General features: G+C 39.0%; 6 protein-coding genes and 4 long non-coding RNA genes across 10 annotated transcripts; all 10 read right to left on the bottom strand.

Annotated features, from left to right (window-relative positions):
- Positions 1 to 4051: 4051 nt before the first annotated feature.
- On the bottom strand, positions 4052 to 6006 carry LOC137124678 (uncharacterized). Its single transcript, XR_010914015.1, has 3 exons — positions 5922 to 6006; positions 5766 to 5838; positions 4052 to 4358 (listed from the first exon to the last, which is right to left on the bottom strand). It is a non-coding gene; the product is annotated as an uncharacterized lncRNA (long non-coding RNA).
- An 18729-nt stretch (positions 6007 to 24735) lies between these two features.
- On the bottom strand, positions 24736 to 27494 carry LOC137124659 (uncharacterized). Its single transcript, XR_010913996.1, has 4 exons — positions 27240 to 27494; positions 26303 to 26384; positions 26136 to 26196; positions 24736 to 25851 (listed from the first exon to the last, which is right to left on the bottom strand). It is a non-coding gene; the product is annotated as an uncharacterized lncRNA (long non-coding RNA).
- A 262-nt stretch (positions 27495 to 27756) lies between these two features.
- LOC137124613 (B-cell receptor CD22-like) lies at positions 27757 to 37238 on the bottom strand. Its single transcript, XM_067499714.1, has 6 exons — positions 37230 to 37238; positions 36958 to 37047; positions 35731 to 35806; positions 28796 to 29149; positions 28307 to 28561; positions 27757 to 28058 (listed from the first exon to the last, which is right to left on the bottom strand). The coding sequence occupies exons 1-6, from the start codon at positions 37236 to 37238 to the stop codon at positions 27757 to 27759; spliced, it is 1086 nt and encodes a 361-aa protein (XP_067355815.1).
- On the bottom strand, positions 34773 to 40678 carry LOC137124612 (limbic system-associated membrane protein-like). Its single transcript, XM_067499713.1, has 7 exons — positions 40615 to 40678; positions 39494 to 39847; positions 38712 to 38939; positions 38171 to 38440; positions 37368 to 37933; positions 37230 to 37287; positions 34773 to 37047 (listed from the first exon to the last, which is right to left on the bottom strand). The coding sequence occupies exons 1-5, from the start codon at positions 40676 to 40678 to the stop codon at positions 37599 to 37601; spliced, it is 1251 nt and encodes a 416-aa protein (XP_067355814.1). The 3' UTR covers positions 34773 to 37047; positions 37230 to 37287; positions 37368 to 37598.
- On the bottom strand, positions 39540 to 48425 carry LOC137124649 (sialoadhesin-like). Its single transcript, XM_067499764.1, has 9 exons — positions 48288 to 48425; positions 45355 to 45705; positions 43990 to 45275; positions 43685 to 43766; positions 43560 to 43604; positions 43271 to 43377; positions 42929 to 42968; positions 41617 to 41816; positions 39540 to 39847 (listed from the first exon to the last, which is right to left on the bottom strand). Exons 1-3 carry the CDS (start codon positions 48397 to 48399, stop codon positions 45007 to 45009), a joined length of 732 nt encoding a protein of 243 aa, XP_067355865.1. The 5' UTR covers positions 48400 to 48425; the 3' UTR covers positions 39540 to 39847; positions 41617 to 41816; positions 42929 to 42968; positions 43271 to 43377; positions 43560 to 43604; positions 43685 to 43766; positions 43990 to 45006.
- Positions 48426 to 48516: 91 nt separating this feature from the next.
- On the bottom strand, positions 48517 to 83853 carry LOC137124608 (sialoadhesin-like). The gene is made up of 13 exons (XM_067499709.1): positions 83645 to 83853; positions 73656 to 74014; positions 73319 to 73543; positions 69547 to 69903; positions 69204 to 69431; positions 68612 to 68836; positions 57028 to 57063; positions 53660 to 53953; positions 53077 to 53343; positions 52420 to 52677; positions 51835 to 51919; positions 51689 to 51749; positions 48517 to 50664 (listed from the first exon to the last, which is right to left on the bottom strand). Exons 1-13 carry the CDS (start codon positions 83851 to 83853, stop codon positions 50500 to 50502), a joined length of 2769 nt encoding a protein of 922 aa, XP_067355810.1. The 3' UTR covers positions 48517 to 50499.
- Positions 60768 to 65433, bottom strand: LOC137124671 (uncharacterized). Its single transcript, XR_010914009.1, has 3 exons — positions 64434 to 65433; positions 64284 to 64356; positions 60768 to 61419 (listed from the first exon to the last, which is right to left on the bottom strand). It is a non-coding gene; the product is annotated as an uncharacterized lncRNA (long non-coding RNA).
- Positions 65551 to 67663, bottom strand: LOC137124666 (uncharacterized). The gene is made up of 4 exons (XR_010914003.1): positions 67590 to 67663; positions 67415 to 67496; positions 67199 to 67279; positions 65551 to 66032 (listed from the first exon to the last, which is right to left on the bottom strand). It is a non-coding gene; the product is annotated as an uncharacterized lncRNA (long non-coding RNA).
- Positions 83854 to 93066: 9213 nt separating the features above from the next.
- Positions 93067 to 106884, bottom strand: LOC137124607 (B-cell receptor CD22-like). Its single transcript, XM_067499708.1, has 8 exons — positions 106671 to 106884; positions 106130 to 106399; positions 105632 to 105892; positions 95756 to 96049; positions 95225 to 95491; positions 94568 to 94828; positions 93462 to 93522; positions 93067 to 93073 (listed from the first exon to the last, which is right to left on the bottom strand). The coding sequence occupies exons 1-8, from the start codon at positions 106762 to 106764 to the stop codon at positions 93067 to 93069; spliced, it is 1515 nt and encodes a 504-aa protein (XP_067355809.1). The 5' UTR covers positions 106765 to 106884.
- LOC137124654 (sialoadhesin-like) lies at positions 97167 to 98774 on the bottom strand. Its single transcript, XM_067499769.1, has 2 exons — positions 98237 to 98774; positions 97167 to 97668 (listed from the first exon to the last, which is right to left on the bottom strand). Exons 1-2 carry the CDS (start codon positions 98694 to 98696, stop codon positions 97445 to 97447), a joined length of 684 nt encoding a protein of 227 aa, XP_067355870.1. The 5' UTR covers positions 98697 to 98774; the 3' UTR covers positions 97167 to 97444.
- Positions 106885 to 107794: the final 910 nt, after the last annotated feature.

Below are 107794 nucleotides of genomic sequence, written 5' to 3'. Positions count from 1 at the left end.
AGTGCATGTGTTGTTTTCACAGTGATAACGCACACGACCTGTGTAATCTGAGTCTGTTAACAGATCCACAGGTGCATAATATTCCCCTTTAGTAAACCACAATCTCTCATTAACAGCAGTATTGATGTTATTCATTCTGGATGGGTATGTGTAGGTGCAGTGTATGTCCACTGTTGATCCTTTTATGCCACAGATCTGAGTAGAAGTGTAAGACACTCTCCAGTCATTCTGACTCTTTATCACTGTAACAGAGAAAAACAGAAACCACACTTAACATTGATCTTAGTAAACTTCTTCTTGAACATCTTTCCTTTCATTCTTGCTGATACTCTTTTATCACACAACACACCTGACACTTTTCTCCACCTGTTCCAACCTGCCTGCACTCACCTCTTCACCTCTTTTCCACATTCTCCATTGCTCTGAACCGTTGACCCCAAGTACTTAAAGTCCTGCACTTTCTTCACCTCTACTTTCTGTAACCTCACTGTTCCACCTGGGTCCCTCTCATTCACACACATGTATTCTGTCTTGCTGCGGCTAAGCTTCATTCCTGTGTTTTCCAGAGCAGACCTCCACCTCTCTAGATTTTCCTCCACCTGCTCCCTGCTCTCACTACAAATCACAATGTCATCTGCAAACATCATAGTCCAAGGAGATTTGTGTCTAACCTCATCTGTCAGCCTGTCCATCACCAGAGCAAACAAGAAGGGGCTCAGAGCTGATCCTTGATGCAGACCCACCTCCACCTTGAACTCCTCTGTCACACCTACAGCACCTCACCACGGTCTTACAGCTCTCATACATGTCCTGCACCACTCTAACATACTTCTCTGACACTCCAGACGTCCTCATACAAAACCACAGCTCCTCTCTCTGCACCCTGTCATACACTTTCTCTAAATCTATGAAGACACAATGCAACTCCCTCTGACCTTCTCTGTACTTCTCCATCAACATCCTCAAAGCAAATACTGCATCTGTTGGACTCTTTCTAGGCATGAAACCATATTGCTGCTCACAAATGTTCACCTCTGCCTTTAGCCGAGCTTCCACTACTCTTTCCCACAACTTCATTGTTTGGCTCATCAGCTTTATTCCTCTGTAGTTGCCACAGCTCTGCACATCTCCCTTGTTCTTAAAAATTGGCACCAGTACACTTTTCCTCCAGTCCTCTGCATCCTCTCACTCTCCAAGATCTTGTTAAACAAACTAGTCAGAAACTCTACTGCCACCTCTCCTAGACACTTCCATACCTCCACAGGTTTGTCATCAGGACCAACTGCCTTTCCACTCTTCATCCTCTTCAACGTCCTCCTCACTTCTTAATAATCTTTGCTACTTCCTGCTCCACACCAGTCACCTCTTCTACTCTTCGTTCCCTTTCATTTTCCTCGTTCATCAACTCTTCAAAGTACTCCTTCCATCTTCCCATCACACTCTTGGCACCTGTCAATACATTTCCATCCTTATCTTTAATCACACTAACCTGCTGCACATCCTTCCCATCTCTATCTCTTTGTCTGGCCAACCTGTACAAATCCACCTCTCCCTCTTTAGTGTCCAACCTAACATACAAGTCCTCATATGCTCTTTGTTGCCACCTCTACCTTCACCTTACGCTGTATCTCCCTGTACTCCTGTCTACTCTCTTCAGTCCTTCAGTGTCACACTTCTTCTTAGCTAACCTCTTTCCCTGTATACACTCCTGAACTTCCTTGTTCCACCACCAAGTCTCCTTGTCCACTTTCCTCTTTCCAGACGACACACCGAGTACCCTCCTACCTGTCTCCCTGATCAAATTAGCTGTAGTGGTCCAGTCATCTGCTCTGCCTTAGTCCTCTTCATCTTCCTCACCACCAGCATCATTTTACACACCACCATCCTGTGTTGTCTGGCTACACTCTCCCCTATCAATGCTTTACAGTCACTGATCTCTTTCAGATTACAACGTCTACACAAGATGTAGTCTACCTGAGTGCTTCTACCTCCGCTCTTGTACATTACCCTATGTTCCTGTCTCTTATGGAAGAAAGTGTTCACTACAGCCATTTCCATCCTCTTTGCAAAGTCTACCACCATCTGTCCTTCTGTGTCCCTGTCCTGAAGACCAAACCTGCCCATAACAGTCTCATCACCTCTGTTCCCTTCACCTACATGTCCATTGAAATCTGCACCAATCACCACTCTCTTATCTGTGGGGATGCTCTGCATCACTTCATCTAACTCACTCCAGAATTTCTCCTTCTCTTCTAACTCACATCCTACCTATGGGGCATAACCACTAACAACATTGAACATCATCAACCTGTCTGATACTCTTTTCACCTCTAGAACATTCCTCACCAAATCCTCTTTTAGTATTACTCCTACTCCATTTCTCTTCCTCTCTGACCCATGGTAGAACAACTTGAACCCTGCTCCTAAGCTTCTAGCCTTGCTACCTTTCCACCTGGTCTCCTGGACACACAGTATGTCCACCTTCCTTCTCTGCATCATGTCAACCAGGCTTCCCTGTCTCAGTCCCAACATTCAAAGTCTCTACTGTCAGTCCTACATTCTTGGCTTTCTTCATTTTTTTTCTTCCTACAAATGCACCTTCCTCCTTTTCTTCTTTGACCAACAGTAGCCCAATTTCCACCGGTACCCTGAAGGTCAACAGCCCTGGTGGCAGTAGTTGTTAACCCGAACGATCTGGGTCATGATTCACATGTTTAATTTGGCATGTGCTTTATGTTGGATGCCCTTCCTGACACCACCCTCTGCATTTATCCAGACTTGGGACTGGCCCAAGAAGACACTGGCTTAAGTCCCCTTGTGGTTGCATTAAACAAATTCTATCAACTGAAATACAGCTAAAAACAAAGTAATATCAGGTAAATCACATTTTACTTTAAAATAAATAGATAAACTAAATAATAGTTTGTCCATTTAGACCTTTCAGTCCCCCTCCTATTTGACAGGAGGTGGATGATGTCATCTGTAAGAGTTTGTAGCTTGAAGTATAGAGATATTAGAGAAAACAAAAGGAAGTTTAATGGCATCATTTACATGTGCTACCCAAACTAGAACCAAGAGAAGCAAGTTCAACACGAGTGCATGTAAAAGATGGAAGGTGATAGTTATGTACCTGCAGAAAATGCATTTCACTGGTAGAAAAGCAAGTTTTGCTCCTATCATAGTCATCAGACTAAACTAGTTTTTAGGATGTGTGTTTGTTTTTCTTGCATGTATTTGTTGCGGTTGTCATCTGTCCTGACTTTTCAGTCAGTGAGACAGAGAGTACAGCAGATACATAGTGTGCATTGTCATCTGTGTGCTTTGATTGTGCATTGACCCTCTAGTGATGCCAGTGATCAGCTTGGGACTCCAGCAGGGGGAGACAGTGCTGTGCTCCCTTATTTGAAATGGCAAAAAGTGTAAATCAAAGACTTTTTTTTAAATCCACATAATATTTAATGCACATTTAGTTAGTAAATGTTGTTTTCCTCGAAATCAATTAAAGTTTGTTTTTTTTTCAAAGAGGATTCAAACTTTTACACTTTTGTAATTTGCACCATCAGCCAGTAGAAACTGAACATTTGTAATAGCTGATGATTCATATGTATCATGTTAGCTTTAGGGTTAAGTTTGCATCCAGAATGTAAAAAAAGACAGTAAGTAAACTCACACACTGTAGGAGAAGGGAAGTTCTCATGTCCTTTCACAGAACAGGAATAGTCTCCAGTATTAACTTTGTCTTCATAAGACGGAGATGTTGTTTCTCTCCAAATCTTCTGTCCATTCTTGTACCAGATGAAGGTGGGATTATCAGGTAAACAACTGCTTTGACACTTCACTTCTGCCCAGGTTGAGTCCTGACGGCGTTCTGATCTGATCACCTGCATCTGGAGATCTGAATATGTGTAGAAAGAAAAGTGAAATGTTTCTACATAAATTTAAATTCACAGCAATATTTCCTATATAGTAAAGAACATAACTATTTAACATGACAGTGTTACCTGTGACAGACAAAGTGACTCCAGGTTCACCAGTATAACTTCCTTCTGGTTGGTTTGTTGTGAACCTCAACTTGTAAACAGCTGAGTCTCTCAGTCTCAGGTCTGTGATGGTCAGAGTGCATTTGTTGTTTTCACAGTGATAATGCACACGATCTGTATAATCTGAGTCTGTTAACAGATCCACAGGTGCATAATTTTCCCCCTTAGTAAACCACAATTTCTTATTAACAGTGGTATTTATGTTATTCATTCTGGATGGGTATGTGTAGGTGCTGGAAATTTCAACTTTGGATCCTTTTATGCCACAGATCCTAGTTGAGGTGTAAGTCACTCCCCAGTTATTCTGACCCTGTATCACTGTAACACAGAGAACAGCAGAAACCAAGGTGGATAATATATAATATAATATTATATTTAATATGATTAGAAAATAAGTAAATTATAACTTTTCTGATGTTATTTCTGATTAAAAGTGTTCAGATCAGACATCACACGGTCTGAAGGTGCACTCACATATGGAGACAGTTTGGTTTTGTTAAATTACAGGCTGAGTTTTCTGGCTGCCCACAAGAAAAAGAAAAATGATCACGAGGGTTTGCATATCTTGATTAGTTTCCTCTCTGTGGTCAGGTTGCTGCTGAGTTTACTGTGAAACTATGAACGTGTGGGAAGAGATGTGGTTTACAGAAGCTCTACTATATTTAACAGATAAGAAAACGTCCCCTTATCGAAAATATCAACTGTGGAAACATCACACTTAGCTCATACAGTATGAAAAACAACACCAACACTTTTATAACAGTCTTTCTTGTTTCCCTAAACACTACTGTCCACTGTAACATCACATTCTTAAGATAATTAACCCACAGACTAAAGCAGGAGATGGTCAAAATGACAAATTGTATTTGCAACATATTTTAACACTAATTACAGATTCAAAATGTGCAATAAATCAATATTTCCCTCAAACAGCACAACTCATGGTTAAATAAATATATTCTTTGAATCATTCATTACACACGATGTGTGTAATATAAAAATCTTCTTTCACCGGCCACTTTGTACCAACTGAGTTGTGTTTAAAGGCCACAGCCGCCCTGAGTTTTGAAGGCAAAAATAGGTCTAAGTTGGTACTAGAAAGGTGTTCCTAATAAACTGGTCGTTGAGCATAAATCAAAATATAAAACTGATCACTGAAGAATTAAATAAATAAATAAAATGTAATGTGTGAAGGGGCGTTTTCTTTTGGTTTGTCACAGTTATTCCAGTATCTTTTGCATCTTTGATGTGTTAACTGTGTTCATAGTTAATGAACCAAGACAACCTGACGTCCCTGTATTAAATCTGAACCTTCTGGATTGAAATAGATTTTTCTTATTGTCAGGTTTTTCACGTTCATTGTGGACATATGTTTCACCTCCTTTTTGCTAATTTTGTTTTATCTTTAATTTCTGAATCCTTCCTTGTTTCCTGATATGTGTCTTTTTCCTTCTGGACTAATCAGCTGTAAAGTTTTGGCCTTTTTATTATTATTTAAGAGACTTTACAGCATCTGTCTGCATTTGGGTTCCTGTTTCCCTGTTCATCTCATAAGACACTTACTGTTGCTATTGGTAAAAAGACATTAAGGTTACAATGTAAAGTTCACTCTTGTTCACTTATTTCCAAATACAGATCAGTGAAATGACTTTGATCATATGTTTCAAGATGGTTCATTTCCTTACATCCCTCAGTTTTACTGGAGTAAATGTAGAACTACAGTACCTGACACAGACAGAATGACGATAACAAATCCACTCGCTGCAGCATGAAAATGCATAACTGTCCTCTGATCTGTCTGTGATAATTCAGATAAAAGGAAACATATTAGCAGATAAACATGTACAGAAAGTGCATCAAACACTAAATACTTATACTTACTGTATATTGGACACAGATGTCTCTAAAGATGCTTTTCCTCTGTCACCAATAAGCAGAAGACAGAAATCAGGATGTTAAAATAGAGCAGACTTCCTTCTTCTTGACATCATTAATATGCACGATGTGCAAAATGACAGCAAACACTAAACTTTGGCATTAGTTACATAAAAAAAGTGTGAGAGAGGAGCTGAATGTTCTGTTAGTTTAAGCTCTAGAGTTTCATCAAGTTCTGCTTTTTTGCAGACTAATACAAACAGCCGCAACAAACTTGCTTTACTGAGGTTTGATGCACTTGCAGAGTGTTTATTTTCACTTCTTTAAATTGAAAAACATGAAAAGTAGCAATTTAGCATTAAATTTCACTCAGATGACTGAGTGAATCAAGTTGTTGTATTTGATGTCAACTGACCCTTTAGAGCACAGAATGATGAGGCCAAAACCTGCAACACTGAATTTTCACCACTAGAAGACAAGGAAATGATATTTTACCATCCTCCAACAGAACATGATCATTTAGTGTTTTTTTTCTTCATTTTTACTTATTGAGACTATTTATATTTTAAGGTCAATGCCTCGGACATTTAGATTGTAGGACACAATAGAGTCTGATCAGGAGCTGTGAATAATTTATGATCAACACTGATGATCATAGATGTGTGGAAGGGAATGAGAAACATCATTATTCAAAAAAGTAAAGCCAGGTCTTGGATGATAATGTTGAAAGAAACAACAGTTTCAACCTGTTTTTTAACAGGTTTGATGTGGGTTTAGAATCCATCCTTCCCCAGCACTAATTCTCCTGTAGTACCTGTTGCAACTGCTCATGCAGCTACTCTCCCACCCTTCATCCTTCCTCCCCCTCCTCTGTAACTATAACATCCACCACTCATAGTCAACCTGTACTGTGTTTTACAAAAAAAAAAAACCCTCTGTCATCTGTCTGTGATAATCCATATGAAAGAAAACATATTAACAGACATGTGGACAGAAAGTGCATCAGTAAAACACTACTCACATTGGATGAGGACGCTTCTCTGTCTGCTTTTACTCACCACTAAGAAGAAGACACGTGCAGTAAAGATCCTGAAATACACCAGATTTCCTTCCTGTTCACACCATCAATATGCATGAGACAATGCTACCAAACTTTAAACTATTAAACTGCTTAAACACATAAACTTTCACTTTCTCAAAACCTTAATGCCCACATGGCTCATTTGTTCAAAGCTTCTCATTTGACTCATTAAAAGTTTTTATTAAAATACTGCAGCAAGGTAGTGAGGCTGATGTCTGTTAAAATGGAAGGTTTTGTAGCACCAGGTAACAAAATGGCCGAGTCTGTCGCAACTAGTTTCACACTATTTTTTCACACTAAACACTTAAAGCCGCAGGGTTAAAATAGTGTTTGGTTGGGCACAAAGAATCTGGGGACGGTTAGGGACTAAATAAACATGATTAGTTGTTGTTAAAATGTGATTTGTCACATATCACACATGACATTATTCATGTTACTCGACTTGTTACAACAAAGCAGACAAAAGGTGTTTGACACTGGACTCAAACTCTGGTGTGATGTGGCAAATTCCTCTGCTCCATACACCCCGAGCACGTCCTTTGGGTATATGCCAAAGATTCCCATGTCTGTATAGTAATACCCTAAGGTCTGCCTTTTTATATTATGCAGGACAGTCTCAGTCTCTTTCCTCCTCTCTGTCCTCTGTGTTGGACCATCCCGGGGCTTTTCTCCTTCACCTGGCTGTCAGTGCCTCAGTCCTGATGGGTTGGATCTTCAGCCTACAGGACTCTGACATTCTTACTTCCTCTGTCTTTCTGTTTCTTGTCGTCATCTCATTGCTATTTGTTGCTCCTTCTCCCTGATGTGTGACTGGTGTCTGGGTTCTGCTGAGGGCACCATTTTTAATTTTAGTATTTTTTTTAGCAGTCAACTTGGCAGGTGTGACAGATAGCATTGTCGATTACGACCCACCAATTTAGTAATAATGGTGTAGCTTTACTGCAATTAAAAATATTTACTTGTAGGTAGCTGATAACAAGACGCAATATAAAGTGATAACTTGTTATACCGTCAGTATTTTGAAAGTGAGGGGGACCTAATCTAATATTATGTGGTTCTTGTATGATGCTTAATAGGAAACAAACAGGCAACAGAAAGAGAACTTAAACTATAGGTATATGGTAACTATAGGGGACCTATTCTGTAATTACAGGGTGCACTGCCAGTTTATCTGACACACATCATAACAGGATGTGTGCACTTCAGCTGCATTCACACAGAATGCTTCCTGCAGAGGTGTGAACTTCTTTATTTGTACTTAGTCTAATTCACTTTTGACCACCACTGCCCCCCCTCTATTTACGGGGGAGGAGATGTCAAATTTAGTGGTTGTTTGTTGACAGTAACCATATCAACGTTCCTCTTCTGACCTTAAGGAACATAATTCGGTTGGTTTTTATAGCCATCTTGTAGGCTCTGTTCACTTAGGAGGAGTAGAGTGGATTTAGAGCAGGCAGTGAATTTTAAAAATAAGAGAGATTCTTACTTTGGAATAGTTAGTCAATCCAATAGTCAATCCACAGACTGGATTGACTCATGGTTAACGTTAGCACACTGTCAGGAGCTGATGTAGGACACTATTCATACTTTGGCATTAGCGTTAGCATTTAGCCAGCAGCAGCACATCAGGAAGGTGGTAGCAGAATCTCTCAGGTGGCATTAAAAGATCCCCAACTTCAAAATGTAATTATTTATGAACAACTGAATTGTTGATGAATGTGTTTTGTTCATCCTAATAAAATACAGTTGCTTGTTACTATGACTTTGTGTGGGTCTGTGTAAGTAATTCGATACTGTATTTCTTGTATTAGCTAAAGTTATGACTACCATGTTTCCTTCCTGTACACATACAGTAAACACAAGGAGAATAAGTGAAGGAGGCCTGCTAATGATGATAGACATATTTTATTACTTAAAATAACAAGACTTCAAGTGATGGTCAAGAAAGATCATAGAAGTCAGTTCACCTTCAGTTTTGAAATAATTTTGAAAAAAAAATGACAGGATGTGTTCAAACGACTGTTATGAAATATGTATCTGTAATTACTTGTTAATTAACCAAAACTTTCTAAGATATGTGGTACTTTTTCTGTAAGTACGTGGCTCAACGACTGGATCCGTGAGCAACGCACCACACTCAGGAGCGCTGAGAGGAAGTGGCGCAAATCCAAGACTCCATCTGCTCTTGCAGAGTATCAGGATCTGCTTGAATCCTTTTCTCAAAGTGTCACCAGGGCAAAGACTGAATACTACGTTTACATTTAGCAGATGCTTTTATCCAGCGACTTACAAGTGAGGTACAAGGCAAACAAAAATCAGTCAAGGAGAAAAATACCTGGTAGAGAATACTACCAGGAGAAGCTCAGCAACACCACGGACACCTGAAAGCTGTTGTCCACTTACAAATCACTTTACCCACCATCTCCCTCTCTCACTGCCGACGGCAGCCATTAGCTCACAGTTCTCTCCTCCCGATGATGACATCCTGCTAATGTCTTCTAAGACTGCATCGCTCTCATTTCCAACTCTAAGGACGATGTATCCACCCTCCTCCTCTCTAACCATCCGACCACCTGCTCTCTGGATCCGATCCATTCCAATCTCCTTCAAGCAGTCGCACCCGCACTAATGCCAGCTCTTATACAAATCATCAACACATCTCTCACCACTCTTCAGACCTCATTCAAGCAGGCCCAGATTACCCCACTGTTCAAAAAGCCTTCTCTTGATCCCTCCGCTATGGAGAATTACCAACCCATCTCCCTTCTTCCATTTACGGCCAATAAGATGGAACAAGCAGCCTTCAATCAACTCTCAGACTTTCTTTCCAAGAACAATCAACACGTCTGGCTTCAAGAGGGGTCACTCCACAGATATTGCACTCTTGACTGTCGTGGAATATCTTCTAGCTGCAAAAGCCGCAGGTCAGTCTTCTGTCTTGACCCTACTCGACCTATCTGCAGCCTTTGACACTGTGAACCATCAGATCCTTTTGTCTGCACTGTGACTTGAGCATTTCTGGATCCGCTCTAGCCTGGCTTCAGTTTTACCTATCGGGACGAACACTCAAGCTATCCTGGCAGGGCCATGTTTCTAGCTCTCATAGCCTCTCTACCAATGTAATAAAACAAATGTCAACAACAGGAGGGATACATAGTTAACCAAAATTAACACAAGAAAAGGTTCAGGAGTAAAATAAGACTAGGTTATGAAAAATAAATCTAAATGAACACACAGGAAAAGACTAGCAAACTAACAAACAGAAATACAACAAATGAAATAGGACACAGATAAAAAACAAACTACTAAACAAATGAACAGAAGGAAAAAGGCAAAGGAAAGTAATAACAGAAATTCACCAAACCTCAGACCATAAGTTGCTGGAAAACAGAATCCAAACTAGAAAAGGCAATTTCCAAGGAAATTACGTGGGAGAGCTGTTAACTCGCCCGGTAGAGGCCGACCGCTCAGAAGCGGCTGAGAGCAGAGGCGTTTGTACGTTCAAAGCCGCAAACGCTGAAGAGAGATAAATACAAACAAAAAGAGAAAGAAGAAGATGACAAGAAAAGGAAAAAATCCAAAATCCCAGGAAAAGTTGAATTAAGAAAAGAAAAAAGTAGAAAGTAACAATGGAGGAAGTAAATAAGTAAAAAGTTGATATTTAAAGTGTAAAGAAGCAGAAAAAGAAGCAAAGTAAAAAGTTGCTATTGAAAGTGTAAAGAAAAAAGTAAGAAGTGAAAAAGCAACAACTTGATTAACAAAAGTGGAAAGAAGTAGTAAGAAACAAAGGAAAAGGTAAATATTCCCAAAGTTAAAAGAAACAAAGAAAGAAGCAAAGTAAAAAAGTTGCTATTAAAAGTGTAAAGGAAGAAGTGAAAAAGCAACAACTTGATTAACAAAAGTGGAAAGAAGTAGTAAGAAACAAAGGAAAAGGTAAATATTCCCAAAGTTGAAAGAAACAAAAAAAAGAAGCAAAGTAAAAAAGTTGCTATTAAAGTGTAAAGAAAAAAGCTAGAAGTAACTAATTAGAAATGAAGGAACCATTTTAATGCTGAAAAACTGTTGAAAAAAAAAAAAGTTGAAAAGAGCTTTTAATTTGAAAGTGTGTTTCCTGTCTGTGTCTGCGTGGTAGTTTGTGTGTCCACTGTAGGGAGACTTCAAAACAAACTCATTTTAGCATTTAAATGCTAAATAATTAAAATAAGAATGATAAAAGGCTTTTATTTTGAAAGTGTGTTTCCTGTCTGTGGGTGTGTGTGTAGGGAAACTTCACCACAAAGTCATTTTAGCATTTAAATGCTAAAAAGTGGATAAAATATTATGAAAGGCTTTTATTTTGAAAGTGTGTTTCCTATCTGTGAGGGTGTGTGTGTAGGGAAACTTCACCACAAAGTCATTTTAGCATTTAAATGCTAAAAAGTGGATAACATATTATGAAAGGCTATTATTTTGAAAGGGTATTTCCTGTCTGTGAGGGTGTGTGTCTGTGTGTGTCTCCACTGTGTATGTTGAGGGAGAAAAACTCAGGTAAAGTGTGTGGACACAGCTCTGAGGCTGATTACATGACGTCATGCAGCTGTGTCCGTTACCATGACAATGACTGCTGCCCGCTGCCCGCCTGCTGAGTCATGTGAGCCAAATGCAAAGGCAGGCTGGAAAAGTGCTGAGACTATGCCTCGCAAAATGCTCAAAATATGAAAAAGTATTAGTCCTATCGAAACAATTCAAAAACTGTGAGTGACAAAAGGCTTCAATGAACACACTGATGTACTTTATTTGAAGATACTCCATAAAATGAAGGCGTGGTGGCGATTTTAAAACAGCCCCCCGTTTGTGATTTGATTAGAATTTAAGAACCTCTGTTATAATGGGCTCCAATGGGAGTTTTGACGGCACTCTCTCTGCTTCTGGACACTTGGAGAAAGAACCGTCAGTCCTGTCACTATGAGAGTTACATTTACTGAAAGAAGACAAAAATACCTACATTCTGATGTATAGTTTGTTTATGTAAGATTAAAGTTGACTGAAGGAAAGAAGGAAAAGAAGGAAAAAAGTTGCTAAAAGTGGAAGCTGAAAAGTTAGAGTGCGTGTGATGTCACCCACTCTAGCTGCTCCAACATTCCGCAATACACACTAATGGAAAAGTTGAAAAAGCTCCAAAAGTTGCCTAAAACTAAAACTGCGATTATTCAAAAAGTATAAAAGATAGAAAGAAGCTGATCCACCCAGAAAAAGTTGAAAGGGACTAGACCCGTATAAACTTTAAATGAAGTTTCTACTCCAAAGTATGACGACACAAGAGGCAGATGAAAAGTGGCAAGTTGAAGGGAAATTTTAAGTGCCTTCCATTCATTTTCTATGGGAAAAAAAGTTCATAAAAAGTGAAATATAATAAAAAGTATAAAAGTTATTAATGAGAAAAGTAATACCACCCCTGTCCTAAAAGGGACCTACGTTTAGGAAGTGGAACGAAGTTTCTACGACAAACCGTCTAGGACTAGATAGCGACCGAAAAACGGGCTATAATAATAATAATAATAATAATAATAATAATAATAAAGAAAAGGATCTCAATAGTGTGAGAGCTGTGCTTACAGCTCTCCCACTAAATATAGGAGTCAGGATTGCTACGATCAGGTAAACCAAAGGCTCAGAGTGTTGGCTAAGAGTGAGATGACGAGGATCTGGCAAGGAACTGTGGGGAAGGCTGGACTTAAATACTGAGGGAAACAGGTGCAAACAATAAAGAGGGATAACGAAGGTTAAAGCTAAAGAACAGAACTAGGAACAGGAAGTGGGTAAAAGGGGCTACAAAATAAACTCCAAAGGAAGGAAGTGTAACAGGAATTTCGGATCATGACAGGAAACACAAACCCGGAGAGAATTGAGTACCAGACGGGGAAAAGATAAGTAGGGCAAGTAAGAGAAATGACATAACAGGAAGTGACTTCCTCTTGCGGTAAACTTATTGTGTCACTTCCTGTTTCTGCACACTCTTGGGTTTCTATCGAAGGACTGTTAACTGATTAATTGCAGCTCTCATTTTACTTAAATAAGTGATTTCTTAACACAACAATTAATACTTGAGTCGTGACATACCCTTGTTATTACACAAGCACTTGCTCTTATAAAACATAACCAGCTAACGTTTACTAATTCCACAATTTACCTATTTTAGCTTCCCTAGCTTAGCACTTATCCATTAGCAATGGCTTCTCTGTCTCCCTCTGTCTCCGTTTCTAATCGATTTTCCCCACTCAGCCACTCACCCGCTGAAACCAACTCTGGTCATTGGCAACTCTATAGTCCGCAACATGAAGTTAGAGACTCCAGCGGCCATAGTCAAATGTCTTCCTGGGGCCAGAGCGGGTGACGTTGAATCATATTTGAAACTTCTGTCTAAAGATAAATGTAAATACAGTAATATTATTATTCACACCGGAGTTAATGACGCCCAATTACGCTAAAATGAATGTTGAATCTGTGTCTAACTTTGCCAAAACAATGTTGGACTCGGTAGTTTCCAGTTCCAGTCCTACACGCCTCTCTGCAGTGTCCTTACAACCGTCATTCCCCCACAACTCCCACATACCTATAGAAACTGTGTCTGTTCCCCGACCAACTAAATTTCATAAACCAAAAATTACCACAAGAGGAGTTAATCATAATAACCTAATAAAAGTTAAGACTACTCCTCTTACAGAACAAAACCCCAAAACTATTAAATGTGGATTATTAAATATCAGATCTCTTTTTTCCAAATCACTATTAGTAAATGACTTATTAAGCGATCAATTCGATTTATTTTGTCTCACGGAAACTTGGATACAACAGGAAGAATATGTCAGTTTAAATGAGTCAACGCCCCCAAGTCATATTAATTATCATGTTCCTAGAAGCACAGGCCGAGGTGGAGGAGTAGCAGCAATTTTTCACTCTAGCTTATCAGACCTAGACCTATATTTAGGACCTAGACCTATGTTTAGGTCTAGGGCTCTGTGTTAGGACCAATACTTTTTACTTTATGTCTCCTTTAGGCAACATTATTAGAAAACACTCCATAAATTTCCATTGCTATGCTGATGATACCTAGCTATATCTATCTATGGAACCAGATGAAAAAAATCAGTCAAGCTTCAAGCCTACAAGACATAAAGGCCTGGATGTCCCACAGTTATGTACTTCTAAACTCAGACAAAACTGAAGTCATAGTATTTGGGCCCAAAAATCTCAGAGATATGATGTCCAACCATATTGTTACTCTAGATGGCATAAGTCTGGCCTCCAGTACTACTGCAAGGAACCTTGGAGTTATTTTTGACCAGGATTTGTCCTTTATCTCACATATAAAACAAATCTCTAGAACAGCATTTTTCCACCTACGGAACATTGCAAAAATTAGGAGCATCCTGTCTCAAAGTGATGCCGAAAAACTGGTCCAGGCATTTGTTACTTCTAGGTTGGACTACTGTAATTCCCTAATTTCAGGATGCCCCAGTAACTCCCTAAAGAGCCTGCAATTAATCCAAAATGCTGCAGCAAGAGTGCTGACTGGAACTAGCAAGAGAGATCATATTTCACCTTCACTAGCTTCTCTCCATTGGCTTCCCAATAAATCTAGAATAGAATTTAGTCTGACTCTGAAGAGTCTCTCCATCATATATAGAAGACCTTATAGCACCACATCATCCCAGTAGACCACTTCGATCTCACAATGCAGGCCTACTTGTGGTTCCCAGAATTTCCAAAGGTAGAATGGGAGGCAGAGCCTTTAGCTATAAGCTCCTCTCCTGTGGAACCAGCTCCCAGTTCAGATTCGGAAAGAAGACACCCTCTCTACTTTTAAGTCTAGGCTCAAAACCTTCCTCTTTCATAAAGGTTATAGTTAGTTATAGATATGGTATAGGCTTAGACTGCTGGGGGACCCCCCTCCTCCTGTCCTTCTATGCTCTCCTCCCGCCCACATTTGTCACCACTGTATGACATTAACTGTACGTTTTCTTCCGTAGTTGTCTTTGTCCTTCTCTGTCTCCCTCTCTCTGTGCCTTTCTGCAGGTGTCCCCGGCTTTGAAGCTGTGTGTTTTCCAATGTGCAGCTACTGGTCCTACCAACATGCCCGATTGTTGTTGATTTTTTCTTCTCTCTTCACTTTCCACTCACCCCAATCATTCAAGCCAGATGGCTGCCCACCCTGAGCCTGGTTCTGCTGAAGGTTTCTTACATTAAAGGGAGTTTTCCTCTCCACTGGTGCCTAGGACTTGCTCCAGGGGGAATTGTTGGGTTCTCTCTATACATCTTTATAGTCTTGACTTTATTCTGTAAAGTGCCTTGAGATTACTTTGTGAATTGTGAAGTGTGGCAATATAAATAAAATTGAAGTTGAAACTTCTCAGTGGATCTCAGTGACTCCTTCGTGAGTACCTCTAAACCCACAAGTTTTCCACCAGAGATTAACGACTCTAATGAATCTGTCTGCATTGATTTACAGCATGATGATAAGATTCTGTCTCTCTCATTAGACAGAAATCAATTCATTAGAGCGCAGCAATCAGATCCCACTTCATCTCAAAATCCCACATGTGAAAAGTTTGTGTCTTACCTGCTAGATGATGGTGTTCTATCAGCTGGTAGCTGGTCTCCGAGCTCTGGTTCCACATATGACTCTGTGTGCCAAATTGTTGTCCCTCAGCCTTTTTGTCTCCAAGTTCAGAGTCAAACACATGATCACAGCATGTTCTGGCACTTAGACAGAAGAAAAACTTACAATCGTGTCCTTTGTTATTTCTTCTGACCTGGACCTAAATCCGATGTTGGAAAGTTCTGCCGTTCTTGCCACACCTGCCAAACCTCTGGTAAGGCAAATCAGTAAATCCCTGCCACTCCACTATGATCGATCCCTGTTGTTGGAGAACTATCTGAACATGTAATCGTAGACTGTGTCGATCCATTACCAAAAACAAAATCTGTACATCCGTATAATAACGTGTGCGACAACGCGTTATCCTCAGGCTGTGCCACTACGCTCGTTAAAAGCCAGATCCATCGTGAAAGCTCTTGTCAAGTTTTTCTCAACATTTGGCCTCAAGAAGTGCATTCATAGTGACTAAGGAACAAACTTCATGTCCATGTTTGCACAAGTTATGACAGAGCTCATATCATCCTTTCACTAAACGTTAAGAAGCGTTATTCGGAAGTTCTGCACTGAGTCTAACCGTGAGTGGGATGAGGGGCTACCGCTGCTGTTATTTGCTGTGCGGGAAACTCACCAGGAGTCTTTGGGTTTAGTTTTTGACCACACTGTGCGCGGCCCATTGCGTTTGCTCCGTGAGAAATGGCTCTCAGAGAAGCCAAGTCCAAAAACTAACATTCTGGATTACGTTAGTTTATTTAGAGAGAGACTACAACAGGCCTTTGATGTAGCTCATGAATCGGTCCTGAACATGAAGGTGTATGTAGACATAGCTCTGCTGCCTGTGCACGCCTCCCAACACAGAAATCCTGGTTGACTTAAAAGCATATCTGGCAAACCTAGCCAAACCAGCGGTGTCTCGATGCCACAGTTTCTCGTTGGGACGTGTGGTGATGGTCTTGGAGATGTTGACATCCATGAACATGTCCCAGTCAGTATGCCCAAAATAGTCCTGAAGAGCAGAGATGGCTCCTAGAGGCCAGGTTTTCACTTGCCTCACTTGTCTGTGGTGTTTGGTGAGCGGTCTGCATGCTGGAATCTGCATGGTTGAAAATGCCAGCGACAACAAACAGTGAATTGGGATGTGTGTTCTGCAGTTCACTTATAGCTCTGTACAGTTCACCGAGTGCGTCCTTAGCGTTGGCGCTGGGTGGAATGTAAAGAGGCACAAAGAAGGAACCTTGACTTAATGTGACCCTCTGCCCTTTACACGTTTACTCCAGGTAAACCAAAATATGTCCCATGTTCTGGTTTGTTATAAACCTGAACTTGAACTCAGCTATGTCATTATTAACTTCTTTTACCTTATTTACATGCACGAAAAGCCAAATGGCTGCAGACCAGCGAAACTCAGGAAGTAAATATCTGCCTGCAAAAATATGAACTTCTTCTTTGTAGAGGTTGTGATAATGTGGTCATGTGGCCTGTTGGTGTCAAACCTTTTACATTACAACATCCCACAAACACAAGAGAAAATTCATAAGACATTTTCAGTTAAGTGTGGGTAGAATACAGTGATACAATAAGCAACTTAATCATAACACATGTAAACAATGATGCAACAAATGTGAAAATTAAATACACAAACAATATATCATACAACAATTAATACTGGGTGAAACTAAAATAGTAAAAATAGAAAGTAAAAGTATGTATTTAGACGCAAATTTTAAATTATTAGTTTTGCTTATCACAGTAAATATATAAGCATTGACACAGTAAGTTATTATCAGATGACTTATCAAAGAATAAAGAAAATATCTTTATAAATTTTCATGAACAAGTAAGGAAATAAAATTGACTCCCAGTTTAAACTGTGTACTGTTTTCTTTCTGATTATACAATATGTCTTCACTTCTTTATCTCTTAGTTTTTATCATTTTCATCACAGGTGTATCAACTGTCTCTTATCAGGAAAATGAGTCTCTACTGTCATCTAGTGGCAGTGATTGGAAACTACAGTAGAACACGAGTTTCCCTCATGGACCCAAACTTGTCCTCAGGTTTCTCTCTTTTTTGGTTCCATGGAGGTTGGGTTGTTTTCTGCCCTGTGCTGCAGAGTCCTGATGACTCCTAGTTTGTGTTTCCTAGATACTTCAATAGTGAGGATTCTATCTTTAAATACAGCAACGTTCACATTCTGGACAGAGAAGGCAGAGAATATGAATAAGAGGTTAAGGATCATACACCTCCCAACAGAGAACAATGGAACGAGACACTTAGAAAACAGTTCTTTTATCGATCCCAGGCTGTTCGGTTATGATGTGATTTGTCACCATAAATAATTATTTCTGCTCTTTCCGATCAGATACAGATTAAAACATTATGCAGTCCACATGGAAGTTTTCACTTTTGGAGCAGGATCTTCTCTAGTTTCCCGACTCCTGATTCTGAACAATCTTTAAAAATATCTTTACACAATCTTAAGTGATTGTGTAAATATGGTAAGAAATAATGCAATTAGCATCATCATATCCCAAATACAATTATAAGATCATGGTACATTAGAAACATTATGAGAGGGTTGATTATATAAAACCATATAATTAAAATTCATTTTAGGTGAGAGTAACATTTAAAATGAGGCATTTCTAAGCCAAACATGTCAGAATTAACCACAGAGCCTCTGATTTAGATCAGTACCTCACCTACTTTTTAACATCTTTCCTGATTAAGTTCCATAAAAGTGTCTGTGTTCTGCACAAGCCCAGCAAGAGGCTTCAGCACTTAGCATGTGTAATATATCCCATCTTGTCCACTGTAGTTGCCCCTTTGGTTCGCACCTCAGCAGTCCCAGGTTGAGGTCTACTGAGGGACCTGGGTTTAGCTGTACATCATTACTTAACAGGAGAAATAAACAAAACCACGTTTAAAACATGCCCTTTGCTTCTTCCTTTAACTTCCTCCCTTTATGCTCTTCTCTAATATATTTATCTGACATTACAGATTTCAATAAATTGGTTGATACAAAGTGACAGCAATAAATGAAATTTGCACGCACTGTGTCGCATGTTCAAGAAATATGGTGCAGTTTCCAGAACAAAATGTAATAATTTACCTGCAACAACAGTTAGATATAAGGTGGAGTTATGACGTCCTATTGTGTTCTGGGCTTCACAGGAATAATTCCCACTGTGTTCAGGTCTGATGTCAGTGATGGTAAAGATCTGTCCTGAAGCTTTTGCTGAGTCTTCATTCTCCTTGTACCAGGTATAATTAGCTGCTGGGTTAGCATCACTGCTACAGGTCAGATTCACTGAACTACCCTCCACTACCTCAGCAGAGGGACTCACTGACACTGAGGGAAGCTTTGGAGGATCTGAAAAACTATTTGCTGCTTTGTTACTGTGAATTACAACTAGACATTAGATTAGAAATACAGAGAAGTAAATTCACACACTGGAGGAGAAGGACAATCCTCATGTTCCTTTAAAGCACAGGAGATGTGGTCTACAGGATTAAACTGGCCTTTATAAGATGCAGTTTCCATCTTGTAGATTTTCTGTCCATTGATAAACCAAACAAATGTAGGACAACCAGTTGGACTATTACTGCTGAGACACTTCAGATCAACAGTCCACAAGTTTTACACCGAGGCTGAGCCTGCAGAGCTGGATGTACAGTAATGGAGGAGGAAGAACCCAAAGTTTAATCAGAAACATGTCAGAGCAGATGATCTTTACTATAAAGAGTTAACTAACATCACACTAAGGTCAGAAAAACAGACTACAACATGGCTGGTGTGATTTAATACTGTGTTAATGATGAAACAAATCAAATCAAAATCCTAACATTTGCATATTTACAGTGTCTGTATATACATTCAATCATTCATACCTTTTCAGGGAGTTTGACATTCACACACTTCTCCCTCACTAACTTTAAAATCCAGCTCAGCAAACTGATGTGTAAATGTAAATGTACAGCAGCTGACACGGAGAGAAAGAAGACGACAAGTCCATTTATTGCTGCGATTAAACTCATAGCTGCTCTGCTGATGTGTCTGTGTGACTAAAGACAACAGAACAAGTTATAGACAGGAAGTTCATCAGTCACATCAAGAGACAACTCTACTCACATTACATGAATAAACTGTAAATATGTCTTTCCTCTGTCACTAGTAAGTAGAAGATAGAAATCAGGGTGTCAGATTTCTTTTTTCTTCACATTATTCATTTGCTTAACTAGAAAAAATAAGGTAAATATTATGACACAAAAATAACATTTATAGCTCAAATTAAAAAACAACAACAACAACTAAAACATATCTTTATGCAAATACTGAGTGATAAAACATCTCTTCAAATATACTTTTTGGGTTTAGAAACAGTTCAGTGTCTGGATAAAAGTGAGTTGCCAGCTTTATCAGGGCAGATGTGACAGTTTGCATCATTTAACACTTGAAAGCCAAGTTAATACACTGAAACGTGAGAAGAAAAATGAATGCAGCATAGTTAGTTACTCATTTTAATTTTCCTTTTTACGCTGCCTTTGGAATCACATGCTGTAGGTGAGCTGCCCTCACTGGGGTGTTTTCACCTCTGTCATTTGCTCATGTTCCCAAGTCCAACTGGAAATGCAGAACTGAAAATCCTCTTAGTGTGAATCAACACGTACCAAACATGTTCAAATCAAAAGCCGAACCAAACACGAAAGTGTGGAACAAGCTTCACTTCTAGAGGACAGCAAAACTACATTTGACCATAAATCAGTTTATCTACTTTTGGTCCTTTTATTATTTTATAACTGAAACAAATTTCATTAACTGTTAGGAATTAACCCCAGATGTTTCATATTTTAGGTTTTAGAGGTAAAATTAGGTCCAGTAATTTATCCATGTAAAGATAAAATAAGTCAATAAATGACAGAATGAGTGTGTTGGGTTGTTACGGTTCATTTTAAGCTTTAGTCGAAGGTCAAATATGACAGACAACTGTAATAGATTACATTTCACAAAGTATCATCCATAGTTTGTGGTTAGCTCTGCTGCTAACAGTGTAGGAACAAACAGTAATGCTACTAACCGGAGATAATTTGAAGACCGGCTGCTACACAGGGATTTAAGCTACGTTTTTCCTTCTTCATAGCAGGTTGTATAAAACAGCCGCCATGAGCTTCTCTTCTACGTTCACTCAAAGTCAAAACGAAAAAGTAACAAACATGCTAATGTACTACAGGACTCGCCTTCCGGTCATCCTTCTTCCCGCACCCTGCCACGTGACTGGTCAAGGCCGCTTGAATGCTATGGTTTGGTGATTCTGAGCGCGAGCGCAAAGATCCAAGAGCAGAAATTCTCCGCGCGTGAAGGAAGGTTTGAGGTGGAGCACAGGAAATGTGCGAGCACACGGACAGTTAAGAGCGCGATGTAGACCGTTCTGAGAGAACGGGTAACAAAATCCTAAAACCATTTGGAAAAAAGCTCTTGATCTAAGATCAGAGAATCAACCCCAACACCGCACCTTCACCTGCTGTAGCAGACAACCGTCCAACCACAGGAGGTCACGAAGATTAAAACCATGTCCATTGGCTCTAGAAGCTGCTCTCTGCACCTCGTGCCAAAACCTGAAGCTGCCAATTAGAGCCTCGGGTTCACAGCGTCACTCCCAAACAGGAAGTAGACAGAACTGACAGAATGAACTAAATACATTATAACTATATTTTAAATAATTGCCACAATGACAATCACATGACTAGTAAGAGTAAACAATGTCTGCATGCATTTTCTTTACAGACATTTTTAAATTATGTTTTAAACATGTTTAAGTGTCCTTTCTGTTACTTATCTCTATATGTAAATATGGATTATAAATTGACAGTACATATGGATTTTACTCTCTGATGCCTCATAGTTCGAGTAGTACTTTTGGCAACAAAATTTTAAACATGTACTGTGGGTCATTAAAGATGGTTTCTGCATAAAAGTTTAAATGTTACTTACTCCGTCCAGTGTTGCACTTCATTGAAGACGGGGGATTAACAATAAACTGATTTTGATGAATGTTTAAAACTGAAGTAACAGAAACTGAGAAATCCTGATCTCCAATGTCACAACAGGGCAGATGGACTCAAACACAGACTGCGAGGCAGGAAGGTACGATTGTAGCTTTTATTTCTTAAGCAAAGAAGAGCACAGAGAGTAAAGCAGGCCCAGTGTAAAAACTGAAATAGAAAGACAGTCACCAACTCAGTAGGACAGCTTCAAAAACCAAAACATGTCAGATTTCAGTTACAAGGCAGGGACAACTGTTCCCAGGAGACATGAAAGTAAAGTTTATATGTTAAAGTTGTGAGAGTCACAGATTTTGTCTCCTTATCTCATAACCTGTTTTTTACTCACATTAAACATCGAGAGGTTTCTTCAGTCGTCCTCCTCCCCAACTGCACAGTAATACTGTCCAGCATCAGAGGACCGGCTGGAGCTGACGACAAGCTGTGGTTTACTGATGAGCTGAAGGTCTGGATTTCTATTTATCTTGTACCAGGTGTATTTAGCTGCTGGGTTAGCATCACTGCTACAAGTCACAGTCAATGAACTGCCCTCGTCAATTTCCATGGATGGACTCAGTGACACTTTGGAGCATCTGGAGGAGAAACATGCAGTATTTAAGAGTATAATGACAGTTATTCTTTATTTTCTAAACAGTTTCTATCCTACAGTGAGTCATTTATACAAGAAGAATTACAGAAAGTAAAACCACCCACATTTAAAACTTTCTTCATTATGTTTGACTGTCTCTGTCCAGAGTTCTGATCTTGGAGCTGTCCAAGGTTCTGCAAATATCTGCGATATACTCTGATGACTACAACTTGTGTTTAATGTTTTCTGCTTTTTCCAATTACAGTACATATTTATAGTAGTAAAGCAGAAGTTTATAGTAGTAGAGCTAAATATTTATATATATTTATAATATTTGTTCTAATTGTTGTCAATTTTTTATAGCACATTCTGTTAGTAAACATATTCCTTCATCATCAATAGGAACCTTGACTTAATGTGAGTCTCTGCTCTTTACACTTATCACAACTTCGGTAAATGTCAAACCCCCTAACTTTATTTGTGACCCTAACATAACCCTAAAAACAGCCATTTCAAGGGATGCTAGAGAATTAGGACAAAAACAAGTCTCATGTCCTGTTACAGCACAGGAATCACTGTTTGTAGGAAGTAGTTTCTCTAAAAACTCTGTGTTTCTGTCTGAATCTGTTCATTCTTGTACCAGATGTATTTAGGATGATCAGGTAGAGGACAACTGCTCTGACACTTTCAGCTCTACTGAGTTAGAAAACTGTCGACAGGTCCTCTCACCTGGACCTGGAGATCTGTATACTAAACTACATAACACTACGTATCACTAAACTAAATAAATATAAATCATAAGGAAACTGTAACCTGTGACAGACAAAGTGACTCCAGGTAAACCAACATATGTTCCATGTTCTATTTTTGTTATAAACCTGAACTTGTACTCAGCTGAGTCACTGAGTCTCAGGTTTCTGATTGTCAGAGAGCATTTATTGTTTTCACAGTGATAATTCACACGACCTGAATAATCAGGGTCTGTTTTCAGATCCACATAAACATAATTACTCCATTTTAAAAACCACAAAGTTTTCTCAACTTTAGAAACAGGGTTGGTTGTGGATGGGTGTGTTAATGGTCACTGTTGATCCTTTTAAGGCACAGATGTTAGTAGAAGTGTAAGTCACCTCCCAAACATTCTGGCTCTGTACCACTGTAACAGAGAAACATCAGAAACCATTTTCAGTCATTACATCAGAGACCAAAATAACAATAATAATAATCCTTTTTTTAATTATTTTCTTTAAACTCACTGGCTTTCGGCTTGTCCCTTCAGGGGTCGGCACAGTGGAACATGTTCTTCACGTTGATTTGGCAGGAGTTTTTACGCTGGATGCCCTTCCTACCACAAGCCTCCCATCTTATCCGGGACTGACACCCTTGGTTGCTGGGTGGGGCAGCACCTGGTGGTTTGGGATTTGAACACGTGGCCTTCTGCATCCCAGTGCATCCCAGTGCTCTACCACTGATCCACCAGGCCCTTTAACAATTTAATTTACCTACTTACCACTTTTTGCAGAATTCTACACACTCTATGTTAAAAGTCGACTCCACATATTACTGTCATATTAAATGACAATAGTAGCAACTGAGAGATTCTTCATGTAATCATTTCCTTCACAGTGAAGAAAAGACGTGAATGGTTAAAGTTTAGGTTCAGTTTAAGATAATCCACTAGTAAACCATTAGTGTGTCCACCAATCTACTCTAGAGTCTTGGAACCTAACACCAACGCAGACTCCCAAGTGTTAAACTACTAAAGAGCACCAGACAGAGCTCAGCAGGCTTTTGTTCAAACACGTTTTGTGCATCTGTCAAGATACACAGACTTTACACAGATAAACAGCAAACAAAGTGATCTGTAAGGAAAAAGAGGAAATTCTGATGTCTGAATTTTAGGCACAGGCTCTGGATCCCAATGAATCACTTTACTGAACAAATCTACATCCTGTGTGAGAATAACTTAATCACGTTTTTACATTATAACCTGATTTTTGGCTGCTCCGAGTGTAAAAATCTTACAATATCTACAATCTACACTCCTGTACCTGGGACAGCAAGAAAGACAATAAATCCACTCAGTACTGCTGTGAAACTCATAGCTGCTCACGTTGTGTCTGTAACTACAGAGTCATAACATATTTGTAGGAACAGTAAGTAAAGTGCAGAATAACTAAATCAAGAACTTTTTTTTACAGAGTAGAAGTCATGTTGTTAAAGATACGCACAACTTCCTTCTCATTTAGCTGATTTAGCAGCATGATGAACCAGGTGGCAGCACATAGCAACAAATCCAAAAAGTAGTGTTCTGCCTGCAAAAGTATGAACTACTTCATTTAAGAGGGTGTGATAATGTCGTTATGAGGCCTGTTAGAATCAAACATGTTAGACACACTACAACATCCCATAAACATAAACAATAAAACAATTTAGAAAATTGAAAAGACTTCAGAAAAACTGAGACATTTTTAATTAAAAGTGGGTAGAATTCTGGCACATTCAGCTTCAAAACCAATAAACATGTAAAGACTGATGCAAGAAATCTGAAAAGTAAAAATAGGCAAAGAATTGCAAATGACAAATTAAAAAATATATATCACTGCGGTGCAATTCAATTGGTAAAAATAGAAAGTAAAAGTATGTATTATGAAGAATATTAAAAAAAATGATTTTTTTATTGTATAAATATATAAGCAAGCTATTATCAAAAACCAAAAAAGGAAAAAAAAACAAGTTACATAACTAAGTAAAATTAATTTTTCAAAAGAGTAAAAATACTGACCACTGGTACTTGGCTCATGAAAAAAAAAATGTGTGAGAAGACTAATAAAAAAAGAGATAAAACAAAAATATAATCAGAAAGAAAAGAATGCAGTACACAGTTCATCATGTGATGTACTGGGACTAGAAACGGTCTCTCATTAGGAAAACGTGTCTCTTTACTATCATCTAGTGGCAGTGATTGGAAACTACATCTACATTAGAACACGTGTTTCACTCGTGGACCCCAGAGGTGCTGTTTAGTGGTCGGTGGACTTTCTTAGAGTTCTTGAAGACATTACACTTCTCATCTGACAGGATTCATCAGTTCAAACTGACTGGATTTCAGAAGCAGAAATAGAAACTGTTGAGTCAAGAGGTCGTTGAACCTTTGATGGTCACCAATGGATTGTTTTCATTCACGTGTTTGGTTCATCTGAGTGAAACTGTGGTCGACTGTGAAACTGCCTCTAGAATGATGAAAGAATTGTGTTTTATGGATGTGATAAGTGGTGACACTGACCATCAGCTGTGCTGAGCGATATTTGTTCCCGTTTGACATAAAATAAGCCAACAATTCATTAAAGAATGAATTCAATTAGTACTTTTAGTTTGGTGATGTTACTGTGTGGGGAGCTGCTCATCTCTGTGCAGTACTTTTACTGACAAATCTGACAGCAGAGTACTCAGTCACTTCCTCCTCCTCCTTGTGGGGCTGAGCTGCTCTGATGTTGGAGTAGACAGCATCCGTCTCTTTCTTGGAGAAGTGGACACTGGCATACAGAAGGTTTTCCTGCTCCTCTGATTGTCCCTCAGCAGGTAGATGCTGCAAAGACAAAAGTACTTCAGCTACACACGGGACATGTGGTAAAATGTGTTTATCTTGACTGGAGAGTTCTGTCCTGAAAAGACCAAAGCAAAATTGCTGATCTCTGGTTCTTTAGCTTCTAGCTTTGCTATAGAAAAGTGTCCTCTCAGACCTCATGACGCCACTGTTGGATGCGTTTACTGGTTCATCACAGCACATTTATAACCAAACCCAAACACACTTATCAGTGATTGAGGGTGTGGACAGAGGTGAAACAGGAAGCTGAATTTAACAACTCTCACCTGTTCCCTGTTGTCTGGTCTGTCTTCAGGCTCAGATGGTTCCTCAGTATTCTTCTTGTTTCTGGTTAAAATAAGAATAATTTTAAAATAGACTGAATGTTTTAATCCTGACAAACAGACTTTCAATGAATTATTAACGAGCCATTTAGTGAAACAAAGCTTCTGACCTGATCCATAAGAAGACACAGAGGACAAGGAGAAGTAGGAGAACAGCAGTGGTTACTCCAGCTGCTGCTGATTTCCATGATCCTGGGGAACAATCAAGAGAAGAGCGACGGTTCATTTGAGTGTTACAGCCTGTTTGGGCCAATTGTGTGATTTATAGCAGGAACAAAACCAGGACTATGGTGCATGTGTGTCTTAAACATCAATGCTTCATTTCCTGCTCAGTACAGGGAGGATGTCTGTCAGTCTGTCCATTACTGGAGGTTTGAGGCTGTCCCAGACCAGCTGGAGATGAAACATCTCCTTTGTTTCAATGGTTTGTTCTAACTCACCCTCTTAAAGTCAGTTTTACACAGACATTCATTAAGATTTCATTACAAGGTTTTAATTTTCTGTGCTCTCACTCTCTGAACTTTCACAAACAGCAATATTTCTGCAGAAATTCCAGAGACCACAGTTTGTATATTTTTACAGGGTGAAAGAAAACATGTTAACAACATAAAAATAAAATGCTATAAGTCTTTGATCAAACACCAATGATAAAAACCTTGTTCTGCACACATTAGCAATATGAGACAAACTCAGATGATTCAAATTCACACTACTCAGTTTCTGACTCCTGTCCAGAGGCAATGACTGTTTTAAAGCTTCTTAAAGTTTCCACTGGTACCAATATTCATACCTTCAATGAAAATACATTATGAGAAATGTATTTTCCTATAATATACATTTGCAAAAACCGTTTATATACAATTTTGCTGATAGTTGTCAATTTCTGCTGTGTCCTAATGTTCAAGTTTAGTTTTTCATCTGCCAATCTGCTAACTTCAATATTGGCAGATGAAAAACTATTGTAATATTCATTCAAATTCTCAAACATTATGTTGAATGTGCATTAAATATGGTGCATGGTTTGTGCAGTTGAATGTAATAATTTACCTGCAGCAACAATCAGATATAAGGTGGCGTTTTGACGTCCTCTTGTGTTCTGGGCTTCACAGGAATAATTCCCACTGTGTTCAGGTTTGATGTCAGTGATGGTGAAGATCTGTCCTGAAGCTTTTGGTGAGTCTTCATTCTCTTTGTACCAGGTGTAATTAGCTGCTGGGTTAGCATCACTGCTACAGGTCAGAGTCACTGAACTACCCTCCACTATCTCAGCAGAGGGACTCACTGACACAGAGGGAAGCTGTGGAGGATCTGGAGGAGGAAACATTTGAACACAGTTTATTGTTTGCAGGATATGTATTATGATAAATCACTGTGCTCTGACATAAATTTAACTAATAGAAATGAGGTCATATGTATCTGATGCTACACGTGTTGAAATAAGAAAACAAGTGTAGAAGCATCAGAAACATTCTAGATGGTTTTGTGACTGACAGCAGGCAGAGCTGAAGAAAGTGAGTATGATCAGCCAAATTATTCCACTATGTTTCTACTTATATAAGTTGTTTTACTCACATTTCACATTAAGACTAATGTCTCCAGATCTGTTCCTCCCCAGCTCGTTCTCAGCTTCACAGTAATATTGTCCAGAGTCAGAGGACTGGATGGAGACGAAGACAAGTTGTGGTTCTTGATTAAGAGGTTGAACATTTAGAATTCCGTTCTTCTTGTTGACCACTGTTTGGTTCTTCTTGTACCAGGTATAATTAGCTGCTGGGTTAGCATCACTGCTACAGGTCACAGTCACTGAACTACCCTCCACTATCTCAGCAGAGGGACTCACTGACACAGAGGGAAGCTGTGGAGGATCTGTAGAAGGAAAAATCAGCTTTTGTTAAAACTGTTTCGGAGACATTGATCAGGCTGAACTGTGGCTCATTGATGGTCAATAATTTCTAAGAAGTTTAAATATCTAAATAAACATACAAAGAAAATATTGAACAAAAGTGTTTAAGGATTTTTTTTCTTTAAAACATCCATATTAAAAACACTTTGCTGCTTTGTTACTTTGAATTACAACTTGACATTAGGTTAGAAATACAGAGAAGTAAACTCACACACTGGAGGAGAAGGACAATCCTCATGTTCCTTTAAAGCACAGGAGATGTGGTCTCCAGGATTAAACTGGCCTTTATAAGATGCAGTTTCCATCTTGTTGATTTTCTGTCCATTGTTAAACCAAACAAATGTAAGACGACCAGTTGGACTCTTACTGCTGAGACACTTCAGCTCAGCCTCGGTGTAAAACTGGTGGACTGTTGATCTGATCACCTGCACCTGCAGAGCTGGATGTACAGTAATGGAGGAAGAAGAAGCCAAAGTTTAATCACTTTCCAGAAAAACTGGGTAAAAATGCTACAGGGAACTTGAAGGAAAGTAATACAACAGTGTCTTTGGAAAAAATGAAACTTAAAACATGAATGAAACTACTAATGTTTTTCAGAAGGACAACTACTAATGTTTTTCATTAGTAGTTTCTAATGTTTTTCAGCTATAAATAATTTTTTTTTTACATTTTACTTTGTGTTTGTTTTCTTTGTTATTACCTGTGACAGTCAGAGTTGTTCCAGGTAAACTGCTCCTCCATTCAAAGCTCTGTGTTATGAATTTGAAGTGATACTGGGCTGAATCTGTCTCTCTCAGGTCAGTGATTCTCAGAGTGGAGCGTCCTGTCTCTGTCTCAAAGACCTGAACACGACCTGAATACTGGGAGTCTTTACTAAGATCCTCAGGCTGTGAGGGATTCTGCCACTGACGACTACGTTCAGGACTGAACCAGAATTTAGATTTGACCTGATAATAACTAGTGTAAGTACATGAAATGTCCACTGATGAACCTTTGAAGACACAGATTCTTCTGTCAGTGTAAATCACTCTGTTGCAGGATTCACCACGAACACCTGAAAGATAAAAAACTTAATCTTTCAATATACTTGAATGTGTATGTCTGCAAAAAGGAAAACATCCCGTTAACATAACAGACTTAAAAAGTCAAAATGTTCTACATTTCAGTAGGTCTGAACAAAGGTGAGCAGACAAATGACTCAGATTCTGTCTTTGAGCATCGCTCTGCACACTGATGGGTTCTACTGTTGAATTAACGTGAATTGAATTATGTGTTAGCCATGATATTCTCACCTGACATTATTAAATTCACTGAGGAGCCTAATTTTATAACCTTAGACACTTAAATCCTTTAACCTTTATCAAATATCTGACTCTGTGTTCACTTCTAGATCAACAATAACTATCTATCTAACTATATAGGACTTCTCATGTCCTTTTACAGCACAGGAAATGCTGTCAGCAGAAGTAAAGTAATCTTCATAAGAAGATGTTGACTGTCTCTGAATCTTCTGTCCATTCTTGTACCAGATGTATGAAAGACGATCAGGTAAACAGCTGCTTTGACACGTCACATCTGCCCAAGTAGAACCATGGTACATTTTTGATCTGGTCACCTGCACCTGAAGATCTGAAGTGGTTAAGAAGAACAGAATGTCACACTCCTCGTTTTTGGCTCTAGTTTTGTTTAGCTTTACTTCCTGCTCCTGGCTTTTATTTTGTTAATCCCTCTGCTCCACTTCCCAGTTAGTTTCTCGTTAACCCTGATTGTTTTCACCTGTGGCCCCTTGTATTTATATCCAGCTTTCCCCACTGCTCACTGCCAGATCATCTCTCCTTGTCCCTAAATCCTTCCATGTACTGGCAACCTGTATAAACACTGCTCTCCCTGCTCCAGTGTGTTTAAGTTCTGGGTCTGTTTAACCTGGTTTATGTCATTTGTACTAGTGTTTTTTTCCCACCCTCCTTATGGACTGATTTTCTGTTGATTGCTTTTCTTTTAATAAACCTTTGTTACTCAAAACACCTTCACTTGCCGTCTCCTCCCACCAAAATTAAAGATACACTAGAAAGTGTGACAGAAATTTAATTTAATGTAATTTCATACATGCAAATGTGCACAAAAATAAATATTTCCAAAATATTAACCATTCAAATAAATTCTTACCTGTGACAGACAAAGTGACTCCAGGTTCACCAGTATAAGTTCCTGGTTGGTTTGTTATGAACCTGAACTTGTAAACAGCTGAGTCTCTCTGTCTCACGTCTCTTATTCTCAGAGTACAGACTTTGTCAGGACAGTAATATTCCACTCGACCTGTGTAGTCTGGGTCTGTTCTCAGATCTACAGGTGCATTGACTTTCCATTTAGTAAACCATGATGTGGTTTGAACTGTTGTACTTCTTCCATTTATTCTGGATGGGTATGTGTAGGTGCAGTAAATGTCCACTGTTGATCCTTCTAAGACACAGATGTGAGTAGCAATGTAAGTCACTCCCCAGTTATCTGACCATGTATCACTGTAACACAGAGAACAGCAGAAACCACAATCACAGTGACCTCAGTTAACAAACAGTTAAGAGAAATTGTATCATAGCACCAACAATAACAACTAATGACCATTAATCTCAGCAGAAATGTTAATTTGGACAAACATCATTGTCCTCAGTTATCAGAGTAATTATCTGTCATTGACATAAAACGTTACTATCAGACCTCAATCTAACCACACCTGAACTAAACAACAGAATCTGACTATGCAGTATTTTTACTGTTCTACACTATAGCATAGGTCATATAGACGGTTGCCTAGAGTATCACCTGCTGGAGGGGGCACTGCTGCATGCCCTCAAAAACAAAATGTAAATTATAGTAATAATTTTGAAATATTTTAAATGTTTTAAAAACGCTTGTTACACTTTATATGGTTCCTGCTGCTTAACGAGTGAATTTCCACACAGTGGGATCAATAAAGATGATCTTATGTTTGTCAGATTGATATCGTCTACCGTCCAAGCCCTCAGGTGCAGCTTTCAGTATTATCCGATGATAACATAGATGCCTTTGCCGTAAGGACGTCCAGACATGTACAATTTTAAATGAAAGCTATCAGAGACTTTGGACATGATTTTAGTGCAACATTATGGTTTTATGTTGTCTTGTTTGCACATTCTGCTTCTATAAGGCCCATTGTTACCAAATACAAGATTTCACTGAGCAAAGCACCATTTCCATTTATTTTGTTGAAAAAAAAAGGAACAAATATTTGCTGACTGTGAGTTAAACTTGCAATGCAACTTTTGAATTCTGTTTTATATTATATTGCAGTGTTTTGTATTGTTTGAACATAGCACCTTGTTAGTGTTCTGACTTTCTAAGTATTTGTACAAAACCTGAACAGGAACAATGATTTTATTTCAATTTAATTCTTCTCTTTATTGTGATTTATTTTAAGTCATTTTTAATGTGTTTAGTGTGTGCGATTGGACTATGATTGGTTCTCGTTGACCAAGTGAAGCTCACACTCCCAAAATTAAGGGATCAAGGAGGGTTGCAGCAGTTCACAAAACACTTTTACATTATATTCTCATGTTTACCTCTTGTGATGGCCCCTGTCTGGTTTGCTGTGGCCAGGGAGTGGGTTATTTCTCCTTCTGGCATCTGGAATCAGAGCTCTGAAGACCATAAAGGAGCCGGTCTTTAGTTTGCTCTGCTCTCTCTCTGTCTCTGTCTGTTACCACTGTTTGGTCGTATTCAACCATTTGATTTAAATGTAATAAATGTTCAAATAAGGGATAATCGTGTCATGGCCTCTGAGCTGGATTAAGTTTAGAGACTTTATAACTGCTTTTAAATTGATTCTTTTACTTTTATTTAGTCATTTCAGAATTAAATTAGAGTGAAAACTGTGAGGGAAGTTTCAAAATCTAGGTACCACTATTTCACTGTTTTCACACTTCTGGCAGACCCAGTATCAAACCTGCTTACACCAGTGCTTCCTCACCTTTTGCTCCCCAGCAAGACATCATGTCTCTGGCCACACGAAGAAGTGTCTTAGCTAAATATAAGACTATGGTCTTATGGTTGATACACCTGAACATTTGCTTCCCAGAAAGGAGCCCACGGGAACCAGCACAAATGGTCAATCTCAAGGACTCTCAAGGACAAAAGTACAAAGTGACAAGAACTTGATAATAAAGACTCCTGACCACATTATATGAAGGTTGATTTGCATCGACTCATCCCTTTGTTCTTTGTGTGAACCCAGCTGTTGAGTTAAATGTATAAAAGGCTGAACAACCTACACATCTTGGTCAATCTGATTGACCCACTCATGAGTGTAGTTCTGTTCTGCTTTGCTTGTTTCTCCATTTTGCTGATTAAATTCATCATTATCATTCACTTGTGAGTTGCCTTTTGCCTCCTAACTTGCCTTACAGTTTTTGCCACGACAGAAACAAAATCCTGATTTAAATGTTTGATCTGATCTGATCTGAGCTCTATCCAGAGCAGAAGACGAGTGGATGATGCAAACCTGCTGATTTTAGTTTATCTTTGTGTGCATCCATGCTGATAAACATCCAGTCTAAAGTGCAATGAAGTGATGAAATGAGCTTTACTGCAGTGTTACTGAGCAGAGTAAGAGGAAGAAGATGAATCATCAGACTCTATGTGGTTTTCTTGGTTAGTTTCCTCTCTGCTCACTCTGTGGTGAAATTGCTACTTAGTTAAGTGTGAAAACGAGAAGAGGTGAAAGAAACTCATCAGTACATCTGACCTATAAATAAAGAGACTCTCTTCCTGTAACACTGTTGTGTGGTACAAATGCAAGTTGAGCCACTATGTGATGAGTCCAATTTTCCTCCTAAACACCTTCTTGACATCACCATGATAAAAGTTCTGGAACTACAGAGAGAGAACAAAACTGTCACAATATACAGAACTTATTAAACCAGGGTGGGTCACAGAACAACTCTGTAAAACAAATCTTCATTACAGATCTGTATTACAAATGACTCAATAACAAAACCAAGTAAAAAATCTGAACTAATCCAAAACAGCAACTGGTCATTTCAGCTCTGACACTTTCAAACAAACTGGTGGTTTTAATACGATGGTGAACTGGGGTTAAGATGGTCATAATTAACAGGTGTCAGAACACACAGTGTGTCACAGCTTGATGTAGCTGCAGACAAATCCCACAAATGTAGAAGTACAGTACCTGACAGAGAGAGGAGGAGGAGGAGGACAAATCCATTCACTGCTGCTGTTAAACTCATAGCTGCATATCTTTTCAAAAGATGGTTCTACTCAATGTGGAGGTTGTTCCTCTGATGAAGTCACTGCATTATGATCAGAAAACTGAAGACAGCAACAAACTATTAAAACACACCAGACTTCCTGCTTCTTACCATATTTAACACGTATGAATGTCAGGATCCGGTCCTTCATATTCACTTCCTATTCTGGACCTTTATTTTGTAGCCCTTTTCACCGTTCACAATTATTTACACCTGTTCCCCTGCCTTTTTAAACCCAGCTCTCCCCTCTGTTCTCCTCTGTCTTTCTATTTATGCAACACCCTGACTTCTGGTTTCTCTGTCTCATGGTATCTGGACTCTGTAACCTGTTTATCTTGGTCTGAGGTTTGGTTGCTGGTGTCTTTATTTTGTCCCTGTTCGTGTGCACGTTTTAGTTTCTAGTCTGTCCTGTTACACTCTTTAGATTGGTCATTTGTATTATATCTGCTTAGTCGGTGTCCACATTTATGTTAATTACTTAGTTGTCTCAGTCCAAATTCTAGTTATTTGCACGACTCATTCTGACCCCGTCTTGTGTTCAGTTCTTCAGTTGTATTTAACTCTTTTGGGCCAAATCAGCGTTTGTCCTCCTCTTCGTAGTGATTTTTAGTTTACCCTTTTTGATATCCTGTGTTTGTTAATAAGTCAGTTTAGACCTCAAGCCCCCTTCTCTTTGGTTTACCAGTCTTATCTCCACCCCCTAAATTTTGGATTTGTGCCCACACTGGTATCCTGACTCTGTTTTCACTAGCCCTGGTCCAGTTTTGGTTTATGATGTTTGTGTTCTGAGTCTACTGTCTGTTTAGTTCCCGAATTTGTTAAATAAAGTCACTTATATTCTACGTCCCCCTCACTGTGCTACGTTTAGGTCCTATTAAAACACACAGAGGAACGACTCAGAGTGATGATGCCTGATTCTGCAACACTGACGCTTCATCACTAGAGGAAAGTGAAACACCAGAGGACCAGGAAACCACATTTCTGAATCTAACACTAATTGTTCTACATGGTTCTTAAAGACAGAGAACAAAGACTTACAGTATCTGGGACAGCAAGAAAGACTATAAATCCACTAAGTACTACTGTGAAACTCATAGCTGCTCACGTTGTGTCTATAACTACAGAGTAATAACATATTTGTAGGAAGAGTAAGTAAAGTGCAGACAAACTAAATCAAGAGTTACACAACTTTTTCTACAAAGTAGAAGTCATGTTGTTAAAGATACGCACAACTTCCTTCTCAATTAGCTGATTTACCAGCATGATGAACCAGGTGGCAGCACATAAAAATCCAGCAAAACAATAACAAGACTGATGACAATGCAAAATACACAAAGATTTAATGCCAAATGGTAAATAAAATAATTAACACTGGGTGCAATTAAAAAAAGTTGTAGTTAGAAGCAAATTTAAAAAGATTATTTTTAATGAACTTGGTTAATATTTAGTAAAGTTATAGTTAGTGACTCAGTATAGAAGTAAGTTATTATGCAAAACCAAAAAAGGAACCAACCCAAGTTATTTAATTGAGTGAGAAACAAAGTAACATTTATTTCCAAAAAGAGTAAAAATACTGACAGTTGGTACTTGGCTCACAAAGAAAAACAAACAGCTGTGATAAAACTGTCAAAAAAATAAGAGATACAAAAACATTGTGAAGACATGTATGATCAGAAAGAATAGAACACAGTTCATCATTCTGTGTTTATAGAAAACAGAGAATGAGGAAACAGTTATGGGCTCTGTTACAATTAAACTGCCTGTTGTTTATTCATTTAACCTCTTCTACACTTTGCCACCTTAACAGTTTTTTGACTGACACACAAACAGCCAAACCCACAACAACACAGTTACTGTAGCAAACCATTTGGATTAATGTTCAGTTTGAACAAGTTAGTAGAGAACATGAAACTGGATTTGTTTCACTGAGCAATGCAGATGTTCAAATTAAGATAAAAACACAGGAAATAAATTCCCCAACATGTGAAAAAGAAAACACAAACTGTGAAACAGAACAACGTTGAAACCGTGGTTTTCTGAGTGAAGTGATTTTCTCTCTACACGTTACATATTCCACGTGTGGGACATTAAGTCCTGAGGTCAGGGCATGTGGATACTTCTTTAAGACACAGCATCTCGCCCGTCCACAGCTCTGCAGTTGAGCAATCAGTGACTGGAACCTGTTTCCAACGATCTAAGAACTGGAGAGAGACTCTCTTCACTCAACCACAGTTACAATATAACCAGTTTGTTCTCTATCTACTTGTTAGATATTCCATACGTGCAGAGAAATGTTTAAGACTCTCAGTGAAGAGACATCCCAATCCAAATCTACCAGGGTCAATGAGGAGGTGATGGTCCTTAAGGGCATTAAGCATCAGTCTGAGGGGCATAGAGATGCTGTAGTCAGACTGCAGACATAGGACTGTTTGCAATGAGCAGTTAAAACTTATGGACTAAAGGTGACACAGAGTTCTGAAATGGCCACTGCAGTCAGCCAGGGTAGACTGCATGGAACGTGTGCCTAGATGTTCAGGACCAGAATACTATGAGGCTGCACCAGGCCTGGATCAACAACCACCAATGACCAGTTTGAGCACTAGCGACAGACTTGGCTCCCTAAGGGCCCAGTCAGACACTGGGGCTACACCAACTTAAGCTGTGTGCAGCAGAGCAAAGCTCAATTTATTAATTGTATTTTTTTATTGTATTTTTAAGTAATAAGGGAGAGGAAGGAGAAGATGCTTGCTGCATCTGGATCTTTCTTACAATGGCAGCATTTGGGATTGTCTTTCAAACATTATGGACTGAGGTTTGATTTATTGTTGCAGCATGATTGGCAGCTTGCAAACCAACACACTTTATCCAAAAGAAACAACTTCATGATTACTGACAGAGATGCTTCATCTCTTCAGGGAGAGATCTTATTTTCTTATTTTACTTTGGTGTAGGAGCTTCTTGTCTTTGTTGTTGCGTGTAACCAGCAGCCTGGCAGCCAGAAAAATCAGGAAAAATCTGCTCTGTCAGCATAATCACCGGCAGGTAAGAAGCCACTATTGCTCATGCAAAGGCAGCTGAAGCCAGCAACACTAATAGCAGGAGATGCGTCCAGGTTGGCTGCCAACTCAGCAGACACCCAATTTTACTTCAAGTAACTGGATCAACACCATCACCCACAAACTGTTTTTGCACATAAAAGGACAGTTTATGATTTGCTTTGCTTTCAGAGTTGGTCATTTAAAGCTAGATTAGATATAAAATAATATTTTCATGTGATTGTAGCAGTTACATTACACACAGTACATGCTGAGAAGGTTAACACCTCCAGTTTTTGGTGCGTATGTGGAGGAGACTTCATTGGCTTTGTCTACTACAATATTCTTCATATTTATTTAAACTGTAGAATGTGAAGCCAATATTTTTGTATATCTTCAATAGGCTGTATTACTTTTTCTGCCAACCAGGTGACTGCATCTGAACATAATCACATCAAATATATTTAAGGAATATGAGTTTTGAGTTCCTTCCTTGCAGGAGGCTCTAACCTGACTGTTCTTCACACCAGGTCTTTGTGCTGCTCTGTGTCGTCTCTCTGTGCTGCAGTGATGGATGTTGCAGCTGAGATGATCTGATAATCATGTTGGGAATCTGACTGATGGGGAGAGAAGGAAAGATGAGAATAAAGACACGTCATGTGGAAAACTTCAATGATAATAAACATAAACAGAGAGATTAAGAGACTGAGATTGTATTATGTGAAGGACAAAAAGTTCCAACTATTTCTTTAAAAATCAAACATTATGTCCTGATTAATTTGTCAAAAGACCTACTCACCTCTATCATCTCCACAGATTTGTTTAGTTCAGATTTAAAGTTCTGAGTTTTCTTCTTCCTGGATTAAAAATAATAAGATACTTCCTGATTTTTCAGGTACAAAAAGAAGGGACAACGTGACAGATTTGTTTCATTTACCTCATCCACAGACTCATGACAAGCAGAGGAATCAGGACCACAAGAGTCAACCTGATGATTTTCATTATCGTAAGTGATTTCCCTGAATGAAGACACAGTGGATCTTAGCAGGTTGATTCAATTAATAATCACTTTGTCAAGTGTGACTATAATCACTCAACCACATAGAATAAAACAGAGGAAATGTAGAAGGGATTGTTTTTCATTTGCGTCACCTCAAGTTCCATCTTATTAAATATGTTGATGAATTTTGCTGCAGTAAACAAATAAACAGTACTTGAAAAAAAGCAGTGGACACAACCTACCAGCTAAAGCAATAAAACACAGGGTGGAATTCTGACGTCCAATTGTGTTCTGGGCTTCACAGGAATAATTCCCACTGTGTTCAGGTCTGAAGTCAGTGATGGTGAAGATCTGTCCTGAAGCTTTTGGTGAGTTTTCATTCTCCTTGTACCAGGTATAATTAGCTTCTGGGTTAGCATCACTGCTACAGGTCAGAGTCACTGAACTACCCTCCACTATCTCAGCAGAGGGACTCACTGACACAGAGGGAAGCTTTGGAGGATCTGGAGGAGAAAAAATTTGAACACAGTTCATTGTTTGCAGGATATGTGTTATGATGAACCACTGTGCTCTGACATAAAATTAACTAATAGAAATGAGGACATATGTATCTGTTGCTACGTTAAAATAAGAAAACAAGTGTAGAAGCATCAGAAACATTCTACATGGTTTTGTAACTGACAGCAGGCAGAGCTAAAGACAGTGAGTATGTTTCTCCTTAAATGAATTGTTTTACTCACATTTCACATTAAGACTGACGTGTTCAGATCTGCTCCTCCCCAGCCCGTTCTCAGCTTCACAGTAATATAGTCCAGAGTCAGAGGACTGGATGGAGGCGAAGACAAGTTTTAGTTCTTTGTTGAGAGGTTGAACATTTAGATTTCCTTTGTTCTTGTACCAGGTATAATTAGCTGCTGGGTTAGCATCACTGCTACAGGTCAGATTCACTGAACTACCCTCCACTATCTCAGCAGAGGGACTCACTGGCACAGAGGGAAGCTTTGGAGCATCTGGAGGAGGAAAAATCAGCTTTTGTTAAAACTGTTAAGAAGACATTGATTTAACTGGAACAAACTGACATCAGGATGAACTGTGGCTCATTGATGGTCAATGAGTTGTGCAAATTTGTAAATATCAAAATAAACATACAAAGAAAATATTGAAATAAAACATGATAAAACAAAAGTGTTTAAAGAAACTTTCCCTTTAAAACTACTTGGAGATTTGTTACTTTGAATTACAACTTGACATTAGGTTAGAAATACAGAGAAGTAAACTCACACACTGGAGGAGAAGGACAATCCTCATGTTCCTTTAAAGCACAGGAGATGTGGTCTCCAGGATTAAACTGGCCTTTATAAGATGCAGTTTCCATCTTGTTGATTTTCTGTCCATTGTTAAACCAAACAAATGTAAGACGACCAGTTGGACTCTTACTGCTGAGACACTTCAGCTCAGCCTCGGTGTAAAACTGGTGGACTGTTGATCTGATCACCTGCACCTGCAGATCTGAACATGTTAAGAAGAACAGAATGTCACACTCCTCGTTTTTGGACTCTATTTTTGTATAGTTTTACTTCCTGCTCCTGGCTTTTATTTTGTTAATCCCTCTGCTCCACTTCCCAGTTAGTTTCTTTAGCTTCTTGTTTCTCATTAACCCTGATTGTTTTCACCTGTGGCCCCTTGTATTTATAGCCAGCTTTCCCCACTGCTCACTGCCAGATCATCTCTCCTTGTCCCTAAATCCTTCCATGTACTGTCAACCTGTATAAACACTGCTCTCCCTGCTCCAGTGTGTTTAAGTTCTGGGTCTGTTTAACCTGGTTTATGTCATTTGTACTAGTCTTTTTTTCCCGCCCTCCTTATGGACTGATTTTCTGTTGATTGCTTTTCTTTTAATAAACCTTTGTTACTCAAAACACCTTCACTTGCCGTCTCCTCCCACCAAAATTAAAGATACACTAGAAAGTGTGACAGAAATTTAATTTAATGTAATTTCATACATGCAAATGTGCACAAAAATAAATATTTCCAAAATATTAACCATTCAAATAAATTCTTACCTGTGACAGACAAAGTGACTCCAGGTTCACCAGTATAAGTTCCTGGTTGGTTTGTTATGAACCTGAACTTGTAAACAGCTGAGTCTCTCTGTCTCACGTCTCTTATTCTCAGAGTACAGACTTTGTCAGGACAGTAATATTCCACTCGACCTGTGTAGTCTGGGTCTGTTCTCAGATCTACAGGTGCATTGACTTTCCATTTAGTAAACCATAATGTGTTTGGAACTGTTGTACTTCTTCCATTTATTCTGGATGGGTATGTGTAGGTGCAGTAAATGTCCACTGTTGATCCTTCTAAGACACAGATGTGAGTAGCAGTGTAAGTCACTCCCCAGTTATTCTGACCCTGTATCACTGTAACACAGAGAACAGCAGAAACCACAATCACAATGACCTCAGTTAACAAACAGTTAAGAGAAATTGTATCATAGCACCAACAATAACAACTAATGACCATTAATCTCAGCAGAAATGTTAATTTGGACAAACATCATTGTCCTCAGTTATCAGAGTAATTATCTGTCATTGACATAAAACGTTACTATCAGACCTCAATCTAACCACACCTGAACTAAACAACAGAATCTGACTATGCAGTATTTTTACTGTTCTACACTATAGCATAGGTCATATAGACGGTTGCCTAGAGTATCACCTGCTGGAGGGGGCACTGCTGCATGCCCTCAAAAACAAAATGTAAATTATAGTAATAATTTGCAGCCCCGACTGGCACCCTTTCTTCATGCTTAACGAGTGAATTTCCCCACAGTGGGATCAATAAAGATGATCTTATGTTTGTCAGATTGATATCGTCTTCGTGTAAAGGCCGTCCAAGCCCTCAGGTGCAGCTTTTGGTATCATTCGATGATACCATAGATAGTGGAAGCTGTCAGGACTTTCTAAATATTTGCACAAAACCTGAACAGGAACAATGATTTCATTTCAATTTAATTATTCTCTTTATTTTTATGTATTTTAAGTCATTTTTAATGTGTTAGTGTGTGTGATTGGACTGTGATTGGTTCTTGTTGACCAAGTGCAGCTCACACTCCCAAAATTAAGGGATCAAGGAGGGTTGCAGCACTTCACAAAACACTTTTACATTATATTCTCATGTTTACCTCTTGTGATGGCCCCTGTCTGGTTTGCTGTGGCCAGGGAGTGGGTTTTTTCTCCTTCTAGCATCTGGAATCAGAGCTCTGAAGACCATAAAGGAGCTGGTCTTTAGTTTGCTCTGCTCTCTCTCTGTCTCTGTCTGTTACCACTGTTTGGTTTTTGCTGACACACGTCAAAACTTCCAGCCACATCATGTTTACACACATCCACATGTGCACTACTGACATGACTGACTAACGTATCCAACAATTTGATTAATGTTTCATAAATGTTAAATAGAGGGATAATCGTGTCCTTTGCCCATTTTTTTCATGGCCTCTGAGCCTGGTTAAGTTTAGATACTTTTTAATTCTTTTTAAAATGATTCTCTGACTTTTAGTTTGTTATTTCATTATTAAATTAGAGTGGAAACAAGCTTAGCAAAATCCTGATTTAAATGTTTGATCTGATCTGATCTGAACTGAGCTGAACTCTATCCAGAGCAGAAGACGAGTGGATGATGCAAACCTGCTGATTTTAGTTTAACTTTGTGTGCATCCATGCTGAACAACATCCAGTCTAAAGTGCAATGAAGTGATGAAATGAGCTTTACTGCAGTGTTACTGAGCAGAGTAAGAGGAAGAAGATGAATCATCAGACTCAATGTGCTTTCCTGGTTAGTTTCCTTTCTGCTCACTCTGTGGTGAAATTGCTACTTAGGTAAGTGTGAAAACGATAAAACAAAGAGGTGAAATAAACTCCTACCAGTACCTCTGACAACTCTTTAAAATATCTTCATTACAGATCTGTATTACAACTGACTCAATAACAAAACCAAGTATAAAAATCTGAACTAATCCAAAACAGCAACTGGTTATTTCAGCTCTGACACTTTCAAACAAACTATTGGTTTTAATATGATGGTGAACTGGGGTTAAGATGGTCATAATTAAAAAGTATCAGAACACACAGTGTGTCACAGCTTGATGTAGCTGCAGACAAATCCCACAAATGTAGAAGTACAGTACCTGACAGAGAGAGGAGGAGGAGGAGGACAAATCCATTCACTGCTGCTGTTAAACTCATAGCTGCTCCTCTCAGTTTCTTCTGTGGCTTCAGGGATGTTAAACTAATGCAGTAAATTGTGTCCACAGGATGTTTCAAAAGATGGTTCTACTCAATGTGGAGGTTGTTCCTCTGATGAAGTCACTGCATTATGATCAGAAAACTGAAGACAGCAACAAACTATTAAAACACACCAGACTTCCTGCTTCTTACGATATTCAAAATGTGTGAATGTCTTGATCCGGTCCTTCATATTCATTTCCTGTTATGGACTTTTACTTTGTAGCCCTTTTCCCCACTTCCTTTTCACCGTTCACAATTATTTACACCTGTTCCCCTGCCTTTTTAAACCCAGCTCTCCCCTCTGTTCTCCTCTGTCTTTCTATTTATGCAACACCCTGACTTCTGGTTTCTCTGTCTCATGGTATCTGGACTCTGTAACCTGTTTATCTTGGTCTGAGGTTTGGTTGCTGGTGTCTTTATTTTGTCCCTGTTCGTGTGCACGTTTTAGTTTCTAGTCTGTCCTGTTACACTCTTTAGATTGGTCATTTGTATTATATCTGCTTAGTCGGTGTCCACATTTATGTTAATTACTTAGTTGTCTCAGTCCAAATTCTAGTTATTTGCACGACTCATTCTGACCCCGTCTTGTGTTCAGTTCTTCAGTTGTATTTAACTCTTTTGGGCCAAATCAGCGTTTGTCCTCCTCTTCGTAGTGATTTTTAGTTTACCCTTTTTGATATCCTGTGTTTGTTAATAAGTCAGTTTAGACCTCAAGCCCCCTTCTCTTTGGTTTACCAGTCTTATCTCCACCCCCTAAATTTTGGATTTGTGCCCACACTGGTATCCTGACTCTGTTTTCACTAGCCCTGGTCCAGTTTTGGTTTATGATGTTTGTGTTCTGAGTCTACTGTCTGTTTAGTTCCCGAATTTGTTAAATAAAGTCACTTATATTCTACGTCCCCCTCACTGTGCTACGTTTAGGTCCATACACATAACCAGGACAGTGAACAAAGTTATTCGTTCTTTAAACTCTAAATTACCCTATTTTCTACATAGAAAACAGAGAATGAGAACCAAGTTGTGGGGTCTGTTAATTATTTAACTTCTTTATAAACGAATAAAAAAAAAACAGATGACTCTCTGAGTTTCTTTCTTTGTTGTCATTGTAACACAAAAATAGTTCAACAGAAAAATTTGCATCAAAACAAAGAAACAAATCTCACAAGTTGGTGCTGCAATACACCAACTTACACCACAGCAGGATGTATGTACCTTCACATAGTCTGTAGCTGATGAATGGATGTGAACTGACCTATTAAAACACACAGAGGAACATTTTCATGTGATTGTAGCAGTAAATTACACACAGTACATGCTGAGAAGGTCAACACCTCCAGCTTTAGGTGTGTATGTGGAGGAGACTTCATTGGCTTTGTCTACTACAATATTCTTCATATTTAATTAAACAGTAGAATGTGAAGCCAATATTTTTGTCTATCTTCAATAGGCTGTATTACTTTTTCTGCCAACCAGGTGACTGCATCTGAACATAATCACATCAAATATATTTAAGGAATATGAGTTTTGAGTTCCTTCCTTGCAGGAGGCTCTAACCTGACTGTTCTTCACACCAGGTCTTTGTGCTGCTCTGTGTCGTCTCTCTGTGCTGCAGTGATGGATGTTGCAGCTGAGATGATCTGATAATCATGTTGGGAATCTGACTGATGGGGAGAGAAGGAAAGATGAGAATAAAGACACGTCATGTGGAAAACTTCAATGATAATAAACATAAACAGAGAGATTAAGAGACTGAGATTGTATTATGTGAAGGACAAAAAGTTCCAACTATTTCTTTAAAAATCAAATATTATGTGCTGATTAATTTGTCAAAAGAGCTACTCACCTCTATCATCTCCACAGATTCATTTAGTTCTGAGTTTTCTTCTTCCTGGATTAAAAATAACAAGATACTTCCTGATTTTACAGGTACAAAAAGAAAGTACAACGTGACAGATTTTCAGCATTTACCTCATCCACAGACTCATGACAAGCAGAGGAATCAGGACCACAAGAGTCAACCTGATGATGTTCATCATCGTAAGTGATTTCCCTGAATGAAGACACAGTGGATCTTAGCAGGTTGATTCAATTAATAATCACTTTGTCAGGTGTGTCTATAATCACTCAGCCACATAGAATAAAACAGAGGAAATGTAGAAGGGATTGTTTTTCATTTGCATCACCTCAAGCTCCATCGTATTAAATATGTTGATGAATTTTGCTGCAGTAAACAAATAAACAGTACTTGTAAAAAAGCAGTGGACACAACCTACCAGCTAAAGCAATGAAACACAGGGTGGAGTTCTGACATCCTATTGTGTTCTGGGCTTCACAGGAATAATTCCCACTGTTTTCAGCTCTGAAGTCAGTGATGGTGAAGATCTGTCCTGAAAGCTTTTTGTTAAGTCTTCATTCTCCTTGTACCAGGTATAACTAGCTGCTGGGTTAGCATCACTGCTACAGGTCAGAGTCACTGAACTACCCTCCACTATCTCAGCAGAGGGACTCACTGACACAGAGTGAAGCTTTGGAGCATCTGGAAACATGGAGTTTCAGGGTGAGAATGAGGTTTGGAACACATTTTACATAGACAGTCTTCATAAACCAACACTAAAGCAAAGTGTGATGTTCACAACTTCATCACGTGTTTTTGTACATTGGAAAAGTTCATTGTAGAACATAAACGTCACAATGTCTTACAGTCAGCTGTTCTGACGAATTTGTTCTGACTTCATTTCCACAAAGAAACTTATTGGACACATCTTATAAAGCTAATGGTTGAATCCTAAGAATTTGGAAAGTTTATAACTAGCCTTCATTCTTTTCAGACTTTGTTTGGTGAAATACAAACATGGACCCATGAAGTGTTTTGCACCTGAAATAATTTCTTTTATGATCAGCACATTTTTTTGTTTAACCCTTAAGAGTCTGGCCTAGTTTTTGAAAACTTTAGATTTTACTATAATGTACCACATTAAAACATGTTCACCATTGAACCAACCATGTGACTTGATCATGTCGGAGTGATCACAAACTCCTAAGTCTTGTTTTAATTCATTTCTACAGTGTGAGCTGTTATGTTACAGATGAACTGTGCAACAAAAACTAGAAATGAGAGATTTTGATACATGAAAAAAAATCTAATGTTTTATAAATCTTTTCACTTTTACACAGTTAATGAGCAAATACCAAAGACACGTACATGGATTTTAAGAACCTGGTTCAAACTGTAAGAAAAGACACTTTAAATGGCAAAATCTCTAACATGCAACCACAGCAGCTGTAAGAATCTAAGAGACTCCACCAGATGGTGATGTGTCATTAAACTCACAAACTGAAGGAGACCTGAACTCCTCATGTCCTTTTATAGCACAGGAATAACTGTCTGCAGGAGAAAACTTATGAGTAACAGAAGATGACGTTGTTTCTGTCCTAAGTTTCTGTCCATTATTGTACCAAACATAGGTAAGACGATCAGGTGGACAACTATTTAGACACTTCACATCTGCCCAAGTAACGTCCTGGTGGATTTGTGATCTGATCACCTGCATCTGGAGATCTGAATACATGCAAAAACAACACAAAATCATGGTCGCACAAGTGAACACAAGTACATCCTAGTAGTTTTATAATCTTACCTGTAACGGACAAAGTCACTCCAGGTTTCCCTGTATATTTCTCTTCTGGTTGCTTTGTTATGAACCTAAACTTGTACACAGCTGAGTCGCTCTTTCTCAGGTCTTTTATTCTCAGAGTGCAAACTTTATTATAAAAAAGATACTCCACACGGCCCTCATAGTCTGGGTCTGCTGTCAAGTCCACAGGTTTAGGATCAGTCCCTTTAGTAAACCATAATTTCTTCTCAACTTTAGAAGTTTTAGTTGTGGATGGGTATGTGTAGGTGCAGCGTATGTCCACTGTTGATCCTTTTATGGCACAGATCTGAGTAGAAGTGTAAGTCACTCTCCATCCATTCTGACCCTGTATCACTGTAACACAGAGAACAGCAGGAATTAAAGTTAACAGCTTTAGTTAACAATCACTTAATAAGATAAATAATAAAACTAGTTATCTGCAGGTATTGTCATGAATCTAACCAGAATGGTTATCTCTAAATTATTCATAGGTTTATTCTATAACAACAAAGGACAGAACATTGTAGTTCTCTATCAAATACATCACATCTTCATCTTTCTCTTCTCATTATAATTGGGGATTTCTACTACTGTGAAATTCACTTTTGTAGACCACATCTCAGCGGAGCATCCTGCCAAAGAACCATTTCTTCAGGGGGGTAAAAAAGTTCATCAGGTGCATTTTATGGTTAGGGTGGTTTCTCACTTGTAAAAGCGTAATGACTAAATGTAAAATCCACAATTACAGTATTTACATTTACAGAAGCTGAGTTGTGTGAATTGTAGAACTTCTTTCAACTGCTCCCTTTCAGTTGTCACCACAGCGAATCATGTGCCTCCATCTAACTCTGTCCTCTGCATCCTCTTCTCTCACACCAACTAACTTCATGTCCTCTCTCACTACATCCATAAATATCCTCTCAGGTCTTCCTCTAGATTTTATCACACGACACACCCGACACTTTTCTCCACCTGTTCCAACCTGCCTGCACTCGTCTCTTCACCTCTTTTCCACAATCTTATGTGGGTCATCTGATCCAAAAGGTTCTATGTTGAAGGTGTAAGTTTAATATTTCTTGTTTATGTGGTTTTAAACTCAAATGTTGTCAGTGTACAGAAAAACGACTAATGCAATGCACTGACCTTGCTGTTTTCAGTTTTAGGCACAAAAACTTTGAGCATGGCTAAGTTAAAGAAATTATATATATATATATATATATATATATATATATATAAATTAAATCAAACAATGATCATTATTAGAGCAGACAACATGCAGAACCCTAATTTTTAATCAGCCAAAAAAGACCCATGTCACACCACTTTTTAGATCTCTACACTGGCTTCCTGTTGCTGCTCGCATCAGGTTCAAAGCTCTGTCTCTTGCTTACAGGGTTGTTAACTCGACAGCTCCCGCTTACCTCAACTCACTCATTCAAGTCTACAATCCTTCTCGCCCGCTGCGGTCTGCCAACGAACGACGTCTGGTGGTCCCAGCACCGCATAGAAGACACCAAGCAAAACTGTTCAGCGCAATGATCCCACGATGGTGGAACGAGCTACCAAACGCTGCACACTCAGCTGATTCTCTCCCAATATTCAAAAAACTGCTGAAAACTGAACTCTTCCGCATCTTCCTATGCACTTAAATCTTTAAAAAAATAAAAAAAACTTTCTGCTCTCTTGCACTTGTATCTCGTGAACTGTGAACACTTTTGTGATAGGACTTTGCTTTGATGTTTTGTCCTTGACTTATATTTTTGTACCTTGTACCTCACTTGTAAGTCGCTTTGGATAAAAGTATCTGCTAAATGACTAAATGTAAATGTAAATGTAAATGTAAACCCTGGTCTCTGATGGGAAAGTCCTTTGTTGTTCCATCTCCTCCTCCAAAGACTGGACAAAGTGGCACTAAGATTTCACACAGTCTGTAGTTCTGAACCTACTGGGTAATTTAAGTCTTTTTTTTCTGGCTAGAACAAGAGAGGATGTGATCAGTGTAGATAAATGTGGTATTCTTGGTTATTTTCCGTTCACTCTGTGGTCGGGTTACTGCTAAATGAGAAAACCCCAGAGAATTGCAGTGAATTGAGGAAGCTTTTATTCTCAGTTGGTAAGGCAGTCATCAACGGTCCACAGTGGTTTGACTCCCGGTCCCTTCTGGCTACATGTTGAAGTGTCCTTGGGCAGAACACACCTCGTTGGTCAGGTGAGCACTTTGCATGGCAGCCACCACCATTGGTGTATGTGTAAATGAGAAATAACAATCTAAAGCACTTTGGATAAAAGTGCTACGTCAGCAGAACGTGTAACTATAAAGAGCATGAAAACATCACACTGAGCTCAGAAAGTATCAACAATACACAAGAAAACATCTATACCACACCTGTACCTTCTCAAACGATTCAAACCAATCTGTTCTATCTGCGTTAACCGTTTTATAAAGTTCTTCATGTTCATTGCATAGATGAGTCTCATCTCCTGGTTTCTCTTATTTAGTTTTTAAATTTAGTTAGTTTTTAACACCTGAACATGTTTCTGTTGCATCATCTGTGTCTGCATTTCCTTCCCTGTCTGATCAGTTGCGAGTTTTGGTGTTTTGGGGACTATTTAAGACACTTTATTGTCGATTCCTGTCCATGTGACTGCATTTGTGTGTGTTGTTCTTCATGTTGCATTCATAAAACCCCAATAAGACAAATACTGTTGATATCACCAACAAGTTAAAAAGTTTAGTGGAAAATAAAGGAATTCAGAAAGATGTTACAGCATGTCTGAAAAAGTACTGCACTGGTAAACCCATCATAACTTAATGTAGAAATTACAGAACTGTTATTTTTAAATCTAACGCAAAAAGTTCTAATTAATGTAAAAAAAAAAAAAAAAACACATCCCCATGTTTTAAAGCAGCAGGTGAAAATATAGATGCACAGTACCTGACACAGAGAGAAGGAAGACGACAAATCCACTCGCTGCTGCTGTTAAACTCATAGCTGCTCCTCTCATGTGTCTGTGAAACTGCAATAGAACAAACCAGCAGACAAACATGTAGGAAGTGCATCAATCACATCACTACACAACTCTGCACTAAATGAGGATGTTTTTTCTCTTTTCTCTCACTATTAAGCAGAAGATGGAAAGGATGTTGAAATACAGCAGACTTCCTTCTTCTTTCATTATTTGTTTTATTTATGAGCAGTAGACACTTAAGTTAAACTAACATTTGACTTTCTAATAAAAAATATGATAAAAGAAATTTGTGTTGTGTATTAGCAAACCTGTTGCACAACACAATCACATTTACTAATGCAACTGCTGATGTATTTGCACTTTTCACACAAAAAAGTTAAATAAAGCAAAGCATTAAATAAACTGAGGTCTACAAGTGTAGCAGTGTGTCCTTTAGTCATCGTATCACAAAAACAATTTCAAACTCAAATGAAACAACATGCCTTCATGCAAAGTGTGAAACATTACTATGCAGCTAACACAGAAAAGAACTATATCGTGCATAAATACAAGATAAGAGCAGTTAAAGTGAGAAGTGACAAATGCAAAAGTCTGGGCAGAGTTTAGTATGTGGAAAAATTAACAGACATCACAGTTTACAGAGTTCAGACTCTGTAAAGTGACTTTATTATTAGCCATGTTGATGTAGGGCAGAGTTACATGATGCATTTCCTTTTTTTAAAGACAAGATTAACGGCTTAGTCACTGCAGACGGACTGAGTGAATAAAGGTGCTGAGCCCAGAATCAGTTCTTCTGGTTTCAAATACTTTCTGTGCTGACAGATGGGACATGTGAACCATGCAGCAGTTTTACTAAACAGATGATGTTTCTTTCCAATATTAATGTTTTATTGTATGAGTAGGTTTGAAAATAAAAGCTTTTGGTTTCTTTTTTCTCTGTTTACTCTGGTCAAAATGTCACATGATTGAAGAGAAATGCAGAAAACTAAGGCGTGAGAGACTCATATGAAAGTTAGTGGTAACGAAGCATCAACGTGTATGAAACAGTGAAATGAAGTGTAGGATGGTGAAATTCTGTTCATTTAAAAAGCAGTTTTAATGACTCGAAATCGATTTTCATTGTAATAAAATTTGACAAATCTGTCACAGTTTGCAGTTAAATTAAACAAAAAATGATCTGCTTGGCTGAACAGTTGTCTGAGTGAACTGATCCACACGTGTTCACTAAAGGTGAACTGGAGCTGGGTGTTAGCAAACCTGGAGGCCAATCAATGAAACGAGAATGAAGGTGTGATCATGATCATCAAGATCATTCTAAAGGAACATCCCATAATGCTCAATGAGGTTCGAAAGAACTTTAGAGCAACACCTTAAGACATGCAGACTCTCCATGTTACCCACAGTCTAATGGCATATAAGTTAGTTTAATTGGTGTCTCTAAATTGACCAGAGGTGTGAGTGTATGTCTCTGTGTTGACCCTGAGATAGATGGAGACCTGACCTGTCCAGGGTCTACCTTCCCCTTTGCCCTATGACAGCTGGGATCGGCTTCAGCCCCAACCATCACCCTACACAGGACAAGCAGTTGCAGATAATGGATGGATGAAGCTGATGAATTTAACAGATGTAGAAAGTACAAAGACAAAATAAAGTCAGTTACCCTGTTTTCTGCATTCACTGTTCAGATGAGGATCTGATGTATCTGACAGACATCTAAAGACAACTACAATGTCCATCATCATTGAATAAACCTATGAATTTTTTGAGAGATAACAGCAGTGGCCATTTCAAAGACCAAATGGTAAATTATTTAACTACTTTCATAAACCAGACAGTTTGTGTCCCATGTGCATCATAGTATGCTCTCAAACACAGCCTCTCTTTTGGTCGTGCTTTAAGTTTGATTGAACCTTTAGGGCTGGAACATTCCACACTGATATGAACACAATGGAATCTGATGAATAAGATTTAAACCAACATAGTGCAGTTCATTTAATGCGGCCCACATGAGATTTTACCCATCTGGTGGAAATCTGACGTTGCCTACATTCATCTAAAAGAAAAATAATAAACTGGTTCATCAGGGGTTGGTGATGTACAGTACGACTGGATTCTCTTCCGTTTCCTGACTTCCTACTTTAATCTCAGTCAGGATGGGGTTACTGTGTGAGGAGCTGCTCATCTCTGGGCAGAACGTTTACTGTTAAATCTGAGAGCAGTGTATTCAACCACTTCTTCCTTCTCCTTGTGTCTGTGGGGCTGAACTGCTCTGATGTTGGAGAACTGGACACTGGCGTATTGAAGGTGTTCCTGCTCTTTTAGTTGTCCCTGATCAGGTAGACACTGCAAAGACAAAAGTACTTCAGCTACAAAACTGACATGTGGTATAATGTGTTTAGTTTAAACTTCTGCAGAGAAAAAAAAAACATCATCTAGAGAAAAACCTAATGACAGAACAAATATCACTGTTTTCAACACACAGAACTTTTTCTCAGCACTTCATGCAACAAAACCAGATTGTGGACAGAGAGGTTTGACTGATGGAACAGGGTCGTGAGGTTAGGGTTACGGGAAATCCACTGGCCGAGACCCTAATATCTAATATTTGTGTGTACAACCCCGTATGCAAAATTCTTCAGGGATCAGTTCTTATGCAACTAGAAAAGATGCTCCTCTGTGTTTCTATTGGCAAATCTGGATCAAAGATGAGGGAAATCAGTCAGTTTAATGTTAATGAGAACCTGTGGCCTCACTGACAGGTGCAATAGAACTAAATTTAAAAATCATCTCTTTATTTTGAATTTTTGCTTTCTATTTGTATTTTCACAGTGTTTAGCTTTTCTGAGTTTGAACATTATGGAAAAAAGAATCAAATCTGATGCAGCACGATAAAGAAAAACTGGTTTTAGGTGAAAGTCCTGTTATTTTCCCTGAGGGAGGAAAACAGTACAAATGCTGTGTTGTGTTGAGCATCTGAATTGGTCGAGTTCAGATGTTCACTGTAGGTCCTGCATGTCAGAGACAGTTGGACAGTGTTTTTTTTTTTTTTTTTACAGTTATTTAACAGACCATCTCAAAAAAGCAGCAGGGTTTGTTATTTCTGGTAAAATCACCATGGGGATACAGGGACATTGAGACATTTATTTTGTATTTTTCACTGTAAGTTGTGATGTTTGAGGGAAAAGTGCCCAGTGACCTGCAGTGACTTTCTTTTTTGGCCAATATGTAAAATTGTGACTTCAGGGAAAACAGAAGTGTTTTCCAACAGCAAAATCTGTATGAAATCTTGTGTTTGCTGAGCTCCAGTGGTTTAACTCCTCACTTTGCTGCAGGGACGTACAAGTGTAAGTGTTTTAAAGAAACTTACCTGTTCCCTGTTTTCTGGTCTCTCATCAGGTTCAGACAGGTGCTTGTTCGTCCTCTTTTTTCTGAATTAATAAAGTGAATTTCAGAAATATTTGAGTGTTTAAATTAAATTAGCTAATAATGAGTTCGTGAAACAAAGCTGCTCACCTAATCCATAAGAAGACAAAGAAGAATATGACAAGCAGCAGGAGGACAGCAGTGGTTACTCCAGCAGCGGTGGATTTCCCAGTTTCTGAGGACGGATCAGAAGAAAAGACTGAACAGAGTGATTTTGAATAAAGACACTAAATCTGCTGAGTTTTTACAGGTTTAGGTAAAGGTGAGTATGTCTGAGCTTCTCTAATGTGGATTAGAGGCCAACTAGACACTTTGCATCAGAGAATAATAGAGATTCACTCAAACTGCTGCTGATCCTAAAATGACTTTTACACTTTGGAAGTAGTGAAATTTTTACTTTAAAGTTGGAAATTATTGATTTTCTTATAAGTCATTTATGTATAATGTATTAATACATCCTTGATATTTAATAGTAGAACTTCTACTATCATACATACACCAGCATCACTTCCTCATGTGTACTATTGTCCTAGTTAATGTTTTCATCCAAGACTGAGAAAACAAAGTTGTGCAGTTGTAAACTCACCATCACACGTTGCTTTATGACATATGGTACTGTGTGTGTGTGTCTGTGTGTGTGTGTGTGTGTGTGTGTGTCTCAATGCAAAATCTTACTTGTTACAAACAGATGTAAGGTGGAGTTCTGACGTCCTATTGTGTTCTGGGCTTCACAGTAATAATTCCCACTGTGTTCAGGTCTGAAGTCAGTGATGGTGAAGATCTGTCCTGAAGCTTTTGGTGAGTCTTCATTCTCCTTGTACCAGGTATAATTAGCTGCTGGGTTAGCATCACTGCTACAGGTCAGAGTCACTGAACTACCCTCCACTATCTCAGCAGAGGGACTCACTGACACAGAGGGAGGCTGTGGAGGATCTGGAGGAGAAAGAAAAATCAAATTCTTCACTGGACTTCACAGCAGGACTTAAAGGTACAATAACTGAATAAGATGTAAGAAATTACTGTTTGTCATGAAGGAAGAGGTGGATGGTAAATGGCTCATAGGCCACATGCTGTGAAGCTACACACTTTTGTTATCGCCTGTAAAAGTTTCAACTTGTTTGTGACACAGTGAAGAAAAAAATCATAATGAAAGAGAAAATCTTCCTGTTGTCTTCTGCATGATTATATGTCTTCAAACAAACTGCAGCGGCCACAACAGTTTATGTGTCTGCATTTTTTACAGTTACAAGAAGAAGTTAAAGTGAATAATTGGCAAAACATAAAGTTTTTGTTAATATTTAGAAAGTTGTACGTTTTCTTTGTTTTACTCACATTTTACATTAATAGAGACAACTTCAGATGTCCTCCTCCCCAGTTTGTTCTCAGCTGTACAGTAATAATGTCCAGAGGCAGAAGACTTGATAGATCTGAAGACAAGCTGTGGTTTTTCATGGATGTATTTAGGATCTGGGCCTTTTTGCTTGAACCAGGTGTAATTAGCTGCTGGGTTAGCATCAGTGCTACAGGTCAGAGTCACTGAACTACCCTCCACTATCTCAGCAGAGGGACTCACTGACACAGAGGGAAGCTGTGGAGGATCTGGAGGAGGAAACATTTGAACACAGTTTATTGTTTGTAGGATATGTATTATGATAAACCACTGTTCTCTGAAACAATATGAGGTTTTTGATCATGTAAGACACAAGACATTTAAGAGAAATTAAATTATTTTAACTAATAGAAATGAGGACATATGTATCTGTTGCTACATGTGTTGTAATAAGAAAACAAGTGTAGAAGCATCAGAAACATTCTAGATGGTTTTGTGACTGACAGCAGGCAGAGCTAAAGAAAGTGAGTATGATCAGCCAAATTATTCCACTATGTTTCTACTTATATAAGTTGTTTTACTCACATTTCACATTAAGACTAATGTCTCCAGATCTGTTCCTCCCCAGCTCGTTCTCAGCTTCACAGTAATATTGTCCAAAGTCAGAGGACTGGATGGAGGCGAAGACAAGTTGTGGTTCTTGATTAAGAGGTTGAACATTTAGATTTCCGTTCTCCTTGTTGACCACTGTTTGGTTCTTCTTGTACCAGGTGTAATTAGCTGCTGGGTTAGCATCACTGCTACAGGTCAGAGTCACTGAACTACCCTCCACTATCTCAGCAGAGGGACTCACTGACACAGAGGGAAGTTTTGGAGGATCTGGAGGAGGAAACATAAACATTTTCAGATAAATTTTCTTATTTTATTTTAAATTTACATGAACTATTGTTTCATGTATAAGTGTTGGTCTAGAGATGATGGTGTTTTGTTGTCTCAGATAAAAGTTGGACACTTTGTTACTAAACAGTAAAACCAACACTTAAAATAGAAGCAAACAAGACTGATTTCCCTCATATTTCTTTAAAGCAGAAAGGTTCAAGCACATGAACATCAGGGTCAGAAAGAGTCAGAAAGTCCTGTCAGCAGTTCTGAAGACTGGAGACAAAACAAATGATGCTGGGTCAGAGTCTTTGTGGACATGTGATTTTCTTCTAACTCTTCACAATGAATCATGAAAAACCTCTGACTGACTAATATTTCAACAAACATTAAGTTAAATGATGGTGTTAGTAGAAGTGTGTTGAGGAAACTCACACACTGAAGGAGACGGGAAAGTCTCTTGTCTTTTTACAGCACAGGAAATGCTGCCTAAGTCTTTGATGTTGCCTGAGAAATAATGAGATGTTTGTCCTTTTATTTTCTGTCCATTGTTGTACCAGATGTATGAAGGACGACCAGGTAGATCACAGCTGCTGTGACACTGCATCTCCACCCTGTTAGAACCTGGATATGATGCTGCTTTGATCACCTGCACACTGAGAGCTGAATGTGCACAAAGAACAAACATTAAAACATCAAATACAGGCAAACACACACTGATGTTTTCAGATCATAATTAAACATAGATCAAATTTTTCCAATTAATATTTTACCTGTGACAGACAAAGTGACTCCAGGTTCACCAGTATAACTTACTGGTTGTTGGTTTGTTGTGAACCTGAACTTGTAAACAGCTGAGTCTCTCAGTCTCAGGTCTGTGATGGTCAGAGTGCATTTGTTGTTTTCACAGTGAAAACGCACACGACCTGTGTAATCTGAGTCTGTTAACAGATCCACAGGTGCAGTATTACTCCCTTTGATAAACCATGATGTGTTTGTAACTGAGCTGTTTCCTGTGAGTGGGTATGTGTAGATGCCGGATATTTCCACTGTGGATCCTTTTATGGCACAGATCTCAGTAGAAGTGTAAGTCACTCTCCATCCAATCTGACCCTGTATCACTGTAAGAGAGAACAGCAGAAACCATGATCAGAACAAACTTGGATAAACTTCAAAATCCCCATTTATCAGATCTATTATCTGAAGATATGATTCTAAAATGTTGCTGCTCGTGCATCAATCTATCATCTCTTTGTATGTGTCAGGATCTCGTCGCACTTCCTTTTCCTGGACTTTTATTTTGTGGCCCTTCTCCTTACTTCCTGTCCCTGGTTCTTTTTACCCAGCTTTACCCTCGTTGTCCCTCATTGTTTGCATCTGTTTGCTCCTATATTTAAGTTCAGTCTTCCCTTCACTCCCCTGCCAGATCCTTGTCATTGTTAATGTGGTCACTACTGTCATCAATGTTGTCATTGCCATTGTTGTTACCCTCACCCACCCCATAGTAGACTCTGGACTTTTGGAAAGAAATACTTGACTTTGTGTTGACTCTGCTTCAGTGTCATTTTTGGTCTGAGGTTTGCCTTCTGTTTCATTCAGTGATTTAAACTAGCCTCTTGTTAATTTCCACTTGTTTGGCCTTTGTTATTTCAGGTATTAGTTATGCTTCTGTGTTTTTCTATTTGCCAGTGCTTTGTGTTCAATTTGTTCATGTCTGCCTCCTCTGAGTTTCTGTGCTCCCGTTTGTAAGTTTTCTTTGTCATATCCATGTTTTCATTCTATTTTAGTGGTTTATGTTTCTCATCAGTGTAATTTATTTGGCGTTTACCTGTTTGTTAGTTTCTTTAAGTTTTCCCTGTCTATCCATTCAGATTTATTATAGGCTTCAGATCCCTGTCCAAGGTTTTGGTTCGCTCAGTTCATGATTCAGTTTAGTTATCCTCGTGTTTCATGTTTGATAACCCTTAGCCTTTTTCAATAAAACCTGTTAATCAGTTCCCTCCCCCTTGCCGTCTCTTTACTTGGGTCCACCCTTAAACCAAAATCGTGACAGTAGGATCTGGCCAGACTGAGACGTGCGAGTGGTTTTCTTTCTTTTTCTTTTCCCTTTCCCGCCATGGATGCCACGAGGGCATTTATGTCCTTCTTGGGGCAAAGACCCCAGACACAGAGCCATACCTGGGTCTTGACCGGGTATTTAGGGACCCGTCTGGCAATCTGTCCTCCGGGTGTTGGCCCACGACGTAGAAGGTCCAAACCTCAGACCAAATAATTTGTCCCTGGTTCCTCCCAATCTGCCCCTTCTCCTGAGTGTTTTTCTGGGCCAGCTTCATGTCAGGTCGACAATCTCTCTCACGTGGTCTCGAGTGTCACAGACCAGTCTGCCACTGAACCACAGGTAGCTGGGTCCTCCCTGCATAAGACCAGCCACTCCAGCCCCTCCAGACCCCCCAGCCAGGAACCCCTCTACAGCCCCGCCTCGGAATTTACCACTCCAGCCATATCAGCTCAGGAAGCCAGTGAAAGGGCTCAATTCAAGATCATTGATGAACTAATGTCAGTTCTCTAGGCCAAGCTGGAGGCCTCCCTCCATGACCCTGCTGCCAGCTGTGCTATAGTTCAGCGTATGGAGGACCTTATTCAGTCCCGGTCTTGGCTACGGGACACGACGGCTGGTATCATGTATCTGGCCAGGCTAAGGAACCTCCGGGCCACACTGGGAGGGGAGCAGCCTCCCCTTGCCCAGATCAAAAACGTGTATTGATGATTAAACTAACAGTCCCAACAACAGAGCCCAAGAGAGACACATGAAAACAAACCTGAGATCAAAGATAACCAGGAAACCAGAAGGCTGAGAGTTCACTTTAGACAATTAGGACCTGAGAAGGAACTGTGGGGAAAGCTGGGTCTAAATACTGAGGGGAACAGGTGTAAATGTAATGTAATGGCTGATTATGAATAGTTAAGCTGGGGGAATAAGCTGGGAATTTACCTACATGTCCATTGAAATCTGCACCAATCACTTTTAACTCTTCTAACTCACATCCTACCTGTTGGTCATAACCACTAACAACATTGAACATCATCAACATGGCTGATACTCTTTTCATCTCTAGAACATTCCTCACAAACTCTTTCAGGATAACTCCTACTCCATTTCTCTTCCTATCTGACCCATGATAGAACAACTTGAACCCTGCTCCTAAGTTTGTAGCCTTGCTACCTTTCCACCTGGTCTCCTGGACACACAGTATATCCACCTTCCCTCACTGCATTATTTTACATTTACATGTAGTCATTTGTCAGACGCTTTTATCCAAAGCGACTTACAAGTGAGAAACAAGGCAGTTAAAATCTAAGCCAAGAAAAAAAAACATCAAAGCAGAGTCCTATCAGAAAAGTGATTACATTTAACGAGATGCAAGAGCAGAAAAGTAGTTTGGTGTTTGTTTTTTATATTTTTAAAATATTTTTAATAGATTTAAGTGCATAATGTGAATCATGTCAACCAACTCTCTAACCTTCCCTGTCTCAGTCCCAACATTCAAAGTCCCTGCTGTCGGTCCTACATTCTTGGCTTTTTTCTTCTCTCTCTGCCTACAAACACACCTTCCTCCTCTCCTTCTTCACCCAACAGTAGCCCAACAACACCCTGTAGGTCAACAGCACTGGTGGTGGTCTTTTTTAACCCGAGCATGTATTTTGTTGGATGCCCTTCCTGACACAACCCTCTGCATTTATCCAGACTTGGGACTGGCACAAGAAGACACTGGCTTGTGTCCCCTTGTGGTTGCATTTGTTGGTGATACTGTATGTACTTAGTGTAAATGAGAATGTAAATGTGCTCTGTTTAATGAATTTGTTGGACTGAGGGGACATCACACATCCTCTATGGCAGGAAGAAAAGCAATAAGAGGGTGTCAACCAGTTACTGGTTATTTTTATTTCTGTTCACTCTGTGACCAAGTTGTTGCAGGGTAAAGTGTTAAAACCACAAAGAATTGAAGTGAGGTGAGAGAAACTGTTCACAGCAGATACTTTTTAATATAAAGAGCAAAGCAACATCGCACTGAGATCAGACATGTACACAAACAAACTACAACATAAGACAATGTTGATAATGAACAAAAAATAAATTAGTTTTGGTGTTTTGTGAGGCTTCTCACAGCATTTGGTGTGTGTGTGTGTGTGTGTGTTTGTGTGGGTGTTTCTACATTTGAGTTGTTCCTCTTGTTGCCATGTTCATCGTCCTTCACTCTGTTTTATAGTTGAAACTAAGTTCAGTTTACAATAAAAAGTAAAGTGAAACACTGAGATGTTGCTTATGTGAAAAAGTACTGCACTGTCATACTTGTGTAATATTACCTACAATACCTGGTAACAGTGTCTTGTGTATCGGTGCATGTTGTTCTTATCATCTTAGTTTACTCTTTTTCTACTATCTGACAGTGTCTTGTCTACATGGTTTGGGTTTTTATGTTAGTTTTATCTGATCTGTCACAGATGAACTGCATTTAGATTTAGTTGTACTATGACAATAAAGTCATTCTATTCTATTCTCCCACATTTATACCATTTCAGGGAAGTTTGAGGTTCACACAGCTCTCAGTCACTCATTTTCAAATACAGCCCAACAAATTGACTTGTACATGTAAATGTAGATGCACAGTACCTGACACAGAGAGAAGGAAGACGACAAATCCACTCGCTGCTGCTGTTAAACTCATAGCTGCTCCTCATGTGTCTGTGTGACTCTAAAGACAATAGAACAAGTTATAAACAGGAAGTTCATCAGTCACATCATAGAAAAACCCGACGAGGACGTTGTTTGTAACGATGTCTTCCCTCTGTCACAGCGAGTACAAAACAGAAATCATGATGTAAAAATTCAGAGGACTTCCTTCTTCTTCACATGATCAATTTACATGAAGAGCAAAACACCAGTAAACACTAAAGTTTAAACAACATTTGATTTTAATAGAATTTATATAAACAAGAGAACAAGTTAATAGAGTGACGGTTACTTTATTGTTACCAGGGTTGACGTGGGCTGAAAGTCACATGATGCAGTCAGCAGACAGTTTAAATTGACTGTCTTCTTTCTTTCTTATGAGAAAACATTACATGTGCTGTCACTGTGCAACACAGAGCACATCAAGGACCACCATCAGTTCTTCTGGTTTCAGTTCTTCGTCTGGTTTCAAGTACTGAACTTCATGTGTAACAGTTCTGCTTTGTGTTTTCTGTCAGTGGTTCCCAACCCTGGTCTTTAAGGCCCCCTGCTATGCTTATTTTCCCACCATCTTTGTCATCCCCACTAATGGTTACCTGGATCAGGTGTGTTCAACCAATCGGAAGCTGGAAGACACCACTTTTTCATTTATTTCACCTGTTGACATGTAATTACAAGGATTTGACCAGCAGATGTCAGTATTTTAAATGTTAAATGCTTCAAAACAGTGAACCATTTTCAGCACAACTCCTTCATATTGATTTACTTTTTTTTGGAAAGCCTATGTTTCTTGACCAGCTGACCTTTTTGTACATTTATTTCATATTTTATCACTTAAGCTATTTGCAGATTTGGTTTTTCACCATAGATGTTTGTCTTTCAGCAGTGGAGGTTTTAAGCCACTGTTCATGGGGTAGGAGCACAACACACACAGTAAAAAGGCTGTTTTTAGGATACTAAATTTGCAATCATGTAAAATGATTTATTTCTACAAAATATCTACAAAAACGGACTGGTGAGGGGAGCATGTTGAAGAGCACCTGGTGACTAGACCTTCGTCCACAGGGCTCAGCTAACATGGAACCACAACCTTACACGACAATGGTAGCAGTAGCAGGCAAGGTCAGGAGTCTAGTTTCGTACTGTGATAGAAAATTCCCAGGTATCTTTGCTGTAAAAGCTAATGTTGCTGAAGTGCAGGATGGACCAATCAGCCACTGGCACTGTCCCTCCATTCAGCCAATCAGACAGGGCATGTTCATATAAGACACAGAGATCCACACACAGGCAAACAAAACTGAACTAAAAAGCAACAAATTAAACATTTGGTCAGAGCCATAACAGAGGTAAAGATGAGCTAAACACAAACATTGTTCGACACATCTCTGTCCGACGCCTTGTTGAGATTTGGAGGGTGGGCATGTTGGGGCCTCTGGGAGCTATGATTACCCATAATCCCCTTGTCTGCGTAGGTCTACGTCGATGTTTGTGTGTCTCAACAGAGAAGTAGAATTCTGCTAGTGAACTTTGACCTAATTTGTTTCCTTGAACAACCCTAACAGCTTGAGTGGACAGAATGAAGATGAACTCACAAGAGGGAGAACTGTCTTCAGTACAAAATGTCTGTGTGTCTTCATATCAGCAAAACCCAAAGAACAGGTGTCACTTAACATTAAACTAAAAACTTGTAACTACCTCCACAGAAAAAACTACCTCAGTTCAAAATATATATATATTTTTTGCCTGAAATTAAGTGTCTCTCTAGAGTTGTACTTCCTTTCTCTATGAGGTCATTTTCTCCTCTGGGTCAACAGCATCTGAAGAAAATCCCATTTGGTTGAGACACGTGTGACAAATCTAACTATGAATTTGACTTTGACCTGTTTCTTATGTGCAGGAGACTCTAACCTGACTGGACTTCACAGCAGGTCTTCATGCTCCTGTTTTCACCTATGAAACATGAATCTGACTGGTGAGGAGACATGAGCAGATCAGACTGAATGGACTTTATTCATGGAACAAGCACATCGATTTATTTATTGTACATTTTGAACACTTTTTGCTTTACATTGCATTGAATAAACAGCTTTATGTTCTGATTTAAAGAATAAAACAAATTCAGAAACTGGATTCTACTAAACCTGTATCATCTCTGCAGCTTCATTCAGTTAAGTTTGAAAAAAAAAAAATCTGACTTCTCTACTTCTTCTCTTCGCCCACCCCCCAAAATAATACAATTTAAAAATATTAACAAAATGGAATTAATAACTTTAAAAGTACAAGATGTTTTGAGGAAAACAGAAAAAAAAAAGATTTTCATTGTTTTACCTCGTCCACAGACTCACAACAAGCAGAATAATCAGCATCAGGACCACAAGAGTCAACCTGATTATGTTCAATGTCACTGATTTATCTGAACCTGGAAATAGACACATGCTAAATTTTAACAGTGTGATTAGTTTGAACACAAAAACTGACAGGTTCATTCAAGTTTGACCTTTCAAATTACTGTATGTTGATGAGTTCTGTTGCAGTAAACCACAGTTTACCTCCAAAAACAATCAGATGTAAGGTGGAGTTATGACATCCTCTTGTGTTCTGGGCTTCACAGGAATAATTCCCACTGTGTTCAGGTCTGATGTCAGTAATGGTGAAGATCTGTCCTGAAGCTTTTGGTCAGTCTTCATTCTCCTTGTACCAGGGGGATCCTCCTGGGGAGCTCGGGGGGGGAGCTCTGGAGAAACAGGTTGACCATGATTACAAATGCCATACTGTGAGCAACAAGATGACATAATCTGAACTGAAGGTTCCTCCAAGTGATGTCATCTGTAGCCATGTTTCGGCTAGAAGTAGAGAGATATTTTGATATAGGAAAGTCTATGAGAAGTTTAATGGCATTTATGTACATATACTGAAAATAGAACTCTTCAGCATCTTCCTGTGCACTTAAAGCTATTTTTAAAAAAAAACAACTTCCTTTTGTTCTTCCCCTGCTCTTTCTCGTAGTTGCATCTCGTGAAATGTAAACACTTTTCTGATAGGACTTTGCTCTGATGTTTTCTCCTTGACTCAGATTTCTGCTGCCTTGTACCTCACTTGTAAGTCACTTTTGATAAATGTAATATACTACCCAATCTAGAACCATAATAAGCAAGTTCTAGATCAGTAAACAGGTCCTTTAAAGGCCACAGCCTCCCTGAACACTGTTGCTGACCATGTCTAACCCTTTATGACCAGATTGTAGCCATCTTGTCATGGCAGGATAATATGTCACAAAGCTAAAATCATGTCAAACTAGTTTCCTGAACATGACTAGAGTTGACCTCCACAGCCACCAGATCTCAGTCCATAAAGCTGTCACTTTTAGGTTAAGGGAGGACCCAAGTGAAGAGACTGTAAGAGGGATCGCAAATAAGGGGCTTTTATTGACAGATGTAAATGGTGAACAGGACCAGCACACGAAAGGAGTTAACTTGAAAACAAGAGGGGAACAGAATTACCAGAATAAACACAGCTAAGGCTCAGGGGACAAGTTAGAGTAGGAAATGAAAGAACTAACAGAGGCTACTGAATAAATAAGGCACAGATAAACGTTAAACCACTGAAGCCGGTAAACACAAGGGTAAGGCTAAGGGGACTAAGAAATATCAATGGACGAACTACTGAACAAAGGATAACACGTAATAATGATCAAAGTAAAACGGAGCACAACTTAAACACACTGGAAGGGAACAATACCAAAGTAACAGAGTTGGGGGAGCACATAAACACAAGGAGTAATGGGAGGCAGTCACAAACAAACTCAACATAAAGCACTGGCAAACTGAAGAGCACACGAGCAAACCTAAACATGAAAAAAAATCAGGATAAAACAAGCGGAGAAAACTAGGGACTAGACCAAAATACTGAATTAAACAAAAGGCAAACCTCAGAACAAAACCACACAGGAAACACGGAGTCCAGGATACCACAGTCCAAGATGCTAGAGTCCAGATCTCCCAAGAGTTCAAGAAACATAAGTTTCAGGCTTTACCAAAAGTCCAGAGTCTACTGTGGGGTTGCTGAGGATAATAATGACAACGAGGAAGCCAGTAACCACGATGGCAGAGACCACATTAACAACGACGAGGATCTGGCAAGGGAGTGAAGGGAAGACTGAACTTAAATAGAGGGTGGAACAGGTGCAAACAATGAGGGACAACGAGGGCAAAGCTGGGGAAAAGAACCAAGGACAGGAAGTAAGGAGAAGGGGCCACAAAATAAAAGTCCAAGGGCAGGAAGTGCAACAAGACCCTGACAAAAGCCCCTTAAGAACATGGTGGAACAGGAGATTCACATCATGGCTGTGCAGATAACAAACAGGTAGTAACTGCATGAGTTCATCCTATCCTACTATCTACGGTAATTGCACAAAATCAGATCATGGGAGCCTAGAACTGGGAGACTGTTCTTGGCTTTATGCACCTTGTGTCATTGGAGTTCGGATATTGTGTCACTAAAGGGATTTTGGAGTTCTTTTCATGTCAGGGATTGGAGATTCATCACGGCTACATTCCACACACTCAGTGTGTCCGAGTACTCCCACTCACTCTAGTAAGTCTTGTTCATTTTAGACTCCATACCCCACAAGTCATTGCAAAGCTACTCATCTGTGTGTCCTCTCATAGTCAGAGGGCTTACTACATCTCCTTCCCACTTTGCAAACTATAATACTTTTAGAATAAACTTATTTAACTGAGTTGTTGTGTCTAGTTCTGTCTCGTTTGGTCCAGTCTCAAAACCAGCCCCTTACAGTACTATTCTAACTCAGCTTAATTATTTGCCCTTGGTGTCTTTGATCCATACTTACATTAGCAACACAGGTGGCAACGTTTTAAGAAGATAAAACTGATCACTGAAAAAATAAAGTAATGTGTGAAATCTGTTAAGGGACATTTTCTTTTGGTTTTTGACAGTTGTTCCAGTATCTTTTGCACCTTTGATGTGTTAATTGCCTTGAAAAAATTTAAAATAATGTGTGAAACACATATAAAAATGATCACACATTTGCAAGAGATGAATTTCTGCTGTGCTCAGAAAGTGACTTTACTTTATTACGTCGGTTTCAGCACCTGAGAAAAAATGTTGTTAAATATAATTCATGAACCAAGACAACCTGACGTCCCTGTATCACATCTGAACCTTCTGGATTTAAATAGATTTTTATTATTGTCAGGTTTTTCACGTTCATTGTGGACATATGTCTCACCTCCTGTTTTTGCTCATTTTGTTTTATCTTTAATTTCTGAATCCTTCCTTGTTTCCTGATATATGTCTTTTTTCCTTCTGGCCTAGTCAACTGTAAAGTTTTGTCCTTTTTATTTTTATTTAAGAGACTTTACAGCATCTGTCTGCATTTGGGTTCCTGTTTCCCTGTTCATCTCATAAGACACTTACTGTTGCTATTGGTAAAAAGACATTAAGGTTACAATGTAAAGTTCACTCTTGTTCACTTATTTCCAAATACAGCTCAGTGAAATGACTTTGATCATATGTTTCAATATGGTTCATTTCCTTACATCCCTCAGTTTTACTTGAGTTAATGTAGAAGTACAGTACCTGACACAGACAGAAGGACGACAACAAATCCACTCGCTGCGGCATGAAAATGCATAACTGTCCTCTGATCTGTCTGTGATAATTCAGATAAAAGGAAACATATTAGCAGATAAACATGTACAGAAAGTGAATCAAACACTAAATACTTACTGTATATTGGACACAGATGTCTCTAAAGATGCTTTTCCTCTGTCACCAATAGGCAGAAGACAGAAACCAGGATCTTAAAATAGAGCAGACTTCCTTCTTCTTGACATCATTAATATGCACGATGAGCAAAATGACAGCAAACACTAAACGTTGGCATTAGTTACATAAAAAAGTGTGAGAGAGGAGCTGAATGTTCCGCTTTTTATGTTCTGCAGACTAATAGAAACAGCAGCAAAACAGTCAGATATTTCAAACACTTTATTTCATTTATTTCTTCTCCTGATGTCGATGCCAAATTTCAGATGGACCCTGGATATGTATCTGTATCAGGTGCCTCACTCTGTCTGTCTTTTGGTTTCTTGTTGTTCTGTCTTATTGCATCTCTCCAGATTTAACAGGTTGATGCATCAGTTGACACTTAAACTACAAGCTAACTGAAAACTTGCTTCACACCAATAATATTAACTGTACTGATGTGTGATTCACTGGCAGAGTGTTTATTTTCACTTCTTTAAATGGAAAAACATGAAAAGTAGATTTAACTTCATGGTTTTACTCACAGTGAATCAAATTGCTGTTGTGACTCCTCATCACTGTAAACTGTAACACAGAGATGAGCAGACACTGAAATCACTTCTCTCTTTGAGGCAGAATAAGCTTTATAAGAATTTAACAAATGTTTTGGATGGGAAAATATTTTTCAAATACTGGAAATACCAGCAGCTTTATTTTTGGATAATAAATATTTCTCTTGCTTTTTTTTTTCCATGTTTAGTTATTGAAACTATTTACTTTTAAAGTTCAATGCCTCGAAAATTTAGTTTTTTAGGACACAATAGAACTTGATCAGGAGTTGTGAATAATTTATGATCAAATGGAAACAACAACAACAACAACAACAAAAACACGACTTATGAACTACTTGTTTTAGTTGAAGAAAATCTCACTGTTGCACAAAGTATAAGTACTAAGCTTTTATTTTGTAAAAGCTTAACATCAGTGAAACTTTATGATGTTTGACTGTGCGTCTTCTCACAACATAATCAATTACACTGAGACATGATTTAATCTAACAGTGAAACAAATTGAAAACAACTGTACATATTTAAATGCTACTAGTTTTTATTACTCATGAATAAAATCACATGCTGGAAAATAAAGAGAAAACTATCAGTTTAAAGCTGAAATCCAAACATTTCTGTACACACTGTCGCCCCCTGCAGCAGTGAGAAGGAACTGAAATAATGATCAAAAAGAGCCTTTAGATAAAGATAAAGCGGTTTCTGCAGGTGTTGCAGTGTCTTAACTAAAAAACAGCATTGGTCTAATTTTGATGAAATTATATATTGAAATTATACATTGTAAATATTGATACTTTAGTTTTAAGTGTATATTCTGAAATTACACAGGTGTGATGTCATTTATAAAAATAAAAAACAAGTGAGGGACTGGACTTGTAGGATCTCTATGAATTAGAATTTGGCCTGTTTCTTCTGTGCAGGAAGTTCTGACCTGAAGTCTTCCTGCTGCCCTGTGTTTTCAGTCTGTGCTGCAGCGATTGACTTCAGAGATGTTCGCATAAATATTGTAGGAGTCGGACTGTTGAGGAGGGATGAAAAGATGAGACATACAATATGGAAACCGAGAACCTAATCAGGATAATTTATCTACGATTCATTGGTTCAAATTAAAGAAACTGAAAACATTGTTAATCCTACACATCTGCAGTAGATCAAACTCTGCATAAACACACAGTATAAGTCTATAATCTTCTTTAACGAGAAGGTCGAACGTAAGCTGCAGCCGAGTGACATCATAGATTTGTGGAAGGGAATGAGAAACATCACTATTCAAAAAAGTATTGCCAGGTCTTGGATGATAATGTGGACAGAAACAACATTCTCAGAGAAGTAGCTCTGGAAGCAGGGAACCCTGCTGGGTCTGAGACACCTCAAAGACTGTATCCCAGTTAGTGGAGCCTCTCCAGTGGATTTTCAACACGAGTCTTTGAACACATACAGTTCCGGTGTAATGGAAAACATCTTGTCTTGTACCGGTGCCCAATAAGGTGCAAGTCTGAGTTAAATGATTACTCACTGGTGATCTAAACATCACATATGACACTGGAGTTCCTCACTGTGGTGCATACACAGATTCGAGTAGAGGATGGGGTTGCTGCACTGGGGCTACACTTATCTGAAGTAGCCAGGATATTATGTCAGGTTCCTTTTTTTTTTTCAAGGCTTTTCAAGTGCCTTTCACCCCAATTAGCCTCATCAGGAGAATGGACAGCGCAAACTCAGCATGTCACACTCGGGAGCTGTTTCTCTGCTATGGTCAGGAGCAGCACAGGTGCTCCACAGTGGACTGTTTTAGCACCTTTCCTGTTCACACTTTGCATAGTGGACTTTAAACACAGCTTAGAGTCCTGTGACATACAAAAGTAATATGATAATACAGCTATTGTTGCATGAATCTGGAGTGTTTAGGAACAAGAGTACTAGGACCTTCTGAAGGCCTTCAGGGACTGGTGCAATAAGTGCTGTCTGCACATGAACACAGCAAGAAGATAGGACATGGTAGAGGATTTCAGAAGGATGAGGTCATATACTCAGCTGTTCAACTATTCAGCTTATTGCTGCCTCTGGATGAACAGCATTTAAAGAAAAATCTAATGGATGATGTACGTGTCATAACTACAAATTAGGGTGAAGCCTGTTTTTTTTTCCAGGCAGGAAGCTCTAACTTCTCTAACTGGACTTTACCTGCTCCTCCGTGTCGTCTGTCTGTGCTGCAGTGACCGACCTGAATGCTGAGATGTTCTCATAATCAGGACCAGAGTCTGACTGATGGGGAGAGATGACAAGACATGACTAAACTGTCCTGCACATGGATTTAATGACATCACTCACATAATTTTGGACAAACTTAGGAATCATAATATATGTTATTGGAAACATTTTGTCAACAGATCCTCTCACCTCTTTCATCTCTGTGCTTCCATTTGATTCAATGTTGCTGCTAAGTTTTTTCTTCTTCCTTAATTGAATCCAACAATACCAGCTACAACCACAATACAATGTTAAACCCAATGAAATTCATCACTTTGTGAATAAAGAAAATCTGAAGAAAACTGATGGAATTGTAACCTTTTACCTTGTAATCAGGCTCAGGACAAAGAGAGGAATCAGCAGCAAGACCAGCAGGGTCAGCCTGATATTTGCTAGAAGTATAAACCAGAAGAAAATGTGTTTTAACAGGAGCTGATAAAGCAGTTTGCCCAGTGTTCCTGTGAGTCCTCACTGTGCACAAATTCTAGGATGATGGTGCAGTTAATGTGTGTGTGTTTCTTACCCAGCTTCCTAATATAAATAAAATCCTAATCGCACAGATTTTCCAGGCCTATCAAGTTTGAAGGTCTGTTTGAGGGTTAAGATTAATAAAGGGTTAGATATGGGTTTAGGTTAGGGGCGGCTATAGCTCAAGGGGCGGCTATAGCTCAGTGCCGGTCCAAGCCCGGTAGAAATTGGGGAGGGTTGCGTCAGGAAGGGCATCCGGCGTAAAAACTGTGCCAAATCAACATGCGGACAATGATCCGCTGTGGCGACCCCGAACTCACGGGATAAGCCGAAAGGAGAGTAGTAGTAGTAGATATGGGTTTAGGTTAAGAGTAGGGGGTTGGGTTTATGCATTTAACTGTGATACTTAGAGTGAAGGGGTAGTGAATGCATTAAGGCAGTAAATATGAACCTGTGTGTGCGAAGACCACAGACTATTGTTTACCTGGCACAGCTGTCAGATGAAAGATGCTTAACTGTACATGTTTTTACACAACTATCTTATTTTGCTTTCCAATTAGAGATTGGAAATTGCTCTATAGTTAAACACCCATTTGCAGAGAGAGGTTGACAACAGTTAAAACCTTGTCATACAGTGAATTAAAATTTTTTTTAAAGACTTTTGATGTTGTTTTGACTGTGTCACGATTCTTCGATGGAATGTTTTTTTTTTTATTAATGATCATGATCTTTACTGGATAAACAACATATACAGCTGAAGTAAAGTATCTACAAAACTGTCAAACTAGCAAAATTTGGCATCTCTCTGATTGTTAGTACAAGACAATAATTCAAACAGCTCACCTGACTCAACGTTCAGATACAAAGTGGAGTGATGACGTCCTCTTGTGTTCTGAGCTTCACAGGAATAATTCCCACTGTGTTCAGGTCTGAAGTCAGTGATGGTGAAGATCTGTCCTGAAGCTTTTGGTGAGTCTTCATTCTCCTTGTACCAGGTATAATTAGCTGCTGGGTTAGCATCACTGCTACAGGTCAGATTCACTGAACTACCCTCCACCATCTCAGCAGAGGGACTCACTGACACAGAGGGAACCTGTGGAGGATCTGGAGAAGGAAATATGAAAACATTTAACTTGAACTTTAAAAATAAATGTGTGATTTTACAGTTAAACATATATTAATGAGATCCAACAGTAAACTATGTGGGTTTCAGTGATATGTTTTAAATCAAATAGATACATTGTAGCACATAAATCACAGTCTTTGTAAAGAGTCACAATCTGCTGTCATCAGCAGATCTGAAGACTGGAGATAAAAAAAAACCTGCAGTCATAGTCAATGAATGCTGAACGTTATGGGGAAGAAATTTCATCTTTGACTAGTTCTGCACAGTGAATCATCTAAAAACCCTTTTCTGGTCTTGGCTCCACCAGGTGACAGGATATAAAGTTAGGACAGTGGGTAAACTCACACACTGGAGGAGAGGGGAACTTCTCATGACCTTTCACAGCACAGGAATAACTATCTGTAGAACTGAAGTTGTCTTCATGAGACAGAGATGTTGTTTCTCTCCAAATCTTCTGTCCATTCTTGTACCAGATGAAGGTGGGATTATCAGGTAAACAACTGCTTTGACACTTCACTTCTGCCCAGGTTGAGTCCTGACGGCGTTCTGATCTGATCACCTGCATCTGGAGATCTGAATATGTGGGGAAAGAAATGTATTATAAGATAATGTTTGTACACACATGCAAACAAAATCTATTTTCAAGAAATTAACCATTTAAACAAGAGGTTTTCAATGACAGTGTTACCTGTGACAGACAAAGTGACTCCAGGTAAACCAGTATAACTTCCTTCCGGTTGGTTTGTTGTGAACCTAAACTTGTAAACAGCTGAGTCTCCCAGTCTCAGGTCTGTGATAGTCAGAGTGCATGTGTTGTTTTCACAGTGATAACGCACACGACCTGTGTAATCTGAGTCTGTTAACAGATCCACAGGTGCATAATATTCCCCTTTAGTAAACCACAATCTCTCATTAACAGCAGTATTGATGTTATTCATTCTGGATGGGTATGTGTAGGTGCAGTTTATGTCCACTGTTGATCCTTTTATGCCACAGATCTGAGTAGAAGTGTAAGACACTCTCCAGTCATTCTGACTCTTTATCACTGTAACAGAGAAAAACAGAAACCACACTTAACATTGATCTTAGTAAACTTCTTCTTGAACATCTTTCCTTTCATTCTTGCTGATACTCTTTTATCACACAACACACCTGACACTTTTCTCCACCTGTTCCAACCTGCCTGCACTCACCTCTTCACCTCTTTTCCACATTCTCCATTGCTCTGAACCGTTGACCCCAAGTACTTAAAGTCCTGCACTTTCTTCACCTCTACTTTCTGTAACCTCACTGTTCCACCTGGGTCCCTCTCATTCACACACATGTATTCTGTCTTGCTGCGGCTAAGCTTCATTCCTGTGTTTTCCAGAGCAGACCTCCACCTCTCTAGATTTTCCTCCACCTGCTCCCTGCTCTCACTACAAATCACAATGTCATCTGCAAACATCATAGTCCAAGGAGATTCGTGTCTAACCTCATCTGTCAGTCTGTCCATCACCAGAGCAAACAAGAAGGGGCTCAAAGCCGATCCTTGATGCAGACCCACCTCCACCTTGAACTCCTCTGTCACACCTACAGCACCTCACCACGGTCTTACAGCTCTCATACATGTCCTGCACCACTCTAACATACTTCTCTGCCGCTCCAGACGTCCTCATACAAAACCACAGCTCCTCTCTCTGCACCCTGTCATACACTTTCTCTAAATCTATGAAGACACAATGCAACTCCCTCTGACCTTCTCTGTACTTCTCCATCAACGTCCTCAAAGCAAATACTGCATCTGTTGGACTCTTTCTAGGCATGAAACCATATTGCTGCTCACAAATGTTCACCTCTGCCTTTAGCCGAGCTTCCACTACTCTTTCCCACAACTTCATTGTTTGGCTCATCAGCTTTATTCCTCTGTAGTTGCCACAGCTCTGCACATCTCCCTTGTTCTTAAAAATTGGCACCAGTACAATTCTCCTCCAGTCCTCTGCATCCTCTCACTCTCCAAGATCTTGTTAAACAAACTAGTCAGAAACTCTACTGCCACCTCTCCTAGACACTTCCATACCTCCACAGGTTTGTCATCAGGACCAACTGCCTTTCCACTCTTCATCCTCTTCAACGTCCTCCTCACTTCACTCTTACTAATCTTTGCTACTTCCTGCTCCACACCAGTCACCTCTTCTACTCTTCGTTCCCTTTCATCTTCAAAGTTCTCCTTCCATCTTCCCATCACACTCTTGGCACCTGTCAATACATTTCCATCCTTATCTTTAATCACACTAACCTGCTGCACATCCTTCCCATCTCTCTCTCTTTGTCTGGCCAACCTGTACAAATCCACCTCTCCCTCTTTAGTGACCAACCTAACATACAAGTCCTCATATGCTCTTTGTTGCCACCTCTACCTTCACCTTACGCTGTATCTCCCTGTACTCCTGTCTACTCTCTTCAGTCCTTCAGTGTCACACTTCTTCTTAGCTAACCTCTTTCCCTGTATACACTCCTGAACTTCCTTGTTCCACCACCAAGTCTCCTTGTCCACTTTCCTCTTTCCAGACGACACACCGAGTACCCTCCTACCTGTCTCCCTGATCAAATTAGCTGTAGTGGTCCAGTCATCTGCTCTGCCTTAGTCCTCTTCATCTTCCTCACCACCAGCATCATTTTACACACCACCATCCTGTGTTTTCTGGCTACACTCTCCACTACCAATGCTTTACAGTCACTGATCTCTTTCAGATTACAACGTCTACACAAGATGTAGTCTACCTGAGTGCTTCTACCTCCGCTCTTGTACATTACCCTATGTTCCTGTCTCTTATGGAAGAAAGTGTTCACTAAAGCCATTTCCATCCTCTTTGCAAAGTCTACCACCATCTGCCCTTCTGTGTCCCTGTCCTGAAGACCAAACCTGCCCATAACAGTCTCATCACCTCTGTTCCCTTCACCTACATGTCCATTGAAATCTGCACCAATCACCACTCTCTTATCTGTGGGGATGCTCTGCATCACTTCATCTAACTCACTCCAGAATTTCTCCTTCTCTTCTAACTCACATCCTACCTGTGGGGCATAACCACTAACAACATTGAACATCATCAACCTGTCTGATACTCTTTTCACCTCTAGAACATTCCTCACCAACTCCTCTTTCAGGATAACTCATACTCCATTTCTCTTCCTCTCTGACCCATGGTAGAACAACTTGAACCCTGCTCCTAAGCTTCTAGCCTTGCTACCTTTCCACCTGGTCTCCTGGACACACAGTATGTCCACCTTCCTTCTCTGCATCATGTCAACCAGGCTTCCCTGTCTCAGTCCCAACATTCAAAGTCTTTACTGTCAGTCCTACATTCTTGGCTTTCTTCATTTTTTTTTTCCTACAAATGCACCTTCCTCCTTTTCTTCTTTGACCAACAGTAGCCCAATTTCCACCGGTACCCTGAAGGTCAACAGCCCTGGTGGCAGTAGTTGTTAACCCGAACGATCTGGGTCATGATTCACATGTTTAATTTGGCATGTGCTTTATGTTGGATGCCCTTCCTGACACCACCCTCTGCATTTATCCAGACTTGGGACTGGTACAAGAAGACACTGGCTTAAGTCCCCTTGTGGTTGCATTAAACAAATTCTATCAACTGAAATACAGCTAAAAACAAAGTAATATCAGGTAAATCACATTTTACTTTAAAATAAATAGATAAAGTAAATAATAGTTTGTCCATTTAGACCTTTTAGTCCCCCTCCTTTTTCACAGGAGGTGAATGATGTCATCTGTAGGAGTTTGTAGCTTGAAGTATAGAGATATTAGAGAAAACAAAAGGAAGTTTAATGGCATCATTTACATGTGCTACCCAAACTAGAACCAAGAGAAGCAAGTTCAACACGAGTGCATGTAAAAGATGGAAGGTGATAGTTATGTACCTGCAGAAAATGCATTTCACTGGTAGAAAAGCAAGTTTTGCTCCTATCATAGTCATCAAACTAAACTAGTTTTTAGGATGTGTGTTTGTTTTTCTTGCATGTATTTGTTGCGGTTGTCATCTGTCCTGACTTTTCAGTCAGTGAGACAGAGAGTACAGCAGATACATAGTGTGAATTGTCATCTGTGTGCTTTGATTGTGCATTGACCCTCTAGTGATGCCAGTGATCAGCTTGGGACTCCAGCAGGGGGAGACAGTGCTGTGCTCCCTTATTTGAAATGGCAAAAAGTGTAAATCAAAGACTTTTTTTTAAATCCACATAATATTTAATGCACATTTAGTTAGTAAATGTTGTTTTCCTCGAAATCAATTAAAGTTTGTTTTTTTTTCAAAGAGGATTTTACACTTTTACACTTTTGTAATTTGCACCACCAGCCAGTAGAAACTGAACATTTGTACTAGCTGATGATGCATATGTATCATGTTAGCTTTAGGGGTTAAGTTTGCATCCAGAATGTAAAAAAAGACAGTAAGTAAACTCACACACTGTAGGAGAAGGGAAGTTCTCATGACCTTTCACAGCACAGGAATAGTCTCCAGTATTAACTTTGTCTGCATGAGACAGAGATGTTGTTTCTCTCCAAATCTTCTGTCCATTCTTGTACCAGATGAAGGTGGGATTATCAGGTAAACAACTGCTTTGACACTTCACTTCTGCCCAGGTTGAGTCCTGACGGGGTTCTGATCTGATCACCTGCATCTGGAGATCTGAATATGTGTAGAAAGAAAAGTATTAAGATATTGTTTGTACACACATGCAAACAAATCTATTTTCAAGAAATTAACCATTTAAACAAGAGGTTTTCAGTGACAGTGTTACCTGTGACAGACAAAGTGACTCCAGGTAAACCAGTATAACGTCCTCCTGGTTGGTTTGTTGTGAACCTGAACTTGTAAACAGCTGAGTCTCTCAGTCTCAGGTCTGTGATGGTCAGAGTGCATTTGTTGTTTTCACAGTGATAATGCACACGATCTGTATAATCTGAGTCTGTTAACAGATCCACAGGTGCATAATTTTCCCCCTTAGTAAACCACAATTTCTCATTAACAGTGGTATTTATGTTATTCATTCTGGATGGGTATGTGTAGGTGCTGGAAATTTCAACTTTGGATCCTTTTATGCCACAGATCTTAGTTGAGGTGTAAGAAAAAGAAAAATGATCACGAGGGTTTGCATATCTTGATTAGTTTCCTCTCTGTGGTCAGGTTGCTGCTGAGTTTAGTGTGAAACCATGAACATGTGGGAAGAGATGTGGTTTACAGAAGCTCTACTATATTTAACAGATAAGAAAACGTCCCCTTATCGAAAATATCAACTGTGGAAACATCACAATGAGCTCATACAGTATGAAAAACAACACCAACACTTTTATAACAGTCTTTCTTGTTTCCCTAAACACTACTGTCCACTGTAACATCACATTCTTAAGATAATTAACCCACAGACTAAAGCAGGAGATGGTCAAAATGACAAATTGTATTTGCAACATATTTTAACACTAATTACAGATTCAAAATGTGCAATAAATCAATATTTCCCTCAAACAGCACAACTCATGGTTAAATAAATATATTCTTTGAATCATTCATTACACACGATGTGTGTAATATAAAAATCTTCTTTCACCGGCCACTTTGTACCAACTGAGCTGTGTTTAAAGGCCACAGCCGCCCTGAGTTTTGAAGGCAAAAATAGGTCTAAGTTGGTACTAGAAAGGTGTTCCTAATAAACTGGTCGTTGAGCATAAATCAAAATATAAAACTGATCACTGAAGAATTAAATAAATAAATAAAATGTAATGTGTGAAGGGGCCTTTTCTTTTGGTTTGTCAGTTATTCCAGTATCTTTTGCATCTTTGATGTGTTAACTGTGTTCATAGTTAATGAACCAAGACAACCTGACGTCCCTGTATTAAATCTGAACCTTCTGGATTGAAATAGATTTTTCTTATTGTCAGGTTTTTCACGTTCATTGTGGACATATGTTTCACCTCCTTTTTGCTAATTTTGTTTTATCTTTAATTTCTGAATCCTTCCTTGTTTCCTGATATGTGTCTTTTTTCCTTCTGTACTAATCAGCTGTAAAGTTTTGGCCTTTTTATTATTATTTAAGAGACTTTACAGCATCTGTCTGCATTTGGGTTCCTGTTTCCCTGTTCATCTCATAAGACACTTACTGTTGCTATTGGTAAAAAGACATTAAGGTTACAATGTAAAGTTCACTCTTGTTCACTTATTTCCAAATACAGATCAGTGAAATGACTTTGATCATAAGTTTCAATATGGTTAATTTCCTTACATCCCTCAGTTTTACTGGAGTAAATGTAGAACTACAGTACCTGACACAGACAGAATGACGATAACAAATCCACTCGCTGCAGCATGAAAATGCATAACTGTCCTCTGATCTGTCTGTGATAATTCAGATAAAAGGAAACATATTAGCAGATAAACATGTACAGAAAGTGCATCAAACACTAAATACTTATACTTACTGTATATTGGACACAGATGTCTCTAAAGATGCTTTTCCTCTGTCACCAATAAGCAGAAGACAGAAATCAGGATGTTAAAATAGAGCAGACTTCCTTCTTCTTGACATCATTAATATGCACGATGTGCAAAATGACAGCAAACACTAAACTTTGGCATTAGTTGCATAAAAAAAGTGTGAGAGAGGAGCTGAATGTTCTGTTAGTTTAAGCTCTAGAGTTTCATCAAGTTCTGCTTTTTTGCAGACTAATACAAACAGCCGCAACAAACTTGCTTTACTGATGTTTGATGCACTTGCAGAGTGTTTATTTTCACTTCTTTAAATTGAAAAACATGAAAAGTAGCAATTTAGCATTAAATTTCACTCAGATGACTGAGTGAATCAAGTTGTTGTATTTGATGTCAACTGACCCTTTAGAGCACAGAATGATGAGGCCAAAACCTGCAACACTGAATTTTCACCACTAGAAGACAAGGAAATGATATTTTACCATCCTCCAACAGAACATGATCATTTAGTGTTTTTTTTCTTTATTTTTACTTATTGAGACTATTTATATTTTAAGGTCAATGCCTCGGACATTTAGATTGTAGGACACAATAGAGTCTGATCAGGAGCTGTGAATAATTTATGATCAACACTGATGATCATAGATGTGTGGAAGGGAATGAGAAACATCATTATTCAAAAAAGTAAAGCCAGGTCTTGGATGATAATGTTGAAAGAAACAACAGTTTCAACCTGTTTTTTAACAGGTTTGATGTGGGTTTAGAATCCATCCTTCCCCAGCACTAATTCTCCTGTAGTACCTGTTGCAACTGCTCATGCAGCTACTCTCCCACCCTTCATCCTTCCTCCCCCTCCTCTGTAACTATAACATCCACCACTCATAGTCAACCTGTACTGTGTTTTACAAAAAAAAAAAACCCTCTGTCATCTGTCTGTGATAATCCATATGAAAGAAAACATATTAACAGACATGTGGACAGAAAGTGCATCAGTAAAACACTACTCACATTGGATGAGGACGCTTCTCTGTCTGCTTTTACTCACCACTAAGAAGAAGACACGTGCAGTAAAGATCCTGAAATACACCAGATTTCCTTCCTGTTCACACCATCAATATGCATGAGACAATGCTACCAAACTTTAAACTATTAAACTGCTTAAACACATAAACTTTCACTTTCTCAAAACCTTAATGCCCACATGGCTCATTTGTTCAAAGCTTCTCATTTGACTCATTAAAAGTTTTTATTAAAATACTGCAGCAAGGTAGTGAGGCTGATGTCTGTTAAAATGGAAGGTTTTGTAGCACCAGGTAACAAAATGGCCGAGTCTGTCGCAACTAGTTTCACACTATTTTTTCACACTAAACACTTAAAGCCGCAGGGTTAAAATAGTGTTTGGTTAAGCACAAAGAATCTGGGGACGGTTAGGGACTAAATAAACATGATTAGTTGTTGTTAAAATGTGATTTGTCACATATCACACATGACATTATTCATGTTACTCGACTTGTTACAACAAAGCAGACAAAAGGTGTTTGACACTGGACTCAAACTCTGGTGTGATGTGGCAAATTCCTCTGCTCCATACACCCCGAACACGTCCTTTGGGTATATGCCAAAGATTCCCATGTCTGTATAGTAATACCCTAAGGTCTGCCTTTTTATATTATGCAGGACAGTCTCAGTCTCTTTCCTCCTCTCTGTCCTCTGTGTTGGACCATCCCGGGGCTTTTCTCCTTCACCTGGCTGTCAGTGCCTCAGTCCTGATGGGTTGGATCTTCAGCCTACAGGACTCTGACATTCTTACTTCCTCTGTCTTTCTGTTTCTTGTCGTCATCTCATTGCTATTTGTTGCTCCTTCTCCCTGATGTGTGACTGGTGTCTGGGTTCTGCTGAGGGCACCATTTTTAATTTTAGTATTTTTTTTAGCAGTCAACTTGGCAGGTGTGACAGATAGCATTGTCGATTACGACCCACCAATTTAGTAATAATGGTGTAGCTTTACTGCAATTAAAAATATTTACTTGTAGGTAGCTGATAACAAGACGCAATATAAAGTGATAACTTGTTATACCGTCAGTATTTTGAAAGTGAGGGGGACCTAATCTAATATTATGTGGTTCTTGTATGATGCTTAATAGGAAACAAACAGGCAACAGAAAGAGAACTTAAACTATAGGTATATGGTAACTATAGGGGACCTATTCTGTAATTACAGGGTGCACTGCCAGTTTATCTGACACACATCAGAACAGGATGTGTGCACTTCAGCTGCATTCACACAGAATGCACACAGAATGCCCCCCCTCTATTTACGGGGGAGGAGATGTCAAATTTAGTGGTTGTTTGTTGACAGTAACCATATCAACGTTCCTCTTCTGACCTTAAGGAACATAATTCGGTTGGTTTTTATAGCCATCTTGTAGGCTCTGTTCACTTAGGAGGAGTAGAGTGGATTTAGAGCAGGCAGTTATTACTTTGGAATAGTTAGTCAATCCAATAGTCAATCCAGACTGGATTGACTCATGGTTAACGTTAGCACACTGTCAGGAGCTGATGTAGGACACTATTCATACTTTGGCATTAGCGTTAGCATTTAGCCAGCAGCACATCGGTGGAAGGTGGTGGCAGAATCTCTCAGGTGGCATTAAAAGATCCCCAACTTCAAAATGTAGATTTATGAACAACTGAATTGTTGATGAATGTGTTTTGTTCATCCTAATAAAATACAGTTGGACGTTACTATGACTTTGTGTGGGTCTGTGTAAGTAATTTGAAACTGATTTTCTTGTATTAGCTAAAGTTATATAACTAACATGTTTCCTTCCTGTACACAAACAGTAAACAAGGAGAATAAGTGAAGGAGGCCTGCTAATGATGATAGACATATTTTATTGCTTAAAATAACAAGACTTCAAGTGATGGTCAAGAAAGATCATAGAAGTCAGTTCACCTTCAGTTTTGAAATAATTTTGAAAAAAAAATGACAGGATGTCTTCAAACGACTGTTATGAAATATGTATCTGTAATTACTTGTTAATTAACCAAAACTTTCTAAGATATGTGGTACTTTTTCTGTAAGTACGTGGCTCAACGACTGGATCCGTGAGCAACGCACCACACTCAGGAGCGCTGAGAGGAAGTGGCGCAAATCCAAGACTCCATCTGCTCTTGCAGAGTATCAGGATCTGCTTGAATCCTTTTCTCAAAGTGTCACCAGGGCAAAGACTGAATACTACGTTTACATTTAGCAGATGCTTTTATCCAGCGACTTACAAGTGAGGTACAAGGCAAACAAAAATCAGGCAAGGAGAAAAATACCTGGTAGAGAATACTACCAGGAGAAGCTCAGCAACACCACGGACACCTGAAAGCTGTTGTCCACTTACAAATCACTTTACCCACCATCTCCCTCTCTCACTGCCGACGGCAGCCATTAGCTCACAGTTCTCTCCTCCCGATGATGACATCCTGCTAATGTCTTCTAAGACTGCATCGCTCTCATTTCCAACTCTAAGGACGATGTATCCACCCTCCTCCTCTCTAACCATCCGACCACCTGCTCTCTGGATCCGATCCATTCCAATCTCCTTCAAGCAGTCGCACCCGCACTAATGCCAGCTCTTATACAAATCATCAACACATCTCTCACCACTCTTCAGACCTCATTCAAGCAGGCCCAGATTACCCCACTGTTCAAAAAGCCTTCTCTTGATCCCTCCGCTATGGAGAATTACCAACCCATCTCCCTTCTTCCATTTACGGCCAATAAGATGGAACAAGCAGCCTTCAATCAACTCTCAGACTTTCTTTCCAAGAACAATCAACACGTCTGGCTTCAAGAGGGGTCACTCCACAGATATTGCACTCTTGACTGTCGTGGAATATCTTCTAGCTGCAAAAGCCGCAGGTCAGTCTTCTGTCTTGACCCTACTCGACCTATCTGCAGCCTTTGACACTGTGAACCATCAGATCCTTTTGTCTGCACTGTGACTTGAGCATTTCTGGATCCGCTCTAGCCTGGCTTCAGTTTTACCTATCGGGACGAACACTCAAGCTATCCTGGCAGGGCCATGTTTCTAGCTCTCATAGCCTCTCTACCAATGTAATAAAACAAATGTCAACAACAAGAGGGATACATAGTTAACCAAAATTAACACAAGAAAAGGTTCAGGAGTAAAATAAGACTAGGTTATGAAAAATAAATCTAAATGAACACACAGGAAAAGACTAGCAAACTAACAAACAGAAATACAACAAATGAAATAGGACACAGATAAAAAACAAACTACTAAACAAATGAACAGAAGGAAAAAGGCAAAGGAAAGTAATAACAGAAATTCACCAAACCTCAGACCATAAGTTGCTGGAAAACAGAATCCAAAATATAGGAGTCAGGATTGCTACGATCAGGTAAACCAAAGGCTCAGAGTGTTGGCTAAGAGTGAGATGACGAGGATCTGGCAAGGAACTGTGGGGAAGGCTGGACTTAAATACTGAGGGAAACAGGTGCAAACAATAAAGAGGGATAACGAAGGTTAAAGCTAAAGAACAGAACTAGGAACAGGAAGTGGGTAAAAGGGGCTACAAAATAAACTCCAAAGGAAGGAAGTGTAACAGGAATTTCGGATCATGACAGGAAACACAAACCCGGAGAGAATTGAGTACTAGACGGGGAAAAGATAAGTAGGGCAAGTAAGAGAAATGACATAACAGGAAGTGACTTCCTCTTGCGGTAAACTTATTGTGTCACTTCCTGTTTCTGCACACTCTTGGGTTTCTATCGAAGGACTGTTAACTGATTAATTGCAGCTCTCATTTTACTTAAATAAGTGATTTCTTAACACAACAATTAATACTTGAGTCGTGACATACCCTTGTTATTACACAAGCACTTGCTCTTATAAAACATAACCAGCTAACGTTTACTAATTCCACAATTTACCTATTTTAGCTTCGCTAGCTTAGCACTTATCCATTAGCAATGGCTTCTCTGTCTCCCTCTGTCTCCGTTTCTAATCGATTTTCCCCACTCAGCCACTCACCCGCTGAAACCAACTCTGGTCATTGGCAACTCTATAGTCCGCAACATGAAGTTAGAGACTCCAGCGGCCATAGTCAAATGTCTTCCTGGGGCCAGAGCGGGTGACGTTGAATCATATTTGAAACTTCTGTCTAAAGATAAATGTAAATACAGTAATATTATTATTCACACCGGAGTTAATGACGCCCAATTACGCTAAAATGAATGTTGAATCTGTGTCTAACTTTGCCAAAACAATGTTGGACTCGGTAGTTTCCAGTTCCAGTCCTACACGCCTCTCTGCAGTGTCCTTACAACCGTCATTCCCCCACAACTCCCACATACCTATAGAAACTGTGTCTGTTCCCCGACCAACTAAATTTCATAAACCAAAAATTACCACAAGAGGAGTTAATCATAATAACCTAATAAAAGTTAAGACTACTCCTCTTACAGAACAAAACCCCAAAACTATTAAATGTGGATTATTAAATATCAGATCTCTTTTTTCCAAATCACTATTAGTAAATGACTTATTAAGCGATCAATTCGATTTATTTTGTCTCACGGAAACTTGGATACAACAGGAAGAATATGTCAGTTTAAATGAGTCAACGCCCCCAAGTCATATTAATTATCATGTTCCTAGAAGCACAGGCCGAGGTGGAGGAGTATCAGCAATTTTTCACTCTAGCTTATCAGACCTAGACCTATATTTAGGACCTAGACCTATGTTTAGGTCTAGGGCTCTGTGTTAGGACCAATACTTTTTACTTTATGTCTCCTTTAGGCAACATTATTAGAAAACACTCCATAAATTTCCATTGCTATGCTGATGATACCCAGCTATATCTATCTATGGAACCAGATGAAAAAAATCAGTCAAGCTTCAAGCCTACAAGACATAAAGGCCTGGATGTCCCACAGTTATGTACTTCTAAACTCAGACAAAACTGAAGTCATAGTATTTGGGCCCAAAAATCTCAGAGATATGATGTCCAACCATATTGTTACTCTAGATGGCATAAGTCTGGCCTCCAGTACTACTGCAAGGAACCTTGGAGTTATTTTTGACCAGGATTTGTCCTTTATCTCACATATAAAACAAATCTCTAGAACAGCATTTTTCCACCTACGGAACATTGCAAAAATTAGGAGCATCCTGTCTCAAAGTGATGCCGAAAAACTGGTCCATGCATTTGTTACTTCTAGGTTGGACTACTGTAATTCCCTACTTTCAGGATGCCCCAGTAGCTCCCTAAAGAGCCTGCAATTAATCCAAAATGCTGCAGCAAGAGTGCTGACTGGAACTAGCAAGAGAGATCATATTTCACCTTCACTAGCTTCTCTCCATTGGCTTCCCAATAAATCTAGAATAGAATTTAGTCTGACTCTGAAGAGTCTCTCCATTATATATAGAAGACCTTATAGCACCACATCATCCCAGTAGACCACTTCGATCTCACAATGCAGGCCTACTTGTGGTTCCCAGAATTTCCAAAGGTAGAATGGGAGGCAGAGCCTTTAGCTATAAGCTCCTCTCCTGTGGAACCAGCTCCCAGTTCAGATTCGGGAAGAAGACACCCTCTCTACTTTTAAGTCTAGGCTCAAAACCTTCCTCTTTCATAAAGGTTATAGTTAGTTATAGATATGGTATAGGCTTAGACTGCTGGGGGACCCCCCTCCTCCTGTCCTTCTATGCTCTCCTCCCGCCCACATTTGTCACCACTGTATGACATTAACTGTACGTTTTCTTCCGTAGTTGTCTTTGTCCTTCTCTGTCTCCCTCTCTCTGTGCCTTTCTGCAGGTGTCCCCGGCTTTGAAGCTGTGTGTTTTCCATTGTGCAGCTACTGGTCCTACCAACACGCCCGATTGTTGCTGATTTTTTCTTCTCTCTTCACTTTCCACTCACCCCAATCATTCAAGCCAGATGGCTGCCCACCCTGAGCCTGGTTCTGCTGAAGGTTTCTTACATTAAAGGGAGTTTTCCTCTCCACTGGTGCCTAGGACTTGCTCCAGGGGGAATTGTTGGGTTCTCTCTATACATCTTTATAGTCTTGACTTTATTCTGTAAAGTGCCTTGAGATTACTTTGTGAATTGTGAAGTGTGGTAATATAAATAAAATTGAAGTTGAAACTTCTCAGTGGATCTCAGTGACTCCTTCGTGAGTACCTCTAAACCCACAAGTTTTCCACCAGAGATTAACGACTCTAATGAATCTGTCTGCATTGATTTACAGCATGATGATAAGATTCTGTCTCTCTCATTAGACAGAAATCAATTCATTAGAGCGCAGCAATCAGATCCCACTTCATCTCAAAATCCCACATGTGAAAAGTTTGTGTCTTACCTGCTAGATGATGGTGTTCTATCAGCTGGTAGCTGGTCTCCGAGCTCTGGTTCCACATATGACTCTGTGTGCCAAATTGTTGTCCCTCAGCCTTTTTGTCTCCAAGTTCAGAGTCAAACACATGATCACAGCATGTTCTGGCACTTAGACAGAAGAAAAACTTACAATCGTGTCCTTTGTTATTTCTTCTGACCTGGACCTAAATCCGATGTTGGAAAGTTCTGCTGTTCTTGCCACACCTGCCAAACCTCTGGTAAGGCAAATCATTAAATCCCTGCCACTCCACTATGATCGATCCCTGTTGTTGGAGAACTATCTGAACATGTAATCGTAGACTCTGTCGATCCATTACCAAAAACAAAATCTGTACATCCGTATAATAACGTCTGCGACAACGCGTTATCCTCAGGCTGTGCCACTACGCTCGTTAAAAGCCAGATCCATCGTGAAAGCTCTTGTCAAGTTTTTCTCAACATTCGGCCTCCAGAAGTGCATTCATAGTGACTAAGGAACAAACTTCATGTCCATGTTTGCACAAGTTATGACAGAGCTCATATCATCCTTTCATTAAACGTTAAAAAGCGTTATTCGGAAGTTCTGCACTGAGTCTAACCGTGAGTGGGATGAGGGGCTACCGCTGCTGTTATTTGCTGTGCGGGAAACTCACCAGGAGTCTTTGGGTTTAGTTTTTGACCACACTGTGCGCGGCCCATTGCGTTTGCTCCGTGAGAAATGGCTCTCAGAGAAGCCAAGTCCAAAAACTAACATTCTGGATTACGTTAGTTTATTTAGAGAGAGACTACAACGGGCCTTTGATGTAGCTCATGAATCGGTCCTGAACATGAAGGTGTATGTAGACATAGCTCTGCTGCCTGTGCACGCCTCCCAACACAGAAATCCTGGTTGACTTAAAAGCATATCTGGCAAACCTAGCCAAACCAGCGGTGTCTCGATGCCACAGTTTCTCGTTGGGACGTGTGGTGATGGTCTTGGAGATGTTGACATCCATGAACATGTCCCAGTCAGTATGCACACAATAGCCCTGAAGAGCAAAGATGGCTCCTAGAGGCCAGGTTTTCACTTGCCTCACACCTGGTCTGTGGTGTTTGGTGAGCGGTCTGCATGCTGGAATCTGCATGGTTGAAAATGCCAGCGACAATAAACAGTGAATTGGGATTTGTGTTCTGCAGTTCACTTATAGCTCTGTACAGTTCACCGAGTGCGTCCTTAGCGTTGGCGCTGGGTGGAATGTAAAGAGGCACAATGAAGGAACCTTGACTTAATGTGACCCTCTGCCCTTTACACGTTTACTCCAGGTAAACCAAAATATGTCCCATGTTCTGGTTTGTTATGAACCTGAACTTGAACTCAGCTTTGTCATTATTAACTTCTTTTACCTTATTTACATGCACGAGAAGCCAAATTCCTGCAGACCAGCGAAACTCAGGAAGTAAATATCTGCCTGCAAAAATATGAACTTCTTCTTTGTAGAGGTTGTGATAATGTGGTCATGTGGCCTGTTGGTGTCAAACCTTTTACATTACAACATCCAACAAACACAAGAGAAAATTCATAAGACATTTTCAGTTAAGTGTGGGTAGAATACAGTGATACAATAAGCAACTTAATCATAACACATGTAAACAATGATGCAACAAATGTGATAATTAAATACACAAACAATATATCATACAACAATTAATACTGGGTGAAACTAAAATAGTAAAAATAGAAAGTAAAAGTATGTATTTAGACGCAAATTTTAAATGATTAGTTTTGCTTATCACAGTAAATATATAAGCATTGACACAGTAAGTTATTATCAGATGACTTATCAAAGAATAAAGAAAATATCTTTATAAATTTTCATGAACAAGTAAGGAAATAAAATTGACTCCCAGTTTAAACTGTGTACTGTTTTTTTTCTGATTATACAATATGTCTTCACTTCTTTATCTCTTAGTTTTTATCATTTTCATCACAGGTGTATCAACTGTCTCTTATCAGGAAAATGAGTCTCTACTGTCATCTAGTGGCAGTGATTGGAAACTACAGTAGAACACGAGTTTCCCTCATGGACCCAAACTTGTCCTCAGGTTTCTCTCTTTTTTGGTTCCATGGAGGTTGGGTTGTTTTCTGCCCTGTGCTGCAGAGTCCTGATGACTCCTAGTTTGTGTTTCCTAGATACTTCAATAGTGAGGATTCTATCTTTGAATACAGCAACGTTCACATTCTGGACAGAGAAGGCAGAGAATATGAATAAGAGGTTAAGGATCATACACCTCCCAACAGAGAACAATGGAACGAGACACTTAGAAAACAGTTCTTTTATCGATCCCAGGCTGTTTGGTTATGATGTGATTTGTCACCATAAATAATTATTTCTGCTCTTTCCGATCAGATACAGATTAAAACATTATGCAGTCCACATGGAAGTTTTCACTTTTGGAGCAGGATCTTCTTTAGTTTCCCGACTCCTGATTCTGAACAATCTTTAAAAATATCTTTACACAATCTTAAGTGATTGTGTAAATATGGTAAGAAATAATGCAATTAGCATCATCATATCCCAAATACAATTATAAGATCATGGTACATTAGAAACATTATGAGAGGGTTGATTATATAAAACCATATAATTAAAATTCATTTTAGGTGAGAGTAACATTTAAAATGAGGCATTTCTAAGCCAAACATGTCAGAATTAACCACAGAGCCTCTGATTTAGATCAGTACCTCACCTACTTTTTAAAATCTTTCCTGATTAAGTTCCATAAAAGTGTCTGTGTTCTGCACAAGCCCAGCAAGAGGCTTCAGCACTTAGCATGTGTAATATATCCCATCTTGTCCACTGTAGTTGCCCCTTTGGTTCGCACCTCAGCAGTCCCAGGTTGAGGTCTACTGAGGGACCTGGGTTTAGCTGTACATCATTACTTAACAGGAGAAATAAACAAAACCACGTTTAAAACATGCCCTTTGCTTCTTCCTTTAACTTCCTCCCTTTATGCTCTTCTCTAATATATTTATCTGACATTACAGATTTCAATAAATTGGTTGATACAAAGTGACAGCAATAAATGAAATTTGCACGCACTGTGTCGCATGTTCAAGAAATATGGTGCAGTTTCCAGAACAAAATGTAATAATTTACCTGCAACAACAGTTAGATATAAGGTGGAGTTATGACGTCCTATTGTGTTCTGGGCTTCACAGGAATAATTCCCACTGTGTTCAGGTCTGATGTCAGTGATGGTAAAGATCTGTCCTGAAGCTTTTGCTGAGTCTTCATTCTCCTTGTACCAGGTATAATTAGCTGCTGGGTTAGCATCACTGCTACAGGTCAGATTCACTGAACTACCCTCCACTACCTCAACAGAGGGACTCACTGACACTGAGGGAAGCTTTGGAGGATCTGAAAAACTATTTGCTGCTTTGTTACTGTGAATTACAACTAGACATTAGATTAGAAATACAGAGAAGTAAATTCACACACTGGAGGAGAAGGACAATCCTCATGTTCCTTTAAAGCACAGGAGATGTGGTCTACAGGATTAAACTGGCCTTTATAAGATGCAGTTTCCATCTTGTAGATTTTCTGTCCATTGATAAACCAAACAAATGTAGGACAACCAGTTGGACTATTACTGCTGAGACACTTCAGATCAACAGTCCACAAGTTTTACACCGAGGCTGAGCCTGCAGAGCTGGATGTACAGTAATGGAGGAGGAAGAACCCAAAGTTTAATCAGAAACATGTCAGAGCAGATGATCTTTACTATAAAGAGTTAACTAACATCACACTAAGGTCAGAAAAACAGACTACAACATGGCTGGTGTGATTTAATACTGTGTTAATGATGAAACAAATCAAATCAAAATCCTAACATTTGCATATTTACAGTGTCTGTATATACATTCAATCATTCATACCTTTTCAGGGAGTTTGACATTCACACACTTCTCCCTCACTAACTTTAAAATCCAGCTCAGCAAACTGATGTGTAAATGTAAATGTACAGCAGCTGACACGGAGAGAAAGAAGACGACAAGTCCATTCACTGCTGCGATTAAACTCATAGCTGCTCTGCTGATGTGTCTGTGTGACTAAAGACAACAGAACAAGTTATAGACAGGAAGTTCATCAGTCACATCAAGAGACAACTCTACTCACATTACATGAATAAACTGTAAATATGTCTTTCCTCTGTCACTAGTAAGTAGAAGATAGAAATCAGGGTGTCAGATTTCTTTTTTCTTCACATTATTCATTTGCTTAACTAGAAAAAATAAGGTAAATATTATGACACAAAAATAACATTTATAGCTCAAATTAAAAAACAACAACAACAACTAAAACATATCTTTATGCAAATACTGAGTGATAAAACATCTCTTCAAATATACTTTTTGGGTTTAGAAACAGTTCAGTGTCTGGATAAAAGTGAGTTGCCAGCTTTATCAGGGCAGATGTGACAGTTTGCATCATTTAACACTTGAAAGCCAAGTTAATACACTGAAACGTGAGAAGAAAAATGAATGCAGCATAGTTAGTTACTCATTTTAATTTTCCTTTTTACGCTGCCTTTGGAATCACATGCTGTAGGTGAGCTGCCCTCACTGGGGTGTTTTCACCTCTGTCATTTGCTCATGTTCCCAAGTCCAACTGGAAATGCAGAACTGAAAATCCTCTTAGTGTGAATCAACACGTACCAAACATGTTCAAATCAAAAGCCGAACCAAACACGAAAGTGTGGAACAAGCTTCACTTCTAGAGGACAGCAAAACTACATTTGACCATAAATCAGTTTATCTACTTTTGGTCCTTTTATTATTTTATAACTGAAACAAATTTCATTAACTGTTAGGAATTAACCCCAGATGTTTCATATTTTAGGTTTTAGAGGTAAAATTAGGTCCAGTAATTTATCCATGTAAAGATAAAATAAGTCAATAAATGACAGAATGAGTGTGTTGGGTTGTTACGGTTCATTTTAAGCTTTAGTCGAAGGTCAAATATGACAGACAACTGTAATAGATTACATTTCACAAAGTATCATCCATAGTTTGTGGTTAGCTCTGCTGCTAACAGTGTAGGAACAAACAGTAATGCTACTAACCGGAGATAATTTGAAGACCGGCTGCTACACAGGGATTTAAGCTACGTTTTTCCTTCTTCATAGCAGGTTGTACAAAACAGCCGCCATGAGCTTCTCTTCTACGTTCACTCAAAGTCAAAACGAAAAAGTAACAAACATGCTAATGTACTACAGGACTCGCCTTCCGGTCATCCTTCTTCCCGCACCCTGCCACGTGACTGGTCAAGGCCGCTTGAATGCTATGGTTTGGTGATTCTGAGCGCGAGCGCAAAGATCCAAGAGCAGAAATTCTCCGCGCGTGAAGGAAGGTTTGAGGTGGAGCACAGGAAATGTGCGAGCACACGGACAGTTAAGAGCGCGATGTAGACCGTTCTGAGAGAACGGGTAACAAAATCCTAAAACCATTTGGAAAAAAGGTCTTGATCTAAGATCAGAGAATCAACCCCAACACCGCACCTTCACCTGCTGTAGCAGACAACTGTCCAACCACAGGAGGTCACGAAGATTAAAACCATGTCCATTGGCTCTAGAAGCTGCTCTCTGCACCTCGTGCCAAAACCTGAAGCTGCCAATTAGAGCCTCGGGTTCACAGCGTCACTCCCAAACAGGAAGTAGACAGAACTGACAGAATGAACTAAATACATTATAACTATATTTTAAATAATTGCCACAATGACAATCACATGACTAGTAAGAGTAAACAATGTCTGCATGCATTTTCTTTACAGACATTTTTAAATTATGTTTTAAACATGTTTAAGTGTCCTTTCTGTTACTTATCTCTATATGTAAATATGGATTATAAATTGACAGTACATATGGATTTTACTCTCTGATGCCTCATAGTTCGAGTTGTACTTTTGGCAACAAAATTTTAAACATGTACTGTGGGTCATTAAAGATGGTTTCTGCATAAAAGTTTAAATGTTACTTACTCCGTCCAGTGTTGCACTTCATTGAAGACGGGGGATTAACAATAAACTGATTTTGATGAATGTTTAAAACTGAAGTAACAGAAACTGAGAAATCCTGATCTCCAATGTCACAACAGGGCAGATGGACTCAAACACAGACTGCGAGGCAGGAAGGTACGATTGTAGCTTTTATTTCTTAAGCAAAGAAGAGCACAGAGAGTAAAGCAGGCCCAGTGTAAAAACTGAAATAGAAAGACAGTCACCAACTCAGTAGGACAGCTTCAAAAACCAAAACATGTCAGATTTCAGTTACAAGGCAGGGACAACTGTTCCCAGGAGACATGAAAGTAAAGTTTATATGTTAAAGTTGTGAGAGTCACAGATTTTGTCTCCTTATCTCATAACCTGTTTTTTACTCACATTAAACATCGAGAGGTTTCTTCAGTCGTCCTCCTCCCCAACTGCACAGTAATACTGTCCAGCATCAGAGGACCGGCTGGAGCTGACGACAAGCTGTGGTTTACTGATGAGCTGAAGGTCTGGATTTCTATTCTTCTTGTACCAGGTGTATTTAGCTGCTGGGTTAGCATCACTGCTACAAGTCACAGTCAATGAACTGCCCTCGTCAATTTCCATGGATGGACTCAGTGACACTTTGGAGCATCTGGAGGAGAAACATGCAGTATTTAAGAGTATAATGACAGTTATTCTTTATTTTCTAAACAGTTTCTATCCTACAGTGAGTCATTTATACAAGAAGAATTACAGAAAGTAAAACCACCCACATTTAAAACTTTCTTCATTATGTTTGACTGTCTCTGTCCAGAGTTCTGATCTTGGAGCTGTCCAAGGTTCTGCAAATATCTGCGATATACTCTGATGACTACAACTTGTGTTTAATGTTTTCTGCTTTTTCCAATTACAGTACATATTTATAGTAGTAAAGCAGAAGTTTATAGTAGTAGAGCTAAATATTTATATATATTTATAATATTTGTTCTAATTGTTGTCAATTTTTTATAGCACATTCTGTTAGTAAACATGTTCCTTCATCATCAATAGGAACCTTGACTTAATGTGAGTCTCTGCTCTTTACACTTATCACAACTTCGGTAAATGTCAAACCCCCTAACTTTATTTGTGACCCTAACATAACCCTAAAAACAGCCATTTCAAGGGATGCTAGAGAATTAGGACAAAAACAAGTCTCATGTCCTGTTACAGCACAGGAATCACTGTTTGTAGGAAGTAGTTTCTCTAAAAACTCTGTGTTTCTGTCTGAATCTGTTCATTCTTGTACCAGATGTATTTAGGATGATCAGGTAGAGGACAACTGCTCTGACACTTTCAGCTCTACTGAGTTAGAAAACTGTCGACAGGTCCTCTCACCTGGACCTGGAGATCTGTATACTAAACAACATAACACTACGTATCACTAAACTAAATAAATATAAATCATAAGGAAACTGTAACCTGTGACAGACAAAGTGACTCCAGGTAAACCAACATATGTTCCATGTTCTATTTTTGTTATAAACCTGAACTTGTACTCAGCTGAGTCACTGAGTCTTAGGTTTCTGATTGTCAGAGAGCATTTATTGTTTTCACAGTGATAATTCACACGACCTGAATAATCAGGGTCTGTTTTCAGATCCACATAAACATAATTACTCCATTTTAAAAACCACAAAGTTTTCTCAACTTTAGAAACAGGGTTGGTTGTGGATGGGTGTGTTAATGGTCACTGTTGATCCTTTTAAGGCACAGATGTTAGTAGAAGTGTAAGTCACCTCCCAAACATTCTGGCTCTGTACCACTGTAACAGAGAAACATCAGAAACCATTTTCAGTCATTACATCAGAGACCAAAATAACAATAATAATAATCCTTTTTTTAATTATTTTCTTTAAACTCACTGGCTTTCGGCTTGTCCCTTCAGGGGTCGGCACAGTGGAACATGTTCTTCACGTTGATTTGGCAGGAGTTTTTACGCTGGATGCCCTTCCTACCACAAGCCTCCCATCTTATCCGGGACTGACACCCTTGGTTGCTGGGTGGGGCAGCACCTGGTGGTTTGGGATTTGAACACGTGGCCTTCTGCATCCCAGTGCATCCCAGTGCTCTACCACTGATCCACCAGGCCCTTTAACAATTTAATTTACCTACTTACCACTTTTTGCAGAATTCTACACACTCTATGTTAAAAGTCGACTCCACATATTACTGTCATATTAAATGACAATAGTAGCAACTGAGAGATTCTTCATGTAATCATTTCCTTCACAGTGAAGAAAAGACGTGAATGGTTAAAGTTTAGGTTCAGTTTAAGATAATCCACTAGTAAACCATTAGTGTGTCCACCAATCTACTCTAGAGTCTTGGAACCTAACACCAACGCAGACTCCCAAGTGTTAAACTACTAAAGAGCACCAGGCAGAGCTCAGCAGACTTTTGTTCAAACACGTTTTCTGCATCTGTCAAGATACACAGACTTTACACAGATAAACAGCAAACAAAGTGATCTGTAAGGAAAAAGAGGAAATTCTGATGTCTGAATTTTAGGCACAGGCTCTGGATCCCAATGAATCACTTTACTGAACAAATCTACATCCTGTGTGAGAATAACTTAATCACGTTTTTACATTATAACCTGATTTTTGGCTGCTCCGAGTGTAAAAATCTTACAATATCTACAATCTACACTCCTGTACCTGGGACAGCAAGAAAGACAATAAATCCACTCAGTACTGCTGTGAAACTCATAGCTGCTCACGTTGTGTCTGTAACTACAGAGTCATAACATATTTGTAGGAACAGTAAGTAAAGTGCAGAATAACTAAATCAAGAACTTTTTTTTACAGAGTAGAAGTCATGTTGTTAAAGATACGCACAACTTCCTTCTCATTTAGCTGATTTAGCAGCATGATGAACCAGGTGGCAGCACATAGCAACAAATCCAAAAAGTAGTGTTCTGCCTGCAAAAGTATGAACTACTTCATTTAAGAGGGTGTGATAATGTCGTTATGAGGCCTGTTAGAATCAAACATGTTAGACACACTACAACATCCCATAAACATAAACAATAAAACAATTTAGAAAATTGAAAAGACTTCAGAAAAACTGAGACATTTTTAATTAAAAGTGGGTAGAATTCTGGCACATTCAGCTTCAAAACCAATAAACATGTAAAGACTGATGCAAGAAATCTGAAAAGTAAAAATAGGCAAAGAATTGCAAATGACAAATTAAAAAATATATATCACTGCGGTGCAATTCAATTGGTAAAAATAGAAAGTAAAAGTATGTAGTATGAAGAATATTAAAAAAAATGATTTTTTTATTGTATAAATATATAAGCAAGCTATTATCAAAAACCAAAAAAGGAAAAAAAAACAAGTTACATAACTAAGTAAAATTAATTTTTCAAAAGAGTAAAAATACTGACCACTGGTACTTGGCTCATGAAAAAAAAATGTGTGAGAAGACTAATAAAAAAAGAGATAAAACAAAAATATAATCAGAAAGAAAAGAATGCAGTACACAGTTCATCATGTGATGTACTGGGACTAGAAACGGTCTCTCATTAGGAAAACGTGTCTCTTTACTATCATCTAGTGGCAGTGATTGGAAACTACATCTACATTAGAACACGTGTTTCACTCGTGGACCCCAGAGGTGCTGTTTAGTGGTCGGTGGACTTTCTTAGAGTTCTTGAAGACATTACACTTCTCATCTGACAGGATTCATCAGTTCAAACTGACTGGATTTCAGAAGCAGAAATAGAAACTGTTGAGTCAAGAGGTCGTTGAACCTTTGATGGTCACCAATGGATTGTTTTCATTCACGTGTTTGGTTCATCTGAGTGAAACTGTGGTCGACTGTGAAACTGCCTCTAGAATGATGAAAGAATTGTGTTTTATGGATGTGATAAGTGGTGACACTGACCATCTGCTGTGCTGAGCGATATTTGTTCCCGTTTGACATAAAATAAGCCAACAATTCATTAAAGAATGAATTCAATTAGTACTTTTAGTTTGGTGATGTTACTGTGTGGGGAGCTGCTCATCTCTGTGCAGTACTTTTACTGACAAATCTGACAGCAGAGTACTCAGTCACTTCCTCCTCCTCCTTGTGGGGCTGAGCTGCTCTGATGTTGGAGTAGACAGCATCCGTCTCTTTCTTGGAGAAGTTGACACTGGCATACAGAAGGTTTTCAGGCTCTTCTGATTGTCCCTCAGCAGGTAGATGCTGCAAAGACAAAAGTACTTCAGCTACACACGGGACATGTGGTAAAATGTGTTTATCTTGACTGGAGAGGTCTGTCCTGAAAAGACCAAAGCATCAACATCTGCAGGAAAGATGGTCATAGTATCACTGTTGTCACCACAAAGATTCTTCTCAGATGAGTAAGTTAACTTCCAGTGAATTTATTCTTTGTCCTGATCTTCAGGGTTTAACTTCTCACTGTGATGTACAGGTGTACGACTCCAGGACCTCACCTGTCTGCAGGCAGGTTCCTCTCCTGTGAAGAGTAACTGGTTTTCGCTGATCTGTGGTTCTTTAGCTTCTAGCTTTGCTGTAGAAAAGTACAAGTGTCCTCTCAGACCTCATGACGCCACTGTTGGATGCGTTTACTGGTTCATCACAGCACATTTATAACCAAACCCAAACACACTTATCAGTGATTGAGGGTGTGGACAGAGGCGAAACAGGAAGCTGAATTTAACAACTCTCACCTGTTCCCTGTTGTCTGGTCTGTCTTCAGGCTCAGATGGTTCCTCAGTATTCTTCTTGTTTCTGGTTAAAATAAGAATAATTTTAAAATAGACTGAATGTTTTAATCCTGACAAACAGACTTTCAATGAATTATTAACGAGCCATTTAGTGAAACAAAGCTTCTGACCTGATCCATAAGAAGACACAGAGGACAAGGAGAAGTAGGAGAACAGCAGTGGTTACTCTAGCTGCTGCTGATTTCCATGATCCTGGGGAACAATCAAGAGAAGAGCGACGGTTCATTTGAGTGTTACAGCCTGTTTGGGCCAATTGTGTGATTTATAGCAGGAACAAAACCAGGACTATGGTGCATGTGTGTCTGCAACATCAATGCTTCATTTCCTGCTCAGTACAGGGAGGATGTCTGTCAGTCTGTCCATTACTGGAGGTTTGAGGCTGTCCCAGACCAGCTGGAGATGAAACATCTCCTTTGTTTCAATGGTTTGTTCTAACTCACCCTCTTAAAGTCAGTTTTACACAGACATTCATTAAGATTTCATTACAAGGTTTTAATTTTCTGTGCTCTCACTCTCTGAACTTTCACAAACAGCAATATTTCTGCAGAAATTCCAGAGACCACAGTTTGTATATTTTTACAGGGTGAAAGAAAACATGTTAACAACATAAAAATAAAATGCTATAAGTCTTTGATCAAACACCAATGATAAAAACCTTGTTCTGCACACATTAGCAATATGAGACAAACTCAGATGATTCAAATTCACACTACTCTGTTTCTGACTCCTGTCCAGAGGCAATGACTGTTTTAAAGCTTCTCAAAGTTTCCCCTGGTACCAATATTCATAACTTCAATGAAAACACACAGTATGAGAAATGTATTATCCTATAATTTACATTTGTAAAAAACGTTTATATACAATTTTGCTGATAGTTGTCTATTTCTGCTGTGTCCTAATGTTCAAGTTTAGTTTTTCATCTGCCAATCTGCTAACTTCAATATTGGCAGATGAAAAACTATTGTAATATTCATTCAAATTCTCAAACATTATGTTGAATGTGCATTAAATATGGTGCATGGTTTGTGCAGTTGAATGTAATAATTTACCTGCAGCAACAATCAGATATAAGGTGGCGTTTTGACGTCCTTTTGTGTTCTGGGCTTCACAGGAATAATTCCCACTGTGTTCAGGTTTGATGTCAGTGATGGTGAAGATCTGTCCTGAAGCTTTTGGTGAGTCTTCATTCTCCTTGTACCAGGTGTAATTAGCTGCTGGGTTAGCATCACTGCTACAGGTCAGAGTCACTGAACTACCCTCCACTATCTCAGCAGAGGGACTCACTGACACAGAGGGAAGCTGTGGAGGATCTGGAGGAGAAAGAAAAATCAAATTCTTCATTGGACTTCACAGCAGGACTTAAATGTACAAGAACTGAATAAGATGTAAGAAATTTCTGTTTGTCATGAAGGAAGAGGTGGATGGTAAATGGCTCATAGGCCACATGCCGTGAAGCTACACAGTTTTGTTATCGCCTGTAAAAGTTTCAACTTGTTTATGACACAGTGAAGAAAAAAATCCCAATAAAAGAGAAAATCTTCCTGTTGTCTAATTCATGATTATATGTCTTCAAACAAACTGCAGCGGCCACAACAGTTTATATGTCTGCTTTTTTTCACGGTTACAAGAAGAAGAAGTTAAAGTGAATAATTAGCAAAACATAAAGTTTTTGTTAATATTTAAAAAGTTGTCTGTGTTTTACTCACATTTTACATTAATAGAGACAACTTCAGATGTCCTCCTCCCCAGTTTGTTCTCAGCTGTACAGTAATATTGTCCAGAGGCAGAAGACTTGATAGATCTGAAGACAAGCTGTGGTTTTTCATGGCTGTATTTAAGATCTGGGCCTTTTTGCTTGTACCAGGTGTAATTAGCTGCTGGGTTAGCATCACTGCTACAGGTCAGAGTCACTGAACTACCCTCCACTATCTCAGCAGAGGGACTCACTGACACAGAGGGAAGCTGTGGAGGATCTGGAGGAGGAAACATTTGAACACAGTTTATTGTTTGCAGGATATGTATTATGATAAATCACTGTGCTCTGACATAAATTTAACTAATAGAAATGAGGTCATATGTATCTGATGCTACACGTGTTGAAATAAGAAAACAAGTGTAGAAGCATCAGAAACATTCTAGATGGTTTTGTGACTGAAAGCAGGCAGAGCTGAAGAAAGTGAGTATGATCAGCCAAATTATTCCACTATGTTTCTACTTATATAAGTTGTTTTACTCACATTTCACATTAAGACTAATGTCTCCAGATCTGTTCCTCCCCAGCTTGTTCTCAGCTTCACAGTAATATTGTCCAGAGTCAGAGGACTGGATGGAGACGAAGACAAGTTGTGGTTCTTGATTAAGAGGTTGAACATTTAGATTTCCGTTCTTCTTGTTGACCACTGTTTGGTTCTTCTTGTACCAGGTATAATTAGCTGCTGGGTTAGCATCACTGCTACAGGTCACAGTCACTGAACTACCCTCCACTATCTCAGCAGAGGGACTCACTGACACAGAGGGAAGCTGTGGAGGATCTGTAGAAGGAAAAATCAGCTTTTGTTAAAACTGTTTCGGAGACATTGATCAGGCTGAACTGTGGCTCATTGATGGTCAATAATTTCTAAGAAGTTTAAATATCTAAATAAACATACAAAGAAAATATTGAACAAAAGTGTTTAAGGATTTTTTTTCTTTAAAACATCCATATTAAAAACACTTTGCTGCTTTGTTACTTTGAATTACAACTTGACATTAGGTTAGAAATACAGAGAAGTAAACTCACACACTGGAGGAGAAGGACAATCCTCATGTTCCTTTAAAGCACAGGAGATGTGGTCTCCAGGATTAAACTGGCCTTTATAAGATGCAGTTTCCATCTTGTTGATTTTCTGTCCATTGTTAAACCAAACAAATGTAAGACGACCAGTTGGACTCTTACTGCTGAGACACTTCAGCTCAGCCTCGGTGTAAAACTGGTGGACTGTTGATCTGATCACCTGCACCTGCAGAGCTGGATGTACAGTAATGGAGGAAGAAGAAGCCAAAGTTTAATCACTTTCCAGAAAAACTGGGTAAAAATGCTACAGGTAACTTGAAGGAAAGTAATACAACAGCGTCTTTGGAAAAAATGAAACTTAAAACATGAATGAAACTACTAATGTTTTTCAGAAGGACAACTACTAATGTTTTTCATTAGTAGTTTCTAATGTTTTTCAGCTATAAATAATTTTTTTTTTTACATTTTACTTTGTGTTTGTTTTCTTTGTTATTACCTGTGACAGTCAGAGTTGTTCCAGGTAAACTGCTCCTCCATTCAAAGCTCTGTGTTATGAATTTGAAGTGATACTGGGCTGAATCTGTCTCTCTCAGGTCAGTGATTCTCAGAGTGGAGCGTCCTGTCTCTCCCTCAGGCTGTGAGGGATTCTGCCACTGACGACTACGTTCAGGACTGAACCAGAATTTAGATTTGACCTGATAATAACTAGTGTAAGTACATGAAATGTCCACTGATGAACCTTTGAAGACACAGATTCTTCTGTCAGTGTAAATCACTCTGTTGCGGGATTCACCACGAACACCTGAAAGATAAAAAACTTAATCTTTCAATATACTTGAATGTGTATGTCTGCAAAAAGGAAAACATCCCGTTAACATAACAGACTTAAAAAGTCAAAATGTTCTACATTTCAGTAGGTCTGAACAAAGGTGAGCAGACAAATGACTCAGATTCTGTCTTTGAGCATCGCTCTGCACACTGATGGGTTCTACTGTTGAATTAACGTGAATTGAATTATGTGTTAGCCATGATATTCTCACCTGACATTATTAAATTCACTGAGGAGCCTAATTTTATAACCTTAGACACTTAAATCCTTTAACCTTTATCAAATATCTGACTCTGTGTTCACTTCTAGATCAACAATAACTATCTATCTAACTATATAGGACTTCTCATGTCCTTTTACAGCACAGGAAATGCTGTCAGCAGAAGTAAAGTAATCTGCATAAGAAGATGTTGACTGTCTCTGAATCTTCTGTCCATTCTTGTACCAGATGTATGAAAGACGATCAGGTAAACAGCTGCTTTGACACGTCACATCTGCCCAAGTAGAACCATGGTACATTTTTGATCTGGTCACCTGCACCTGAAGATCTGAACATGTTAAGAAGAACAGAATGTCACACTCCCCGTTTTTGGCTCTAGTTTTGTTTAGCTTTACTTCCTGCTCCTGGCTTTTATTTTGTTAATCCCTCTGCTCCACTTCCCAGTTAGTTTCTTTAGCTTCTTGTTTCTCGTTAACCCTGATTGATTTCACCTGTGGCCCCTTGTATTTATAGCCAGCTTTCCCCACTGCTCACTGCCAGATCATCTCTCCTTGTCCCTAAATCCTTCCATGTACTGTCAACCTGTATAAACACTGCTCTCCCTGCTCCAGTGTGTTTAAGTTCTGGGTCTGTTTAACCTGGTTTATGTCATTTGTACTAGTGTTTTTTTTCCCACCCTCCTTATGGACTGATTTTCTGTTGATTGCTTTTCTTTTAATAAACCTTTGTTACTCAAAACACCTTCACTTGCCGTCTCCTCCCTTTGGGTCCTACCAAAATTAAAGATACACTAGAAAGTGTGACAGAAATTTAATTTAATGTAATTTCATACATGCAAATGTGCACAAATAAATCCCAATATTTCCAAAATATTAACCATTCAAATAAATTCTTACCTGTGACAGACAAAGTGACTCCAGGTTCACCAGTATAACGTCCTCCTGGTTGGTTTGTTATGAACCTGAACTTGTAAACAGCTGAGTCTCTCTGTCTCACGTCTCTTATTCTCAGAGTACAGACTTTGTCAGGACAGTAATATTCCACTCGACCTGTGTAGTCTGGGTCTGTTCTCAGATCTACAGGTGCATTGACTTTCCATTTAGTAAACCATAATGTGTTTGGAACTGTTGTACTTCTTCCATTTATTCTGGATGGGTATGTGTAGGTGCAGTAAATGTCCACTGTTGATCCTTCTAAGACACAGATGTGAGTATCAGTGTAAGTCACTCCCCAGTTATTCTGACCATGTATCACTGTAACACAGAGAACAGCAGAAACCACAATCACAGTGACCTCAGTTAACAAACAGTTAAGAGAAATTGTATCATAGCACCAACAATAACAACTAATGACCATTAATCTCAGCAGAAATGTTAATTTGGACAAACATCATTGTCCTCAGTTATCAGAGTAATTATCTGTCATTGACATAAAACGTTACTATCAGACCTCAATCTAACCACATCTGAACTAAACAACAGAATCTGACTATGCAGTATTTTTACTGTTCTACACTATAGCATAGGTCATATAGACGGTTGCCTAGAGTATCACCTGCTGGAGGGGGCACTGCTGCATGCCCTCAAAAACAAAATGTAAATTATAGTAATAATTTTGAAATATTTTAAATGTTTTAAAAACACTTGTTACACTTTATATGGTTCCTGCTGCTTAACGAGTGAATTTCCACACAGTGGGATCAATAAAGATGATCTTATGTTTGTCAGATTGATATCGTCTACCGTCCAAGCCCTCAGGTGCAGCTTTCAGTATTATCCGATGATAACATAGATGCCTTTGCCGTAAGGACGTCCAGACATGTACAATTTTAAATGAAAGCTATCAGAGACTTTGGACATGATTTTAGTGCAACATTATGGTTTTATGTTGTCTTGTTTGCACATTCTGCTTCTATAAGGCCCATTGTTACCAAATACAAGATTTCACTGAGCAAAGCACCATTTCCATTTATTTTGTTGAAAAAAAAAGGAACAAATATTTGCTGACTGTGAGTTAAACTTGCAATGCAACTTTTGAATTCTGTTTTATATTATATTGCAGTGTTTTGTATTGTTTGAACATAGCACCTTGTTAGTGTTCTGACTTTCTAAGTATTTGTACAAAACCTGAACAGGAACAATGATTTTATTTCAATTTAATTCTTCTCTTTATTGTGATTTATTTTAAGTCATTTTTAATGTGTTTAGTGTGTGCGATTGGACTATGATTGGTTCTCGTTGACCAAGTGCAGCTCACACTCCCAAAATTAAGGGATCAAGGAGGGTTGCAGCAGTTCACAAAACACTTTTACATTATATTCTCATGTTTACCTCTTGTGATGGCCCCTGTCTGGTTTGCTGTGGCCAGGGAGTGGGTTATTTCTCCTTCTGGCATCTGGAATCAGAGCTCTGAAGACCATAAAGGAGCCGGTCTTTAGTTTGCTCTGCTCTCTCTCTGTCTCTGTCTGTTACCACTGTTTGGTCGTATTCAACCATTTGATTTAAATGTAATAAATGTTCAAATAAGGGATAATCGTGTCATGGCCTCTGAGCTGGATTAAGTTTAGAGACTTTATAACTGCTTTTAAATTGATTCTTTTACTTTTATTTAGTCATTTCAGAATTAAATTAGAGTGAAAACTGTGAGGGAAGTTTCAAAATCTAGGTACCACTATTTCACTGTTTTCACACTTCTGGCAGACCCAGTATCAAACCTGCTTACACCAGTGCTTCCTCACCTTTTGCTCCCCAGCAAGACATCATGTCTCTGGCCACACGAAGAAGTGTCTTAGCTAAATATAAGACTATGGTCTTATGGTTGATACACCTGAACATTTGCTTCCCAGAAAGGAGCCCACGGGAACCAGCACAAATGGTCAATCTCAAGGACTCTCAAGGACAAAAGTACAAAGTGACAAGAACTTGATAATAAAGACTCCTGACCACATTATATGAAGGTTGATTTGCATCGACTCATCCCTTTGTTCTTTGTGTGAACCCAGCTGTTGAGTTAAATGTATAAAAGGCTGAACAACCTACACATCTTGGTCAATCTGATTGACCCACTCATGAGTGTAGTTCTGTTCTGCTTTGCTTGTTTCTCCATTTTGCTGATTAAATTCATCATTATCATTCACTTGTGAGTTGCCTTTTGCCTCCTAACTTGCCTTACAGTTTTTGCCACGACAGAAACAAAATCCTGATTTAAATGTTTGATCTGATCTGATCTGAGCTCTATCCAGAGCAGAAGACGAGTGGATGATGCAAACCTGCTGATTTTAGTTTATCTTTGTGTGCATCCATGCTGATAAACATCCAGTCTAAAGTGCAATGAAGTGATGAAATGAGCTTTACTGCAGTGTTACTGAGCAGAGTAAGAGGAAGAAGATGAATCATCAGACTCTATGTGCTTTTCTTGGTTAGTTTCCTCTCTGCTCACTCTGTGGTGAAATTGCTACTTAGTTAAGTGTGAAAACGAGAAGAGGTGAAAGAAACTCATCAGTACATCTGACCTATAAATAAAGAGACTCTCTTCCTGTAACACTGTTGTGTGGTACAAATGCAAGTTGAGCCACTATGTGATGAGTCCAATTTTCCTCCTAAACACCTTCTTGACATCACCATGATAAAAGTTCTGGAACTACAGAGAGAGAACAAAACTGTCACAATATACAGAACTTATTAAACCAGGGTGGGTCACAGAACAACTCTGTAAAACAAATCTTCATTACAGATCTGTATTACAAATGACTCAATAACAAAACCAAGTAAAAAATCTGAACTAATCCAAAACAGCAACTGGTCATTTCAGCTCTGACACTTTCAAACAAACTGGTGGTTTTAATACGATGGTGAACTGGGGTTAAGATGGTCATAATTAACAGGTGTCAGAACACACAGTGTGTCACAGCTTGATGTAGCTGCAGACAAATCCCACAAATGTAGAAGTACAGTACCTGACAGAGAGAGGAGGAGGAGGAGGACAAATCCATTCACTGCTGCTGTTAAACTCATAGCTGCATATCTTTTCAAAAGATGGTTCTACTCAATGTGGAGGTTGTTCCTCTGATGAAGTCACTGCATTATGATCAGAAAACTGAAGACAGCAACAAACTATTAAAACACACCAGACTTCCTGCTTCTTACCATATTTAACACGTATGAATGTCAGGATCCGGTCCTTCATATTCACTTCCTATTCTGGACCTTTATTTTGTAGCCCTTTTCACCGTTCACAATTATTTACACCTGTTCCCCTGCCTTCTTAAACCCAGCTCAGATCATCGTCTTGCTATTTATGTAACACCCTGACTTCTGGTTTGTCTGTCTCATGGTATCTGGACTCCTGTTTATCTTGGTCTGATGTTTGGTTGCTGTGCTCTTTATTTTGTCCCTGTTCGTGTGCACGTTTTAGTTTGTAGTCTGTCCTGTTACACTCTTTAGATTGGTCATTTGTATTATATCTGCTTAGTCGGTGTCCACATTTATGTTAATTACTTAGTTGTCTCAGTCCAAATTCTAGTTATTTGCACGACTCATTCTGACCCCGTCTTGTGTTCAGTTCTTCAGTTGTATTTAACTCTTTTGGGCCAAATCAGCGTTTGTCCTCCTCTTCGTAGTGATTTTTAGTTTACCCTTTTTGATATCCTGTGTTTGTTAATAAGTCAGTTTAGACCTCAAGCCCCCTTCTCTTTGGTTTACCAGTCTTATCTCCACCCCCTAAATTTTGGATTTGTGCCCACACTGGTATCCTGACTCTGTTTTCACTAGCCCTGGTCCAGTTTTGGTTTATGATGTTTGTGTTCTGAGTCTACTGTCTGTTTAGTTCCCGAATTTGTTAAATAAAGTCACTTATATTCTACGTCCCCCTCACTGTGCTACGTTTAGGTCCTATTAAAACACACAGAGGAACGACTCAGAGTGATGATGCCTGATTCTGCAACACTGACGCTTCATCACTAGAGGAAAGTGAAACACCAGAGGACCAGGAAACCACATTTCTGAATCTAACACTAATTGTTCTACATGGTTCTTAAAGACAGAGAACAAAGACTTACAGTATCTGGGACAGCAAGAAAGACTATAAATCCACTAAGTACTACTGTGAAACTCATAGCTGCTCACGTTGTGTCTATAACTACAGAGTAATAACATATTTGTAGGAAGAGTAAGTAAAGTGCAGACAAACTAAATCAAGAGTTACACAACTTTTTCTACAAAGTAGAAGTCATGTTGTTAAAGATACACACAACTTCCTTCTCATTTAGCTGATTTACCTGCATGATGAACCAGGTGGCAGCACATAAAAATCCAGCAAAACAATAACAAGACTGATGACAATGCAAAATACACAAAGATTTAATGCCAAATGGTAAATAAAATAATTAACACTGGGTGCAATTAAAAAAAGTTGTAGTTAGAAGCAAATTTAAAAAGATTATTTTTAATGAACTTGGTTAATATTTAGTAAAGTTATAGTTAGTGACTCAGTATAGAAGTAAGTTATTATGCAAAACCAAAAAAGGAACCAACCCAAGTTATTTAATTGAGTGAGAAACAAAGTAACATTTATTTCCAAAAAGAGTAAAAATACTGACAGTTGGTACTTGGCTCACAAAGAAAAACAAACAGCTGTGATAAAACTGTCAAAAAAATAAGAGATACAAAAACATTGTGAAGACATGTATGATCAGAAAGAATAGAACACAGTTCATCATTCTGTGTTTATAGAAAACAGAGAATGAGGAAACAGTTATGGGCTCTGTTACAATTAAACTGCCTGTTGTTTATTCATTTAACCTCTTCTACACTTTGCCACCTTAACAGTTTTTTGACTGACACACAAACAGCCAAACCCACAACAACACAGTTACTGTAGCAAACCATTTGGATTAATGTTCAGTTTGAACAAGTTAGTAGAGAACATGAAACTGGATTTGTTTCACTGAGCAATGCAGATGTTCAAATTAAGATAAAAACACAGGAAATAAATTCCCCAACATGTGAAAAAGAAAACACAAACTGTGAAACAGAACAACGTTGAAACCGTGGTTTTCTGAGTGAAGTGATTTTCTCTCTACACGTTACATATTCCACGTGTGGGACATTAAGTCCTGAGGTCAGGGCATGTGGATACTTCTTTAAGACACAGCATCTCGCCCGTCCACAGCTCTGCAGTTGAGCAATCAGTGACTGGAACCTGTTTCCAACGATCTAAGAACTGGAGAGAGACTCTCTTCACTCAACAGTTACAATATAACCAGTTTGTTCTCTATCTACTTGTTAGATATTCCATACGTGCAGAGAAATGTTTAAGACTCTCAGTGAAGAGACATCCCAATCCAAATCTACCAGGGTCAATGAGGAGGTGATGGTCCTTAAGGGCATTAAGCATCAGTCTGAGTGGCATAGAGATGCTGTAGTCAGACTGCAGACATAGGACTGTTTGCAATGAGCAGTTAAAACTTATGGACTAAAGGTGACACAGAGTTCTGAAATGGCCACTGCAGTCAGCCAGGGTAGACTGCATGGAACGTGTGCCTAGATGTTCAGGACCAGAATACTATGAGGCTGCACCAGGCCTGGATCAACAACCACCAATGACCAGTTTGAGCACTAGCGACAGACTTGGCTCCCTAAGGGCCCAGTCAGACACTGGGGCTACACCAACTTAAGCTGTGTGCAGCAGAGCAAAGCTCAATTTATTAATTGTATTTTTTTATTGTATTTTTAAGTAATAAGGGAGAGGAAGGAGAAGATGCTTGCTGCATCTGGATCTTTCTTACAATGGCAGCATTTGGGATTGTCTTTCAAACATTATGGACTGAGGTTTGATTTATTGTTGCAGCATGATTGGCAGCTTGCAAACCAACACACTTTATCCAAAACAAACAACTTCATGATTACTGACAGAGATGCTTCATCTCTTCAGGGAGAGATCTTATTTTCTTATTTTACTTTGGTGTAGGAGCTTCTTGTCTTTGTTGTTGCGTGTAACCAGCAGCCTGGCAGCCAGAAAAATCAGGAAAAATCTGCTCTGTCAGCATAATCACCAGCAGGTAAGAAGCCACTATTGCTCATGCAAAGGCAGCTGAAGCCAGCAACACTAATAGCAGGAGATGCGTCCAGGTTGGCTGCCAACTCAGCAGACACCCAATTTTACTTCAAGTAACTGGATCAACACCATCACCCACAAACTGTTTTTGCACATAAAAGGACAGTTTATGATTTGCTTTGCTTTCAGAGTTGGTCATTTAAAGCTAGATTAGATATAAAATAATATTTTCATGTGATTGTAGCAGTTACATTACACACAGTACATGCTGAGAAGGTTAACACCTCCAGTTTTTGGTGCGTATGTGGAGGAGACTTCATTGGCTTTGTCTACTACAATATTCTTCATATTTATTTAAACTGTAGAATGTGAAGCCAATATTTTTGTATATCTTCAATAGGCTGTATTACTTTTTCTGCCAACCAGGTGACTGCATCTGAACATAATCACATCAAATATATTTAAGGAATATGAGTTTTGAGTTCCTTCCTTGCAGGAGGCTCTAACCTGACTGTTCTTCACACCAGGTCTTTGTGCTGCTCTGTGTCGTCTCTCTGTGCTGCGGTGATGGATGTTGCAGCTGAGATGATCTGATAATCATGTTGGGAATCTGACTGATGGGGAGAGAAGGAAAGATGAGACTAAAAACACCTCATGTGGAAAACTTGATGATATTAAACATTAACAGAGAGAATAAGAGACTGAGATTGTATTATGTGAAGGACAAAAAGTTCCAACTATTTCTTTAAAAATCAAACATTATGTCCTGATTAATTTGTCAAAAGACCTACTCACCTCTATCATCTCCACAGATTTGTTTAGTTCAGATTTAAAGTTCTGAGTTTTCTTCTTCCTGGATTAAAAATAATAAGATACTTCCTGATTTTACAGGTACAAAAAGAAGGGACAACGTGACAGATTTGTTTCATTTACCTCATCCACAGACTCATGACAAGCAGAGGAATCAGGACCACAAGAGTCAACCTGATGATTTTCATTATCGTAAGTGATTTCCCTGAATGAAGACACAGTGGATCTTAGCAGGTTGATTCAATTAATAATCACTTTGTCAAGTGTGACTATAATCACTCAACCACATAGAATAAAACAGAGGAAATGTAGAAGGGATTGTTTTTCATTTGCGTCACCTCAAGTTCCATCTTATTAAATATGTTGATGAATTTTGCTGCAGTAAACAAATAAACAGTACTTGAAAAAAAGCAGTGGACACAACCTACCAGCTAAAGCAATAAAACACAGGGTGGAATTCTGACGTCCAATTGTGTTCTGGGCTTCACAGGAATAATTCCCACTGTGTTCAGGTCTGAAGTCAGTGATGGTGAAGATCTGTCCTGAAGCTTTTGGTGAGTTTTCATTCTCCTTGTACCAGGTATAATTAGCTTCTGGGTTAGCATCACTGCTACAGGTCAGAGTCACTGAACTACCCTCCACTATCTCAGCAGAGGGACTCACTGACACAGAGGGAAGCTTTGGAGGATCTGGAGGAGAAAAAATTTGAACACAGTTCATTGTTTGCAGGATATGTGTTATGATGAACCACTGTGCTCTGACATAAAATTAACTAATAGAAATGAGAACATATGTATCTGTTGCTACGTTAAAATAAGAAAACAAGTGTAGAAGCATCAGAAACATTCTACATGGTTTTGTAACTGACAGCAGGCAGAGCTAAAGACAGTGAGTATGTTTCTCCTTAAATGAATTGTTTTACTCACATTTCACATTAAGACTGACGTGTTCAGATCTGCTCCTCCCCAGCCCGTTCTCAGCTTCACAGTAATATAGTCCAGAGTCAGAGGACTGGATGGAGGCGAAGACAAGTTTTAGTTCTTTGTTGAGAGGTTGAACATTTAGATTTCCTTTGTTCTTGTACCAGGTATAATTAGCTGCTGGGTTAGCATCACTGCTACAGGTCAGATTCACTGAACTACCCTCCACTATCTCAGCAGAGGGACTCACTGGCACAGAGGGAAGCTTTGGAGCATCTGGAGGAGGAAAAATCAGCTTTTGTTAAAACTGTTAAGAAGACATTGATTTAACTGGAACAAACTGACATCAGGATGAACTGTGGCTCATTGATGGTCAATGAGTTGTGCAAATTTGTAAATATCAAAATAAACATACAAAGAAAATATTGAAATAAAACATGATAAAACAAAAGTGTTTAAAGAAACTTTCCCTTTAAAACTACTTGGAGATTTGTTACTTTGAATTACAACTTGACATTAGGTTAGAAATACAGAGAAGTAAACTCACACACTGGAGGAGAAGGACAATCCTCATGTTCCTTTAAAGCACAGGAGATGTGGTCTCCAGGATTAAACTGGCCTTTATAAGATGCAGTTTCCATCTTGTTGATTTTCTGTCCATTGTTAAACCAAACAAATGTAAGACGACCAGTTGGACTCTTACTGCTGAGACACTTCAGCTCAGCCTCGGTGTAAAACTGGTGGACTGTTGATCTGATCACCTGCACGTGCAGAGCTGGATGTACAGTAATGGAGGAGGAAGAACGTTTAATCACTTTCCAGAAAACTGGGTAAAAATGCTACAGGGAACTTTAGGAAAGTAATACAACATCAACAGTGTCTGTGCAGAAAATGAAACTGGAAACATTTTATAGTAACTATTAATCTTTTTCAACTATCAACTAATTTGTTTTTACATTTTATTTTGTGTTTGTTTTCTTTGTTATTACCTGTGACAGTCAGAGTTGTTCCAGGTAAACTGCTCCTCCATTCAAAGCTCTGTGTTATGAATTTGAAGTGATACTGGGCTGAATCTGTCTCTCTCAGGTCAGTGATTCTCAGAGTGGAGCGTCCTGTCTCTGTCTCAAAGACCTGAACACGACCTGAATACTGGGAGTCTTTACTAAGATCCTCAGGCTGTGAGGGATTCTGCCACTGACGACTACGTTCAGGACTGAACCAGAATTTAGATGTAACATCATAATAACTGGTGTAAGTACATGAAATGTTCACTGATGAACCTTTGACAGCACAGATTCTTCTGTCAGTGTAAATCACTCTGTTGCAGGATTCACCACGAACACCTGAAAGATAAAAAACTTAATCTTTCAATATACTTGAATGTGTATGTCTGCAAAAAGGAAAACTTCACGTTAACATAACAGACATAAAAAGTCCAAATGTTCTACATTTCAGTAGGTCTGAACAAAGGTGAGCAGACAAATGAGTCAGATTCTGTCTTTGAGCATCGCTCTGCACACTGATGGTTTTTACTGTTAGATTAAAGGTTTTGTGTTGCCACACATTTCTGCAAAGAGAAATCTTGCTCAAACTGTGCAGCTTATTTTACAGATTTATTCCTTTGTGGTGACAGAGAATAACAATAAACTAATGTTGCCTTCCTCCAAACTC

This window comes from Channa argus, chromosome 3 (assembly GCF_033026475.1).
Source record: "Channa argus isolate prfri chromosome 3, Channa argus male v1.0, whole genome shotgun sequence".
In the NCBI taxonomy this organism is placed as follows: domain Eukaryota; kingdom Metazoa; phylum Chordata; class Actinopteri; order Anabantiformes; family Channidae; genus Channa; species Channa argus.
Note: the sequence above shows the minus strand (reverse complement) of the source record. Positions and strands in the feature narration are given on the sequence as shown.

Excerpts from the sequence above, each read along its gene's own strand:
- LOC137124613 (XM_067499714.1), bottom strand. Across the intron at positions 35,807-36,957 it reads CAGAGCAGCACAAAGACCTG|TCTGACTACAGCATCTCTAT; the intron begins GTGTGAAGAACA and ends CTATGTCTGCAG. Across the intron at positions 29,150-35,730 it reads TCACCTCCTCATTGACCCTG|GTGTTCGTGGTGAATCCTGC; the intron begins GTAGATTTGGAT and ends TTTATCTTTCAG.
- LOC137124612 (XM_067499713.1), bottom strand. The coding sequence starts at position 40,678 with ATGCTAGAAGGAGAAAAAACCCACTCCCTGGCCACAGCAAACCAGACA. Across the intron at positions 38,441-38,711 it reads TTGTCCTTCTCCTCCAGTGT|ATGCTCCAAAGCTTCCCTCT; the intron begins GTGAGTTTACTT and ends TTCCTCCTCCAG. Across the intron at positions 37,934-38,170 it reads CGTCAGTCTTAATGTGAAAT|ATCCTCCAAAGCTTCCCTCT; the intron begins GTGAGTAAAACA and ends TTTCTCCTCCAG.
- LOC137124649 (XM_067499764.1), bottom strand. The coding sequence starts at position 48,399 with ATGTTTGTCTGCTGGTTTGTTCTATTGCAGTTTCACAGACACATGAGA. Across the intron at positions 45,706-48,287 it reads CTTCCTTCTCTCTGTGTCAG|TGATACAGGGTCAGAATGGA; the intron begins GTACTGTGCATC and ends TCTGTGTTACAG. Across the intron at positions 45,276-45,354 it reads AGTGACTTTGTCCGTTACAG|ATCTCCAGATGCAGGTGATC; the intron begins GTAAGATTATAA and ends GCATGTATTCAG.
- LOC137124608 (XM_067499709.1), bottom strand. The coding sequence starts at position 83,853 with ATGCAGATTCCAGCATGCAGACCGCTCACCAAACACCACAGACCAGGT. Across the intron at positions 53,344-53,659 it reads CATTAGTCTTAATGTGAAAT|ATCCTCCACAGCTTCCCTCT; the intron begins GTGAGTAAAACA and ends TTCCTCCTCCAG. Across the intron at positions 51,920-52,419 it reads CTTACATCTGTTTGTAACAA|AAACTGGGAAATCCACCGCT; the intron begins GTAAGATTTTGC and ends ATCCGTCCTCAG.
- LOC137124654 (XM_067499769.1), bottom strand. The coding sequence starts at position 98,696 with ATGGTCATTAGTTGTTATTGTTGGTGCTATGATACAATTTCTCTTAAC. Across the intron at positions 97,669-98,236 it reads AGTCACTTTGTCTGTCACAG|ATCTTCAGGTGCAGGTGACC; the intron begins GTAAGAATTTAT and ends TAACATGTTCAG.
- LOC137124607 (XM_067499708.1), bottom strand. The coding sequence starts at position 106,764 with ATGGAAACTGCATCTTATAAAGGCCAGTTTAATCCTGGAGACCACATC. Across the intron at positions 106,400-106,670 it reads TTGTCCTTCTCCTCCAGTGT|ATGCTCCAAAGCTTCCCTCT; the intron begins GTGAGTTTACTT and ends TTCCTCCTCCAG. Across the intron at positions 105,893-106,129 it reads CGTCAGTCTTAATGTGAAAT|ATCCTCCAAAGCTTCCCTCT; the intron begins GTGAGTAAAACA and ends TTTCTCCTCCAG.